The sequence below is a fragment of the Quercus robur genome, chromosome 5 (assembly GCF_932294415.1).
Source record: "Quercus robur chromosome 5, dhQueRobu3.1, whole genome shotgun sequence".
Classification (NCBI taxonomy): Eukaryota; Viridiplantae; Streptophyta; class Magnoliopsida; order Fagales; family Fagaceae; genus Quercus; species Quercus robur.
Window position 1 is genome coordinate 58,399,806 of NC_065538.1, and position 144,179 is coordinate 58,543,984.

Sequence of the window (144,179 nt, forward strand, 5' to 3'; positions counted from 1 at the left end):
CCAACCCATTTGACACGCTTAATAAACGAGTCGTGTTGGGTTAACACGAATGTAACACAATCCATTTCAACCTGCATAATATTAAATATAACATCCATCTAGAAATAATTTTTTTTACATCTCAAAAAGTAGTGCATACACTTCAACTCTTCAACCTACATTCAAAATAATATAGTTCAACAAAAATATAACATTTATTTAGAAATAAATTCTTTACACTCCAAAAGAAGTGCATACACTTTAACCCAAATTCAAAAGAACAAAGTTAAACAAAAATAAAATAACATAGTTCAACAAAAATATAATATCCTTGGAAGTCGCCAAATACCAAGTATCAATATTAAAAGAATTTGAGCAAATAGTAGACTATTCCTAACTATGACCACAATTATCATCCACAGATTCTTTATTGATGTCCAAATTTATAACATCTTCCATAAGCTCATCCAATTTCATTTGTGCAAGTTCTATGTCCCCCCCCCCCCCCTAAAAAAAAAAAAAGGTATTAGTAGTTCTAGTGTCTGTAAAATTTCAATTTCCAATTATATCCCTTGTAAATTTTTGTAATTACTCACTTTTCTTTTTAAATTTAAAATATATGTTGAATATAAAAGGTTTTTGACAAATCTAAAATAAAATAAATATTTATTTGTTATACGACTTAAATGCGGGTTGTGTTAAATGGGTCATTTCGGGTTGACACAAATAAATTGGCATGTCAAACGTGTCTATTGTGAGTTAAGCGGGTTGACCCACTATGACACGTTTCTTATCGTGTCGCTTTCAGGTTGACCCGTTTATGACCTAAACCCATTAAGGCCCAACCCTAACCCGAAAAAACATGTGTCGTGTTCGCGAGTTGGGTCGAACATTGACACCCCTAATGACCATGACCATTGTTAAAACCATTCCATACTATATTGTTCCTAATACAAGCAACAACAAAACAAAGCTTATATTTTTCAAGATCAAGTGGTTGATACAATCATAGTAATGTAAATATTTTGATCTCGTTTATTGTTTCATTGTTATTTATAAAATTAACTAGGGTAAAATACTATTTTGGTTCCTAAACTTTACCAAAAGTTTGTTTTTATTCCCTGAACTTCAAAAAGTTATTTTTTCATCCCTAAACTTTGTAAAGTTTTTTTTTTTTTTTTTTGATCGTTTAAAAACAAAAATAGGGATTAAAAAAAAAACTATTTTCAACAGTTTAGGGATGGAAAACAAATTTTTGGTAAATTTTAAGGACATAAATAAAACATTTTCAATAGTTTAGGGACGAAAGATGAACTTCTTAAAGTTTAGGGATGAAAAAAAAATCTTTTATAAAGTTTAGGGACTAAAATAGTATTTAACCCGATTAACTATGTTTATGCTTATGTTTATGTTTGTTGTGAGGATTGAAGTTGGCAAATTCCATGACTTTGTAATATTTTATTAAGTTTGTAATGCGTTTCAATGTCTAAGTTCAAAAGGCTGAAGATGTGGCTCAAAAAAAGTGTATGTTGACTCAGTTTTGGTAGGTTCATAACAAAAAGATAAGGCTATACATTGGATGAAGTGAGGGAATGTTTAATTTATGCTACAAAAGCAAATGGATTGTTAGGGTTCAAAGTTATTAATTTAGCACTTTTGACAAAACAAGGATGACAACTCCTCAAAAAGAAACCAACCTTGTTACTCAAAGTGCTAAAAATGAGAAACCATCTCATTTGCAATTTTTAGAGACCAAAGTTAAACCAAATGACTCATAGGCATGGTAGAGCACCATGGAGGCAAGGAAGGTGATTGAAATGAGGAACAAAAGTAGCATATAGATATAGAAAGACGAATGGATTCCTACTCCTACAACATATAGGAAACTATATGTGAATGCCATAGGAGATGAATTGATTAATGTATAACTGACACTATGGGAATTCCAACTCATGGACTATATCTTTCTACTGGTTGAAGGAGAGGAAATCAAATGCATTTCATTCATCCATAGAATTGCAGATGCTGGATTAATCTAAACTAGAACAAATAATTATAATTAGGGGTGTGCAGAAAACCCATCGACTTGCCAAACCCGACCCAACCCAACCTAACTCGCTGGGTTGGGTCAGTTTTTAAGGCTTGGTGGGTTGGGTTGGGTTGGGTTACAAAAATTTTTTTTATGACAGGTTAGGTTGGGTTTGGGTCATAAAATTACAAACCCGCCAAACCCAACCCGACCCACTCATATTTAAAATATATTTTATATTTAATAATTCTTTTTTTAAAATCAATTGTAAGGCACTTATATATATATATATATATATTTATATATATATATATATATATTTAATAATTTTTTAAAAAAACCAATATATATATAATATTATATAATTAATAAATTTTTTTAAATAGCCAGTTCTTCCTATCCTATATAAAAACCAATTAATTCATACAAATCCTAATAAATTACTATTGTTATTTAGTCATTAATGTTGTTTGCCTTTAAGGAGTTACATTGATACTAATCTTTAGATTTTTTTAATATATTAATATTTTTTTCTACTCAATTTAATAATAATAATAAATTTTGTCAAACCCATGGGTTCAACCCGACCTAACCCAACCCATGTGGGTTGGGTTGGGTTGAATTTTTTTTAATCCACCATGATAAGTTGGGTCAAAAAATCCCCTCAACCCGACCCATGCACACCCCTAATTATAATTCCATGATTAGAAGTGCCTACCAATTATTGATGGAGGATTATGGCCGTGAACAAGAAGCTAGCAAAAATTCAAATTAAGCACAACAAACCCAATTATGATAAGAAATATGACACTTTATAATGCTGAACAAAAACACAATAGGCTAGATATAGTTCTAGCTTTGCAAAGCCTTGACAAACCAAAGAAAAATAAACCTAGAATCCACTAGAAATTTAAAAAATCTCATCAAGGTATTTAATTTTAGTCTACTAAAACTAGTCTAGAAATACAATATCTATAGAAGCCCTTTAGGGTTTCAAATAGGCTCCCTTGAAAATAAAAATACCCTTAAATTTCCTATGACATCAAAAAAAGATTAAATTACACAAATAAAATAATTGAATTTAGGTTTGAAAATAAGCGATAACAAACAAAAACTATTCAATTTCGCGCCTCTCCACCTTGACTTTTGAATATCCTACTTCTCAAAAAAATACAGGGACACGTATTCTATATTAGCCACCTCCACCTATGAAGAACTTGCCCTTGAGTTAATTTCTGGATACATTGGCTCACCTAATGGATAGTACTTGTACAACATCCACATTAAGTGTTTTCAAAATTGCTATATCACTAGGAATATCAACACATACTCATTGTCATTGAATTTATTCATAATTGACCATATTTCTTTGGCTTTAGCTTGTTGTAAGTACCAACTGGAAACCTCTCCTTGCACCATGTCCCTCTCTTGAAACACCTTGTACCTTCGATGTTTATCAACTGCTATCTTATATTTTGCATTAGCTTCCTCAAGCTTTTTCTTCACCTATGCTTGAATTGACTGAACTTGTTTCACTATGTTCTCTGCTGCAGTGCTCAAACTTGGAATAGGACTTCCAAGATTTTTTTTTTTTTAAGAAAAGAAAAAATTGAAAAGCATTGTAGCATAAAATCACCAAAATATTTTCAAATCTAGCTTTCTAACATGTGGGAGCTTAGATTTAGGGGTGTTTGCCAAGACATCAAGAATGTCATTATTTAAGTGGTTAATGGCTAAATGCGTGAAAATAAGCAATAGAGCAACATAAGCATGCAATACACAATGCAATACATGGAAAACCCCTTATGGCATGGGGTGAAAACCCACGTTGGAGCAAATTTTAAATCCTATGCTTCTGAGATTGTTACTATTAATGAAGAAATGTTACAAAATCACACTCTTTCTCTATCCTACTTCCTACCCATAATCCCCTTTATTCCCTTAGGATCCTTATCAATTATCAATCAAAATGTCTCTCTGTTCTCAATGGCTAGCATACTCCTTTTGATAGGCCAAGGAAGCTTCCGACCATGTACACATGTAACATGTTGCTCTCCTATTAGGGTCTTGCATGCTGAGGGACAGTACACTAGTAGTGCGTCGTTATTGCTAGATGTGCAACGCTGGGCTAAGGACTGGTTGTCCTTACTCCTTAACCTTCTATTGCAGGTGATGAGCCAATGTAAGGCCTTCACATTGTGTAAAAGTCCTTCGGTGGACTAGCCTGGTGTTGAGCAATGGTAGTGCTCCTTGCACTTTAAATTTGCAGGTAGTACCTCTAAAAGGTGAGTCTTGTCTTGATCCGTTGGCGCAGCCAACGCCATACGCCTTTGTGCCTATCAGCATCTCTCCATGTTTGGACCCATTTTTGTTATCTTGTCTTCGTCCATTATTGTTCCTTAAACTTATTATGGGTGAAAAAATCTGAGAGAAATCTAAATAGAATTGGAAGAATTTCATTGATCAGAAAATGATTACAAGAAGAGTAAATGATAAAATACATAATGCTCTGTTTATATACACAGTGAACATAACTAACTTCCAAGGATGGCGCCAAAATCAGTTATTGAACCTTCTAGAGTTATACATGTGTCAACTGTGGTTAACTACTTCCTAAAATCTTGGGACCCAAATCTTCAATGCTCTTGAATGAAGAATTCATGATGTGGCACTACTTCAATGACTTCCAAGACTTCAGTGCTAATCAGGTCAGGCGTTGATGCACGCTATGTGGCTTGATCACTGCACTACTTATCAGCAAGTGCTGCACTTCCTACAACTCTTGTGGCTTTGCTAGTGCTCTTCACCTCAGCAACAACTATATTACCTATCACACTTGTAGCTTGTCTTGTGTTACTCTGCCTTATAGTATGCCCTGCAATTTTAACACTCCCCCTCAAGAGCACAGCTCTTGCCTTTTGACTTGGCTTAGGTGGGGAAGGATATTCCACTACATGAGCAAAAATATTGATGACACCCAATCTAGTGATCAACCTCAAATAGTTTTCAACCCCTAATGCTTTTGTAAATACATCTGCCAACTGATTTTTGGTTGAGACAGAAGGTTTTAAGTGTAACATCATTGATTCTATTTCTCACAACATGGCAATCAGCTTCTACGTGCTTGGACCTTTCATGAAACACTGGGTTTGCTGCTATGTGAAGTGCTGCCCGGTTATCACAGTACAATAACACAGGTCTGTCATGTTTAACATGCAAATCTTGCAACAAATGTAAGATCCAAGTCAGCTCACATGTAGTTGTGGCCATTGCCCTGTATTCTGCTTCAACACTTGATCTAGACACTATGCTTTGTTTCATAGATCTCCAAGACACCAATGCATCACCCAAAAACACACAATAGCCTGTCAAAGACTTGTGTCGGGGCATCCAGCCCAATCTGCATCACAGTATACTTTTCAGTGTAAATCAGAATCTGTGGGAAAGAAAACACCTTGTCCAGGTGTGCCTTTAATGTATTGAAGTATTCTGGTAGCAGCCTTCATATGTGGTACTCTAGGTTGTGCCAAGAACTGACTAAGCCTATGTACTGTATATGTGATATCTGGTCTGCTCAAAGTCAAATACATTAGATTCCCAATAAGCCTTCTATACTGTCCAGGATTAGAAATCAAATCCCCACTACCTTTGGACAATTTCAATTGCTGCTCCATTGGTGTTTGAGTTGGTTTGCAACCTGTCATTCCAGTTTCTTTAAGAACTTCAAGAGTAAATTTTCTTTGTGTTAAACTGATGCCAGTCTTGTTTCTTGCAATCTCTAAGCCTAAGAAATACTTAAGTGATCCCAAGTCTTTGATCCCAAACCTTTGATCTAGAACTGACTTCAAAGAAGCAACATAGTCAAGATCATTACCTGTAATGATCATATCATCTACATAGACTAGTAGTGCAGTGAACAAAGATCCTTTGCTATGAACAAATAAAGAATGGTCTGCTTGGGAATGAACAAAACCAAGCTATGTAATTGTTGCTGACAATTTTGTGTACCATTGCCGAGAAGCTTGTTTCAAACCATAAAGGGATTTCACCAGCTTACATACTTTAGGAGTAGCTGCTGAAGAAGAGGCTGAACACTCTCCCTTACTGTGAAAACTAGGAGGCAAAGTCATGTAAACCTCCTCATCCAAATCCCCATGGAGAAAGGTATTGTTTATGTCTAATTGATGTAAAGGCCAAGATTTAGCAGCAGCTAGTGCAATCAAAACTCTCACTGAAACAATCTTAGCAACTGGAGAGAAAGTCTCTAAAAAATCAAGTCCTTCTCTTTGGGTATAACCTTTAGCCACCAACCTGGCTTTATACCTCTCAACACTCCCATCAGGATTGAATTTAATTTTATAGACCCATATGCAGCCAATGGGAGATTTACCAGGAGGTAAAGCAGTCACATCCCAAGTGTGATTATTCTCAAGAGCTTGAATTTCTTTGTCCATGGCAGCTCTCCAAAGAGGATCTTGAACTGCCTGGGAGAAGCTCTGAGGTTACTGAGGACTAGAACCAACTGTCAGCAAGTAAGATTGGTAACTAGGCTCTAAGTGAGAGTAGGTGAGACACTCAGCAAGGTCATAAACAGCACCAGGAGCAAATGTTGTACAAGCATAATCCTGCAAGTAGGTAGGAGGCCTAGTGTCTCTAGCTGACTTTTTGAAAGGCATAGGAGGTGCTAGTACAACTAGTGGAGAAGAAGAAGGTGCAGTTGGAGAAAAGACCTAACTAAGACTAGGTGAAACATTAGTAGACATTAAGGAAGAAGTAATGTCATTGTCAAAAACAAGGTTAGCAGAAGTAGAGGAAGGAAATAAGGCATTATCCTCATCATTGGGAATAAAATCAGGGACACTAATGGGAGTGACAAAGGAATCATTACCTGCTGAAAAAGAGGGAGCAACAACATCTGCACAAGAAGTAAAAGAATTTGGAACACTACTAGAGACAAATGCAAAAGGAAAGGAATGTTCATGAAAAATAACATCCTTAGAGAGAAACACACTGTGAGTGGCCAAGTCAAGAACCTTATATCCCTTTACCCAAAAGGATACCCCAAGAAGACACATTTCTTTGCTCTAGGAGCAAACTTTGTTCTATGATTAGAAAGGGTAGAAGCAAAACAAAAGCAGTCAAAAACTCTCAAATGTGAATAAATGGGTGGATGACCAAACAAAATTTCAAAAGGAGTTTGATTTGATAAAACTGAAGAGGGAGTTCTATTTATCAAGTAAACAGCTGCAAGAATAACATGTCCCCATAGATGTAAAGGCAAATGTGATTGAAACATGAGAGCTCTAGCCACATTCAAGATGTGTTGATGTTTCCTCTCAACAACACCATTTTGTTGAGGGGTTTCAACACAGCTCAATTGATGACAAATACCTTACTTAGCAAAGAAATCCCTCATGAAAAATTCTGTACCATTATCAGACCTAATGGTCTTAACCTTTTTAGAAAATTGAGTTTCCACCATGGTACAAAATCCTTCTAAAATATATTAGGTTTGAGACTTATGCTTTAACAAGTAAACCCAAGTACACCTTGAGCAATCATCTACAATTGTCAAGAAATATTTGCAATTATCAATGGTAGACACTAAAAAAGGACCCCACAAGTCACAATGTATCAAATCAAAACAAGTAGTAGAAATTTGAGAACTTTTATTGAAGGGCAAACGTTTTTGTTTTGCAAGTGGACAGATTTCACAAGCAAAATCCTCAACTGAAGTACAAAGTGGTTCACCATTATTCCTAATTGAAACTAATTTGGCATTAGACAGATGTCCTAATCTAGAATGCCATACATGAGTGCTATGGACTAAAGGTATTGCAGCAGATATGGAGTGTGAAGTGGAGTTGCTCCTTTCCAACAAGTAGAGTCGATTGCATTCCTTACCCAGACCAAGTGCGCTCCAATGAGCAAGGTCCTGGATAAAGCACAAGGTCCTAAAGAAGATAAGACAACATGAAATAGATTTGGCTAACTGACTGATAGAGATGAAGTTAAAACTGAATGATGGAACACATAACACATTGTAAAGGGTAAGTTTTTCTGAAATCCTCACAGTACCAATGTGTGTGAATAAAGCTATTTCACCATTAGGCAAATTAACATGAGTATTCAAAATAGTGGTGATGGAAGTAAAGCAAGTGACAGAATGTACCATATGGTCAGTAGCCCCTGTGTCTATGACCCAATCAGTGGTATGAAAACACTCTTTATCAACTACTTTGTCAGAAAATATAGAGTGTTGCAAAGTAGGTTTGAAGAAAAGGCTTGAAGTAGTACCTGACACAGTGTCAATGAAATTGGAATTGTTATGGGCTGATGAGGAAGGCACACCAGTTGTAACAAGCACACCACAAGCTTCAGTAGTCAGACCAGAGACACTTCCACTTGTACTGACAGATGCAACATGATGATTTTGGCCTTGATTAATTCCAGGATTGAAAAGGGCAAGGAGCTGCTCATACTGTGCTTTAGTAATAGGACACTGACCAGATGCATTTGAAGAATTCTCAACAGCAGCACCTTGTGGATAGGAGACTTGATTAGCATTGAACTTCCCCTTTTGCTTATAGCCTGGTGGATAACCATGGAGTTTGTAACACTTGTCCACAGTGTGTCCAAGCAATGCATGTTACAATGGGTGCACAAGGGCCTTTCCTTCTTAGGTCCAACTTTGCTGCCAGAATTCCCTTTGGTATTAACATACATTACCACTAAATCAGGTTTAGGTATGAAGGCAGAACCATGACCATGACCAATTCCTTTGTGGGCCTCCTCTTGAAGAATCATAGCATACACCTTGCTTATTGATGGGAATGGCTCAAGCATGAGAATATGACTCCTCACAACCTCAAAATTCTCATTGAGCCCCATTAGAAACCTCATCACATAGGACTTCTCATGAGCAATACTGAGTATCTTCATTACACCACAAGTACAGGCTGGCAAAGGTTTATAATGAAGTAGTTGATCCCAAAGCTTCTTGAACTTAGAGTAATATTCAGTCACTGACAATTAACTCTGAGTTATCTGAGAGATTTCTTGTTGAAGTTTATAAATTTTTGGTCCATTTCCTTGAGAAAACACACGCTGCAACTCAAGCCACATCTCCCTCGCAGTCTCACAATACATAATACCACTTGACACATCAAAATGCATCGAATTGATCAACCAAGAAAGCACCATTGTGTTACAGCTTTCCCAATCTTCATACAACGGAGAATCAACTTCAGGTTTCTCAATCTTTCCATTCACGAAGCCTATCTTCTTCTTGGCAGTGAGTGCTAGAACCATAGCCCTAGACCAAGATTGATAGTTCTTCATTCCCAACAATGGCTGAGTGACTAAGATATTACCTGGATTCTCACTTGCACTTAGCAGAAAAGGATTAGGCGAATTGGTCTGTGTATTGGAATTGGAGACTGGTCGTGTGGATTGAGTGTGCGTTGGATCAGAGTGATCACTTCCTTCAACAGAAGCCATGAATGATCTTCAAATCTTGAACAAAAACTTCAACGAAAAGAAGAAACAGAAAGAAATTCTCGAGAGATTTCTCAGAAAAAGAAAATCAAGGAAATTTTCTTGAGAAAAATTCCTGTTTGGAACGAAAGAAAATCTTCTGGAACCAAACTAAAGCTAGGAAATCAGTGTAAACTGTGCTAGCTGCTCTGAAACCATGAAAAAATCTGAGAGAAATCTAAATAGAATTGGGAGAATTTCATTGATCAAAAAATGATTACAAGAACAGTAAATGATAAAATCCATAATGCTCTGTTTATATACACAGTGAACATAACTAACTGCCAAGGATGGCGCCAAAATCAGTTATTGAACCTTCTAGAGTTATACACGTGTCAGCTGTGATTAACTGCTTCCTAAAATCTCGGGACCCAAATCTTCAGTGCTCTTGAATGAAGAATTCATGATGTGGCACTGCTTCAATGACTTCCAAGACTTCTGTGCTAATCAGGTCAGGTGTTGATGCACGCTGTGTGGCTTGATCACTGCACTGCTTATCAGCAAGTGCTGCACTTCCTACAACTCTTGTGGCTCTGATAGTGCTCTTCACCTCAGCAGCAACTGTATTACCTATCACACTTGTAGCTTGTCTCGTGTTACTCTGCCTTATAGTATGCCCTGCAATTTTAACAATGGGTTTTATAGAAAGATGCATTTAGTCAGACTTTTATTTTAAATTTATTTCTTAAATTAAATACAAGAACTTAAGATTAGAGTTTATCTTAATTAGTTGAATGACATTTTATTTAAAGGCATATACCACTCAAATTGCTGCATGATGGTGGGATCAATACATAATAATTGCCAAGATCCTCGTAGCTTTACAAATTGGCACCTTCTAATGTTTCTAATAGAAAGATCTTAGATTTAAACTTACTCACTCCCAACTATTGAATTGGCAAAATATAATAATCTATACAGTATATATAATAAAAAAGGATTAAAGATAAATCTTTCTAATATTTTTGTTTTGTCATGTTAGTCACGTGTTTCCAATCCTTTTCTTAACTTTTTTTTTTTTTTTTGGCTCTTCTTCCCCTTATTACTCCCCACTTTACCATTACTTTTCCTCCAATTATTACTTGTTGCTCCCTCAATACCCCACTCCCATTCAGTCGATGTTTTTTTTACAGCAAAAGGTGATTATTTACTCTCTTTCTTTTAGTAGGTTTAGTTTAATTATTTCTTGCAGCGTTGCTTTGAATTGATGATTTTTTGTGTTTTGGCAACTATTATTTGAGTTGATACATTTTGGTGTTGTACGTGTTTCTTAATTTCCCATCACAAGTCCTCTCTTTCCCTCATCTATGAGTTTAGTTTGATTTAATATTTAGTTGCTTTGGAATTTGAGTTTATATAAATTTGGCTATGCGTTTGAACGTGACTGCCAACTGTTTGAGTATTACAAAGCCGAGCTCTTGTACATGTACAATTGATTTCATTTTAATTCTAATTTTGATCAAGATAATGTTATAATTTTGTTATGGGCTTTGATTATTATGATAATCTACATGAGAGAATGTGAAAAATTTTGAAATGTACCAAAATAATAAATTTGAAGTTTTAAAATAAGTATATTCATTTAACCTACCAACCTAAAGGCCAATTCAAACTGATGCATTGGGTCAGTTTTTTTGTGGTTTGATAGGTTAGGTTGGGTTCTATTCCCCCACCCCCTCCCCCCAAAATTTTGGGTTGTGTTGGGTTGGTTCACAAGATTTTCAACTCAAGTAATTAAATTCAACTATGCTATTAATTCTTCTAAATATATATATATATATATATATATTTAAGCAAAGTAAAAGAGATTTAGTTTACTATACACTGGAATTATTATTATTATAAACTAAATTTAGTATACACTGAAAAGTCTGAAATACATTTAAAAAATTATTTCAGGTTGGAAAAGTCATTAGAACCGAATGCAATTATAATAAGTATAATTATTTTTTAGTAAAAGTTTCAAATTAATAGTAACAGACACAATTAAAAAAAAATACATATTTTATAATAGCATAATTAATTTTTAGTAAAATTTTCAAATAGTAACAAACAAAATTTAATTAAAAAAACAAACATATTGATTTAAAAAAAAAAAAAAAAAAAAAAAAAAAAAAAAAAACAAACATATTCTATAATGAATTTTTAAAAATACGTGAAATACATTTTGCATGTTTGATATATCAAACGCAAACTAAGGTAAAGTTACGCTCATAAAAAACGATATTTTTGCCGTATAGTCAAAGATACGAACATATCACATCTCCCTAAAAAAAGATGTTAAAGTCAAAGATACGACACAGTATTATTATTATGAATTATTATACTGAAATAGATATAATATAAGAAAAAGCTTTAGCAACTTAAATTTTTTATTTTTTTTTTTTTTGGCTTACATGAACTTTTACTATACTGTACTATTATCATTAATTAATCAACACTTTTTTTTTAACAATTCAATAATTGATAAAGACGATTTGAATCTTATACATTTTTATTAGAAATTTTAAAAAATGTCCTTTAAACTATAAGATTCTTGACTAATAATTTATGTTATCAAATGAGGGCAAGGGGTAGGGGAAAATAAAGATAATTTAGTTTTGGATGGTGATATTTGGCTATATCACAAAATTACATGTTGCATACACATACAATTAAAAATGATGGTGACAAATGGATTCCAGTTAGCTCAACTGGTAAAGTTTTTGATGGTTGTATAAGCGATTTAGGGTTTAATCCTTGCCTATATCAAAAACTGGTTGATGTCTTGATTTGATAATAAAGAGCTATCATCAGAAGTAAACGCCATAAGTTGAAACTCTCTAAAAAAAATAAATGATGGTGACATGCAACACATTATATCGTAGTTGTTTTTATAAATTACTCGAATAATTATGGAAAAATTGTACAAATTTGTGAGTTTCAATTAGTTTAATTGGTAAAATTTATAAATTAAAATTCTATCTTATTTAAAAAAAAAAAAAACAATTCCTTTTATTTTTATTTTTTATAATTCATCGATAATTGATATAGGGAAATTTAAACCCCAGATATTTTCGCTAAAATGCTAATAAGTGGAGAAATTATTAAGTCCATCAGAAGGATTGCTGAAGTAGTCCTCCTAATTCTTTTAACCAATAAAATGCTATCATTTATGTAAATGTGACATTGTCTAATGGTTTTTAATTTTTAATTTTTGTATTGATTAAAAATCTGCCTCATACATTTGCATAAATAGTATTATTTCATTGGTTGAGATGACTACTTAAACAATCCTCTTAGTGTATCTAATAATTTTTGCAATAAGTGCACGTTAAAATACAAAATTCTCCACAAATTTCCTTTAACTAAAATTTTAGATTATGGAAACCCGAGTTTCGCAACTTTGAATGACTTAATAATTATAATTAATAATATATTTATATTTGGATTTTATATAGCCTTTGTTAAGATCTTTATTTGACGCGCGGTACAGTTAAATTGACGCACTTGATTATCCTAGTATGGCTTCTTGTCATATTTTCTATCTATTTGCTAGCTGGGCTTGGACCTTATTTTGAAGAGCGACAGGGTAAATTTTTTATTTTTGGATTTATTTTTAGTACTTTTTTAGACCGGACATTTAAAAAAAATATATATTATAACAAATAATAGGAGATTTTAATTTCCACTTTTTATTTAGTTAGTAGATGATGTGTCAATTTCAGGAGATTCCAATTAAACAAATATCGGAGGTAAGCCAAAGTCTTTTTTTTAGTGATATTTTTTTCATATACACTATTCCACAAAAATTACATACTCACTTTTTTACATAAAAATTGCAATTTATTGACTTCAAGTCACGAGTTTTGTAGAAAAAAAAAGTGATTATATATACTTTGTGTGTAATAGTATGTGCACACTGATTATTACCCAATTTTTTATCTATGATCCATAATAAATAAATGTTTTCCTATATTGTATTGGAGACGAGAAAATAATAGAATAGATTGAAAGAGATTTTTATTGAACATTCCTTACAATTTCATGTTTGAGAGTCTAGTAGAAGGAAAGGAATGAAATACTTAGAAATGAATTGTCATTCCATTCTACTTACCCTTAATAATTCTTTCAAAAGTAAAAAGAAATACCCATTTCTTCAATGAAATTAAGGTAAAATATTGATTTTGTCCTAATTTTGAGGGGAAAAAACCTGAAGCAAGTGATAATAAAATCAAATATTTTTTCTTTCTATTTTATATTTATTATAAACACCCAGGAATTATTGGAAAAATATAAAATTTACCATTCAGTTCCATGCCTTTCTTTTACAATTTACGCATTTCATTCCATATAATTCTTTTATAAACCCTCAAATGTAGTGTCAAGTTTAAAACTCAATTCCACACTATAAAAAGCCGGTCTATACTAAAAAAATGCTGCTCTAGGTCATCTGTACTGGCGCTTTTGAAGGCGCTGCAACATATATGGTCTATAGCGGCGCTTTAAATGATGTACCTATTGCCACTGCTTTAGGGAGCTAGAAGGGCGTTTTTGAAGCACTAGGATAGCCTATATTTTTGTAGTGCCACTCTCTTTTTTCCCCTTTAATAATTCAATATTTACTATGGGAGAGTGGGATTTGATGTTAGTCTTTTCTATTGGAAATACTAGAAGATATCAATTAAGTTATAAGACTCTTGACAAACTCATTTCCACACTTAAATAAGCTTATATTTCATACTATTATTTAGAGATTAGAGTGGTTTGTCCCATAGAAGAAAGTAAGAGCATAAAAATAAAAAATAAAAATAAAAAAAACTACCAGTGTTGCTTGTGCTATTAATTTCTTTAAATTTTTTCATGGCATCTAAAAATTTGCCCTTAAACCTTAAATATTTTTAGGAAAATTATTCTCATCACTCATTAATGTACATTATGATCACACAACGTTCATTATTTCACATGCTATGTACACAATTTCTATTTATCTTTATTTTAAAATGAAAATGGATGACGGATGATGTAGAATAGAGAATATGTAAGAATAAATACCCATATTTATGGCTTATTGGTGTTCAAGTATATTTCTAGCATGTGTTGGTTAAATCTACAAGTCTCTTAGCATAAGAATAAAATATTTTAAAATTCAGTAAAGTCAGGACATGTACAACAACAACAACAACAAAAGGCAGGAAATTTTTATATAGAGCGAGATATTTCTACATGCAAAAGTCCTAATCGATGTTTACGCTAACCATTCAAAAAAAAAAAAAAAAAGTGAAAGACAAGTAAAGAGAAAGGAAAAAGACACAAACAACAACATTACAAAAACGCAGCAAGCTGTGTTTTCCTACCATAATTAATATCTACATTCATATTTGAAAGTTTTATTTTTTTGAAACTTTGGCTGAAGTTTCTAGCTAGTGGATTGAAGTCGAATTTCTCTGTTAAACCTCTGAATAAACTCCTCTACTCTTCTGTTCAGTTCCTCATCCGACATAGTTGAAAACTCATTTTCTTCATTCTTTTCAGTCTCTGAACTCCTTGTAATAATGTTCTTGCTCTCGTCTATCACCACCCTTTTGGCTTGCTCCGACTTACTTCGACGATAAGTTTTTGCTTGAATCTTTTCTCGTAAATCTTCACTAGGCTTTTCGGAATCACTTTTGATAACAACTTGCAAGTTTCTTTCAGGGACAACTTGTACTTCATGAACTATTACTTCTCTCTTTTCTTGAAAACTATCGACCTTTTGCTTAGGAGTGCTTTGCTTAACAATTTTTTGGTATTGTGGAACGAAGGATGGAACATTATTCACTTGGGTACGCTTCACGTACTCTTGGTAAAGGTCTTGTTTCTCATTGGATGAGGAATAGGCTCCATAGTCAACGGCAATGATGAGTATGAGAGTGTTGGAAAGGAAAAACCAAAACTTGGTGTTGTAGAAGAGAGCGGAAGGAGACAAGTTGAAGATATATAAGACAGAAATGTAAATAAAAATGGAGAAAAGAGAGGCATAGAAAGACAAACCCTTGGCTTTTTGAGGATAATCTTTGGAAGAAATGTACGGTTCGATTGAATCTTCCACTAGATTTGGTGGTGTTTTGGCCATGTTTAGAGGATAAGGAAGAGGTTAAGACAAGAGGTTTTGTGGGGCAAGTGGGGCTTAGAAGTTAGAGCTCTCTTGCTTAGAGAATTTTTTGGTTTATAAATTTGAAGTGGGTGGAAGTACGAAGAAGAATTATATAGGGGTGATTAGGGTGCCTAATAATTGAATGACTTCAATTACAAATATCCCCTCTTCTAAACTCCGAATTTACTACCATGTCCTCACCAACATTTTTTATGTTTTGGTTTTGATAATGGCTATTGGCAGAACAATTTTGGCTATTTCAGTAGCTTCTCAAGAACAATGTTGTAATTTTTAAGTAGATTTCAATTAATTAAATTAGTAAAAAAATTTGTGGTTGAATAAAAAGAAATCAATTAATGCCCTAATTTGATAATAAAATCTATTTATAGTTTTAAATTATACCAAATCTAATTATATTAGAGAAAAATATTTTTTTCACACTCCTTTATACTTATTATTTCATATCAATAATTTATAATTAATACAAAAATATCTACATTTACACATAAAAGTGAAAAGAAGAATGGATATAATAAAACGAGTATAAGAGTATAAAAGCCTAAATATTACATGGAAGATTGGAAACAGCCAAAAGAATTGTGGTAATAGCTTGTCTATGGAGCCAGAGTGGTTGTAATCGACAGCTAAATAAGCCAAATCTTAAAGTAAGTCAAAGAGCAAATGCCAAGTCATCACAACACGGCAGCATGATTTGACACGGGGCAGTTGAGCATTTCATTAACATTTTGTGGTGATTATGAAGTATATAACTATGTATAGCTAGAGTTTTCCGTGTAGTCTTTGACTCATTGATTAATGGTTTGAAGATGATTACCAACTAAGATGAGCTCTAGCTCCTTCTCAAAAAAAAAAAAAAAAAAGATGAGCTCTAGCTCTCATGGCGTGTCTTTGTCTCTACAAGTGTTTCCAGTCATGATTATATCAAAATCCAATAATGCAAAATAAGAGGATGATATCTTCTATGAAAGTCTTGCAAAACCTCCATGATCTTAGGCTTATAATTATGATGGGGTTGGAGGCCGGTGCTTCGCCTTAAATCACAGTCTTACACATGGTCTTACACATATATCACTCTACGTAAAATTGGGACCAACAATTAATTAGTGGATCTCTTGTGCATAGCCGCCAAGTGTTGGGTCCTAGTTAAATGAAGCTTGATTGTTGACACGTACGTGAATGGTTGATCGAAGATGTTGACATAACTCTTTTAAGATTTCTGAGACATGGAAAATTAAATTTTCGTTATCATACAATAATTTATGTATTTATACACACATATAATATTGAGAAATCATCTCATTAGTTTGGTCTTTTTGCTTGTGTCCGAAACTCACTTTTCTATCCTGTGGGTGCATTGAAAAACAGAAAAATCTTGCTTGATCTCCCTGTCCAGTGTCTCTGGCTTGCTCTCTTTATTTTTCTATTACATGTTCAGGGAACAAAAACTCATGGGTGCAACACGAAAACAATGGTGGCACTTTCAGATTGGTTGCTTTTCTCTCACTCTTGCATGATACATTGATACGATTGCGTATCCTATTTGATTATTATCAACCCTTTTATTTTAAGAATCAATTATTACTAACCCATTAATCATATTTATATTTGTAATAACGAGAGGAATACTCCAAAGACAGCGATCTAGACAAAGACGTGTTTCGTGTGCGGGGTTAGTATATAGCTCTGATAACGGAAGGAATGCCATGATTTATGGTCCAAATTTTGGATTCATGATTTTGGTTCAAATATTATTATTTTACTAGGCATAAGGATCATATGATTGATGAAAAATTTAATGGAAATCACTGTGTTTTTTGACTCATCAGGTTACGATTAAATATTTTTTGACTAATACATACATGCTTAAAAAAATGATAATCATTGTTATCTAAAAAATTATTATCTTTCCTCAGAAGAAAAAAAAAAATTTAAACGTTTGCTTGTAGTTGAAATACGACCTAGTTGTGAAGAATTTTCGCAAGCTGCAACTTTCATCAAATCAATTTGTGTTATTTTAGTTCTTGCAGGAACCTAGTTGTAGATTCTTGAATATTGTATGCGTCAAACTTCTTGTCACAGCATTTTTTTTTTTAAAAACAAAATTTCTGTACAATGATTACACTTAACTAAACCTTACTATATGTCTCTCGGGCAACAATTTAACACTCAAACAAAAGAGCTAAACAACAGTTTGTATGAATTTACAAGAAAATACTAACACTCACTTGGGATATATATGCCTTAATCAAAATCAACCTTCGAGGCTACAAAGTACACACAAAAACTGTTATCCGACTACACACTATGTTTTTTTCTTTTTCACATACCATTGATCACACCCTGAACATCTATAAAAGGATCACATGCAGGAAATAACTGTCAATAGCAATTACTTGATAACTGCCATCTGGGACTTCCCTTGGGACACAACTGCTAACTGTCTTAGAATGAACAAGACTAAACCTAATAACTAACTACTTGGTAATTACTTTAATTACCATGATATTGCCTCCTGCATAACACATATCCATTGCGTGTCCTCTTGATAGTCCAAACAAACTACCCTATACTATACTCAGCTATGGTTCATGCATACTAAGAGCAAGTTTAGCATCAGCTTGTAGCATTAGCTTTTATCTTTTAGTTTTTATGTACAATTTTTTAAAATTCCAATTTTTTTCACTTTTTGTTAGGTATAACTTTAACATACTTTCAGCAAAAAAATTTCAAGAAAAAATTAGATAAATTGTTTTCAAACGGACACCAAATAAATGGCTTAGTTCATGCCCGTAACACCTTAAAAGGTTGCCACACAGCGGTTCAACATAATCACCACCTATATGCAACCTAGTCACTTTTTGTCATGCAAACCGCAACCCAATCGTGATTTTCCTACATTAACACAACATGCCACTCACTAAGGCGGTCCAACCCTGTCCTGTACATTAATGGCAGAGTCATTGCATATTAGCCTGCAAACTGCCAAGCCCTCTAGGACACACCACTACACATATTGCCTACAAAAGATACACTCGTGTGTAACTTACGAGGTCATGATCACGATTCCAACATAATCACAGAACCACGATCACTATGCCAAGGTAGCCAACTTATGTAAGCATGCAACACAAGGAGGGACATCACAACTTCTTGCTGCCGAAAACAACTTGCTCAGTCTATGGCATGCCTCTCACATGCCTATAAGCTAGTGTGGTTGGCATAGGTGCAAGGTGCCACCGCATGAAATCACCCATCTCGAAGATCAAGGGTCTAACAAATCACCCCATTGAAAACGCCGAACATCCTCATTGGTAGGGTCTCATTTGTCAACACATTATCAATCACCGTAACATAAGCTCCCTTCACTTTTGCTTTCCTGTCCCAAATTCCTAATTCAATGTGCAGACACAAAACAAGGATACTTTTCATCCCTGATCATCATTCCACCAAGAAAATGATTGGATTACTGCCTTCGCTCACTAATCAAGAAGGCAATACCAATATGGCTTCAAAATCCTCTAACCAAACCACAAAGAAATCAACATTACCAAGCAAATTTCTAACTCAAAATTGCACTTCATAAGCAATACCATAAATTGTTTGTAGTTGTGATTTTATTACCTTCACTTTGCTTGGACACTTGTTGACTTGAACCCCAAGTGTAGCAAACATTTTCTTAGTGACGAAATTGTGAGTAGCACCCATGTTAAACAAGATCAGAAAATAAAGTGATGAGTTCAACCCAACTTGAACAAAAATCAAACCAACAAATTTCTCAACCCACAAAAATCAAACCAACAAATGTCCATTGAATTAGGCTTAAATTAGGATCACCAATCACAAATGAATTCTCACGTCTGAAATCAATCAAATCATTTTCTGCATGCATTGAAGTGGAAAACAACAAACCACTTGCATTTGTAATTCCATTTATCCCCAAGACTGCAAACTCGATCGATAGAAAGTTGAGTAACTTGTCTTCCTCTAACATCTTCTTGATGTCCAACATCAAATAACTGAACTATTTCACATAATCTCACAGTTTTAGTGCGTTTTATATATTTCAAGCTAGGAGTCTCTAACAACGCACGCAAGCAGCGTTGCAAAGAAGGAACAATTCCTTCAATCCTTCTTTAAGGCATTCCACAAAGAAATGTTTTTTCTATTAGCATTTTGATCTTCTTCCACTTAAGTACTAGGCCAAAATTTGGTATACTTGATAAGACATAGTCATCTTTTCCCCATGTAGCACATTAATATATAGCCTCGAGACTTTTACCTTTGTGGACACCTCTCTACCACTAAGAAACCTATAAATTGCACTTTTCAACAAAACCAATTAAATTTTAAAGCATCTTGTTGCTCTTTTGACAATAATGTCAGTTTCATGTCCAATGATGTAGCCAACTCTTCAGTCTTCTGTAAGGTCACATCTACATGATCTACCAAAGAATTCTTCAAGTACAATGTGTCTGCCACAGTAATGTCCAACCTTTCACAAATAGAACTTAACCATTCTTGTGCAAGATCCCCAAGAATGGCTTCCAACCGAACCATGCTTTCTCAATACTCTTGCAAAGAACCACCAATCATTATTTGGAAACCATGCTTTGGCCTACGTTTGGATTGTACTGAAAATGAAAGTTTTGCATTTTTTGTGTGGGTCCTATGCATTGTTTACAGGACCCGTAAGTACGAACTTCAGCAAATTTTTCTTTAAAACTGGGTTCCACAGTACTATTCACATATTTAAAAATTATTTTGCTACAGTATTTTTAGTTTTCAGTTTTCAATTTTCAGCAATAAACGGTATTCAAACAAACCCTTAATATAAAAACCATCACAAGCCAGATTTTTCACCTAAAGTTTATGCCTAGCTACTGATGGCATTAAGGAATTTTTATTTAATTTTAGGCTAAAATACTATATAACCCTTCAAGTTTAGGGTCATTCTTTCTAAATCGGTTTCTTTGACTATGAAATTTGTAATTTACACCCTTAAGTATTACAATATTATCATTGATGTGCCCTTTCCATCAACATCATCTAGAATCTTTTCGTTAATCCACCCAAAAATGATCATTTTGAACATAAAATAATAATAATAATAATAATAATAATAATAATAATAATAATAATAATAATAATAATGTTGTCATCTTTTGGTCAATTTAACAGCGAAAATGTTACTAAACCATAACAAAAAAGGCACATTAATATCATTATGCAAATTTTAAATGGCAAGGGGCATATTAAGAGTGAGCCCAAATTTAAAGGGTGTAAACTATATTTTAGCCTAAATTTTGTTATAGTTTTGAGAGTATTTAAAAGAATACGCATATGTTTTTAGCCTAAATTTTTTTTTTCTCCCAAAAAAAAAAAAAATTTAAGTTGTCTAAGATAATTCAAAATTTCAAATTTTCTTGTCGCATGGCTAGAGTGCAAAATGATTGTCGAATGTAATTTCCCTAGCATTAATTTGGTCTAGTCTGTTGAATTAAGTGTGCATTTGGATTTTTTTTTTTTTAACTTTTTAGTTTATTTGAATATATGACTTTTTTAAAACCTTACTTTTTGTTAGATATAACTATACTTTTACCTATTTTTAGCAAATTAATATTAGCAAACCAGTAAAATGCTTGTTAGGTTTGGTGTTCGCAAATCTATATCAATGTATTTTGTTGCGAGTTGTAAGCGTAAAATATCAAGTACAAGTTTAAGTCCAAGACTTAGCTCAAGAAAAGGAAATCACATGAATTTCAATTGACCCTTGCCCTTTCTTCGATCAATCAAGATCAAATTTTTGATCCTCAATCAAGACATGAATCCTGATTTCTAATCAGGTTGTTTAAGTCAATTAGTGTCTAGGAATCACATCTATACATAATAGTGGAATTGTGGAATCACATCTATACATAATACTGTGTAGCAGCTAGGAATATGAGTATATTTTAATTGTAAATTGTAATACTTTAATTCTAATAGTAAAATTTTTATTGGGGTTAGATAGTGATTTTCCTTGAGTATGCATTCATAGGATTTTCACATTGTAACTTCATGTTGTGTCATTTGTGTGACTATTGATTTATTATTTTATTTGATGATGTGCTTTAATTTGTGGTAATTAACCAGAATTGAATCGACACTACAAAAAATTTAACTTTTTTCAAGGGTCAAAACCCTAAAAAAAGTTTAAAAAACCCTTGAAAAAATTTATTTTAAGAGTCCAATTGACCCTTGATAACCTTCGAAATATATACCGTCGAAAAAGAAATTTTAACGGCCTTCGTGGCCCTTAAAATAAGTGCTCTAATCTTATTTTGAGGGTCAAGAGACCCTTAAATAACCTTTTACCAAGGTTTAAAAAAATTATATCTACAACCCTTGATAAATAAGGTTATTTAAGGGGTCTCCTGACCCTCAAAACAAGATTTTATTTTAAAAAAAAAAAAAACCACAATCATACACAAACATATATATATATATATATATATATACATACACAAAAATTCATAATTGTATGAATTTATATGATACCAAAAGTCAGATTAACCAGATCAATATTCATATGATCTAATTCAATAGTCAACAGGGGCAAGAGTTTTAAATTGTAAAAACAAGGTTCTTTGCACAATCTGACATGGTAGTAGGTGAACAGAACAAATCCTAATACATCCTATATAAGGCCAAAGGTGATGAAAGGAAATAAAAATCGGTTACATGCACAGCTTTATATACGTGTCCCTTCCCAAATTCTAAATTCTTCACATGTTTCCTTATATCAGCAACCCAAATTAACAGCAAAGCCACCTGAAAAAAACAAAAAATGGAAATTTCATAATCAGACTAAAGGAACAGAATATAACAACATTGAACTTTCAACAGATAAATAAGATATACATCAGCACCAGACTTATCCATATATATAATCATTTGAGAAGCTTGCCAAATCATGGAAATGTGCCAACCAAAGCATGCCAGTGAAAAGATTAAGTCATGCATATTATTATTTGACTTGTTGTTAACAATAGCAATCCAGTACGCATTTTGTTCCAGCAATTAGTTAGATGTTATATAAATCAGTTAAGGATAGCAAAAGCAAACTAGTACCAACAGCTCAACAAGTCATTCCAAATTTATCCAATAGTACTAAAACAGTGACTAGCTTAAGATGATCTTCATACCTTAGTGATCACTACTAGATTGGGCTGATTGTGAGGTGATACAACTCAACAGAGCAACTAAAATTTGTAATGATAAAAGCAATAATGAACTAATCCATAGTAGCTTTTAGACTAACCCATTACCTATATTCTCACACTACCAAGAAAATTATTATAGATCAAGTGCATAAAACTTGAAAAGTGGAGACGAAAGCTATATTCTTTCAAATAGCAAGAGCTCAAAGTTTTCCTCGAGTTATTTCTATAAATCAAAAATTTGTAAAATGCAAGTTTAGGTTATGAAATTTAATCATTGTCTATTAGGTGACAACATATTGGTTCCACTTTCTTATTAATATCACTTAGTACAACGAGGAAACAAATTCAGTTGGAACAATATTTCAGGGAAGCTTTCAAAAGGGAGAACAACATATAGCTGATTAATTAATCAAGTTGATTTAATTTTACATTAAATCATTAAGAGATCTAAACTTCTTATCAATGTTAATCTAAACTCATGCTAAGATTGACACTAGCTTTAGATAATACTTGAACTTTTAACTAGAATCAATTAGTTTTTTGACCAAATTTATATGTATGAACACAATTAAGTAACACTACAATTACAAATTATTTAATAAAATTTTTACAAATTATTATTATAATAAATTCTTAATGGTTCTTATATAATTCCGTTACTATCGTTACTTTTTTATTTATAAAATAACGTGTAATTTTGACATTTTTGAAACGGCCAAAATTTGAGAGTTGGATTGAGAGTTGAAAATTTGAAATACATAGTGGAATATTTGGCAATTAACGAAATTAGTGGCTGAGATTCCAGTAGGGTGGTCTTCACGCTTCATTGAATCCGAGAGAGGGAGAGAACAATGAGTAGTCTGTAAGACTGTAAAAGCATCATTGTTCTGTTTTGTTGGCCAGAGAGAGATACTGAGAAGATAGATGTATGTCCCGTCATGTTACACTTCTTTGAAATCCCCAATTTGACCATGTCTGACAAGCATTTCTACTTATAGTAACCGTTTCCCTTCTCTCATCTCACACCATTTTTCATGCAAGACAACGCTGTCATACTTACCCTTGCAATTGTGGGGAGCAAAGGGCGACAACTTTTAGGCTCAATGCAGCCTTGACCCTGACATAAAGATGAGCATGAGCTCCTGCATAGATATTCCTTTACTTTCGTCCTCTTTGCCATCAATAACATTCGAGAAAGCTTGTGAGAAAGAAAGCAGAACTTGTACCCTTTGGTTTTAGATATTATATAGCATTAGCTACTGCAACTTCCATAAATTTTTTGTTGTGGGGTTTTTGTTGGGCTTTCATCTCTCAGTTTTCTGACCTTTCTTTCATGGCTTGTGTGTGTCTTTTGTTTGTAGGGTTGCTTGTTTTGGCAGGGGAGGTGATTGCAGAACAAAACAGTAATTCAAATGGGGGTGAGATATTGGTGATGGAAGAGGATGAACTTCTGGGGCTATTTGAAGTTTTGGGTGCTCTTTTAGAGGACCCTGGCTGGGCCCAAGTGCACCCACAGCCATGTACTGACACTCCATGGCCTGGTGTGCAATGTGAGATAGGTCAAGACCCTCCAGTCTTTCATGTCACTAAGATCCACATTGGCCCTGATATTCTAACCCCGCCTTGTAAATCCTCTGCTAATCTATCAGAATCCCTTCTCAAACTACCTTATCTGAAGACCCTATCTTTATTCAACTGTTTTGTAACATCTCCGCTTACTCTTTCTCCAACTATATTTTTTGGTGCATTCTCTTCCTTAGAACATCTAGCTCTTGTATCTAATCCAACCCTCTCAGGAGAAATTCCTTCTAGTATGTCAGAAATTACCAGCTTAAGGGTCCTGAACCTAGCCCAAAACAACCTACTGGGAGAAATCCCCAGCAAGATTGGTGGAATGGTCAATTTAGAGCAACTTGATTTGAGTTACAACAATATAATGGGTGAAATCCCAGTAGAAATTGGAGGGCTAGAGAGTTTGACCATATTAGACCTGAGTTGGAATGGAATTGGAGGGAATGTGCCTAGTTCTCTTGGTCAGCTTCAAGTTCTACAAAAGATTGACTTGAGCTCAAACAGGCTTGTGGGAATGATTCCACCAGATGTAGGGAAGCTCAACAGGTTGGCCTTGCTTGATTTGAGCCATAATCTTCTTAATGGGCCTATCCCAGAAACACTCTCAGGTTTAGAGCATTTGGAGTATCTTCTAGTTGATCACAACCCTATAAATACAAGTATACCTTTGTCTATAGGGATGCTTAGGAATCTCAAATCACTGAGCTTCTCTGGGTGTGGGCTTACAGGCCCAATACCCAACTCTACAGCTACATTGGAAAATCTCACTGCTCTTGATCTAGACAACAACAATCTCACTGGGACAATTCCTCCAAATTTAGGGGCACTTCCAAATCTTGATCAGCTAAACTTAAGCTACAATCAGCTAAGTGGGCAGGTACAACTCTCAGAGGAGTTCATTGACAAGCTTGGGAAGAGGCTGGATATTAAAGGCAATTCTGGGCTCTGCACAAGCAACCAGATGTACAAAAAGCAGAACAATTCTACATATCTCGAAGCTCCTGTTTGTTTGAATACAACAGGACCCAAAAATGACAAAACCGTGTCTTATAAACAACCAGATGATGATGAGAGGATGAAGCCATCTTGGTACCACGACAAGATGAGTTCAATTGCTCCACTACAGATGAATCAAAAGCTCATTTCACTTACTTTAGCTGCTAGTTTTTTGTTGTTTGTTTCATGATTTTCTTAACGTGGGACTGTAACTAAGTGTTAATTCTATATGAGAGTCAAGTCAGTCACTAGTTTTTGTTTCAGTTTACATTCACGAGTCATTTTCTTTGTATGTTTGAGATATGCATAGATAAGTTAATGCAATGTACCGATAAGCATTAATCAATGGTTGAAGAATTGGGACCGCATGCAAGTGAGAAAAAGCTAGGGACCAAAACACCTTTTGAGGATTTTTTGGTATCTACCAAGAAACGCGAATCTCCTAAATCTCAAGTCTAATCAACTAATGTTGCCACCCATCCATAGCAGCAGAGAAAAGTAGAAGTGTCGGGTATTATCTTTAAGGAGCATTCACCCTTCCCAAGTTAAAAGGATATGCTTCAGTACTTTTGTAGGAGAGAGAGAGAGAGAGAGAACCTCAAAATCGATCGTGTCATAACAGTAGTGCACAGATCAAGGGTTGTGTCATAATCCCAATATTACCTCTACGTGCAAAGCTCGCGGATAGTTCGGATTTCACCGATAAAACAGGGTTATTATTATTATTAAGAAATTTTTTATGAAAAATTATATAAGTTGTAAAGAGAGGTAATCATTTTTTTTTTCATTTTTTATAAAAAATTTCCTAATATATTTTATTAATATATGCGTAGGTTAGTAAAATTCTTTTATTTATTATTTGTAAGTTTCACACTATTTTTATTTTAATTTTATTTCAAATAATTTAACTTTCAATATTTTTTAAATGATACCCTTAGAGCAATTGTTAATAAACCATTATAAAAAAGTTTTGATAATATTTTTATAAAAAATATAAAAAACTGTCAACAACATTTATTATTTGATCGTCCTACTAATAAAATGTTTTTAAAAATAGCTCTAAATTAGATCAATATTTCTAAGGGAATTAGTTAACATTTCCCTATATAAAATAAGGAAAATGGTATTTTATAATCATTCCCTTAATACACTCTAAATTATATCAATTGAAAAACTTTGTAACTCAATTGTCAATTTTGATTTTTAGGTGAAGATATCTAAGGCTTGAATTCTTCTTTTCCATTGTAACTATAAAATTTGAACTTTCAAAACTAAATAAAGATTAGTTTATGAAATAAAACTAAATAAAAATAAACATATAGAGTTTAAAAAATAAAACATAACTTTGCTAAGTACATAATTAGTATAAAAAATAAATAAATAAATCTTTAAGAAATATGAGGCAAACTACTTATCATCTCTGCCTTAAGAAAGGAAGAGGAATCTTTCTCTTCTTTTGGCCATTTAATTTCCTCTATTAAGCATTATTTACATTCTTGCATTTGTATTTCCTTTTCACACACCCGTAGATTGGGTAACCCAGTAGCTCATTCTTTAGCAAAACATGCGAGACATATTGATGGTTTTTCTGTGTGGATGGAGGATGTTCTACCACAAGTCAATGATGTACTTTTAGCCGATTTTAGCTGATTTCAGTTTATCAATTCAAATGATGGTTTCTCAAAAAAAAAAAAAAAAAACTTACAAATATTCATATTTAAGAAATACATCTCGAGTTGACGAGTAGTTAGCAACAGTTGAATGAAATCAGTCTCAAACAAATATATAAGTGATAAAGGGAGATTGAAGACATAGTGTGGTTGCATAGATGACCAAAACTGAAGGCAAAGACCTAAGAGAGAAAGAAGGAATGATGAGGGTGGAGGGACAAAGGGAGACAAAGGGTTCATTTGGATTGAGCTTATTGTTGCTGAAACTGAAAACTGAAAACACTGTAGCAAAATAATTTTTAAATGTATGAAAAGTATCGTGAGACCCATTTTTAATATTTTTTAATGCGTGAACAGTGTTGCTACAGTACATGAACAGTACTGCTACAGTGCAAAACAGTAATTTTTGTCCACCAAAGTCAACATATGCGGCCAAAAAAAAAAAAAAAAAAAAAAAAACGCAGTGATCAAAACGTGGACGCAGAAAACGTGGGATCCAAACGCCCTCAAAAAATAGTTTTTTGAGACTTCCCTTTTTCTCAATTTGAGAATTGATAGTCAAGTCATGAGTGACTTATCCAAAAAAAAAAGGATTGATAGTCAGAAGATAGTGCATGATCTATCCATCCACAGAGAATGAGAGATAATAGGAGAAAACCAGAAAAAAGAAATCCCCCCAAATGGATCAATCTATGTGACCTGTGAGTACAACCTAATCCAACTTGTTTTTTTAACCAGTCCATTGCCATATGGATTGCAAATATTGCTCACTTGCTTGCCAGTGTCGTTTTTCTTGCCTTGAAAAGGTAATGAAGCAGACATAGGTATTGATTTTTTTGACTCCCTTACCCATCAGTCCATCTCATCTCAGTCTACTCGATCTCGAATGTGTATATATATTTCTATTTAATTATATTTAAATTATTTATATATAATTTGATTTTTTTTATACAAATTTTTATAATCTATTTCTTTCTACATATTCAATTACCATTCCCCTAAAATCTCTCTCTTGTTCTCTTATCTATACTTAACTAATGTCAAATTTACCTCATTAAGAGCGCTAACATTAGGGATGTAAACACCCCTCAGTTACTATTTTACGTCCAAAATTTCAAAAATATTGCTCCATCTAGGTATGGGTTCTTAAAAAATTTTAGAACCTGTGAACAATTGGTTCTTATATATAGAACTAACTGTTCACTTGGATGTAAAAAAAAAAAATACTATTATTTTAATTGAGAAAGGTGAAGAGAGGAAAAAGAAATGAAAGAGAAGAAAGAGAAATATGATTTTTTATATTATTTGATGTTGTAGTTTATATTATTTTAATGAGTTATATATAAAAATAGAAACTGAGATACTAGGTGAGTTGTAAAATAAAATAGTAAAATAAATAAAATAGTTTCTAAAATTATAAAATAGAACTTTTTTAAAATCGCAGATGAAAATGCTCTAACAATTGAAAAAATACTTTCAAGCCCGTGTCACTTCTATCAAGTGCAAGATTTTCTAGCCCCAAAGAAAAGAAGACTAGGACGGAGCGCCCTTAATCCAGCTCCACGGACCACACTACCCTTTGCCATCTGTATTGCACCCAAAAGTTTTCCTATCCATGTATATATTTATTAATCGAATTGGGCGGGTTATTAAATTTTGGTGTACCAGGACCAATTGTTGTTCTTTGGGCTGTTAAATTAACTTTCAATTGCATTATGGCATTTCCTATTTGATTCCAATTTTTACGGTAAAGTTATCGTATAAATTTATTATTTGACAAAAGGCCTTCTTTTTCTTTTTCTTTTTTTTTTTTTTTTTTTTTTTTTTTTTTTTTTTTTTTTTTTTTTTTTTTTTTTTTTTTTTTTTCACAAACTGATGTGTAAAAGTCATTTCCTTATAAGCACTTGGCCTAAGGAAGGGTGTACCATAGTGTGTGTGGGAGGCGTGAGAAATTATAAGGTCTACATAGCGGATAAATGACATGGTCCACCATTCCACTTAAAAACTTCCACCTATTTAAAATTGTTAGTTAGAAAAAATTTTTAAACAAAAATTAATTACTGACTCAACAATTTTAAACAAGTGAAAGTTTTTTAGTGGAATGATGGACAAGTGACGTGATCCACTAGAGGACTCTATAATTTCTCCTCCTCGGCTCATTCCCAAAGCGGACAATGCCTTCTAAACGAGAGGTTCGTCCCTCCACACTTATGATATTAAAGATTTAAAATATTGCAAGTTTGAATAATAATTTATTTTATTTCAAGATTGTCATTTAAATCTAAGGGCTTTAGCTAAAGGGCCTATCTTGTAATGCGTTTACTAGGGGGAAAATAATTTCACAAGTCTTTTAGAAAATTTTCAAAAATGTGACAAAGTATGAGAGAGATAATAAAAAATAATTTTTTTATATCAATAACAATAAAAATAATTATAAATACAAGGACAACATCAACAATTGCAACAAAAATTATAAGAAACATATTTTTTTATGTTTATGATAATTTTTTTTTGGTTGAAAAATCTATTCTAACTAAACTATTTAAGGAAAAAAAACACGCACACACACAATAATTGTTCTCTATAAACATAAACATAATGGACAGAAAGTTGCAGAACTCGTTAGATTTTGAAAATAAAATCAAAATAACTGAAATATAAATAACAAAAAAAATACATATATTTTGATATTTCCTGTACATGCCATGTTGTAATTTGAGACGATCTTGCATGGAGTGTTGGACAGGGTGTTGTTGCCTTTTGTCCAACATTAATTAGGGATCAAAATAATTGTTTTATTAGTATTAGTACTACTACCTACTAGCAAAGCTAGGGTATGATAGTAATGTTTTTTAAGTTTTTTCCATAAGACTACTAATATGCGCGTTGTCTCTATTCTCATTCCAATAATCTTTAACGCATTAGTTTTTTTTTTTTTTTTTTTGCCTTATTCTGCTACCCAAAGAACAGACAATCAATAGTCCATTGTAGTTTGTTTCTAAGGCTACATATTACGCTTACATTTTAGCCTTCAACCTATCCTCTTAGTATTGTGCAACATTCCTAAAGAATGACTATGGTCTTTGCATAATTTTTATTTTTATTTTTTTAAGAAAGTTTCAATCTATGGCGTCCGTTTTTTATTATGTCTTTATCATTAGACCAAGACACTAATTAGTTTTTTTTTTTTTTTTCGCTCTAAATAAAGTGAGTGATTAATTGTTATATATTTTTTTCGTACATACTTTACATTTTTTTTTTTTTAGGGTAAAGTTTGGTTACAAACTTGGTTATTGCCTAAGACTATAACTTCCATTGAAAAAAATTATTATGACTATATATTTTAAAAATCTAATCATTAAATTGTATGTTCCTTATACTTTTAACACACATGTCAAATTTTATGCAATCAGATGTTATTTACTAAATGATTCATAAAATTATTTTTTATGCATAATTTTATACTACAAAAACTTGCAATTTAAAAAATTGGTTAATGATATAGCTATTGATATTTAATTTCCTGAAAATTTCATAAGCATAAAGAATATAAGAAGAAAATGTAATTCAATAGTGGATTTGTCAAAATTTACATCCAATAAAAAGATATTAAGTAAAGTTGTAGCTTTAAGCTACAACCAAGTTTGTAACCAAACTTTAATGCTAATATTATGGGAATAATTGTGGGTTCTACATTTTTTTTTTAAAGGCGAATTAGGAAAGAGTTTACGTAAAATAAAAAATCATAAAAAAAAAACTAAGAAAGAGTTGTTTTCCTCTAAATAAAGTAAGTTTTTAAAACTCACTTTAGAAAATAGTAGAAATAAAAATAAAAAAGAGAGCATAATTCAAATACAAATAAGGCACAATCAAATACAACAAATATAATTGAAACAATTTTTTTAGGAATTTTATAAAAAGACTAATAGTATTAAATGTTGCAAAATATGAAAATTCTTGTTCATGCTGCCTTGTAGTATAATATGTTATTTTACGAGACTTTTTTTTTCCCCCTTTTCTTTTCATTGCATATTTGCATTATGTGTAGTATATTTGTAAAGCACTTGGAGTGGAATGTCATCATTGAGTCTAAATCTTCAACAGTTGAGTCGATACTTGAGGAAAGATATTCAATAAGGGTTTGTTTTATTGAAAATAATGATATATTAGCATGGGCCTTTTTATATTGATCAAATTTATAAATTGCTATTTGCGACGAAACTTTTTCGAAGACTACAAAAAGCCATCGTAAATCCTAGCTAAGTCTCTTTCGTTGATAATTACTCGTCAAATATTAACATATTTGTGACGACAAAATTAGTTTGTCAAAAATGTCTATTATTTTTGCCGAAAATGTGATTTTTTTTGGAGGGAAGTGTTCTCGCCTTATTTTTTACGACGGCATAAAAATGTTCGTCGCTAGTAAAGTATTATTTATGACAATTGAAGAAAAACCGTCAGAACTATTAACACCTGTGATGGCTTTGGTACATTGAAAATACAAAATATATATTTTTTATGGTGTTAGTATTTGCGACAAACAATCTTCCATTGTAAATATAAAAGAGGGTATTATTTACAACGACGGAAGAAACACCGCCGACACTATTAACACTTGTGACGGCCTTTGTGCGTCGAAAATACAAAATATATATTTTTTATGGTGTTATTATTTGCGACAAACATTTTTCCATCATAAATTTTTTTTTTTTTTAAAAAAAAAAGGGTATTAGCAACAGACATGAAGCCATCGAAAATGGTAAAATATTTTGGAGGGAAAATTGCCTCGTTCATTTTCACATTTGTGAAAACATTTAGCCATCACAATTAATTTTTTTTTAGGCAAAAATGCAAAACTGACCCTCTAACTTTCAGTCTTTTTCATTTCAGTCTTCTAACTATCAGTTTTGTCATTTCAGTCCTCTAACTTTCAATTGTTGTCAATTTGGTATTCCATTAGACCCCAGTTATGTCCTGTCATTAATTGAGTCAAAACTATGTCGTTTTGGCTTTTTTTTTTTTTTAATAATAAATTTTGGAATTAAAAGAAAATAAAAAAAAAACTAATATTAAAAAAAAAAAAAAAACTGATATGAATCAGTTTGAGAGACTAAATAAGTGATGGAGTTTTGATGAAGGTGAGGATGGTCACATTGTGATGTTTTGGAAGTACACCACCACACTACCTTTCTTCGGTAGAGATATCAGTGGGCCTGCACACGCGTGCCGTAGCTCCAAACACACCGAAGACGAAGACGAAGCTGAAGCTGATGCTGATGAACCCACCACCAAATTCGAACCCGACCCATCACTAGTATTCTACCCGGCTACAGAGAACGATGATGAAGATGTTGAAGACGAGCCCAACAATGGCGTTTCGTCCTCCTCGGCGGTGTTTAGATCGATTAGATAAGTGTTTTGAAACAATAAAGAAAATGGTGTTCAGATCGATTAGTTAATTATTAAATGTTTTGAAACAGTAAAGAAGAAGAAGAAATAGTTTTGTTTGGAGGTTTTGAGCGAAATAACCTCCTTCAGCCTTTCTATTTTGTAAGTTAGACAACGTTTGGAACAATTTTGGAAAATAGCATCTCGAGTTTCAAAAAATCGAGATCCACTTACAAAACTCGACCTTCAAAGACTCCGTTCTGAGTGGGAAAATGCCACATAGATCTCGAGTCTTTAAGACTCGAGTTTTATGCAAAAAATTTCACCTATAGTGGCGTTTTTAAGCCTTACAGTGACGTTTTAAATCCCTATAGCGGCGTTTTCCTGCAAAAAAATTTTGTAAGTATCAGGTTTAGGGTGCCCTATAGTGACGTTTTTAGTCCCTATAGTGACGTTTTAAAGCCATATAGCGGCGTTTTTTGCAATTTATGGAAATCGAGTCTGTAAAACTCGATTTTCAGCGCAATTTTTTTCCCCAAATCGAGACTTAAAAACTCGAGTTCCATCTGGAACTCGAGTTTTAGATACTCGAGATGTTATTTTTCAAAATTGTTTTGAAATATGACAATTAACTAAATTGTTTAATATTTATTGTTATTTTAAAAAAAAATTTGTTTTGTTTGGGAAGAAGAAAGTGAGTCCCAATGTAATCGTTTCCCCAAATTCTCTAAGTTTGGGATTTGGGTGTGGAATGATTCTCGGTTTTGACCAAGTAAATGTTTTCTTTTTCCATTTTTTTCTTTTTTTTTTAATATCAGTTTTTTTTAAAAAAAAACTTTTAATTCCGATTTTTTTTTTTTTAAAAGAGCCAAAACCGTTTTGGCTCAATTAACGGTAGGATATAACTGGGGTTTAATGGAGTACCAAATTAACAACAATTGAAAGTTAGAGGACTGAAATGACAAAACTGAAAGTTAGAGGACTGAAATGAAAAAGACTGAAAGTCAGAGTGTCGGTTTTGCATTTTTGCCCTTTTTTATTTTATTTTTCTAATTGATTTTGTATTTACGACAAACATGTTGACCGTCATAAATAGTTAAATTGCTTTAAAAGAAAGAATGTATTAGTAATGGAATTGGATCCCTCCCAATAAATAATATTTGTGATGGACCTACGCCGTCGACATTGGTAATTTTTAAAAAAGGGGGAAATCATGCCCTCATTTTTCATGTGTTAGATGGTTTTTTCCATCATTATATATTGCATTGTTATTTGCGACGAACGTTGTGGTCATCATTAATAGTTAAAATTTTCCTAAGAAAAAAATGTATTAATGACAGTAAGGTAAATCTGTCACAATAAAAGTGATTTCCAACATACATATGACTGTAAAAAATGATTATTTACTTTGAATGGTAAATTTTCCTCAATTTTATCTTAAAACTCTATAATTTTGTCTTAATTTTGAAAACAGCAAAAAAAAAAAAAAAAAAAAAAAAAAATATTAAAAGACCTTTCAAGTACATGAGGGCTATTTTGGTCATTTCAAAAGTAAAATGTATCTTGATCATTTTCAAGCTTTTAGGGGCACTTTTATCATTTTAGAAGTTTATGAGTATTTTGGTCATTTATTAGTTTTGATGGCGTATTTTCAGCCATTTTGTATGGTCAAATTGTGTCAACGGGTTTTAATCAAAGTTTCCCAATGGGTGAATACAACAACATGTGTCCATCATTAAACCAGATGGAGATCCAAAATCTGACCGTTGGATTCCTAGAATGTGGTGAAATATTTGTGTTTGTAAATTACAATGATAATCAGACGGTCAGATTATGAGAACAGAGTAGTCAAATCTTACGAAACTTCATCAAAGTCTATTAAACTTGGTCAATCTTTGGTCAAAATTCAAAGTTGGTTCTAAGACCACAAGATTTGATCAAATTAGGTTGTTTAAGGAGGTTTTAACTGGATTTTGGGTATTGATCAGTGTTTTAAGGTTTTCTTGGTTTTCATGCTTTTATCAATTTCAAGTTTTAAAATTGCAAAGTCAAAAGTCATGTGCAAATCCATTCGAGGTCATTTTATAGGTTTTTGGTGGTATTTTGCTGTTCATTTTCTCGATTCTCAGTAATACTTATATAGTATATAACTCTCTTAATTAGTAGAGTATTGAATATTTTTAGTGATTGAAGTTTCATTATTGGTGGACACGACATGCATCCATCTTGTGCCATAGTCAGATTTAAAATTTGACCATTGGATTGAAAAAGTAAGATAAAATATTGGTTTTGATGAATTTTGAGCTCAATCAAACGGTTGGATTAAGAGAACGTGACCAATCGGAATTTCTTGGTGTGTTGGTACAACAGCACATGCCCATAATGCTTTAGACTCAAATCCAAAATTCAACCGTTGGATTGGAAGAATGTGGTGAGATATTAGTGTTGGCAAAGTATGACATTAATTAGATGGTCAGATTGTGAAAAATGAGTAGTCAAAGTTTGCAAAACTTGGTCAATATTTGGTCAAATATGATCAACCATCGAAGTTGGGTCTATGACCACTTGATAGGATTAAATTATGTTGAGTAGGGAGGCTTTGAGTGGGTTTTGGGTATTGGGTATTGGTCAGTATTTAGGTTTTCTTGGTTTTCATGCTTTTATCAGTTTCAAGTTTTAAAATTGCAAAGTCAAAAGTCATGTGCAAATCCATTCGAGGTCATATTATAGGTTTTTAGTGGTATTTTGCAGTTCATTTTCTCGATTCTCAATAATACTTATATAGTATATAACTCTATTAATTAGTAGAGTATTGGATATTTTTAGTGATTGAAGTTTCATTATTGGTGGACACGACATGCATCCATCTTATGCCATAGACAGATTTAAAATTTGACCATTGGATTGAAAAAGTAAGATAAAATATTGGTTTTGATGAATTTTGAGCTCAATCAAACGGTTGGATTAGGAGAACGTGAACAATCGGAATTTCTTGGTGTGTTGGTACAACAACACATGCCCATAATGCTTTAGACTCAAATCCAAAATTCAACCGTTGGATTGGAAGAATGTGGTGAGATATTGGTGTTGGCAAAGTATGACATTAATTAGACGGTTAGATTGTGGAAAATGAGTAGTCAAAGTTCGCAAAACTTGGTCAATATTTGGTTAAAGATGATCAACCATCAAAGTTGGGTCTATGACCACTCGATAGGATCAAATTATGTTGAGTAGGGAGGCTTTGAGTGGGTTTTGGGTATTGGGTATTGGGTATTGGTCAGTATTTAGGTTTTCTTGGTTTTCATGCTTTTATCAGTTTCAAGTTTTAAAATGGCAAAGTCAAAAGTCATGTGCAAATCCATTCGATGTCATTTTATAGGTTTTTGGATGTATTTTGCAGTTCATTTTCTCGATTCTCAGTAATACTTATATAGTATATAACTCTCTTAATTAGTAGAGTATTAGATATTTTTAGTGATTGAAGTTTCATTATTGGCAGACATGACATGCATCCATCTTGTGCCATAGTCAGATTTAAAATTTGACTATTGGATTGAAAGAGTGGAATAAAATATTGGTTTTGATGAATTTTGAGCTCAATCAAACTGTTGGATTAGGAGAATGTGATCAATCAAAATTTCTTGGTGTGTTGGTACAACAACACATGTCCATAATGCTCTAGACTCAAATCCAAAATCCAATTGTTGGATTCGAAGAATGTGGTGAGATATTGATGTTGGGAAACTATGACATCAATTAGACCGGCAGATTGTCAAAAATGAGTAATCAAAGTTTGCAAAACTTGGTCAATATTTGGTCAAACATGATCAACCATCGAAGTTGGGTTTATGACCACTTGGTAGGATCAAATTATGTTGAGTAGGGAGGCTTTGAGTGGGTTTTCGGTATTGGGTATTGGTTAGTGTTTTAAGGTTTTCTTGGTTTTTATGCTTTTATTAGTTTCAAGTTTTAAAATGGCAAAGTCAAAAGTCATATGCAAATCCATTCAAGGTCATTTTGTAGGTTTTTTGTTGTATTTTGCATATTATTTTCTTGATTCGTAGTAATATGTATATAGTGTATAACTCTCTTAATTAGTAGAGTATTGGATATTTTTAGTGATTGAAGCTTCATTATAGGCAAATACGACATGCATCCATCTTGTGCCATAGTTAGATTTAAAATTTGACCAATTGGATTGAAAGAGTAGGATAAAATATTGGTTTTGATGAATTTTGAGCTCAATCAAACAGCTGGATTAGTAGAACGTGACCAATCAAAATTTCTTGGTATGTTGGTACAATAACACATGTCCATAATACTCTAGACTCAAATCCAAAATTTGACCATCGGATTGGAAGAATATGGTGAGAAATTGGTGTTGGCAAAGTATGATATCAATTAAACGGTCAGATTGTGAAAAATGAGCAGTCAAAGTTTGTAAAACTTGGTCAATATTAGGTCAACAATGAATTGTATATATAATACTGAAAATTTTGGAATAATACTACAAAGTTTATCAAGCACCAAAATACTTGCAACAACAATTCTCTCCACAACCTGTTGAAAAAAAAAAAAAGTGTCATTCTAAATATTTTAAATACTATTTAAGTAAAAAAAAAAAATTTGAGGAAACTTTAATTAAAATTTTAAATTAATGAATATTAATTAAGAAATAAGATAATTTTGAAAATTTGCGGGCAGATTAGTATATAATATTTTTAATATTAATTTAACAACTAAATGGGATGTCAAGTGGAAAATGTTTTTTCCGTTCAGATGAGGTGGTTTTGCCAAATAAAATACACATTTTTTTTTAATATTGAGGTTATATTTCCTTCACTTTTGAAACTTCCTATTTGAGATGGAATAAAATTGCAATATGGGTTAAAATTTTCTTTACTTGCGGCCCCTCCCCCCCCCCCCCCCTCCTCTCAAATTTTAGAATTTGGCAACACAAAATTTAAAATTCAGTTCATCAAAAAAATTTTAATTTATACTTTAAAGTTTTATAATTGACCCCTTAAAGTTGGTACAACAAAGTTAGAAAACCCATTCTCTCAACAAAAAGAAAAAGTCAAAAAACCCAAAAATATACAAAATTCCTTTTCAGTAAACATATCCCTAATTACCAAAAAAAAAAAAAAAAAAAAAAAGCCCAAATTTGTCTTCCTCAACAAATCCCTAATACCCAGTACAAAAACCAAAATAAATAAATAAATAACCCAAATCTATCTTACAATTACTCTCTCATGCCGTCAGTATCCTTGCTTGTCTCTACACTGTCATTCTTCATACTTGTCGGAATCCAATCACCTCATTGAGTCACTAGTATCACTTACTCTTCCGCTCTCTCTTTGTTTGCTCTTTTTTTTTTTTTTTTTTTTTTTTGTTATATTGCAGAATGACGTTTTGGTTGAATGAATAGAACTAAAGTGATAGTGAATGGTTGGGTGTTGAGCCAAAAAGTTACTGAAATGAATGACTGAAATTTACTTTGATTAAAAAATTATATTTGAATGAATGGTTGGTGTTTAGTGTATTTGTGTTGTGGATATTAATAATATAATATAGATTAAAATTGTTGAATATTTTGTCTATAATGCTACAAGTGGAGACTAGACAACCATAGGATTTGTGCTTGTCTACGACTTTTCAATTTGATAAAACAAAAAAATAAACATGATTTGCACCATGCATGTTATTTGTATTTAATTAAATTAGTGGACCTCTTAAATTTAATTAAGCTTTTCATGTTAGTTAATTTACAATATATTCAGTGGTGGTGGTGTTAATTTAGTTTTTTAGTTTTTATAATAAGTTTATTTATCACAATTTAGGTAGGAATAATTGTTGATATTTATATCATTTTTGAAGGTTGTAATTATAATGTCAGTTGATAAATCTTGGATCAATCTTTCTAGTAGGTCATGTGAGGAACATATAAATGGGGTAATAGAGTTTGTTGATTATGCATTTCAACGTATCAAAGATGAGGATATGAAGATAAAATGTCCTTGTAATGATTGTAATAATAGGTCCTTGGTTTTAATTGATATTTCTAATATGGTCCTTGGTTTTAATTATGTTTTTGTTGACTAAATAATTACAACTTATCAAAGATGTGGCTTTCTTTTTAACTATGTTATAGGTGAATGGCAAAGAAAGGTAAGAAGTGAGCTATAGAACAAGTGAGAGATAAGGGTGATAGTGTTAGTCAATCACAAGTTGCACCTTCATCATCTGAGTCTCCAACTAATGAAGAACTTGTTTCTTCTAATAGTGCGATTAATGGGGTCAGCAAAGGTAATACTTACTTATTATTTCCCTAAAGTTTATATGCTAATATACCAATTGTATGCCTAAAGCTTATTTATTTATTTTTACTTATTCCATTATTGGTAGGATCTACTATACAAAAGAAAAAGAGGCCGGGGAAAGGCTAAGGGTGTTTATCCAGGCCATAACTGCAAGTGTGAGATACATGACAGAAAGTCTCTTTTCCCTATTTTTTGGTTATTTTAATCATTTATTTTTTTAGGGCTTACATTTCATGCATATGTTATATTTTACATACTTTGTGTTTCTTTCATTTTATTAGATTAATAGAAAAGAAAATACCCCAAGAGATTACTTTCAAGTTCACCAAAATATTACTGGGCCATGGATAACTTTTTCAGAATACCCTTAAGAACAACTAAATATGCTTTATGAATTATACAAAGAAGCACAATTTGAGGCAGATGACTTAGTTCTTGAGAGGGAGGTATTTGATGAGCATGTCAAATGACGCTATCCTGATTGGATGTGGCACCTTAGAGAAGAATGTGTAAAATATGAAATTCCTTGAGATGAATGGTACAAGCATCCCCCAAATGGTGTAACCCCAACTATTTGGAAAGAGATGTGCAGTAAATGGAATGATGGCAAGTCGAAGGTGATTATAAATTGAACTTTATTAATAGTTTTTTTAATATATATTTATTCTAAAATCTTTCTTAGAAGAAAATGTTTAAAAATTAACTCCTTTAGTTTATTTTTTCATGTAACCAGGATAAAAGTGATAGAAACACAAAAAAAAAAAAAAAAAAAAAAAAAAAAAAATCAAGCTATCATTGCGACTACAAGTTCTATACCAATGGCTAAGTGTAGAAAAGAATTGGTATGATAAAATTGCCATGTTAAATTTCTATAACATCAGTTCATATTGAATTGTTTTATCTTATGATTTTCCTTTTAAAATGGTCATAGGAGGAGAAGAATGATGCGAACCAAGTCCAATTGAATGTTTCAGGTCGATGCATATGAAAAAGGATGGTGTTACTTTTGCCAGTGAAAAAGCACAAAAATTATATGTATGTTATTATCGTTATTATTATTTTTAAATGTCTTACTGAATTTAAAGTTTGTATATATCTAATAACAAAATAAATGTTGTTTTAGGAAAAAATGGATGCAAGGAAATTAGAGGTTGCATCTCAGCGTGAGATTGTTAATGACAGTCAAATATTTTTTGAAGTGACTGGACCTCCTACTCATGGTTGTGTGCTTGGCATGGGTGCCAGTGTCAAGCCTAGAGATGTGTATGGCCCAAGTTCATCTAGCCAGTGTAGTAAGCGATGTCAAGGGGATCGCTTAAAAGAAAAAGGAGGATTTTGAGCTTCATTTGAAAGAAGTAGAGGATAAAAGTTTTGCTAAGAAAATAGAATTGGAAGGAACAATCAATCGATTGAAAGAGGAAATGCGTCGTATTATAGCAAATGTTTTGAAAAAGATGGGCCTTAATTCTATGCAAGAACCTACTACACAGGTATATTTATATATTTTTCAGTATAATCTACATTAATATTTTTTGCTATTTTCTTGAGGTTGTTGAAATAAGTTGTAAAGTTGCTCATTATAGATTTCAATTATTTGGATCACTAAATTTAAATTAAAAATATGTTATTTAAATTAGTATCTCTTTACCTATCCATGCAAAGTACATGATTTGTAGCGTTTGTTATGAAAATGTTATTAATGTTACTAATTAATGTGATTATTGGTGGCAAATTTATTCTTTGAAGTTCTCATTCATAGGAGAACTAAGGTTCTTGTTAGTAAGGATTCTGTATTCTTTGATGATGATATTAAAATTGTTATTCATTGTGGGGATTGTTGTTGATGTTGTTAAATTAGTACGTTTTAATATATTTATTACGTATTGTAAATATAATTTGCATAGTAATAATTTTTTTGTATACTTATTTAGTTTAATCAAAATATTACAGACCAATGCTGGAGGAGGAAGTCAAAATGTGGACGAAAACACAGAAGATGAGTCTGAAGAGGAAAATACTAACTTAAATGGCTCTTAGAAGGAGAATACTGACTTAGATGATGATTGATCTTCTAATATTAATGTTTTCAAGTTTAGTGAAGGATATTATAGCTTTCTTGTATTAATGAACATTTGATTATATTTTGTAGACGTTTTAATATATATTTTTTTATTGCATTAAGCACTTTCTAGTTTTGGACAATTATGGAATTGTGCTTATTATTTGAATTGAGAAACTTTTGAGAGATTTATGTTTCCTCGCAATTAAAATATTAGAAATGATCTCTCTTTTATTATCGACAGAGTTATTTTGTTGCAAATAATGTCAAAGTTCATCGAAAAAGGTAAATAGTCACATTGATAATGTGTTGTTGAAGACAAACCAAGTATTTTATGATGGCTTGTAGTCATTGTAAAACTACATTAATGATGACTGTAGTTCATCACAAAAGTTATTTTTGATGACAAACCAAGTGCTCATGACAGCTTTTATTCGTCAAAACAAGGGCATTAACAACGGCCTTAGTTTGTTGTAGAAAGTATTTGGTCGTCTAACTTCCTCATATGAAGTTACATTGTCGACGACAAACCAAGTAATTATGACAGCTTTTATTTGTCAAAAAAAGGTATTAACAACAGTCTTAGTTCGTCGTAGAAAGTATTTGGTCATACGACTTCCTCATATGAAGTTGTATTGTCAATGACAAATGAAATAACTACATGGCATTTTGTCGTCGAAACTATGCATTAACGATGGCCTAAGGTCGTCGCAAAAGGTATTTGGTTGTTCAACTTCCTCGTATAAAGTTGAATTTACGACGACAATTATCATGTACTTATGACGGAGTTGTGCTGTCGAAAATGAGTGTTAGCGACGACCTCATCGATAATATAGTATTTCTGACAAGGTTTTTTTCAACGACCGTCGATGGCCTTTTGCCGTCGGCAATACTAATCTACAACGGTTTTCTGTGTTGTTGCAACAAACTCTGGCCGTTACTAATAGCAATCTTTTTTGTAGTATTGATTGATCTCCAAGGAGCCACATCCAGTAAACCATATGAAAATAAATCTAAACCAAAATATCTTTTTAAGAAGTACTCTATTTCATTCTATTTATATACTTTCAAGAAAAATGTTAGGGATGAAATAAAATTTCAAAACATTTTCATAACATCTTTCTTTTGAGTTTTTTTTTTTTTTTTTTTTTTTTAATACTAAGTATTTTTAACACACATATACACGGGGAGAGGGGAAAAAGATTTTTTAAAGAAACTTATAGTAGTGTATATCCAAAATGGCCTATCTTTCTTTTGAGTTGATGATGTGAGTCCTAGTAAATTCCTATTTTGATAAGCCAAGAATGTATTGATTCCTTATGATAAATTAACCAATTGATTTAGCCAAGTTAATTAATTAATTCAATTAACATGCAAAATGTGTGGTAGCACAAACAAATCACCAATTAACTAAATGCAGCAGAAATTAAATTGACTCGGTGATTTGTTTACAAATGGGGAAAACCTGCATGGCAAAAACCCCACCAGGTAATTTTAAGGTCACCACTCCCGATAATTCACTATTATCACAACAAGTGGTTACAAGTAAAAGAATCTCAGTACCTTATACTAACCTACAGTTGAACCCTTACCCCAATACCTAATTGGACTTGTTTTGTAGTGAAAATCTCTCATTTTCAATGCATGACTCCTAGTACGTGACTAATCAATAGATGTATGGATCCCAATACACGGCTTACTCACCAACTTGAGAAAGATGTTGGCTGCAAAGTTCTTCAGTTCATCACACGATGAAGATCACGAAGCTCCTTGGTCAAAAAACCCTACGGTGTACAAACACAGCAGCTTCCTCAAGAGAAATATGAACTAGGGCAAATTCTGTCTCCGATCACAATTTGCATAAACAAAACTTTGCTTCACACTTGCGCAACTTTTGACGGCACTTGTGAGAAAAGAAAGCTCAAACAAATACACACGGATTGGATGAAAATCAATTCTGAAAAACTGAATTCCTTAAACCTCGATAAATAGGGTATCTATCAAGATAGCTGTCGAGCATCGGGCTTCAGTAGCTTTTAAATCTTGATAGATACTACCTGTCGAGTTTTAAAATCCAACACTTCTTCACTTGTTTCTTGGACAGATTTGCATGGCTTTAATACTAGAACTTGAGACCTTGTTCCTTGAAGCATTAAACACATTCTAGATCTACCTAATTACAAGTAAAGTGCGTTTTGTAAAAGGATTAACCAATTCTAAATTGACATATGTTCCTAACATTAAATCACATATGTCCTAACATATTTGATTAAAAAATTTAATTTATTTATGTTGAGTTGACACTCACTTGTTGTGATATTTTGTTATGGCCATTGAAAAGTTATTCTTTCAAAGATCTAGCTAGAGGAGAAATATTACATGAGAAATCTTTTGTCTACAGTGTTTTCACAACACTTTTTAAACTAGTACTAAGTGACAAGTTGTTACTTGGTGAGCATAAAATGAATTTTAGGGGTGAGTTCAAATTAAAACTAGTAATAACTTACCATTTCAGATTTTTTGCAAAAATATTATAAAAATGTTATAGATGTAACACTTGTATATTCTTGTATTATATTCCTCTTGATACTGATAGTCCCGATCATATCTTCACCCATAGGGAAAGCACTGGACGAGAGTAACTCTAGGACTCACTCAACTAGCAGTGACCACCAGGCAAGGACAAATCCCTCTGTCCTCAATCATTGATGAAACATTACAAAACAATGATGAGCCCTTATACCGTTGGAGGAATATCCCACCATTAACACCCTGTAAACTCATTACTAATACGGAAATAAAGCTACCATTAAGGCAGCACCAACGGCTAGAAAGGAGAAGTAAGCACCTATATATACCTACCTATAAGACTCGACAAAAGGTACGAAAACTCTAGTTCATACATACTGATATTCTAATACTACTTTTCTTATCCTAGCCATCCTAACTTTAGCATCGGAGGCTTTGTGGTAGGCACCACACCGGTGACCCACATTTCTCCTTTTTACTGTGTCTTTTCTGTAGGATTAGGTTGGTTGTGGACGACTCCATTCTGGACGATCATTTTTGGTTGACGATTTGAACTTCATCAATTTGGCGTCGTCTGTGGGGAATGTTTTTCGCACTTAGTGTGAAAGTACTGTTCCATTCAACTTACAAGTCCAAATGGAATCCAACACTAGCCAAGATCCAGCAGCATTAGCTCTACAAATTCAGTCGCTCGTAGCTATTGTGGAAGAACTTACCAGGTAGAACCAAGAGATGAGGCAGCTGCTACAATAAGAAGATAATCACTCAGAGACCAACTGGGATGATGATGAAGACAGCAATAGGAGGTGTCCCAACACTCTAGAAGGGGCAAACTCAGATCTTCTCAGAAAAATGAGAAATGAGATGGATGAGCTGAGAAACGATATTAAGGGGAAAACAGACAAAAGTTTGGATAGAATGATCAGAAAGACGGACTCACCCTTCACCCTAGCGGTCCAGGAGTGCCCGATACCCTCGAAGTTCCGTCTACCCTAGCTCGAGCCATTTGACAGATTGAAGGATCCATTGGATCACCTTTCAAGACAACTCTGGGCCTCCAGCAGCCCCTTGACGAGATACTATGCCACTTTTTTCCCACTACCCTCAAAGGGGCAGCCAGGGAATGGTTCACCAAATTGCCAACATCATCCATTGACAACTTTGAATAGCTAGGCAGTGCCTTCCTTCATCATTTTGTAGGCGAAAAGCGTCCAAAAAGACCAGCTGATCATTTGCTCAGCATCAAGCAAGGAGAGAAGGAGACTTTGAGGTCCTACGTAACACGTTTCACCAGAGGAACTTTGGAGGTGGACGAAGCAGACAATAAAGTACAGCTAACAACCTTTAAGGCTAGTCTAGGGAATTAATGGTCTCCTTGGCAAAGTATTCTCCCAAGACGATAGCAGAGATGCTCTTGAAGCACAGAAGTACATGAACGTTGAGGATGCCCTGGCAGCATAGAGGGCTTAGAGAAACCCAAGGAGAAGAAGAGAGAAAAAGAAGACAATCGAAGAGGACGAAAGAGGGATCGAGCAGATTGGTAGAATGTCGAAGGACGTAGACGAAGAGATGACAAGAACCTTCGTCCAGTGAAGTTTACACCTTTGGTGATGCCTGTCGACCAGATCTTAACGCAAATCAAGGACGAACCTTATCTCAAGTGGCCTAGACCGTTACACTCATCACCTAGTGTGCGCGATAAGAGAAAATATTGCCGCTTTCATAAAGATCACGGGCATTACACAGAGGACTGTCGAGACCTGAAAGAGCAGATAGAAGAGCTCATACGAAAAAGAAAACTGCAAAAGTACGTAAAGAAGGGGGATTCCAACAGATTCAGGGATGGTAACAAGAACCAGCATGAAGGCACTCAGAGGGACGAGGACCACATACCTCCTCATCCACAAAGTGTAATAGGGGAAATAAAAACCATCTCGGGAGGACTATCCATGGGAGGGTCATTCAAGTCCCTCAGGTTGACTCACCAAAGGTAGGTGAACAACGTTCATAGCCTGCCTCCTCTAAAGCAAAGACGGACGGACCAAGATATGTATTTTTCAAAATAAGATGTTAGAGGGGTGAAATAGCCTCATGACAACCCATTAGTCATCATGCTTATGATTGAAGGATTCAACACAAGAAGGGTTCTGGTAGACAACGGGAGCTCGGCAGACATCATTTACCTTTCCGCTTTCCAGCAGTTAAAAGTGGACCCGAAGAGACTTCGTCCATTTGAATCCCCCCTCGTCATTTTCAGTGGAGACAAGGCGTACCCTCGGGGAATAGTCACGTTGACAATCACGGCTAGCTCATACCCCCTCCAGGTAACCAACAAACATAACTTTTTGATAGTAGACTCATCTTCGTCCTACAATGTGATTTTAGGCAGGCCTACCTTCAATCATTGGAAAGTAGCCACTTCGACGTATTGTTTGAAGGTGAAATTCCCAACGAAATGAGGAGTTGGGGAGATAAGAGGAGACCAAGGGCTAGCAAGGGAGTGTTACCAGGCGGTCCTGGCCTCAAAAGAAAACCATACGTGGGTAATTGAAGAAAAGACGCTAGAATTTGCTGAGAAACTAGAGACGATAGAATTGGTCGAAGGAGATCCCACAAAAACAACCCAAGTAGGGACGAGCTTAAGCCCCCAGACGAAGAAAAAGATCGTCAACTTCATGAAGGAAAACCTGGACGTGTTTGCATGGAGCCATGAAGATATGCTAGGTATACTAGCTAATATCATTCAACACCACCTGAACGTGGATCCCGAGAGGAAGCCTGTCCAGCAAAGAAGAAGGGTTTTTGCTCCTGAACGAAACAAATCGGTCATGGACGAGGTAAACAAGTTGCTCGTTGCTAATTTCATCAGGGAAGTATACTATCCTGAGTGGTTGACCAACGTCGTCATGGTCAAAAAGACAAACGAGAAGTGGAGAATGTGCGTTGATTTCACGGATCTGAATAATGCTTGCTCAAAGGAAAGCTTCCCACTACCCAGAATTAACCAGCTTGTGGATTCAACAGTCGGGCACAAACTTCTCACTTTCATGGACGCCTTCTCTAGGTACAACCAAATACAAATGGCAGAAGAAGATCAGGAAAAGACGACCTTCATCACTAGCCAAGGGCTTTACTGCTACAGGGTCATGCCATTTGGCTTGAAGAACACGGGGGCTATGTACCAGAGGTTGGTAAAATAGATGTTCAACAAACAAATTGGGAGAAACGTTGAAGTATACATTGACGACATGCTTGTCAAGAGCAAAGAAGAAGAAGATCACCTGGACGACCTTAAAGAAACGTTCAATACACTCAGACAATACAACATGAAGTTGAACCCATCCAAATGTGCCTTTGGCGTCTCCTCCGAGAAATTCCTCGGTTTCATGGTGTCACAAAGGGTATAGAAGCAAACCGTAAAAACGTTAGGGCTATCCTCGAAATGTCCTCCTTGAAGATGATCAAAGAAATGCAATCTCTCACAGGGAGAGTAGCAGCCCTTAACAGATTCGTCTCAAGAACAACAGACAAGTGCCTTCCTTTCTTCAAGACCCTAAAGCGAGCTTTCGTCTGGATGGATAAGTGCGAAGCAGCATTCCAGAAGCTAAAGCGCTACTTGAGCAACCCCCCACTCCTTAGTTCATCCAAGGAGGGGGAATACTTGTTCCTCTACCTAGCAGTATCCGCGACTGCAGTCAATGCGGCATTGATCAAGGAAGAGAACAAGATACAACTTCCAGTGTATTACATTAGCCAGGCTTTTCAAGGAGCTGAAGCCCGATACCTAAGGATAGAGAAGATTACTTTCGCCCTGATAGTGGCCTCAAGAAAACTCTATCCATACTTTCAGGCTAACTCGATCATAGTAATGACGGATCAGCCCATCAAGAAAGAAATGCATAAACCTAAGGCTGCCGGACGGATGATACAATGAGCCATTGAGCTCAGTTAGTTTGATGTACAATATCACCCTTGGACGGCCATAAAAGCCCAGGCATTGGCAGACTTTATAGTGGAATTTACCACCACAGAACATGAAGGGAACTAGGAGGAACTGTGGACAATCCACACAGACGGGTCATCCAATCAGAAGAAAGGTGGTGTAGGCGTCGTCATCACCTCCCCAGAAGAGGAAGTCTTGAAGTATGGAGTCCAACTTAAATTCCCTGTAACCAATAATGAAACAGAATACGAGGCAATATTGACGGGCTAAGGATAGCTCAGGCACTCAAAGTCAGAAACATTTTGCTACGAAGTGACTCACAGCTTGTCATAGGGCAGGTCAAGGGAGATTTCGAAGCAAAAGAGGCAAGGATGTAGAAGTACCTCAAGTTGACGAATCAATTAGTGAGCAAATTTGACTGTGTAGAATTTGCTCAAATCCCACGAGATTAAAATGCCGAAGCCAACGAAGTAGCCCGTAGTGCCTTAGCAGATGATCAGGCAAATGTGACCGTCTGGAGACTAGAAGAACAAAACTCTCCTAGTATCAAAGAATTTCAAACCTTCCCTGTGCATGCCCGCTCCGGATGGACGAACCCCATTCTATCCTACCTTAAGGATGGACAACTACCACCAGATCATGAAGAAGCCAAGAAAATACAGAAACGAGCTACCCGGTTCATGGTGCTGAATGACGAGCTTTACAAAAGAGGCTTCTCCTAGCCTTACTTAAGATGTGTTGCAGAGGAAGAAGCGAGATATGTTCTGGAAGAGGTTCACAGGGGAGTTTGCAGTGATCACATGGGGGCAAAGTCCCTCGTCAAAAAGATCATGAGGGCAAGCTATTTTTGGCCCTCAATGCAACAAGACGCAGCGGATTTCGTCAAGAGATGTGACAGTTGCCAGAGGTATGGAAATATCCAACGAGTCCCGAGAGAGAAAATGACGACCATTTCTTCGCCTTGGCCATTCGCACAATGGGGGATCTACATTATGGGCCCCCTACCACAGGGAAAGAGACAAGTAAGGTTCCTACTCGTTGCAATCAACTACTTCACAAAGTGGGTAGAAGCAGAAGCACTGGTAGCAATCACAGAAGCACTGGTAGCAATCACAGAAGCAAAGGTAAAAAATTTTGTATGTAGGTTCGGAATCCTTAAGACAATCATTTCAGATAATGGTCGTTAGTTCGACAGTCACGGATTCAGGTCATTCTACTTAAGCTCGGGCATCAAAAATAAATATTCATCCTTAGGACATCCTTAAGCTAATGTACAGATGGAAGTAACGAACCGCACCTTGTTAAAAATCATCAAGGCCCGGTTAGTGGGGGCAAATGGAGCATGGCCCGAGGAGTTACCAAGCGTTCTATAGGCCTAAAGGACCACAGCACGAACCCCAACAGGAGAAACGCCCTTCAACCTAACCTATGGTACAGAAGCAGTCATCCCAGTCGAAGTAGGACTCACCAACCTCAGGAGGGAGTTCTTTGTCGAACAAAGCAACGACGATCAATTGAAGCTAAATTTGGATTGTTTGGACGAAGTCAGAGACCAAGCCTCTTAGAGAATGACCAAGTACCAGTAGAAGATGGTTGAGTACTACAACCAGAGGGTAAAACTCAAAACATTTAACATTGGGGACCTCGTCCTTCGGAAAGTGACTCCTGCAACAAAGGACCCAGTACAAGGCAAATTAGGACCAACCTGGGAGGGACCTTACGAGGTCGTCCACTACTCTCGCCAAGGAAGTTACCACCTGGGGGATTTGGATGGGAATAAGCTACCTAACCCATGGAATGTTGAGCACCTAAAGAGGTATTACGAATAAGAACTATAATCAAATTGTAAACAGTCAGCATGACCCCATACTTTTTAATGCAATTCAAATAAACGTATTACTCAGCAATTCATATAGTCTGGTTATCTCTCTCTCAAATTAATCTCACCATCCGAATGCCGAAATCTCATCCAAATCAAAGATGATAAGATTCCTTAAATGGATGTACATCGTCCAAAAAAAAAAAAAAAAGAGAGATGATAAGATTCCTTAAATGGATGTACATCGTCCAAACTAAAAAAGACGATAAGATTCCTTCAATTGATGTACATCGTCCAAACTAAAAAAAAGACGACAAGATTTCTTAAATGGATGTACTGTAATGACCCCGCCCCAACTATGTAGATATTGTTCGTTTTAGGGCCCATACCCCTCACGGTTTTGTTCTTCCCCAGGTTGTGCTGGGGAAAAGGCCTCTACACATTGAAGGGAGGTAATTCCTTATAAACACATTCTCATGTGCTTCCCTAGGCGATGTGGGATTCCATGGAATGCAAGACCCCCCTTTTTGGGTCACTACAATCCACTCCCCTTACGGGCACACACGTCCTCGCGTGTGGGGCCCACACTTTCGGTTAGGGCATGGCTCTAATACCATCTGTAACAGCCCCGCCCCAATTGTGTAGATATTGTTCGCTTTGGGGTCCATACCCCAAAAAGACCCCCCTTTTTGGGTCACTACAATCCACTCCCCTTACGAGCACACACGTCCTCGCGTGTGGGGCCCACACTTTCGGTTAGGGCATGGCTCTAATACCATCTGTAACAGCCCCGCCCCAATTGTGTAGATATTGTTCGCTTTGGGGTCCATACCCCTCATGGTTTTGTTCTCCCTCAAAGCACACAGCAGTGGGGGGAAAAGGCCTCTACACATTGAAGGGAGGTCATTCCTTATAAACACATTCTCATGTGCTTCCCTAGGTGATGTAGGATTCCATGGAATGCAAGACCCCCCTTTTTGGGTCACTACAATCCACCCCCTTTATGGGCACACTCGTCTTTATGTGTGGGACCCACACTTCCGGCTAGGGCATGACTCTGATACCATCTGTAATGACCCCGCCCCAACTGTGTAGATATTGTCTGTTTTGGGGCCCATACCTCTCACGGTTTTGTTCTTCCCCAGGTTGCACTGGGGAAAAGGCCTCTAAACATTGAAAGGAGGTAATTCCTTATAAACACATTCTCATGTGCTTCCCTAGGCGATGTAGGATTCCATGGAATGCAAGACCCCCCTTTTTGGGTCACTACATGTATGTTGTCCAAGTAAAAAACGATAAGATCCCTAAAATGGATGTACACCGTCCAAATCAGAAACGATAAAGATCCCTTAAAGGGATGCATGTGGTTCGAATGAAATTCCTTAGAACTTGTCCAAATGAGGTTCCCTAGAGGAATGTGAATCATTTTTGAATAAAAAGTGGCGCAATTTCAACATTCTCAGCAAAAGCTAAGTCAAAGAGACCCTATGGATGGAACAAGGCCGTCCTCTGAAAGGGAATGACCAAATTAACATTTTGGGCAAAATTCCCTAAGTCCCTCTAATGGACGAAGAAGATATCTCTTCGAAAATTCTCTAAGTCCCTCAAAAGAACGAAGAGGATATCTCCTCGAAAATTCTCTGAGTCCCTTAAATGGATGGAGATATCTAAGTCCCTCAAATGGATGAAAAGGATATCTCCTCGAAAATTCTTCTAAGTCCCTAAAATGGGTAAAAAGTGTACTCAAAGCAAACTACAGTAAACGGGAAATGCAATCAAGAAGTATTAACAAACCAGAAGGATAAAGGTAAATACATATAAAGTTGAAAAAACTATTCAAAAGCCCTAAAACAAACAGGGCATTTTCAAAAAAAAAAAAAAAAAAAAAAAAGGAGCAATAGAATCATGATTGGGGAGCGTCATCTCAGTCCCTCTCAGCCTCGAGAGGATCCTTGCCAGTGGTCACAGCAATCTGGGTTGCTTGGGCCGCCTCGTCTGCCTCGATCTCTTTATTAACGGCCTCGAAATCCAGATCCTCCAAGTTCGTCCTTGGCCTATGCTTTATCAGATACCTCCTTAATAATTCAAAACCTTTAAAGTACCACCCAAATAAAATGGTATTATACTCGTTAGTGGTCTGGAAGGCATGGACGGCCTTGGCCATTGCAGCCTTCATCCTCTGGCCTGCTGCTGCAAGCTACTTGTCCTTCTGTTTTATCGGCAACTTCTCAGAGTTCAGTTGCTCGGTCAAAACCAAGATCTGCTCTTTAGTGGTGTTATGGGCGTCCATAGCAGCAATTAAGTCTTTTCGTAGGCCTAAAGCCTCGGCCTCTAACGCCTCCACCTTGGACGTAGCCACGACGACCTTCTCCTCATTGGCCAAGTATTGGGAAGTGATCTGCATCATCTCTCCCAACACTTGGCAATAGAAAATTTGCAATGACCAACATTAATAGATGCAACTGAACACCAAAAGATGAAACAAAAAGAACAAGACTAAGAAGGTTACCTACACGAGTTTATGAACATGACGGCTCATCATTTCATGGGAAGGCATGTCCGAATCTCCTTCATCTCCTCAAGGGTGAGGAGTTCATTTGCCCGAGCCATGGCTGCCCCAACATCGGCCCATATGCTAGAGCCTGTCTTCTCCTCTCCTTATCCCCTGTCTTTCGTTTCTTCAAAGGAGGGATGACCTCCTCGATTGAAATGCCGAGAGAAACAGCGCGACCCTCATCCAGGGTAGGGGTGGACTAATCTCTCTCCCCCGTCTCCTTTTCTTTCTCCTTGTCAGTAATCCTTAACCTCCTCTGGCCAATACTAGAAAGGAGCTTGTTCTTCTTCTCCTCCTTAATCTTTGCATACATCTCCTTATTGAACTTGGTCGTCATCTCTGCACCAAAAAGAGAAAAGGGTTAAAGCAAGGAAAAGGAGGAAACGACGATCCAGTATGTCGAGACAACTCACGTTTCCTCTCCTCCCGATCAAGTGCATGAAGGACGTAAGTAGAAGGCTTTGGTCCCAAACAGTGACGAGCTAACATGCGTGGATCAACCAGCTCGTCAAAATCCTCGATGGTGCTTGCGTATTTGATAGCCTCTTGAATCCGCTCCTCAAACTTATCCTCAAGCTCAGGATGCTCTTTCACTACAAAACGAAAAAAACTACATAAGATTAGAAGGACGACTAACATAAACAGAAGATTGAAAAGAAAAACATCTCATAGGAGGCAAACACACCAAGCTGAGGGGTCTCCCACTGGCGTAGCAACCTAGGGACATCCTTCCAAAAATCGTCAGAAAGAGTCTCCCAACCATCACTCAACACGAAGAAATACCTAGACTTCTAGTAGTGGAAGGACGATGGGAGGTCAACGACAAGGCGAGACTTTCTATCCCAGTGTACAAACTCATAATACCCAAACTCCTAGGACTCTTTTAAATGATAGAGATGGACGAATTCATTAAGTGTGATCATATCCCCATCTGCTATGGTTGTCCAAATCACCATGCAGCTTATGACGATTCTCCAAGAGTTCGACATAAGCTGCCCAGGAGCAATGTTCAGGTGGTGAAGAAGCTCCATGATGAATGGATGGACGGGAAACCTGAGGTCGCACAAGAACGCAGCCTCATAAAAACAGACCTCACCATGAGCAAAGGCATAAGCCTTCTCACCCTTCCTAGGAAAACGAACCTTGGTCTCGTCAGGGAACTAAAACCTATCCCTAAACTTACTAAAGACGTCTACCTTCAAAGTACACTTTTCTTTAAGGGCATGTCATACGGGGTGTGGTAGAAGCAGAAGGGTGAAAGGACGAAGGTACGGAGGTAGCTGTGTCTATCTCCGCCCCAACCATGCCTACACCAAAAGACGAACCACTCTCCAGATCACTTGATCTCACCTCAGACCCCATAATTTCCCTCCTTAAGTCCCCACGCATAGATTTAAACCAAGCTAGGGATTTGCACAACAATGGACGTAAGTCACCCAACACCAAACCAAGGCCACTATCACCTACAACGAAATTCCCAATCTATGGGTATGGATCACTAGAGCAATATAAAAGCGCACATTATGGGTCACTAGAAGAATCTATCAGCGCCGTTAAGCGAGTAAAAAGGAAGGTGATGGAGGGAGAAGTGTGCCTAATTTCAGAGTAATCCACCATTAAGGAGAGTGACACAACTCAAAAAGGAAATAGGAGCACATAAAAAGGGAATACAATAAAACTGGGAAAGGAAAAAGGCGTAAATAAGGGCATACTTGGAAATAAGGAAGGAAACTGAGAAGACAAAGAGCAAAACGCGCAATTGTGAAGTCAGAAAAACTAAACGTAGAAGGAAAATGAAGAAATGAGAAAAGAAAGGCAAAGGTTAAAAAGGTTTGCCTTCAAAAGTGCAGGAAAGCTGAAAAGGTTTCATCGGAAATGAGACTTTTTAGCCCATCAGAGTAGGACACGTGGCCACGATGTGTGCCACACCGCCACGGAGCAATTAATATGGGGAGCAAAACCCTAAGCGCCCCAATTGCCAAAAAAAAAAAAAAAAAAAAAAAACTCCTCATATCCTTGAGACCGTCCAAAATATGGACGACCTCGGGATATGGGGGGCAACTGATAGTCTCGATCATATCTTCCTCCATAGGGAAAGCAATGGACGAGAGTAACTCCAGGACTCACTTAACTAGCAGTGACCACCAAGCAAGGACGAATCCCCTTGTCCTCAATCATTGATGAAACGTTACAAAACAATGATGAGCCCTTGTACCATTGGAGGAATATCCCACCATTAACACCCTGCAGAGGCGTTACTAATACGGAAATAAAGCTACCATTAAGGCAGCACCAACGACTAGAAGGGAGAAGTAAGCACCTATATATACTTACCTATAAGACTCGACAAAAGGTTCGAAAACTCTAGTTCATACATACTGATATTCTAATACTACTTTTCTCATTCTAGCCATCCTAACTTTAGCATCGGAGGTTTTGTGGCAGGCACCACACCGGTGACCCACATTTCTCCTTTTTACTGTGTCTTTTCTGTAGGATCAGGTTAGTTGTGGACGACTCCATTCTGGACGATCATTTTTGGCTGACAATTCGAACTTCATCAGATACCACTCTATTATTTTCTATTCGCCTCATTCTCTTCCTAGAAGTAATATAGGTTGTATTAACAGGCACCGTAAGGTCATTAACACCAAACTTTGTGTTAGATATTTCGTCTTTATGTTAGTATTTTGTCAGCTTTATACACTTTTGAGTCAGCTTTATACCCTTTTTTTTTTAATTCAATTTTTTAATTAAGTGAAACCCACATTATTTTAACCTTAATAAGTACCGCATGGTGCTTGTTAACATTTGCCAAAGTAATATTAATATTTTGACTATTATAAATTTCATCCGTCCTATAAAGAAAAGAAATAGATCTCCAAACTCCAATCGAGTACCAAGAAACAACTTGCTTAAAGAGAAAAAGTGGTAGATGATGCAATGATATCCTGTGCAATAAAGAAGAAGAAGAAATCATAAAGAGAAAAGTTTGATTGGTGTAAGGTGTTCACATGTTTTAAATAGTATATAGTTCCACCAACATTCTCGAAATCTTAATTTCCAACAAGTGGTACAATAATTGCGCTATTATACAATTTTTGTATTGTGATTTGTGAGTGTCCTTACTTTGAATATTGTGACATGTGATGTGAGGTGGGATTCTTATTAATATTAACATAAGTTTTTTTGTTTTTTTGTTTTTTGTTTTTTTTGAGGAAATATTCACATAAGTTTATTCCCCGTTTTTCACTCATGCTGCGCCTCGTGATAAGCACGAACTAATCAGCCTCAAACCGGAATTCAGACTTTTATAGAAGATAGATGGTTGCGTTTTACACGGATAGCCATCTCTTCTTTCTAAATTTTAACACGAGCTAGACTAGTATTTGGGTGGAATGAAGGCAAGTTCTTACTCAATCCGCTTAAAAACTCTTGCTTCTTCTTATTTTTTTTAATCTAGATTTTTTTTTTTTTTTTTAATAATAATAATTCCATAGTTACAATGAGAGAATAAAAATATTTAAATTATAGATGTCTTGAAAATTAAAAATGTGTCAATTAATTAAGTTACAAAGCTCTCGAGTCTCAATATTTTTACCTAAATCTAGCTCATAAATTATTTTTTTAATTAGTAGATAAATTGATAAACTGATATTATATATAGTATTTACTAAGAGACTAAATAAGGTTGTATGGCTTGTTACCTTTTCATATATTTTATATTTAGGAATAAAACTATTTAATACAAATGTGTGTTTTTTATTTTATTTTTTCGAAATATTAAAGGCAAGATAATGTTAAAATTTTTTAGTCATTTTCATTTGGAAAAAATATATATATAAGTCAATGTGAGATTTATATTTTTAACACAAGTACACTTTTTTGGATAGATTGAGATTTGGTGCAATGCCGATTAAGGCTTGTGATTCAAGTTAAAAAGTCATTTGAGAGCTAAGATTTTTTTTTTTTTTTTTTTAAAGTTAAAAAATTTCCTTTAAAAAAAAAAAAAAACTTTTTTTCCTTTTATGATATAAGGCTGAGAAAAGAAGTGAAATTTTTAACTTTGAATGTCAACTCTTTATTGGTATTGCACTAACTCTCAATCATAGTAAGAATTTATGAACAAATTTAGCTCATAGTATATATTGCACCTAATTATCCATCCGGATTTCACTAACTTTGATAGTTGGTGATAGGTTGGATGGTCTGAAACCGGAAACTTCCCTCAAACACTTTGAGTGTTGGTTTTCTCAGTTAGGAATCCGATGAACTCAGCCCGACACAAAAAACCCAAATATTTGAAAAAGATCTCACATTCTTTGACTAGATTTTTTGAACTCCGACTAAATCTATCAAAAATGCTCTTGTTGTCGTTTTTATTTGGTTTCAACCTCCAACCACCACGCCTAGACAACCAATCCAAACCAAATTGTTGCTCTCTTTAATTGACGATGAGTCTCATCTTCTGCCACCCAAGGTGATTTGGTCGAGTCCAAAACCGACTTGAATCGACTTGGGAACACCTTTAGGCATAAAACTCTAAAAATATATATTTTTTATTTTAAAATAAAATGCTCTAAAATGATATTATATTACGCTATGTTTGTTTCAATGGAAAACGTTGTGTGAAAATAGTTTTTCATATTTTCTAGTGTTTTGTAACATCAGAAAAATGAGTCAAAAGAAAAAATATAGTCTATTTTTAGAGACTGTTTTCTACTAAATATTTTTGGAAAACAACTCTATCTCGTAGCAAGCTAAATAAAGAAAGTTAAGAGATTATTTTTCAACTTATTTAAGATTTTACCAAACTTAGGAAAATGAGATAATTTTATAGAAACTACTTTTTGAAAAATGACTCATTTTCTCTAGAATACATTATGGCTGAAACAGTCAGAGCTAATGAAAAAATTTAGATGCATAAACTTTACTATACATTTTGTCACAATTTACATATGTCTCGAGTTATGATTGGATTACTATTACGAAAAACCAATGGTGAATTCATGTGTTAAATAATATTCCAATCATAAATTGACTAACTTTAAAGTTATGGTAAAAAATTGCAACAAATTATGTTGGTCCTCCAAGAATTGTGCATTAGTTGGGTTCATTGTTACCTGTTGACAAACTTTTAAAATGACCTTAAGACTAAGGGTCTTATTTGATCATCATTAACAGTAACACGTGCACAAATATTATTAGTCAAAGGATAGACATCACATGTACATCATTAAAAAAAAGAAGAAGATATATATGTACATAATTACATAGTCCAAGCATTCCCTCAAAAAAAAAAAAAAAATAATAATAATAATAATACATAGTCCAAGCATACAAAACAAATAACACATGATAATGCTCTCTCATGAATGAGTCAAGGCTCTGTTCAAAGAATGGCTGCTATGTTTAATATGAGCGAGCGGTGATGTAAGTGAACTGATTATCCTAAACAAGACAAAATTCTCTCTCCACGCAACACGAGTCTAAATCCCATGAAACAGATTTGGTTGGCAATGCTAACCTCGAAAAGCCAATCCACTCTGTCCCTCTCTCTCTCTCTCTCTCTCTCTCTCTCATGTCATCCCTACCCATTTTGTCTTTCACTTAACATAACCAATACTTTCTCTCTCTTCTTCCCTCACCATTTGTTTGGTTTTTCTTTTTCTTCTTTGTATCGTATTATTAGGACGTTCACTTTCTCTCTCTGCTTCTCTCTTCAGCATTATCTGCTGTGCAACTCCTCTTTGGCACTCTCTCATTCGTTCTTTCTCCTAAGGAGCCCAAGGTGTGTTCTTTGCTTAACCGTTGTTTCATATTCAGTGTTCTTTTACTTTGGTTTTCACTGTATGCTGCTGTATACTCTGTTTCTTATAGGATTATTCGCATCTGGGTTTTGATTAGGATTGTGATTGAGATGTAAAAGTTAAGGTCTTTACTTTTTATATTGAAACGGGTTGTGACTGTTTTTTAAAATCAGTTTGTGATTTATGTTAATTTGTTGTAGTTCTTATGACTTGGGATTTTAGTCTCAGGTTGTGTTTGGCTTATTTGGTTTTTACAGAATTTGATTGCATGCAGTTTAATTGTATTCTTTGTAAGCTGGCCAATCAGAACTGATTCGGTGTCAAAAAAAGTGAAAAGTCCCTTTGAATGCTTGAGCTAATTACCTAGTAATAAAGGTGGGGAATTTCATGTCTTTAAAATAAAGTGGATGCCCATTCTTTTCTTTTAAAAGCATGACAAATAGGAGGATCACTATTTTCAAGCTAGGGGTGTTGATGAATCTTATAATGGATAAATGCATGAAGGTGGTAGAAACTTTTGAGGTGCAATTTCAGGGGACTAAGCCCTGTTTCTCTGTGGTTTATGAATGATACAGGAGCATAATTAGAAACTATCTCAATATTTTATTTTGGATTTTCATTGGATAATTTCAGATTTTAACGTTTTTATTTGTTTAGTTTGACTTGTGGGGATGTTTATCTTTATCTTGTAAATCCTGGAAGCTCTATATAAAGCTCCAGATGATTTATTTTGTAATCAGACAATTATTATTATTAATAAGAGATTATTTGTGAAAAATTGCATTGTGTTTGGTGGTGATTCCAAACAACCTTTAGGTGGTGAATTCATGGTTTAAGGTGGGACTAATCTAGGCAGGAAGCCTTGGTTGTCCTGCATCAATGAACTTCTTTGAATATTGGTTGCATTACTTTTAGCGATTTTGCTCTATGAATTTGCTTATATATGCCAGAAAAATGTTTCATAGAATCCAGTTTTAGTAAATTTAGATATACTGCATACTTGTGTTTTTCAAATTTTCTTTTATTTTGATGGATACTCTTCTCAATTTCTAAAGCATGCACTTCTTACATAGGGTCTTGCACATTATTGCCTTTATCAGAATTTGTGTGATTTTAATATTATCAAAATCACTTTCAGAATATTCTGTAGATAGCATAAACAATCCTTTGGAGAGATGGAGATAACTAATGTTACGGAGTATGAGGCAATTGCCAAGGAGAAATTGCCGAAGATGGTTTATGACTACTACGCATCAGGTGCAGAGGACCAATGGACTCTTAAGGAGAACCGAAATGCATTCTCAAGGATTTTGTAAGCTATTCTTTTACAGTGACCCCAAAAATAGTTTTCTTTTGCTCTGTTGTGTTTCATTTGCCTTTTTTCTTGTGATCCATGCTTTTGCTTTGATATCTATTTTGTACTTGCTATTTTCCCTTTTTTCCTGAAAACAAATTGTGGTTCTTCCTTTTCCCAATTGTAGGTTATGTTCCTCATTCTTTTATTTCTTTACATCAGATTTGTTGTTGCATCTCTTCTCTCAAAATTTCTCTTTGTTTATTGGAAATAGGTTCCGACCTCGTATTCTTGTTGATGTAAGCAAGATAGACATGGCCACAACGGTTCTGGGCTTCAAAATCTCAATGCCCATCATGATTGCTCCCACAGCCATGCAGAAGATGGCTCACCCTGAAGGTATGTACCTTTGGTGTTAGTTATATTCATACATTTGTACATATATACATATATGGCATTGTTAAATATAAAATAGGCATGTATATTATATATGTCCAAAATATGTGCATAATATGTTCATTATACCTACGTTATTCATACCTTAAAGATGATGTTGGGGTGCGTATGGGACAATTTAGAGATAAATTTCCTATTGGCTACAATATGTAACTTGCTTGCTTGTTCTACTTTCATTTCAGAACCAAGAGTATGCTTCTTCTTCTTGGTTCAAACAAAAGTATGTGTATGTAACACCTGCTTTTCCAGGAAGCTTTAAGCAGTTAAGAGGTTTTAAAAGAATTATATCTTGTAATTTTCATCTCCAAAATTTCATATGCAACTTCACCTCTTTAGAAGAGGAACTTGATACAATAGTTTCTACACTCTGCTGTCATCTTCTCTTTTCCTTTTCCATTTAATTTTTTATTGGTCTTTGTTTCAAGTACTAAGCACAACAGTGTCAGGCTGTACTATACCAATCCTCTTAGACACTTTTAAGAGTTCCAAAGTTATATAGTATGCATTAATTTATTTTGATGGAGGTAAAGAGGAAAAAAAAATTCAAACTATTTTTTCCCTAAATGGAGGTAAAGGTACTTCTAAATGCAGTTGAAAGTTTTTTCACAAAAAATAGATTCTGATATCTTATTTAAGTTAGAAGGTGAATATGCTGGTAACTTTGAATAAGCATTCTTCTTTATAGGCCAACTACATGGCTCCTTTTAACATCATCCATGGGAATGGTGTAGCTGCACTTTCTAAGAAATACTTTTTATTATGAAATGCATGCTTAAAAGTTTATAAAGAGTTTTTGCAAGTTGATATAGTTTGATTGATGGCTAATTTTTTTTAGTGTACATATCAGAAAGTTTTTTCTTTATAAAAAATAAATAAAAAAGATTTTAGGTTAAATTTAACAAGGTAAATCTCATGCAGGAGAGTATGCAACAGCAAGAGCAGCATCAGCAGCTGGCACTATTATGGTTGGCTTTTCCACCATTTTTTGTTTTTTTTGGTTCCCACAGTGGGTTGGGGGGGGGGGGGGGGGGGGGTGTTTTCAATGTGTAAACCAATTGGGCCTGCCACACTCTGTGGATTTCCAAAATAATTGTAATCAATGTTAACATGTTGTTTATGCATGATTGGTGGTTTCAGACACTTTCCTCATGGGCTACTTCCAGTGTTGAAGAGGTTGCTTCAACAGGACCTGGCATTCGCTTTTTCCAACTCTATGTGAGTTCAAGAGATCATCCCTTAATTTCCTGTTATTTGTCTTTCTCTTTCCTTTGATAAAATCAGTGTTTTTACTTACTGTTGTCTGTTGTTGATCTTGGCTTGAGCATCTTGAAGAGTTATTATAAAAACCTCATTAGTCACAAACCCAGATTTAATTGCATATTCTCCCCACCCCTCTCTGGGGCCCTTTAATTTTTAACTTACCTTCTTATTGATATATTTTTTCTAATAAATCCTGTCACCTGTCAGTTTTCTGTTTCTTTTCTGTTTCAAGCTCTCTTTGTTCCAACAGAGTGGCCCTCTGGCTATTTTTCAAGAGATCATCCTACTTCCTACTTTTGAAGTCATTACTTTTTATCGAGTCCTGAAGTAACTTCAGTAAAGTGTGTGCTGCTTAATGGGTTTTTCTTTTTAACTGTTACTTGTCTTAGAATTGCTTTCTCTGGTTATTCTTCAGGTGTATAAAGACAGGAATGTGGTTGCACAGCTTGTAAGAAGAGCTGAAAGGGCTGGTTTCAATGCAATTGCCCTGACCGTGGACACTCCAAGGCTTGGCCGCAGGGAGGCTGACATCAAGAACAGGTGAACATTTTTTCAAAGTGTAATTTGAAAAATAAAGGAAGATAAAACAATTAAAAAGGATTAGCTTGTCCAAATATTTCTTACATGATTGAAGAATAAGCTACGACTTTTCTGCATAAGAAACTTAATTGTTTGACGGGTTCTCCTACAGATTTGTTTTGCCACCATTTTTGACTTTGAAGAACTTTGATGGATTGAATCTTGGAACAATGGATAAGGTGGGTCACCAATATGACTTTTTAATATGAGACAGATAATTTTCCATTTTCCATATAATATATATATATATTTTCTCCATGATCACACGTGGGGTTGACCTGCAGACCAATGATTCTGGACTAGCTTCCTATGTTGCTGGACAAATTGACCGCTCTCTCAGCTGGAAGGTAAGATGGCTGTTTATATATAAGATTTCTAGAAATATGAGAAATTTGTACTAATTTGAATTATTTTCTCATTTTTTTGAACAGGATGTGAAGTGGCTTCAGACAATCACCCGATTACCAATTCTTGTGAAGGGTGTCCTTACTGCTGAGGATAGTATGTGAACAGAAACCTTCCCCCCACCCCAAAAACCCTACCCAAAAAAAAATCCCTCTCTGATTTATTTATTTTTAAATCTAGAATTTTCAACAATCTTCTAATTTAATCCCATCTCATGTTCTACAATGCAGCAAGGCTAGCCATACAAGCTGGAGCTGCAGGAATCATTGTGTCCAATCATGGAGCTCGCCAACTTGATTATGTTCCTGCAACTATTATGGCTTTGGAAGAGGTAGATTTTTTATTTTTTTGCTCCAGCATGATGTAGTTCATTTATAAACATTTCAATTTTCCATAATGGGTTATATATAAGCATATATATAAGCATTTTTAATCAACAAGTGTAGGTAATCCAATGATATCATGCTTAGTTCTGTTATTCTTGTGTCACTCTTTTAATTTGTATAGTTTACTTTCTTTTCAATATATTCCTCACAAGTTCCCTGAAGTTGAATGCAAGAATTGTAACAATGCTTCCTCTATAGTCACAAACAAATGTATTTCCAAATTATTGATAAATCTGCTAGAAGATAAAGATTATGTGTGCGCGCGCATGCTAAGAGATTTTGTTGTCCTCACTTATATGGTGGTGATTTTTTTTTTTTGGTTATTTATATTCCTGAATTCTTTTTGTCATTCAGTTTTTCCAAATTTTTAGATTGTATCACTGAGTTTTTCTGTTGTTTCATAAATTTGCTTTTCCCTTATCTTGATATTGTACATATGTCAAAAGAATTTGTTGAAGTTGCATTGCTTTGAAATCGAACCTTGTAATATTTTAATATTATGGTTCTGATATGGATGACTTAGGTTGTCAAAGCTGCACAAGGCCGAGTTCCTGTTTTTCTGGATGGTGGAATCCGGCGAGGGACAGATGTCTTTAAAGCATTGGCTCTAGGAGCATCGGGCATATTTGTGAGTAAATATTATGCTATATGACCATTACAGAGAAATAGCTGCCTATAATGACCAATGAGATATTTCTACTTGCCTTGGATTCTTATATTTAATATTACTGAATACAAATTACAATTTGTAATTTAACAGTATTAAGATCTTAAAAGTAATAGCAATGGTACTTCCTAGTGTTGGATCTTGTGACATTTTTTCGGGAAATTTGGATAAAATTAATAATCTGACAAATGATGTATAAATTAAGAAGCATGAAAGAATAGTTACTCCCAAGCTCCAGGTCCCTTAGCTAATTGTTATCCATATGATCCTCTTGTCGTGTATCAGATTGGAAGACCTGTTGTATTCTCATTGGCTGCTGAAGGCGAGGCTGGTGTAAGAAAAGTACTTCAGATGCTTCGGGATGAGTTTGAAATAACGATGGCTTTAAGTGGTTGTCGCTCACTTAAAGAGATTACCCGTGACCACATTGTAGCTGAATGGGATCGTCCGTATCTTTCACCCAGGTTGTAAGATTATAATGCTGCTTCTTGTTCATTATTATGGTGGGAGGTTATTTCAGGAACCTGTCTTTTGTAAGAATAACACCTCTCACATTTGGTTTGAAAATATATATTGAAGAGTTCGAACTTCTGTGACACAATAAATGAGATTATTATTACAAGACTACTTAATTGTGGATTGGGGTTATGAACATATGGCACCAATGCAGCATATTTTTGTAACAGTGAATGCTTTATTTTGTTTCTAAGCAACTGGTGGTGAAGAAAATATATCATATATAGCAATTTGACTGTTCACTTCAAGTAAAATAGTATTTCTTTGCATCCTGCTGGGGGCTAGGATTTTCAATTTTGCACTGCTTATCTTTGTTCGTCATTTAGCTTTGACCATTCATCTTTGTTAAATTATTATTTATTTTTTTTGGGTGACAAAACTAAAAAATAATTTCTAGACAATCTTCAACTTGTAAGTTCTAATCACTTAAAGTCATTGATATAAGTTAAGTTGAGCACTAAAGTGTTCAAAATTTGGTTTGATTTAATATTTTATACTACTCCGGTTTAAGATCAAACTCAATATTTATGTATGATTTTTTTTTTTTTTTTTTTTTTTTTATAAATTTTCTGAATGAGCACAAGATTGTTTCTTTTACGTTTGGACTTGGTTTTTTAATTTTCTGAATGAGCACAAGATTGTTTCTTTTACGTTTAGAAATATCACTATTGACAATATTATATTGTAGGGCATTTTTTTCAAGGGCTAGTATGGGTTTTGTGGACTAGTCTTGTGCAATGCACACTTGTTTGGGCCCGAACACACTCAACTGCTAAAGAGATCTCTTGATAACATTGTTTTCAAGACAACCATCAACAATGATCCACCAAAAAAAATAACAAATAACAGAAAATAATGCAAAATAACAGAAAAGAGATTAAAAAAAATAATAATAAAAAGTGGAAATTAAAGGTAGATAGGATAAAAAAAATTATAAGTAAATGGAGTAAAAAGAAGAGCTAAAAGGACAAACACACATAGAGCGAAAGTTTTGGTCCTCCAATGGTAGCACCGGTATGAATTGCCACTGACAGTGGTCTATGGCTGAACCCAACAGATAAGAGAGAGGGAGAGACTGCTTGAAGAGAACTTGTTCTAGTGTTCTTTAGCCAAACATAGGCAGCTTCCAAAATTTATGCAAATATTACTCATTCATATCGTAATTGCACTGCACTGTTTATTATTATATTTTTAATGCTTTAACCATGAAAGCGATAACACATTTTTAAATCCACAAAGAAGGTAATGTGAAATCAACCCTAACATGTATGTGTGTGTCTATATATATACATATATACGGTCGGGTTTAAATTACACTTGGTGTAACTCTAAATAATGTTACATCACTCAATATTTTTTAATTGGATGCAAATTTTGACAAATCTATCATTAGATTACATTATCTTCATATATTTTTCATGCTTGCAAAATTTCAAGATGATCAAAGATTAATAGTCTTGTCATCAATCAATTTTTTAAATTTAAGTTTTTATAGTTTAAAATAATACATAAAATATGAGTTTATGGATCGAATGGTAAACTACATCCGAATGACCTTGAAATTTTGCAAGAATAGAGAATATAAAAAAATAATGTAATCTAACGGTGAATATGTCAAAATTTGCATCCCAGTAAAAAATATTGAGTAGTGTAATATTGCTTAAAGTTACACCAAGTGTAACTTGAACCTAACATATATATATATATATATATATATAAAGCCAAAATTAAGAGAAAATTCAATTAAATTTCAAATTAGGATTCAATTAGAATCTAATTTTGCGACATGTGTCTCATCTAATTATTGTTGCTAAAATGAAATCTTAGAAATCTTCTATTGTTTTCAAATACAATAAACATATTTATTATTATTAAGTGAACTTTAATTATTATTACTCAGAATTCTTTTATCTATTAGTTTGTCTTTACTCTTTACAATTCTTTTATTTAACAATCCAACTCAACTTTGAGAACTATTGTTCTTTGCAATTATATTAAGTGTACATTTAAGTCTTGATTGTAGCTAACATTTTTTTTCCCCTACTATTTGTAGGTCCTATGTGAGTCTCTACTTATTTTATTTAGTGTTTACCTTTCATTTACATTACTTTCAACAAAAATTTAGATAAGCTATTCGTAAATGGACACTTGGAAAATATTTGTTGTGTTAACATTTGCTTTTATTTTCACTCAATCGCCCTTGATTTGTGTCATACCCCTTGTGTGTGTGTGTGAAGAATCCCCCATCATCTAATGGTTTAATTGTCTTTTAGTGTTAACATTTGTTACCCATTGATTGACTAACCTATGCCCTCAGTTCCCACTTGACAAATAACAAATTAAAAGCACATTCATATTCGGCCACTAATTTTTATTTTCAAGGTTTTAGATCAAATTGGATTGTTGTTGGGCTTTTTATTTATTTATTTAAAAATGCCAAAACATTGGCAAGAGGATCATATTTAAGATTATTTCAGTTATGCTTAAAAAAAAAAAAAAAAAAAGTTTTGATTGTTTAAAATTTTATTTTAGGGGTTAAAACAAATAAATAATAATAATTTCTTCACAATTTTCAACTTGCAAGTTCTAATCACATAGAGTCATTGATATAAGTTAAGTTGAGCACTAAAATGTTCAAAATTTGGTTTGTTTAATTTTTATGGAACTTGAGTTTAAGATTAAACTCAATTTTTATGTTTGAATTTGACTTTTATTAAAAAATTCCTGAATCAGCACAAGACTGTTTCTTTTATGTTTGAACTTGGTTTTTTAATTTTTTGAATGAGCACAAGATTGTTTCTTAGATATATCACTATTGGCAATATTATATTGTAGGGCATTTTTTCGAGAGCATTTGTATGTGTTTTTGGACTAGTCTTGTGCAATGCACAAAGGCCCCAAACACATTCAACTTCTAAAGAGATCTCTTTCAAGACAACCATCAACAATGATCCACCAAAAAATAACAAATAAGAGAAAATAATGCAAAAAAAAATAAAAAATAAAAAAAGTGGAAATTATAGGTAGATAGGATAAAAGAAAATTAGGATAAAAGAAAATTATAAGTAAATGGACTAAAAAGAAAAACTAAAAGGACAAACACACAGCGAGAGAATTGGTCCTCCAATGGTAGCACCGGGAAGAATTGCCACTGATAGTGGTCCATGGCTGAACCCAACGGATAGAGAGAGGGAGAGAATGCTTGAAGAGAACTTGTTCTAGTGTTCTTTAGAAAGAACTCCATCCCATGATTTCAACTGTTATGGTTCAAACCACGACATTAGTATCATTACATAACATTAGATTTGTGCCATCCCTGCAGCTAAATAATCCACAAAAAATTAGTAGCCTAAACTAAAGACCATGCATACACTGACTTGCTTCCCTTCACAAATTTTTTGGAGAGAGCAATCTAAGAAGCATACCATGACCTCTCCCTTTTGTGAAGCAGGAAGCCAGTGAGCAATGACCTACCAACAAGATACGAAAGCTCTGATTGTAAAGCAATTTGGATGACTATTCTCACCTCTGTGACCCTCAATTGCATATGCAGCTTGCATTTGGATCTTAAATTTTTTAACTGTGGCCTCTTTGTAGCCTCTTTCTTCCATTAAATAAAAGCAGCACAAGAATGTTGATTGTTTCAAAGATTCCCTCAAGCATATGTAACGGGAAGCCAGATGATCCAGTCCTCACAACTCGGTCCCTCATCCTATTGAGTGGTATAAATGCAGTCTGGTGAAGCATCACTTACTCAAGCAGGCTACGCTGGTCTCAGTGAGATACAAGGGAGCACTAAAAAGTTGCTTGCTGAGAGAGGCACTGTCTTAACTTTGCCCGGAAAGTATGAAGCCATAGGCCCATAGGCATTTTGATATATTCACAATGCTGCAGATGCCACGAGTCAACCACAAGTTATCATTGAATGCAACTTCTTGCAAGTTGCATATTAATAAAAAAAATATTGACAATGGAATGCCTTGTGAGTCAGCACAAATTTTGGGCTCAAAATGTCTGAACTCCCAAAATTGAAGCCACATGTTCAATTCATGCTGATGAAGTCATCAATCAAGTGGCAGTTTCTTCTCAAAAAAAATAAAATAAAATAAGTGGCAGTTCACTGTCAGATGAAATGTCCATAACAATTCAAAAGGACTTGCCCCGTGCCTAGGTAGTCAGTATTTTTTGTTTTATTTATCTTCCTTGAAAAGAGGTTGTAAAAGACTCTTACAACTAGGCTCATCCCAGTACAACTCATCCCACCACTTTCTGCTTCCGCTGATGTGCATGAGGGAAGAAGGCAGGTTGTCCATTAAGAATGGAAGCTTCTTTAGCTTCTCACAGTCCCATACATCAATAGAGTCCAATGAATTACAAATTAATACCCTTTTGGAAATGGATTTCAATTCTGGTAAAGAAGATAAGTATAGGAGACGTAACCTAGGAATCATGATAGGAGGAAAAGCATTGCTATTTACCCCACTGGTTTCCTTCCCTTCAATGATTTCCTCAATTGAATGACAATTCCATACCTCAACCTCTTCAAGATTTTGAAGGCATGATAACAAATCAAATGTGAGTATGTATTTAAGCCTGTGACAATTGTGGATGTGCAGGGTTTTTAACCTAGAAAATACACTGTCTGTCACAGCTCCATAACAAATTGCCTTCAAGTTAAGTAGCTTCCGGAGGATCAATTTCTCTAGACTTGGAAAGGAATTTTCATCTGCCATTATGATGTACTCTAAACCAATACAAGTGGAGATGTAACACTCTTTTAGGTCATCCAATTTTGATGTGCTTGACAGTTTAGAAAGAATGTCAATATCATCACAACCCTGCAATGCCAACTCTTGAGTATTGTCTGGAAGCTCTATTGAACTCCCATTGGTGATGAGGTTACAGCCTTGAACTTCTGCACTGTAAGTTCCCTTGGAAATAGGTAAAAGGCTTGATAGAAGTCCTATACCAATATGGTAGCTTTTCAGCACCCGCCAATGTCTAGATCTCACATAGTTGTTGAAGCTGTATGAATCCTCAAAGGAAAGACCAAGATTAGTTAGTTGTGAGGAGTTTTTGATTTCTGCAAAATCTGCTCCTCCATTTCCCTGTGAATTCAAGGACCATCTCCATTTGCTTCCAAACATCGATAGATTTTCTAGGCGGCACAGGTTTGGGATGACCCCAGCAGGAAACATGTTAAGCTCTTCCGTATAAGAAAGATCAAGACGCCTAAGATTTACCAAGCCTTTGATACCACTAGGCAACTCTTGGATCATGGTATATGAAAGGTCCAACACCCTCAGCTCTGTCAGCATCGCTAGTGAAGGTAATTCTTCAATCTTACAAAGGCGTAACATGATTGCACGCAGATTCTGTAAACAGGAAAGGGAATCTGGAAGTGACTTTATTGGAGAATTAGATAGGTCAAGAACTCTAAGTTTTTGCATGTTCAGAAAGAATAAATCAGGGATTTTTTCCATTAGGGGGTTCTGTTGCAGGAGCAGAGTAGATAAATTTGTGCTATGGGGATGATCTGGAAGAATTTTAATGTAGTTTTCCATTAGAGAGACCCTCTCTACATTTTCCATCCACGTCCTTGGCAATGTTTTCAATCCAACACCAGCTTTGACCATGAACCGAGGACTCTCCTTTGTGATTCTGATTGCTAAATCCCTCACCAAATCATGCATTCTTACGCACCCTGTTCCAATAACCTCCAGCAGGCAAGCATCTTTGAGTTCCTTAAGCAATGCATGGCCTTTGTTGTTCTCATGCTCCCTATCCCACACTTCATCTATGAAACCTTCTGCCATCCAGTACTCAATCAGCTCCTCAACAACAATTTTATAATTCTCAGGATATAATGCACAGTACAAAAAGCAAGCGCGGACCCTGTCATTTTTTAAGTGGTTATAACTGAATTTCAGACGTGCAAAAACATCTTCCTCCATGCCTTCAATTTCAGCTCTTGAACTTTTCAATTCTTCCAGTGCATTCTTCCAAACTCTTGCATCATTGGTTTTCCTCATGGCTCGTCCCACAGTGATGATTGCAAGCGGCAAACCACCACATTCTTTAACAATCAGCTTTGCAGAGGATTCTATTTCAGGAGAAAGAAAGTCATCTATTCCAGCTTTATCAGTGAACAAATTCCAGGCTTCCTCCTCAGAAAGCATGCCCACCTTGATTTCTCTTTGTGTTTCCATGCCCCGACAGACTTCCATGAGTCGAGTAATGATTATTAACTTACAACCATTCTCTTTATTTGGCTGTGGGATCCCCACCTCTTCTAAGGTAAACTTACTCCATAAATCATCTATGATTAGAATAAATTTTTTCATTCTCAACAAATGCTCAAATAATATGGTTGATCTCCTGATTAAATTATTACTGAATGAGAACTCCTGGTTTAGATCCAGGTTTACTGCTTTCCCTATTTCAATTTGCAATATCTCCAACTCAAAAGTTTTTGATGCAGTCACCCAAATAACATTATCAAATATTTGAGCTTCATTGAGTTGATTATATATATGCACCATAATGGTCGTCTTTCCAACTCCACCCATACCATAGACACCTATCTTATTGATGTTGTCATCCATCAGACACTTCCAAATCTCAAGCAAAATATCCCTTTGTATTGTGTTACCGATTAACTGTGTTGCTGGCATGAACTTTCCTATATCTGGCAATAAATCAATAAATAAACCATTTGGAAACACTCCCTCTTCTTGAAGCTCGGTCACCTTTTTAATCTTTTGTAAAAGATGTTTTCCTATTTTATATCTTGAATAGAAATTAGGAAAAACACCATTCATGCACCTTCTTGTAGTGATGATTTCATTTTCTAAGCTATCCACTTCATTGTTTACCTTTTCCACAAGTTTGAGCCACAACTCTACCTCACCTTTTAGCTTCTTACTCAAGTATGTTAATCCCATATTAATCTCCATTTTGATGTCATTTGCTCGACCATTTAGTTTTTCCATATTGAAATGAAGTGACTCTTGGTGTTTCCGAACATTTCTCAAATAGGAGAACTGTGTGGCAAGGGTTCCCTGTGATGAATTAACAAACCCAATGACAGTCCCAAGACTCCCAACTATATCCATGGTCACTGCATTAAGTGAAATGACGAAGAGAAAAGAGAGAGGAGGAAGAAAGGAAGGAACAATCAAAAATTTAAGATCAAGTATAAATAAAACAAAATCAAATAAGCTATAACATATTGAAGTTATTTTTAAAAGCTATAACCTTATTACAGGCTCAATATGTGACAGCAACAACGCTTATGAATTTTATGCTTCTTATACAACCTAATCTTATTTCCAAAAATATGCTTGCAAGTTAATTGCCTTATGTAGAAATTTTCAAGGAAATGCCACTAAAGAGATAGAGGAGTTATCTAATGGATCACTCTGTAAAGTTTAAGGCACCCAAGTCTCAAGAGCAGTTTTCCTCAAACCTTCAGCTCCACTAAAAAAAAGGATAAACATTCCTAATGGGGAAGATAACAGTCAGCCCACTTTGAAGACTTCTAAGAGGCAAGGGAAAGCTGGTTCTAGTGCTCAATCACTAATTGCCTGTATAAAGGATTTATTGTGGTCAATGGCATTCAGAGTGAGATTGGTTTTAATAAAATTCCAATAGCTTATTTTTAAACTTTGAGGGCAATTGCCTTCTCTTACCTAAATGCGATTGCTTAGGAAAACTTAGGTGAGATTGCCTAGTATTTATCTTTGTTTATTTATCATTCTATTCACCATTTTAATACCAAAATAACCATCAAATATGTTAAAGATCCAATATTTGTATTACCTAAACCCTTAAATATCAAATCCTATTCAAAACCCTTCAAGATCACTTCAAGTAATCTAATTTAGTGCTGAATTCCTAACGATCCTACCTTCAACATTAAGACTTACTAAGGTAACAGTCATTGCTGCAATTCTTATTCCTAACGAATAGAAAATTGCGCTTCCAATAATTGGCTGACTGTATGACTTATAATTAGTTAATTCACACACCCTTGCCAAGTACAAGATTTATATAATGACTTGCTTACCTGACGTACAACTATAAATTAATTCATTGTTAAGGACTGCCCTCCTTGTAATAAAAATATAGTTATATTTTACTAGAAATCTTAACTCATTCCATCAAAGAAATAGAATTGGTCTGCTAATTGTACTTTAATCAATGTTATTATGAAATATGAATTTGCATGGAATTTATTTATTTACAATTATTATAATTTATGTACTAATAAAATATAAAATTATGTTAACCATTTCAATTTTTTGGGTCATAATTATTAAAAAGGTGAAATAGGTTGTTTTTATGTCAACCCCAAAACAACATATTTATTAAACGACTTGAATTGAATCATGTATGTGTCAACCTAACACAATTTGTTTATTAAGCATGGTACATGGATCATGTTGGCCACATAATAAAAGGGTTATGTTAGGAATGAGGGGTTTTTGACATGATTATTAAATGAATCATGTTCGTGTCAACCCATGTAATTGAATCTCTCTATCTTGACACAACTCCAACGATGCCTAACTCAACTCAACATGCATATGACCCACCAACACAAATTGCCACCCTTATGTTCAATACCTTCTTGTACTTTGTACCACACCTGTACTCATATTTACCTTACCTTCATACTACTCTAGCTAGGTTAAGGGCCTATAAGACAACTGTACAGCTATTTACACAGAATAGTAAATAATAACTTCACTCAATTCTAACAGCTTTCTCCATCCCAAAAACAACTTGGTGTCTTTGTTTAAAAGATTAACTGGGTTAGACTGGAAAATCAAGGCTACGCTTTTGCCAGAAATCTTATTACAGATGGATATTTTATAGATTGGATAGTGGTTAAAGTTGAACCCCAACAATTCTTGAACTACAGCATGTCTAAAAACACCAATATTCTTGAAAAGAGAGAGAGCTATAAAAAAATTGAAAATAGAAAAGATTCTATATTCAAATGATCTTGTGTTAACAACCCAACTATTTCCTAAAGGGAACTACTCAAATTATCAAGGCGAAATTGATGGAAGCGGACATGAAATTGAGGATGATGATTAGATACATGATTCTGCACTGATACCAATAACAAAGAAGATATAGATTGATTCATGGCAAAGGACTAAGGGCTGTTACCTAAAATCTTGCAAGTTGGAATGAAATGCCAATTTGCTCCGTACTTGCCAGTTGCCAGAAGAGAAAGACAGCAGCAGTTGACTTTTCTAAAGAGTAGAAGACAGAAGTTTAATAAAACATACGTAGTAACAAATATAGCAATAATTTTTACTGGAACAAAGTTATTGCGGAACATCTACTATATTTTACTTTCACTTTTTATTTTTTCCCCTCAAAATCTACTTTGGATTCCTAATGTAACGATTTAGTCCCCACCAAACAAATTTAAAAGAGGTTTTATCAAGAAATTTTTTTTTTAAAAGAGGTCACTTTTTTTATATCAAAAGCACGTAGCTAAAGTGATTTTTAGTTTGTTCAATTGACAATGTTGCTGCAGTAATTATTTATTTATTTTTTTTTAAAGTCATTTGTTTGTGCTTTTTTTTTTTCTTTTAAGTACTTATATGAGCTAATATATATATTATTATACTGACATAACACATTTTTCTATATATAAAAAGCACAAATGTGTGTAGATATAGTGATTTTTGGTTTGTTCAGATGGCACTGTAGCTATAGCAGCTATAAGTGTTTTTTTTTTTTTAAATATTTATATGAGTTGATATATATATTGTTATACTGACATAACAAATTTTTCTATATATAAAAAGCTCGAATGCGCGTAACTACAGTGATTTTTTGTTTGTTCAATTGACAAGGTAGCTACAATAGCTATAGCGTGGTCATTTTTTTTTTTTTTCAATCCTCAATGCTTTTTTTATTTCTTTTAAATATTTATATAAGCTGGCATATATATTATTATATTGCCACAACAAACTTCTATATATAAAAAGCGTGAAATGCACTTAGCTACAGTAATTACAGTGATTTTTTGTTTGTTCAGTTAACATTATAGCTACAGTAGCTATAGAGTTTTTTTTTTTGGGTCATCGGTTTGTGCTTTTTTTTTTTTTTTCCTTTTAAATATTTATATGAGCTACCATATATATTGTTATACTAAGACAACAAATTTGATAATATTTTCACAATTATTGAGGTGTCAATTTCTTATAGGTCGAAATAAAATAATAAAATATGAAACTGTGACCAACTACAACTGAAAATAAAATGTTTTATGAAAATATTGTAACATTTGTTGTTATTATAATATTTTCACAATTGTTGTGATCTCAATTTCTTATAGATCAAATAAATAAATAAAATGCTAAGTCTATAACATCTTCACATTAATTTCACAACAAATCATAAGTAAGCTACTATTGATGGATAGAAAACTGATATCAATCGTGGGTCCATTTTAAAATTAGTAACAACTTGCCAACTAGAATTTGTTATGAAAATATTATGTAGATAGCATTTCTATAAAAAAAATAATAATATATCAAACTGAAACTTACCACGGTTGAGGAATTGTGACATTTTGTTGTGTTCCTAAACTTCTTTTTTAGTTTAGTCAAATTTGGTTAGCAAAAATTTACTGTTTCATGCATAATTTTTTTTCTATTAGTTTTCTTTTTGTGTTTTTTGTTTTTTATTTTTTTTTATTGCATAGTTTAAAGTGATTGTCCCAATTAAAAACAATTAACAATTTACCATCTAGGATTTGTTGTGAAAATATTATGGATATAGCATTACTCTAAAATAAAATTATAAAATATCATACCAAGGTCCACCATAGCTAAAATAAAGGTATTGAGAAAATATCGTGACATTTATTGTGTTCTTGACTTTTTTTTTTAGCCAATTTGTTAAGCCAAAATTCATAGTTTTAAGAACAGTTTTCTTGGGCTGAGTCTTTTTTTTTTTTTTTTTAACACATTGTTTAAAGTAAAAAACACATAGTTTTACTAACAAAAAAGAATTATGGAAAAAAATACTTTCCCCCTTTATGTTTGAGGTAGTTTCATCCCCCCAAATTTAAATTTGAATAATTTCCTCCTTTATATTTTTGTAGACAAGTATATAGTCCCTGCTGTTACTCTCTTAATTAAACCCTAAAAAAATCTTATGATTCCTAGAATATTTTATTGTGCAATATCTAAAATGCCTCACTAAAATTGAATGTCCCAAAATTTTTCTTCGTGTATTTTGAGTCTTATGTGTTAGTCATACTTGGAAAGTAAAAATGGTGATGTATGGTATTCTATTTGTCTCCTAGAGAACACTAATTTATTAGTGGTTTAAATCTTCTAGATTTATAATTTTATCTAATAAAAACTTCAATGACATATGTCTTTTGTTATTTTGTTCTTTTTTTATTTGTTTTCTTTCTTAAAAATGTGTTCATTAAAAATTAAGTTAAGCATCATAGTTAGGCTCATAAAATAAAATGATAAAGAATGAAATATAAATAACGAAATATTCATTGCAAATGGTTGTAGGTATTTAATTTGATGAAGAATTTCAATTGTAGCATATGTTATCATTTATTGCGAAAATTTAAATATTATGACAATATTTTATCAAAACTTAGTTGTTAATTGTTGGAAGATGACGAAATTTATTATTATTCTTAGTAGATTTTTTTTTTTTTTGGTTAGTAAATATTGTCTTTAGAAAATAGGTTCTAAGAAATGAAAAAATATTTTGTATTAGATGATATCACGTCATCCATATCAAAATCCAATAAATGAGAGACATGTATGCAAAAATAACTACCCACTAACACATATCTTTCAATTGTTAGTGGGTTAGTTATTTTTTACTGACATGTCTCACACTTATTGGATTTTGATACCACTGACATGATATCATTTGATACCAAATAGATAGCCATATGTTAAATAACTATTCTAAATTCAAATACATGATTTGATACTAAAAAAAAAAAAAAAAAAAAAAAAAAAAAAAAAAAAAACCTCTAACTTAAATTTTCTCAATCAAGGGGTAGCACGTGCCTTGCACGTGAAACCCTTACTATTCCTGGTAAAAAAAGAGGTCTTTTAGACCTTAGCAAACTTATATTATATGGTCGCTTTTAGTTCCTAATTTGTCTAGTAAAAAGATAATTTCTTGGCCATGTCACCTAAAGGACCAAAAGTGAACATTTTAAACTTCAAGAATTAAAATTGCTTTTGTAATACCCAATTTTGTTTTTATGATTATCATTGTACCTTACCATTTTAATATAGAGTCGATGTACTATATGTGTGTGCACAGTAAGATGGAAGTAAACAATTTTGTGGTGCTACAAATAGGCGAGAAAAATCAAAGTTTTAGTGCATACAATTTAGTACAGCAATTAAACTAATAAATAAAAGATGGAGATGTTTTATGGGCTTCTTGAAGACTAAAGAGATAAGCTCAAGTAGATTTTAAACTCCAGCCCACTACCCCACCAAGCTCACATCTCTGATGTGTTAAAATATAAGTTGGAGGAAAAGATAATTAGGGTTTTGGGATAAGAAGGGTTTCATCACTAAAGAGACTAGGGTTTCATCACTAAGGAGGTTAGAAGGTGTATTTTTTCCTTGGAGTTAATTAAAGAGGCAACCAAAAGATTCCAAGTATGATTTTTTCAATTGTTAGAATCAAAGAATCAAAGGTTTATAATTTTATCATGGATTACAATCTTAATACATGTATAGGACTTTCACGTTTTCAATAGGGTTAATATGTATTAAACCCCATGTTGCCCACTGTGTGCATTCTAGTAGAAGCCGTGAATTGAGAAAGGTTATGTATATGGCTTTACATCTCCTTTCGGTTATATGTATATTAAATCGTAGGTAGCCACTGTGAGTATTTTAGAACAAAGCCACGGATTACGAAACTCAATCCATTTATATAGCTTTACGTCTTCATTGGTTTTTATATATATATATATATACTATATTCTAGAATTGGCCACAGTGTATATCCATGAACAAGTCACGGATCAAATAAGTTTTTAATGTCCAAACCTCATTTAAAAGATGATTTCTAAACTAAACTATTTTCTGTAAATAATTGAGTTTCAATGTAAGTTTTCTAAAAAGGTCATTGTTCTTTATATTTGTTAAAACCAGGTGATTTCAAGGTCATATTCTTATTCTCCAAATGGTATTTAAAATGTTTCTTTTAGCAAATTTAATTTTCAGATTTACTCAAGAATTGTAATATATTTACATAAACTCCCCAATCTCTATTCGTTCCCTAAGAGAGTCAAGCATCCTTTGATTTATGTTCTATTCGATATTGTGATCTTTGATATGCCTTTGTATTTGAAAAGAAATTGTTAATATCAAGTAAATTATTATATTTTGTATAATCTTTGCTTTGTAATATGTGACTCAAAATAAGTGTTTTTAGAATTGATCAAATATATGTGTAAATCCGCTCACAGGATTGCATGTGAGAATATGTGTTGATCCCTCACCAGCAGGGGTTAGATGTTGGTATCCACTCACAGGATTGTATGTGAGAATATGTGATGTGTATATGTGACACTGTGCTCTGATCAATTATATGTATATGATTTCAAATGACTTTAAGATGCAACTACATATGTATTAAGTGATTCATTATATGTTTTGGAATAATTATTTTGATACCATTGAATGAGTTTGTGAAAAGTCAAAATACTCGTGCTTTGCTTGACTCTATTCCATTGTGTATTCTATATAATTACTTATTAGATGTGTGGCTCACCCCCATCAATTACAATTTTCAAATTAAAGTTTAGTTGGGGAACAGAACCTTTGAATTGCTTCGTAAGGTGCAAGGTAGAGCATGGGAGTTTTAGGCGAAGTCAATAATACTTGAAGTTTTAAAAGATTATTAGTTATTTTTTTTTATTCCGCTTTAGATTTCACTGTATTTTGGAGATTATTCTAAATTTGTGGAGTTTGGATTTTTGTAAGAGGTTTTTAAGAGTATTGTTTCTTTGGAGTTTTAATTTATTTTGGATTAATTATGTTTAGTAAGTTATATAAGTTCAACAAGTTAGTCATGTATCTAAATTCATGTTCCATGGATTTGGGTCGTGACAGCTTTATTCTAAAATTTTGAGACCAACCATATATTTTATAATTTTTTTTATTACTATGTTTGAGATAGAAATTAAATAGTAGGTAACATGATAAAGGTGTAAGGAAGCTCCTATGATGTTCAGTGCCAATAATTATTTTATATATTGGATATATATATGTATCATTCCTTTCACAATTTGTAGGTATTACTTGTGTGAGATCACATGTTGTAAGAATGAAAATCCATGCATCAAGGATTATAAAGACCAAAACATCAAACGGTAACAAACATATATGGACAGATTATACAAAATAAACTTTGATGGAGCAGTTTTTAAGGAGCCGTGTACATTAGGCATCATTAACATCATACAAATGAGCAAAGAAACTTGCTCGCATTGCTAAATTCTAAGAGCCAAGCAATATTTGATGGGGAAGCTCCTCCCCTTAGAAAAAGAAGATAAGATATCCATATGCTAACTGCCATCCAAAATATCCTAAGGGCACCCGAATGAAATTCTTTCTATTTTGGGTTTTTGTGCCATTTATAATATGGTTTTCAAACCTGGACTGGACCGTACGGTCCGAACAAGAAAACCTCGAACCGGCCATTTCTACGGTCCGTTTAAGGTGAAGAACCGTTCCATGCAAAAAAAGTATGGATCCGTACGGACCGCAGTTTAACCACCCGGTTCTATGAACCGTGACCGTTCATACGGTTCAAACGGTTGTTGTGTTTCAAGCCTTAAAACAGCGTCGTTCATCTCTTCTCTTTTTTTTTTTCCCTATATGTCATCGTTTGGAGCATACACATTGAACAAAATAGAAAGTTAGAAACCCTGAAACCCTTGCCTCACTCTCTCAATCACTCTCTGAGCTCTCTACCTCTCCCTCACTTTGTTAATTACATCTCTCATCTCTGCCTCTCTCCCTCATCGTCGTCGCAGCTCAACCTAGATCGTAGCTCACTCTCTCAATCACTTTCTACCTCTCTCTCACTCTCATTACATCTCTGCCTCTTTCCCTCGTCGTCGTCACAGTTCAGCCCAAATCGTAACTCACTCTCTGCCTCTCTCTCACTCTCAATACATCTCTGCCTCTCTCCCTCATCGTTGTCACTCTTACTCCATCACATCCTTACCCAGATTGCAAGTTACTTTATCCTTTTTAATTCTTCTTTCTTTTATGTCAATTTATATTTTTTGACCAATTTTTCTCAAGTTATCAAGCAACATGTCATCTATTAAATTTGTGCTTCAATGCGTGTTTATATTTTATAATTTTTGTTTGATAAGTATGTGTTTATAATCTATGAACATCAATCTTTAACTTGTGAAAGTTGTGAATCTTGTGATGGGTATGTTGTAAAAAATTGGTGAATTTCACTATTTCAGAAATTGTATGAAGTTGTGAATTTGTGATTCTTTGACTCTATGACTATGTATATTAGTTTGTTAATTTAACTCCGTTTATGAAGTTGTGATTCTTTGACTATCTGTATTTCAAAAATTGATGGGTCTATGTGTGTTTGATTGGTTGTTTAGTCTTTTAGATTAAAATGGAAACAAAGACTGGGTCTACTTCATCACATGAAGTTGATTCCAATGTAGTGGAGTCTAGCTCAAGAATAAGGGAAAAGGTTGATCTGGCTTAGGAACATTTTAGCCTAGGGGCGGATGAGGAGGGACAGAATACTTTTACATGTGTGTATTGTAGGCAAACATATAAAGGTAGGGGTATTAATAGGATGAAATGACACCTTGCAGGGATAAAACGTGATATTGGATCGTGTAAAAAGGTTTCTCATGATGTGAGATACCAAATGTTGGAATATTTGAAGGAGTTTGAGTTGAAGAAAAAAGTTGAGAAACAACGTCAAGAAGAAATGTTTAGTGTGCCTTCCACAAATAGTGATATGCAAGAAGATGAAGATGTTCAAGAAGTATTTAGTAGTAAGTTGCCTAAAAAACCTATTTTAGGTAAAAGAAAGGGTGAGGCAACCTGGTCTTAAAAGTGTGTTCCAAAGCAAAGAAAAGGTGAGGCAAGCTAATATGGCTATTGCAAGGTGGATGTATGACACTTGCATTCCTTTTAATGCAGTGAATTCAGTGTACTACCAAAGGATAATTGATGTCGTAGCTGCTGCTGGTCCTAGTTACAAAGGTCCATCTTATCATGCTGTATAGGTCCCTTTGTTGAGGGATCAAAAGAAAGAGGTTTAGTTGTTGGTTGACTCACAACGTAGGCATTGGGCAGAAGTTGGATGTACACTTATGGCTGATGGTTGGACAGATACTAGACATAGGTCATTGATTAATTTCCTTGTTTATTGTCCTAGGGGAATGGTATTTGTAAAATTAGTTGATGCCTTAGAGATTGTGAAGAGTTCCAGAAACTTGTTTAAATTGTTTGATGAAGTAGTTACATGAGTTCATGCTTCCAATTATGTATTGGTTGGTAAATTGTTGTGTGAAAAGTATAAAACTATTAGTTGGTCTTCTTGTGCAGCACATTGCCTGAATCTTGTGTTGCAGGATATGGGAGACATGCCTCGCGTGGATAGGCTCAAAGAACGTGCATCCAAAGTTACAGTTTTTATTTATAATCATGTGGCTTTGATTGCTTGGTTGAGGAATAGACTTGGTTGGACAGAAATTGTACGTTTGGGAGCAACAAGATTTGCTACTATTTTCCTTGCATTTGGAAGCATTCATGTGCATAAACACGACTTGCAAGCCTTAATGACTAGCAAGTTCTTTGTGGACAGTAGATTGGCAAGAGAGTTAAAGGCAAAAGAAGTAGTTTCTATCTTTTTGGGATGATATTAATGTTATTGTCAAGATTTCATCGCCACTCATTCGTTTGTTACAGATTGTTGATTTTGATCAAAGGCCTACAATAGGATATGTGTATGAGGGCATGTATAGAGCACGGTTAGGAATCAACAAGATCTTCCGAATGAGGAAGCACTTGTACAGGCCATACACCTCAATTACAAAAAACCGTTGGGACAAACATTTGCGTAAAAATCTTCATGTTGCTGCATATTGGTTAAATCCCACTTTTCAATATGATGAGGAGAATTTTTGTCGAAAACCAGCAATAAATATGGCTGTTTTTTACTACATTGAGAAAAAATATAATGGTGACCAAGAAAAGGTAATTAAGGAAACCCAATATTTTCGAGACCATATTGGAGCTTTGATAGAGATCTTGCATTGACAAGCACAACCACTCATCTAGGTGAGAAGTAATTAGTTTACTTTAATACTATAAACAAATCTTAGTTTTTTTGTTCATGTTGAAAGTTAGTTTTGTCACTATAGTTAGAATAACTAAAGTGATTATTCAGTTGAAAGTTAGTTTGTTTATGTTGATTAATATTAGATTATGTTGTGTTATGAAAATCAGATGAATGGTGGAAGTTGTGGGGTGCTAATGCTCCAAACTTGCAAAAAATGGCAATTAAAATCCTTAGCCAAACTTCTGCCTCTTCTGGATGTCAGCGTTGTTGGAGTTTATTTGAACATATACATTCTAAGAGGAGAAATACGTTGGAGCATCAAAGGCTCAATGATTTTGTGTTTGTTTATCATAACTTGCAATTGAGACATAGGTAACTAAATGCTATATCTTGTCATTATATTAATTTTTAAGAAGTCATTTATATAATGTAATTGTTAGTTACTAATTATGTTCAAATTTCAATAATGAGCATGACATTTTATAATGCAGGCTTTACAACAAAAAGTTTAATTTTGACCCCATTGATTATGCAAGTATCGACAAAATTGATTTTTGGGTATTTGTGGAAGAGGAAGACCCATATCTTAATTATGAAGATTTGGATAATGCAATTTACGAAGAGGGTGCATATCCAGCAAGCGCAAAGCCTTCTTCTAATAAAAAAGGTTAGTTTAGATGTAAACAATTTGATAACCTATAGTGATTTTTCTTTTCTTTTGTTCAAACTTGTGTAAACATTATAATGATTTTTCTTTTTATTTTGTTCAAACTTGTGTGTAGATGATAGCAGTAAGGTTGAAGGAATTGATTTGGGAACATTTGGACAACCTATTGGCCCTCTTCCTGGATTTCCAGGGAATGATGATGAGCATGTTAACTTTCATGACATTGATGATTTATGATCATAATAATTCTGTTTGAACTTTGAAATTCTATTTTGTATTTTGGAGATAATTTCTATGTCTTTTTGTAAGACATAGTGTGTAACTTGGAGTTTGAAATTTTATTATTGTTTTTTAGAAATAAGTTTTATTTATTTTTGTAAGAAACAATGTGTAGTTGTGTACTATAACTTGGAGGCTTGTTTATGCATTTTTACTTTGTACTTTTATGGATTGATTGAGTAATTCATATTTATCTTTGCTAAGGATTTGACATTTCTTATTTGTCTTGAAAGTTATGATATAAAAAATATTTGAAAGATAGATCTCTAAATGAATTAGACCATTTTAGTTCATTTTTATATTTTTTATTAATTTAATGTTTTTATATATATTTAAAATAATTATTAAATTAATTATAACGTCATCACGGTTCCATCCCGGTTCGACCTCAAAAACCTTGAACCTCTCATTTTTACAGTTCAATGAAAGGTCCGGATCTAAAAACCTTGATTTATAGTCAAAGTCCAGAGCTTAATACAACAAAATACTCATTTATGTGGTATTTTAACCATCTTCCTACCTTGCTACCAGAGATAGAGAGAGAGTATTAAGGCACAATATCATGGAGATAAACATTCCATACATAAACACCTACAAAAACGCTTGCCAAATTGCGTGTCTGAAAATTTTGAACTCACATTGTTGTCTCATTGGTGGATCTATATCTAAACTCGAACAACGACATCCATGTATCTTTTAAGCTTGTAAGGCATTTGTTGAATATCTAGTGATATGCCAGAACTTTAATTACATCCCTAAGACCTAATCAAAAGATAATTACAACCCAAAAACTAGTAAAAAAAAATCTTCAAAGGTCTTGAGGTCCTTGAGGTGTGAAGACACTCATCATTGTGAAGATTCTTTGGCATTTTCAAAGGAAAAAATTCAAGCTATAGGTTTGTACTGCCATGAAAATGGGCCAGTTTGTTTGAAATAGCTAATTCTTGACTAACAACTCTCTTTCTGCCATGGCTTCAATCTTCATATTAGTTGAATCATGTCTATCTGTCTGTCTTACTTCATCACCATGAAAAATTTTCTCAAAAATTTGATTAATGGCATTTCCTTTAGCCTGTATTTAATGAGAGATAAGCAAAGTATATAATTTTGATAAGAATAAGGTATATAATAAGAAAAGAAAATATATATATCCTCTATCTAGTGACATCCATACCTTTACTCCAATAGCGATTGCAGTTTTGAGCTTAACAAGTTCACCTAACCTTAAAGAACCTCCTTTCATATCTTTGACAAAGATAAGTGGAACACTCCTTGATGAGGCCAAGCTTGGCAGATGCTTTGTCAGCCACCGGGGGTTGCAATCAGAAGCTAACAGGACAGCCTACAAACTCAAAAAGAGAAATATTGTGCTTTTTGGACCCAAAAAAAAAAAAGTGCTGTGTTTGGTGAACTAAGAAGAGGATAAAAATGGTTATAAATCCTAATAATATATGTATCAAGATTCAGCCACCAATAAGTTGAAAATGACTATTGTTCACTTGTCCATTATTTAACCTTTTTCTCTTGTTATAATCACATATATCCATGAACTTGTTTGGCAACCTTACTACCTTATTACTAAGGGGCTTTGATTGTTTCACATCCAACCGTGTCCACACTCTTTAACATCATATCCACATTCTTTCAAATCATGTGTAAAATTTAGATATTTGGTGTGAGAATGTGGACATTGTGTGAAACATTTCACATTTGCAAGTGTGAAACAACAATTATCCATTACTAAGTTCTTGTCGAAAGCTAATTATCAAAAAATCTGCAGGAAAATTAATTTAGCAATGACGACTTTGGAAATAAGTTTCAACCAACAATGTGCCTTAGTTAGAACATTGTACACTGTGATTGCACACTTCATATTAAATGTTAAACAAGACAAGAATTGAATACCTTAGCAAAGAAAAAGGACAATACTTGAATATCTACTCACACGACAATACTTGAATATCTACTCACATAATAGTATTTGCAGGATCATTGTACAAACACTCCATAAGAGAATTACATTAACTTCAGCGGACAGTATATCAAACAAAAGCAATTTTGACTGCCACCTAATTTGATATGGAACATATTGTTCAGTCACAGTAATCTAGAGTCCACACTACCAAATCTGCCATCCATGGACTCATAAAATCTAATGACTTGAAACTGGAGTTGAGAACATTAGAAAGATCTAGGATAACTTAGTGCTCCATCAAATTCTTTTGTCAACTGTGGAACAGAAACATGCATTGGCAAATGAAATAGTAAAATATGAGATTTATGTAATGAGCGTGTGAGTGAGAATAAGTTGTTATAACAGCAGGTTTCTCAGTTCAATTGAAGAAATTATCTCACAGAAAAATACAACATAACAATGAGGCGACTTACTTGAAGCTGAACTAAAGGCGCTTTACAATTGTTCCTGATTGAAGAGGGCCGTTGAGGAGAGCTTCCCACTTGAGCACTTGGCGCCATGCGTTCAAGGACGCGAGTGACATCATTGACCCCAATAGAGAATTGTTGCTAAAAAGAGAGAAACCGACATGCATAAGATTTCTTCAATTTAAAACAATCATCATATCAAGAAACACCAAATCGAAAACATAAAAGAAAGAAAACCTTTAACCATATTTTTTCAGGCAAGGAGTTTCCATCCAAGAGTCTCGCTGACTCTATCTCCCTGTTCAACATTACAATCAAATTATTAAAAATTCACAACTCAATGACAAAGTAAAAAGTCCAATAAGTTAGTCAGCCATAACTCACATACATTTTGCACAGCCTAACTAGTCAGAACAGCATTAAGAGTCAAACCCAATTGGCAACTTTTAGAATGCAACAAAATCAAGAAAGTGTATATTGCAGCATCAGCATGAGAATATAATTCCATTAACAAGTCAAATCAAACACCACCAACAAAAAATAATCGATAACGGATTGAAGTTTCACCTATGCATAGATTTGAGTAGACAAGCGAGACGTTCCCCTTCGTAGCAACTATATATATCAACCCCAACAAAGAGTCATAAAATTCATTCAAAACAAAAATACTAATATTGTTGACAACCCAAAAAAAAAAAAAAAAAAGGGAAAAAGTAAACCCATAAGAGAAAAGCTCACGTACTCTTGCTCTTGAGGAGGAAGGAAGCTTGCTTTTGAGATTTCAATATCGTTTTTTGAAGCTTTCTTTCTACTTGGCATGGTTGGCCTTCGGTCTTTGCTTTTGCACACCAGGTGTTTGACGAAAAGTCGAAAAGCTCCCAAGAGATTATTACTTAGACTTGCGTTAAACTCAGACCCATAGAAAATTAAAAATCAAGCACTCTTGCCCAATGCTTCAATCAAATCCGCCGTTCACACCCTCGAAAAAAATTACAATGCTATTGCTTGGAATGAAAACCCAAAACATGACCAAGAACCCAACCGATTTGGAAGATTTGAGTTAATACCCACAATCGGTGACAAACACAAGAGTCCAATCTTGTTCCCCTGATTGCGTTCTGTAGAGAGGCCTTGGTGGGTGTGGCTGTATCTGTGGCTTTGTGTGAACTTTCTGTGCAACTAATGGTGTGGTGGTGGTAGTGGACTCTGGAGGTTTTAATTGAGTGTCTTCTGTTTGGGCCTCGGTGGGTGTCGGCTGTGTGGCTACGGCATAGGACTGAGAAAGTCAATTGGTTTTCTCACTTCAAGTGTCCAAGGGAGTGAGAGCCCATTGGGTTCCATATAAGGCATAGCAACGTTTACGGGCCTTCAATGACTAATTAACTTTGCCATGAGATAATGAAGATGAGAAGTGAGAGATCAGTTGCTTTAGGGTGAAACTATGAGAGAGAGAAGAGCTGAAGAGAGAGAGATTGTGAGTTGAAAAAGAATATTAAAAAAATAAAAAATAAAAACTCTTTGTGACAACTCAATCACAATTGTGTGTTTAAAAAGTTATGCAAAAATTCAATCCAAAATTGATGAAAATTTAAAAATTTTGGATAAAAACTTAAATTGAAACTTAGCTGATAATTCTTTCTTCTCTATTCTTCTACGTTTTCTTTCTTCTTCCTTCTTAGGCATTTTCTTTCTTCTTTTGTCATTGGTATCCAAAACCAAAAGTCTAAGGGCATGTTTGGTAACTATTTTCGTTTTCTATTTTTGTTTTCTTGTTTTCAAGGGAAAAAGAAAAAAACAAATTTTTTCTGTTTTCAAAATGAAAAACACATTTGGTTAATTGTTTTGAAAAACACATTTTTCAAAAAAAAAAAATTCAGAAAATTTGTTTGGTGGTTGTTTTTGAAAAAGTTGAATTTTGTTTTCTTTAGTTAATTTTTTTTTTTAAATTATATTTATTCTAATTCAAAAACACGTTTGGTCCAAAGTATTTAAAATCCTTAAACCAAAAGAAATTATAAATCAATTTTTTTGTATATAACATTCAAGCCTAAAACTTTAATCATATAAGTAAGATTGAAACTATAACAATTATCAAGTGTTATAAAAGATAATCAATAACTAAAAAGTTTACTACATGGCATCAATGCTAGGGAATCAATTTCATCCAAAAGAAAAAAAAATAACGTGGCATCAATGATGCCTATTATTTGCCAACATCAATCCTGCGATCTGATCCTTATAAGCTGCCATAGTTTCAACGGCTTAATCAATTAAGTCAACAGTGTGCGATGACTCATCCGAATTATCCCCACCTTCACCTTCAACAGTAAGGTTATCAATATTAAATTGAGTAAACAAGCGATCATTTCTTGTTGTCATTCGAATGAAGTTATGAATTGTGCAACAAGCTCTCATCACATTCCCTTGTCGACATGGTTTATAACGGGGCATCATTTTTAAGACTGGAAATTGTGCCTTTAAAATGCCAAAACATCTTTCAATTACATTACAAAGAGAGGAATGTCTATAACTGAAAAGCTCTTTAGCACCTTCAGGACGATCCCAACCTCGAAAATCTCGTAGATGGTATCTCTCAATATGGTAAGAGGTAGAAACCCCAAGGTGCATGGATAACCAGAATCCACTAAATAATGGCCACCTAACAAAAAAAAATAATAATAAGATAGCGAGAAGTATGACACGGTGAATGGATTCAACTTGAAAATTGTAAATATGTAAGTGAGGCAACAATATATCTTACCAAATGGAGGCCATGGGAAATTATTTTCTGACCTTTGAAGTGCATCTAAGAATACTCGTGAGTCATTGGCTGTACCCTCCCAACCCGTGTAAACAAATGTAAACTTCATATCAAAATCACATGCACACATTATATTATGGGTGATTGTGGCCTTTCTATTGCTATAGCTAACTAGCTTTGATGCTAGAGCCCATGCACTGATATATGATCTATCAATTGCGCCTATACATTTCTAGAAAAAAATATAAACACAAGTATTAACATATGCGAGCAAATAATATTTGTATGATAAAATGAACAATAACTTGGGATTACCTTGAAATATGGAAAGAACTTGGTATTGTTAGCAATACGTGGATGCACTTCATTGCTTTGAGAAGGACGTATAATAAATTTTCCCAAGTGGCATATTGCTCTTACAATTTCCTTAAATTGCCTATCCACTATCTTAGTTGAGTGTTGAAAATGATCTGCTATTACCCTTATCCTCACATTATGTCCCACTATTAATAGGAACATACCAACTGCTTCCTCCACTGTGATCCAGTGTGAGTTTGTTAAGAACTTATGTGTTCTCAAATAGTTACAGAGACTTGTAAATGTTGGCCTATCCATGCCGAATAACTCATAACATGTTCGAGGATTGCCATTCAATATCTCTTTTTTAAATGCATCACTAGTCAACATAGAGATACGTTGATGCTCCTTAGGAATATAGTTGTTTTTACTCTGAACAAACATTAGTAGGAAGAACATATCATCGACCTCTTCCCCATCTGAAGAGGATGAATTGCTATAATAATTTGGTTCAACATTCATCTTGGAGAATTAAACAACAAATTTGTTCTCAAATAGTGTTTTTTATTAACATAAATAAAACATTATCAACATAAATATATATATATATATATATATATTACCATAAAATAATAATAAGCTATCATTTAACAACATTAAATAACAATAGAATAGTACCAAATCATAGTTCAAAGACATTAAAATAAACATAATCTAATAGGAAATTATTGTTTTGACATAATCCCCTACAACCTACCCAACCAAACCATCCTCCTAGCGAAACTCATGTTAACAAAGATCTCTCTATCATCAGGATCCTGCTTGAAGTTCTCAACAGCCTTCATAAATATTTCATCATTGACTTCTTCCATGGTCTCAAGGATATTAATGCACTTACCTTAAGAGAAGTCATTTGTAGGTGCAATACTGCTACTGACTTCATCAATGTTATACCTCTTATACCTCTCAACCTTTGCTTTAGATGCCACTATCCTAGCCTTAGCGGCCTCAGCCCGATTGTAAGGCATCATTCATTTGGGAGCACATTAACTCTCGCTTACTTTTACTAGGACGCCCTTCACAACTATCACTAGGACGCTTGCTCAATCGGGTTGTAATGTCAGACTTAAGAATTGCCATGATAGGGTCTTGGGTAGGACTTTCTAAATTAACATGAACTCCCCCATGAATGAGCCGTTCTTCTAATGCATTCTCTTCATCTGAATTAGGAGGGTCTTGGGTGGATGCACAGTGTAGGACCCTAGTGGCTATAGACTTATTAAATATAAGTCTAAGCAAATTATAATTTGAAAGTCCTTTGGTTCGAAACATCTTTGCCTTGGGATGTGCCTAAAAATATAAAGTCATCTAGTAAGAAAAAAAAATGATGGGGGATAATGTTTCAAAATAAAACACTGTATTGTATTCAATGATTTGTACTTGAAAATAATTTTGCCATGACTCCTCAAGTGCATGAATAGTGTTGGTTTCAACATCCCAACCAAAACCATCTTGATTTATGATTGTAGAAAACTCACGGTGTAGTAAACGCGTCCTATTAAACTTCCCTTTGAATTGAGTCATTGTAAAATTCCGTTTACTTAATTCATTCAATGTAGCTAACATTTTCTTCCAAGTATCAGAACTGAATTGCCCATCTGCCATATTTCCCTTATTGATCTCTTTCAGCATTATGTTAATAAAAAGTTTCTCAAGTTGTGGTGTCCAAAGGTTATCTTCATCAATTGAACTGCTTCCTTTCATCTATTATAATACAATGAAACATGAAAACAACTAAGGAACAACCTCATAACAAATGCCAAACCGCCAAATCAACAAATACATAAATAAAAGGAGATATTGACATTAAATTTTAGATACTATGTATAAACTGTTGAAAAAGAGAACAAACTTAAACCATTGCATAGTTGCTGCACAAGGATAGTTTATTATATGAAATCACCTTGTTAAGAAATTCATTACAATACAAAAAGATATCACAGAATTCAAAAAAAAAAAAAAACTGCAATATTTTGTGTTTCACGGCTCCTGTTAAATCTCACACTGCAATTGCACTATTATATACCTATAAAACTGGAATTCTATAAACTAGGACAGTATTATATGCCAAAAAAATAAACCAAATGTGCTAACACTATTATATACCTATAAAATAAACCAAACGTACTATTCTATCACATCAATCCCTAAGATGGATTCTGTAAAGCTAGTTGTCCTTGTAACATTAGTTTATTCAAAGTTAAAATAGTTCTTATTTATATAGATAGTAAATATTATTTTAGATGTGTACCTTTGACTGATGGATCACTAAAAGCTGTAAAAGATTGAGCAAATCTGCTAATAGAAAACAAAAATATGAAATTAGGAATAGAAAGAGAGAGAGACAGAGATAAATTAGAGGTGCAAAGAATAAAACTGGAGGGGAGAGAGGGAAAGGGAGTGGATTTTTCAGTACCTGACACCCTTATCTCTGGTTTCGTTCTCTAGCCTCTTTGTGATGAACTGGAGGCGCAACAAAAAACAAGAAATATATAGCAGGATTTGTGCAGAAAATTTTAGCAGAAAGTAGCAACAAAGAGTGAAAAAATTATGTGAAGTAGAGGCAAAGAGAAAAAAAATATATATATAAATAAAAATCAAAGTAATTTTAGTTGCACAATTCGAACCAGAAAGCTGGTTCATTAAAGTTGTAAAATAACTTGTTTTTCCCATGTTTTCACAAGCCTAAAAAAACACAAAACTGAAAAGAGCCCTTTGGTTGTTTTCATTTTTCTTTATAAATTAGAAACAAAAATTGTTTTCTCTTTTCTGTAGTTTTGAGCTTACCAAACAAGTTTTTTGTGATTGGAAACAAAAAATAGCTCTTGAAATCATAAAACTGATAAAAAAAAAACAGTTACCAAACATACCCTTAGATTTCCAAAATAATTGATGGGAGGTAGTAATTGTGTGAGAATTAAGGATGAGAGAGAGAGAGAGAGAGAGAGCAGAACTTACTCTTTTTTTGTAATTTGACTTAGTTTTAATGAAATTTTTGGTTTACCGAAAAAAGAGTAAGTTCTGCTCTCTCTTTGAAAAAAATTTAAAAAGTGAATTGACGTTAAGGTCAGTATTCATTTTGAAACCACTTATTTTAAGATGGGTAAAAAATACAAGAAAAGAAAGTAGAAAGATTCTTTGCAATGCAGTTGGTTTCAATAAAACCATACCCAAAAATAGCTTCATGTTCTTGTCTTAGTCTGAGCAATTAATTATTATTTTTTGGCCTCTACTCCATCCTTTCAACCCAAGAACAAGAGGAAAATCCCTTGGTTTAAAAAAGAATCAGCTGTCCCAGAAATAACACTATTAACCTATGTACATACCAATATAAAATACATATCTGGTCTAAAAATATTACACACAAATCAAATTCCAACACTTATTCAGCAAAAAAAAAAAAAAAAAAAAAAAAAAAAAAAAATCAACTTCCAACATTTTACCCATACTAGTTTCTCTCTCTCATTCTTCCTCTCCACTTGGTCACAACTCTTCCATTAGTGGCTTGGCAGCGTGCCATCACTTCTCCTCCAATCTTATCTATTGCTCACACCCACACGCTAGTTGATTTTAGTCATTTTGTTGATTATGGGGTATTTTGTTCATTCTAGTGGTTTCAAGAGATTTTCAAATTAAATCGTTACAATATATGGAATTTATTGCAATGAAAATCTAGTGTTGCATAAACCTATTGCTTTTTTTTTTTTAATAAAAAAATAACATATTGTAACGAGATTTTCAAAGTAAATCGTTGCAATATATAAATAGTTGCAATATATGGAATTTATTGCAACGAAAATCTAGTGTTGCATAAACCTATTGCATTAGAGTTTATTGCAACGGCTTGCATCGACTTTTTTGTCATTGCTTTAACACCTATTATAACGACATTAGTTGTTATTGCAACGAATTTTTTTGTTGTATTAAGTCTTTTTCTTGTAGTGTTTTTAGCCTCTTTCTTCCATCCCGAAACCCCTAATTACTTGATGAACAATATGTTTGTAATATATGAATGACTAAGGGCAGAACACCATGATTTGAGTTGCCATTCTCTTAATTATAGTTCTTTGTTCTTAGGTTAATTAAGATTTTTGTATAACCCATAAAGCAAGTTCCTCTTAAGTTTTGCCCTATTGTATGAGATTCATTAACTGTGACCTCTTTTTTTATATGTATTAGGTGTGACCTTATATATTGTTCATTGGCTTGTCAAATGTTCACATGTCTTATTTATTGATAGACTTCAATGCTAAGAATATTTTGCGTAAATAAGTCTGTAGATATGGGTTATAAATATGATTAATGCCATCATTGAATCTCAATTTCACTTGGACAGTTAGACAATACAGTCCCAAAACTATTTGAAACTATAAGCATCAAGTACCTGTTCACCAGAAACTTTCTAAATATTGAATCTGATGCATATAGAGGAATTGATTGTAGCATGTGGTAACCTTAGTTCCTTGCAAAAAGATTACCTCACCTACTTTAAATGTAAATCTATTGCTCATTTATGCCTTTCCTCATGGTTGAGCTTTATGCTCATTAATGTTAAGTTCATTTAATTGTACATCCAACATTTTGGTTTCAAAAGACTAGAAACAAGCCATATATTTTCATAGTACTTTCGACTCACAATTTCAACTGTTTGCACATCTATGTGTCCGTACATATTGGTGTGCAATAGGTATTACCGTTTTAGTAATAAATATATGTTTGATAGTGAATTGGTTGTTATGGTATTTTTAGCTCACAATTTCAAGAATTATATGTTTGATATTGAATTGGTTGTCATGGTATTTTCAACTCACAATTTCAATTGTTTGTACACCTGTTTGATCGTACATGCTAATGTGCAATAAGTATCACCATTTAAATAATAAATATATGTTTGATAGTGAATTGGTTGTCATGGTTTTTTCAACTCACAATTTCAATTGTTTGTACACTTGTCTCTTTGTACATGCTGATGTGCAACAAGTATCATTGTTTCAATAACAAATATATGTTTGATAGTGAATTAGTTTTTATTTAATTTTCAATTCACAGATTCAATTTTTTGTACACTTGTGTGTCCGTACACATAGATTGACTCAAGCATATGTAATGGGAAGCCTGATGATCCAGACTAACCAGTCCTCACAACTCGATCCCTCATCCTATTGAATGGTAAACATGCGGTCTGGTGAAGCATCACTTACTGAATCAGGCTAGGCTAATCTTAGTGAGATACAAGGGAGCATTGAAAAGTTGCTTGCTGAGAGAGGCACTGCCTTAACTTTACCTGGAAAGTATGAAGCCATAAGCATTTTGATATATTCACAATGCTGTAGATGCCACAGGAATTTTTTGCAAAATAACACCAATTTTTAAACAATTTCGTTAGTTAACAACATTTCCAAACTAACATCTCGAGTCTCTTAGACTTGAGTTCACTATAGTAACTCAAGCCTAAGAGACTCAAGTTTCACGTTCTGGCAATGGAAATTAAGTCTCATAGACTTGAGTTCTTTAAAAGAAACCCAGAAAATAAAAAAAAACTCTCACCTATTTCTTTCTTCTTTCTAATTTCTTCTTATCTCTCTAAACCTTCTTCTCTCTATTTTTTTTTTTTCTATATCAAAGCCCAAATCAGGCCTCCAAGGCTAAAGCTCATCATCGAGGTTTCTGTCCTGTTCATATCTTTTGTTCTCCACCAGAGCTCACCTCCAATTGAGATGAATAGCGTTTGTTGGGTTTAGGTTTGCAAGTTTCGATTGGGATGAGGTGGTGGCACAATTGCTGTGTTTGGATTTGTAGGTTCTGATCAGGATGAGGTAGTTGGCTTTGTGTATTTTGTTGGGTTTGGTTTTGCTGTTGAGATGTTTATGAGGACCTGTGAGGAAGGTTTCGATCGGATCAATATAAGGTGGTGGAGATTTTGCTCGAATGAAGATTTTGCTTGGATCGGATCTGATCTGTGAGGAAGATTGTGCATATGAGCGGTTCTATGAAGAAGATCGAACTTGTGAGGAAGGTTTTGAAGGAGTTGGTTATGTAGGAACTAAAGGTTTAAGAAGGAATTGGGCTGTAAGGAACTCCAGTCTTATATGCTCAAGTACCTCGTAGAACTCGAGTCTTTTATGCTCGATTTGCTACTGTGAACTTGAGTCTAAAAGGCTCGAAATGTTAGTTTGCTAAATAGTTTGGAAATATTGTTAACTAACGAAATTGTTTGAAAATGGGGGTTATTTTGCAAAAAAATTCGATACCACAAGTCAACCACAAGTTATCATTGAATGCAACTTCTTGCAATTTGCATATTCATTAATATATACCTGGTGTAACTCTAAAGAGTTATACGTTTTCTAAACCATTGGATTTAAGTAGATCTAATGGTAAAAAAGACTCTAATTGATGCAAATATTTTAATTGATCTGATTTATTATTCTTTATTTATAACATTTCATACTTTTCTTTAAACCCAAAAAAAGTGCTTACCTCTCTCTCTCTCTCTCTCTCTCTCCACTGCATGTTTAAACCTTGAGCTTGATGAGAAGGAACTTTGATTTGCAGCTATTCCTATAATCTCAACCGTGGTTATTTTTTTTCATTAATAGACACATGTTCAGGTTATTTGTAGAGTAATCGTATGTCCAGGTTATTTGTAGCTATTTGCAACTAATCCTACCAATGACTCATGTTTATGTCCAATGACCTTGCTGGAATCACTTTGACACATGACCGTGCATACAACATGCCATAACCTTATTGTTTGATCATGATTTTAGTAATGGTATGTAAACCTTTATTGCTTATAGCTAACTGTAAAAGACTTAAAACGTACACTTCATTTTATTTTGCAGGGACAAGAAGGGTCATTAACAAAACTAAAAAAACAAATTATAAACTCAGAAAAATTGATATTGAAATTGAAAGGAAAATTGGTGGAGGAGAAAGAGAGAAAGAGGTAAACTCTTTTTTTTTTTTTTTTTGTTTAGAAATAAGTATAGGATGTCATAAATAAAGAATAATAAATCAGATCAATCAGAATATTTGCATTAATAAGAGTCTTTTTTTACCATATTATATATATATATATATATATATATATATTTGAAGTTGTACATGTTCAATTCATGTTGATGAAGTCATCAATCAACTGGCAGTTTCTTCTCCATAAAAAAGAAAAAAAGAAAAAAAAAAGAAGTGGCAGTTCATTGTCAGATGAAATGTCCATAACAATTCAGAAGGACTTGCCCCGTGCCTAGGTAATCAGTATTTTTTGCTATTCTTTTCATTTATCTTCCTTGAAAAAAGTTTGTAATACTCTTACAACTAGGCTCATCCCACCACTTTCTACTTCCGTTGATGTGCATGAAGGAATAAGGCAGGTTGTCCATTAAGAATAGAAGCTTCTTTAGCTTCTCACAGTCCCATACATCAATAGAGTCTAATGAATTACAAATTAATACCCTTTTGGAAATGGATTTCAATTCTGGTAAAGAAAATTAAGTATAGGAGACGCAACCTAGGAATCATTATAGGTATTTACCCCACTGGTTTCCTCCCCTTCAATGATTTCCTCTATTGAATGACAATTCCATATCTCAACCTCTTCAACATTTTGAAGGCATATAACAAATCAAATGTGAGTATGTATAAAGCTTGTGACAATTGTAGATATGCAGGGTTTTTAACTTAGAAAATACACTCCGTCACAGCTCCATGACAAATTGCCTTTATGTTAAAAATAATTGTAATTATTTTTAATTGTACTCGTGCATATGCATGAAGTTGTACACTAGTTTTACATGATACAATAAAATTAAGAACTCAAAAATAAATAAATTTGACACGAAATATGCTAATATATTAAAATCCTAACAGTAACCGAACCTATTCTAAGAACAGTAAACTATTTTCTAATTTGCATGTGAATGTGTGATGATTTTAATTTTTATCTTATCGGTGTGTGATTGAAGGTAGATCAATGCTTTTTTTATTTATTTATTATTTTTTTTTTTTTTTATTATCAAACTTCGATGTGATTTGCTTTGGACTTAAGGGGGAAATCCAAAGCAACATAAATATCTCTCAGCTGTTATCCTGTTACAGGCTTCCAGCCAAAATATTGGACTAAAGAATCTTTCAAAATTGAGAAAAAGCTTGAAAATTGAAATAGTGTATAAAAAAAAATATAAAAAGAAAAAAGAAGAAGAAGATGGGTAAAAAGATAACTTATCCAATCAGCCTTGCCACTCACATGTCATGTCTTTCCCCATCATTACGCGTTTACCATAATTGCGTTTACAGTGCTATATATATATATTCAGCATGTAAAATGTTTCATTTCAATTCACGTTGACGGTTTAAGCACATGTCCAAAGCCTGAAACCATTCATTTGGCATTTTGCTAATCAAAATAAACTGCTTCAATAATTTTAGAGAAAATATAGTACCACAACTATTTTTCTCACAACTTTACCACATCCAACAACTTTGCCACCACAACAGTAATGCGCGCAAGCCATGTGGTGGACTGTGAGCAATAGAAAAAAAATAATTAGTTCACATGAAAATAATGAAAAACTACTTGTAGCAAAATTATAACAAAAAGAGTTGTGATTCTATAATTCACAATTTTATTTTACACTGTTTTATTTCTTTTTATTTTCCTTCTACCTAATAAAAACAAAGTTAAAAATTTTGTAATTCAACTAGTACCTTTTGTGTTTTCAACAAATTAGTTCAAAATCTAATCTCTCATTCCCTTGTTATAAGTTATAACTATAGAGTTATCATCCCAAAAAAACAAAAAAAAATGTAAAGACAAAAGGAAAAGAAATGATTAGTTTAAAATTTCAACCAAAAAAAAATCATCGATCTATTATAAGAAATTGATCTATTATAAGAAATTCATTCTGAAACACCAGGTTGATAAGGCAAGTAGACCCCATTCTTCATTTTAATCAAACGTAATATATTATTTGATAATCAGCTAAAAAGTTCAATTAAGATCTAGATCACCGCCATCTTAGATGTAAATGGTTTCAAATGAAAGTATGGTGGAAATTGTCAACTTTTTTAAATTTATATCATGTGTCATTTTCACCATTTGTTATATCCTAGTTGTTGAAGTACTACATGCGTAATTTCCAGGATGTTTCTCTGGTGATATTGTTCACTCATTTTTCAAACCCAATGGGCAATAATTTCTCAAGAATTCATCATTTATCCATGCTTTTTATTTTTTAAAATATAATAAGTAGTGCATTTTCTTATGTTGAGAATTTGATTGGCTTTGCATTACTATTCATAATTTTACCAAAAAAAAAAAAGAAAAAAGAAAAAAAGATTGTTCTCGATACAATGCCAAGAACTATATTTTTGTACATATGCTTCTCTCTCTCTCTCTCTCTCCATTGAGTTCAGATTGTGGGGTTTCATTGTGTGTCGGCCATTGCTAGGATTATATCTTTAGGCGTCCTAGGACATGGGGCACAGTGGTGGCCAATTGGTGGTGTCAGGTTTCACTGGGAGTTGGGGGTGAGTGTGGCAAAGAAAGAATAAAATTATATTTATATATATTAGTATCATGAATTACCAAAAAAAAAAAAAAAAAAAGTTGGTATGGAAGGCATATTTAAAAAGTGAATAGCTAAAATAAAAACGGTTTTTCTACTTTAAAATTTGGTGAGAATTTGCACAAGCAACTAGATGTGAATGGATGGGTGTTTGGCGTTCAATTAATTGAATTCTTCTACTCCTGGCCAAGTGAGCCCGCAATGACACTATCTTCATTGGATGGAAACCCTCTCCCACAGGCTTCTTCAAACTTAACACTGATGGTGGCATCCCACTTAAGGCCAGTGTAGGCACTAGGCATGCTCATTAGGAATTGCCAAGGGTTCCTAGATTGGAAATTTCTCTTGAAGTATTGGGTTCACTCATTCCATGGCTGCAGAACTCTAGGGCCTCCGTGATGGCCTTGCCTTAGTTAACAACCCCAACATTAGAAGACTCCACATTGAAATAGAGAGAAAAGTTGTGGTCACAATCCTTACATCCCATGATACTTTGTCTGATATATCTCACCCCTGTAATGCTTTGATCTTTAATTGTAAGTCTCTCCTATAAATAGTATTGACTTAATTATAAGACACCACTTTAAATTGGCAGTATTTGTAATGTCCACCATAAGTTACAAATTTGTAATTTCTAATATCCACCACAGTATATTTAGTAATGACTTTTTGGTTTTTAAAATCTATTTTGTAATAACTATAACGAAACTACATAGCAATGCATGTTTTCTATCTCCTTTTATAAATATATATATATATATATATATATTTATATATAGACACACACACTAGCCTCGTCACATGCGCTTTGTGCGTGCAATGAGGTTTTTTTTTTTTTTTTTTAGTCTAGTGTCATAATTTTCCACTCATCTTAATTTTTAGGATTTTTTTTTTTAATTTTTAAATTTTTGGATAAATTTTTGGATAAGTTGATCTCCCCAGAAATTAATAAAAGATTTAGAATTATTATATTATCGTTGATTATTCATTCTCTCCAACTTTGAGGAGCAGTGACGTGGAGTGAACACATTTTAGGTAAAGGTTGTAGAATTAAAATCGTTGTCTGGAATTAAAAAAGAAAAAGGAACTATAAAAAATGAATAATGCTAAAAATATAAACTATTTTACAAAAAAATTTCAAATTGTTGATGTGGTGAATAATTGTTAATAAATGAAAAAAGTGATATAAATGGTGGATTTAAATGAAAACTAATAAGAGGTTGGTCACATTAACATTTTGTAAAAATATTGTAAAATTGTTTGTGGTTGTAGCATTACTTATAAAAAATATATAGTTAATATCATAGACTATGATTGCTCTAAAGAAAACTTAACAATATTAATAGGAAACATGCTCACAAACTCTACTTAATTTTTTCATTATCTTCTCCAAAAAAAAAAAAATGCCTTCACTCTTATCATTGTATTATGTCCATAAATGTTTGCATGATACTAGCTAGTTAAAGTTGTGTGATTGAGAGAGTGTTTGTTATTGTTGTTTAAATAACAGTTTTCAGTGTTTAAACAACATTATACATATTTCTACACATTTTTTAACTCACACGTATTTCCACAAAACAACAAGAACGTTACTAAAAATTTCTTACCAAACGGACCCTGAATCATTAGTTGAAGCATGAAAGAGGGGATAAACACAAATAGTTATATTGGTTAAAAGTCATTACCAACTGCATATTTATTAGGGATGACAAAATTCAACACAATCCGCAAATCCAACAAGACACGACACCAAATTTGTAGGTTATGCATTGAAACTTAACGGGTTCGTATTATATTGGTAAAATGTCATTTAAAATAACATTTAACAATATATCTTTCAAACCCTAGACATATAAACTAATTAGTTGTGTGTGTGTGTGTGTGTGTTTTTTTTTTTTTGGACATATTGCAATTAATTATTTGTGATATTAAGATATGTTTTTGTATTGAATGATTATTTGTGATACAGTTAATCATTAGTTCTAAATTTTATATTAAAAAAAATTATTTGTTTAGTTTTACATAGTTTAGATCAATTTGGTTAATATTAAAATTTGTATTTTTTTTCGCTTTGATGAAATTTGATAAACGAGTTGACATAATTAACACGTTTAATAAACAGGTAATGTTAGGGTTGATGAATCTTGATTTATTTAATAAATGTGTCAAGCTAGTATTGACCCATATAATTAAATATTTGTTTAATAAACATTTAAACTCATTTAATAAACATTTATCATCAAATACAATGGTAAACATATTTTCAAACATAATACAATGATAAGAGTGAAGGCATAAATACAATAAAAACATTTTGGTAGAAGTTTCTAGGGTAAAATGTAAAACAAACTCCTAAAGTTTGGGGATTTTTAGATATTACATCCTGATGGAGTAATTGTAATTTTTGTGTTTTGCACTTTTATTATTTTGATTGTTGCTATTTGAGGATTAATTGACATTGTACTAGGTTAGATTTAATGTTGAGAATATTTTTTGGTAACCCAGAAAATGTTAAAGAAAAATATTTGAATTAATTTATTTTTTGTTTAAGTTTATTTTGTTTTCATTTTAAAGAATTTAATTTTAATTATTTAAAGTTTTTAAGGTTATTTGTCTGAGATGGAATAGTTGGAATATTTAAATCCATGTGTCACATTCCAATTGGATCAATTAGTATATTTCACAAGTTTATGTGACACTTAACAGATATATATGTTAACAAAAAACTAACAGAAGGGCTATTAATGTAAACATAATGTAACTTTAGGGTGTAAAATTCAAATTTTGAAATCTCAAGGTGTAAAATCCAAATCCCCAAACTCCAAGGGTGTGTTTTGCATTTTACCCATATTTCTAACATTGGAAACCATAGGTAATTACAATTAAAAGTATTAGAAAATTGTTATTTTAAATACATTAGCAATCAAATTGTAACTGTAAAGAGTGAAAATATTACAGCAAATTATCTTTAATCTCTAATAAATCTCCGACATCATAAAATTTCATTCTAGATAAAAGTATTATTATCAAAGACAATTATTAACATATTTACAAACATAAGTACAACAATTAGATTGAAGATATAACCACAATAAATCTCCGACGAACATGCTAAAATTGACACTGTTGTAAGGAACAACCAAACCTCTTAGACTCCTCAATAACGTGCCTCCCCCCCCCCCCCCTCTCGCCAACCTAATTTTTTTTTTAAATTTTAAATTTAGTATATATAAGTAATATATTTTAGCAATTTAGTTCAATAAAATTACATTTGGCTACCCCTTAAACAATATCATTGATCCTAATAAAGGTCATATAAAAATTTATAGATCTAGAATTAAAAAAAAAAAAAAAAAAAAAAAAAAAAAAAAAAAAAACATAAATAAGCCCAAAAGAATTAGCCCAACAACAAAAATTACTAACAGTAAAGCTTAAAAAAATAAAGTCCAATCAATCAATTTTACTCAAAACAAATAATTTGGTCATTTAAAAAATTTTAAACAGAATAATTTTCCTCTTACCCAGCAATAGACGCATGCATCAAAAATACATCATCAAGTTCCCTTTCCATTAGTGTTTTTATTGTAATATATATATAATTATTTTGTGTCTTTGTCTTTGTTGCAGATTTGTTAACTCTAATTAAATAGATGCTTATTTTCATAATGATTTCTTTTTTATTTATACTTCTGCCCCCTTAACTTCAAGTCCTGACTTTGTCCTTACTTGACATGTCACTTGGCCCATTTAAATTGGCTTGACCAAGATTCAATAGACTATGGCTCTAATTTCAGCTTTTGATCTCTTCAACCAATTACAAAATACTAACCCACAATTGTACATAAAATATACTAAAATTAGGAAGTAAAAAATGCATAAATTTGACACAGAATATGCTAACACATTAAGATCCCAACAGTAACAAATCTTATTCTAAGAACTGTAAACTATTTTCTAACTAAGATTGATCACTACAAGGTAAGATAGAAACACGGTTTTCCCCTGCACCAAACCCCAAACCCATCTTCAGTTTTACTTCCTCTTCCAAGAAATAGCATTCATTTTAATATTTCGCAAAGGACCACAAAGTTTGCATCTCTCTTAGGGTGTGTTTGTGGGGGTGAAATAGGGTGGATGGAAAACTTTGGAGAGAAAATAGGAATAAAAACTTTTTTGAGTGTGTTTGGTTGGGTGAGGAGAAAGAAAAATAAATGGTGGGATCTAGGTGTTTTCTTCCCAGACCTACCAAAAAAAATTTCTCTCCAAAATGGAGAGAAAACTGAAGGAAGAAATTGAATATTATTTTTGGACGAAAATACCCATGTGCAATTGCACATGAGCTTTATCCACGTTGCTTTTCTTCATCCACATTGCCTTTTTTTTTTTTCTTGGACGTTGCCTGCCTCTTCTTTTCCTTTTTTTTCTTTTGATTTACTAGGCATGCTTGTCCAATATTCTTTTTTTTTTTTTTTGGGTTTAGATGTGATTTTTTAAATGGACATGATTTTTATTTTTTAATAAACTTAGGTGATTGATTTTTTTTTTTTGGTTATTTATCACTTTTTTGGTTTTAATTGGGCATCATTTTTTTAATAAGAGTATATACGTAAATTTATACAAATTCAATTTTTCTATCCCTCCATTTTTTCACTCTCAACCAAACAAAAAGGAGGAAAATTAAAATAAATAAAAAATTCTATTCTCCCACTTTTTCATCCTCTCACAATTTTTTATCCTTCCATTTTTCTACCTTTTTAACCAAACGGACTCTTAATTTCGAAGAACTTCCAGTAAAAAGTTATTTAAAAAAAAAAAAAACAATTTGCGTGTGATTATTTTAATTTTTATCTTATTGGTGTGTGATTGCAGGTAGATCAATGCTTTTTTATTATTATCAAACTTCGATGTGATTTGCTTTGGACTTAGGAAAATCCAAAGCAACATAAATATCTCTCAGCTGTTATCCTGCTACAAGCTTCTAGACTATAGCCAAAATATTGGACTAAGAATCTTTCAAGAATGAGAAATAGCTTAGAAACTGAAATAGTGTGAAAGAAAAGATGGGGGAAAAGATAATTTATCCAATCAGCCTTGCCACTCACATATCATGTCTTTCCCCATCATTACGCGTTTACCATAATCGCGATTACAGTGCTATTCAGCATGTAAAACGTTTCATTTCAATTCATGTTGACGGCTATAAGCACTCATGTCCAAAGCCTGAAACTATTCATTTGGCAGTTTGCTTATCAAAATAAAGTGCCTCAATAATTATAGAAAAAATATAGTAACATAACTATCTTTTTCACAATTTTACTGCATCATAGAACTTTGCCACATAATAGTAATGCGAGTCACGTGGTTGATTGTAAGTAATAGAGAAAAATAGCTAGTTTATTTGAAAATAATAGATCAGCAAAATTATGACAAAAAATGTTGTGATTCTATAATTTATAATTTTAATTCATATAATTTTATCTCTTTTTATTCTCCTTCTACTTAATAAAAACAAAGTTAAAAATCCTATAATTGAACGGGCACCTTTTGTGTTTTCAACAAATTCATTCAAAATCTAATCTCTCATTCCCTTATTAAACTATAGAGTTATAATAAAAATAAAAATAAAAGTAAAAACAAAAGGAAAAAGAAATGATTAGTTTTAAAATTTCAAAAAAAAAAAATCATCGATCTATTATAAGAAATTCATTATGAAACACTAGGTTGATAAGGCAAGTAGACCCCGTTCTTCATTTTAATCAAACGTAATATATTATTTGGTAATCAACTAAAAAGTTCAATTCAGATCTAGATCACCGCCATCTTAGATGTAAATAGTTTCAAATGAAAGTACGGTGGAAATTGTCAACTTTTTTAAATTTATATAATGTGTCATTTTCACCATTTGTTGCATCCTAGTTGTTGAAGTACTACATGTGTAATTTCCTGGATGTTTCTCTCTGGGGATATTGTTCACTCATTTTTCAAACCCATTTCTCTATATGTTATTTATTTATTTATATTTGATAGTTCTATATCTTATTCTTAGGGGCAACTTCAGATTGTTTCCATGCATTTTCCCAATGGGACAAGAATTTTCTCAAGACAGTAATCCCATATGGAACTAGGCTTCCTTGTAACTACAAGTGAAAATACAATATTCATATCCACCAAAAGCAAGCACCATATACATTTAGCCAATTTCTAAAACATGAAATTTCTTTCCATATATGAATTCATCATTTATCCATGCTTTTTATTTTTTAAAATATAATAACTCTTGCATTTTCTTATATTGAGAATTTGATTGGCTTTGCATTACTATTCATAATTTTACAAATAAATTAAAGAAGAAGATTGTTCTCGATACAATGCCAACAACTATAGTTTTGTACATATGCTTCTCTCTCTCTCTCTCTCTCCATTGATCATTGCTAGGATGGTCTTTAGGCGTCCTAGGCCATGGGGCACAATGGTGGCCAATTGGTGGGGTCAGGTTTCACTGGGAGTTGGGGGCAAGGGCGGAGCCAGGGGGGGTCGAGGGGGGGCAGTTGCCCCCCCTAGCTCGGCAAAAAAAATAGTAGGGTGGCTTTTAAATTTTAGTAAGAAGAAGGTTTGTATTTGGTTTGACAATATATCCATCTCAAAGTTGCATCTCTTTCTCTAGCTTTGGCTGGGACTTGGTGTCAATTCTCCACTTCACCATGTGGATCCTTACTAAAAAAAATTCTTTATGTAATAATTATCGTACTTCATAAAATTTTGTATAATAAACCAAAATTTTGAGATAATTATATAACAACACAAACTTACGTTAGTTGTATTTGGTGTTCATACTTAATTACTAAAAATATTTTCATTTATAAATGGAATTTTTACTATATATATATATATATATATATATATGTAGGGGCACAATTTTAATGGTCCAATCCTTGTCGGTCAAGTCTTTGCCCAAGAAGTCCCACACAATGAATTTTTGTAGAGTATGGGCTAAAGAACTTGGGTTCAGTTAACTTGAACGGTTTGCTGCATGGGTTAAGGAAATACAGAAACAAGAACGAAAAAGATGGACGTGAAGAGAGATCCCTCTCCAGTGATCAGGCTCCAAATTTTATTCATAAACATGTACTCATACAGTAAGATTTCTCTTCCGTATTCATTCCCTTTTTTTTTCTGTCCCCCTTCTTGGAGGACTTTTTACATATTATATAGGCCATCTCCTATCATCTGGGCTTTACACTTGTTGATCATCCAAACCCCTACTTGAGCACATGTCCCATCAGACACCCTTATCAGTTCTTTGTGAGTTGCAGTGGCCAAGGTAGCACTGTTCAGGGGTCTTCTCTTCATTAATGCGGCCAGGAGAGTAGTTGTGGTGCATTTAATGTGGTGGTGGCAGCCTTTACTGAGATATTTTGGGTTTCCTTTCTTTTTACGTATTTGGAGGGTGGACTACAGCAGCTGGGACGCACCTTTGATCCGGATTTTGCAATGTCCGAGGAGGAATTACTCCTCGGACATGTTCTCTTTGTCCCAGTGGGCCTAAATAAGGATTCTAGGCCACGATGTCTCCTCGGATGGACTAATCCTCGGACGGGACCAGGGCCCAGCCAACTTATTATTCTGGGCCGGTCCCCACAATATATATAAAAGAAGATGGCTTATTTATGCCAAAAAAAAAAAAAAAAAAATCCTTTACAACTATCCAACATATATGTAATATGTGTGTGTTTCAATATGCATGCATAGTATTTATAAATTTTGCCCCCCTCGAGTCAAATCCTGGCTCTGCCACTAGTTGGGGGTGAGTGTGGCAAAGAAAGAATCAAATTATATTTATATACATTAAGTATGATGTATTACCAACCAAAAAAAAAAAATATATTGGTATGGAAGGCATATTTAAAAAGTGAATAGCTATAATAAAAATGGATTTTCTACTTTAAAATTTGGTGAGAACTTGCACAAGCAACTAGATGCGAATGGATGGGTGTTTGGAGTTTAATTGAATTCTTCTACTCCTTGCCAAGAAGCACGCAATGACACTATCTTCATTGAATGGAGACTCTCTACCACAGGCTTCTTCAAACTTAACACTAATGATTCAATTCGTGGCAATTACCCAGGTAGGGCCAGTGTAGGCATGCTCATTAGGAATTGCCAAGGGTTCCTAGATTGGAAGTTTCTCTAGAAGTATTGGGTTCACTCATTCTATGGCTGCAGAACTCTAGGGCCTCCGCAATGTCCTTGCCTTAGTTAACAACCCTAACACTAGAAAACTTCACATTGAGACAGAGAAAAGTTGTGGTCACGATCCTTACATCCCATGGTACTCTCTGATATCTCACCCCTAAAATGCTTTGATCTTTGATTGCAAGTCTCTCCTATAAATAGTATCGACTTAATTATAAGAAACCACTTTAAATCGTTGGCGGTATTTGTAATGTCCACCATAAGTTACAAATATCTAATTTCTAATATCCACCACAGTATATTTAGTAATGACTTTTTGGTTTTTAGAATCTATTTTGTAATAACTATAATGATACTACCTAGCAATGCATGTTATCTATCTTCTTTTATAAATATATATATATATATATATATATATATAGACACACGTGCGTGCGATGAGACTTTTTTTTTTTTTTATTTTATTCTAGTGCCATAATTTTTCATTTATCCCAAATTTTAGAAATTTTTTTTTTAATTTTAAATTTTTGGATAAATTTGTTTTGAGGACATAGATTAATAGGAGAATGTCCTATTTTATAGGCATTTTAAGTAGAGTTGGATATATATTTTTACTGAGTTATCTCCAAGTTTTGTTACTGTTAAATGTAAGGTCTAAGGGCATTTCTAAATTACATAAAAGTCAAATCCAAAGAGGGAAATCTTGTTATAAATAGTATATATATATATATATATATATTTGTGGGGGGTAAAATCTGTCAGCTGATGTTGGGCCGTAGTTCATGTACCAAGCCCAGACACGATAAGAAGAAAAGGAATGGGCGTAGGATATCCCATCCCAACCATGATGGGCCGGGCCTGCTTAGGGGCTTCCGAGGAGGAGTACCTCCTCGGACTCGCCAAGTAAGTGTCCAATTCGCACTCCATACCTGGCGAAAAGTCACCCAATACGAAGGAATAGTGCGTGACGTTCAGGAAGGGGGGCAACCACAACTGCCGCATTAAATGCCAAGGAACTACTTTTCCAGCCGCATTAATGTGGAAGGGACAGGAACGCAGAATCATCTTGGCCAGTGCAACTCACAGAAAAGAGGAAGGATGACCTATGGGACAGGCACTCAAGTGGAGGGTCAGATGGTTGACAAGTGTAGGATCATGATCTTAGGAAGGATGCTATATAAGAGAAGGAGATCCCCATGGAAAGGGGATCGCAAGCAGGAAGAAGAAAAGGATAGAAAAGAGAAAGGAGATAGAAGTAGAAGAAACAGCCTCAGGGGCCGTTACTCTAAAGGTTTGAAGGAATATCCATACGTCCAACTGGCTGCATGGCTTGGTCATAATTACGTTTCCTCTGTCCAAGACCTAGTTCTGTTACCTACTCTCTACAAATTCATTGTTGAGGGACTTTTGGGCCAGAATCACCCGCCTGTTGGGCCCGAGCCCCAAAACCGCCCCCCTACAATATTTATATTTAGTTAGTTATGTCTTGTTTGAAAGTTTAGAAAAGGAGGAGAGTAGAGGGGAATGGTTCCCCTCCACCTTGTTTGAATGTTTTTAAAATTAGTAAGGGAAAAGGGAGTAATTAGTCCTTCCCCTTATTTGAATGTTTTAAAAATTAGGATGGAGAGGAGAGGAAATGATTAAAATAGACAAATTTACCCCTATTTGAAAATAAATTTGCAGCATTGGTCTATTATTAATTTAGAAATGGTAAATTGAAAAATTTATCTAGTCAATAATTTATCTTCTCTACTCTCCCTCCAAATCTTTCCAATTTTGGGAAATTAAAAATGAGGAGTTAGAGATGGTTGAAACCCCTCCAAACTCCTCCCCCTCCTTCCTTAAAAAACTTCTAAACAAGGTAATTGAATTACTTTCCCTCCCTCTACTCTACTCTCCCTCATTTTTTAAACTTCCAAACAGGTCATTAGTTTTTTTTTTTTTTTTTTTTTATGGGAATTTATTTAGTTAGTTAGTTAGTGTTAGGGAAATTTAAATTTTGGATGTCTATATTGAAAACACAAAAAAGTGTTAATATGTTATAGCGATGCACGCTATTATATACTTTTTTTTAAAATTCTATGTAATTTCTTTTGAGAAATCTATGTAAATAACTTTTCCTTGTGAGAAATTGATATACTTTTACCTTTTCGCCATAGAAAAAAAAAAAATCAAAGGGTCTAGACTAGTGACACATATTTCGACAATTTGTTTGGATGTCCATTGTTGATTGGATTACTTTAAGGGGTGGATCCATTTGTAAGTTATATAATCTAATTAACAATTGACACCCTAATAAGTAGTAACAAAGTTTATTGTCCTAGAACTAAAAGAACCTAGAAAAATTGATTTTCAAAAAAAAAAAAAAAAAAAACCTAGAAAAATTGTAAAAGTTGGCAAGCTCCGCAGACCCGAATATTTTGCTCAATATAAACGATTTTCAGAAGGTGGGTATTTTTTTTTTTTTTTTTCTTTTTTGAAGCTTCCTTGGTGGGAATTCTTCTTTTGACCAAACAGCTGTGGGCTTGTGGTCCTTCCCAACAAGAACTTTTCTTTTTTCTTTTTCTTTTTTTTTTAACTAAAAAAAAAGCTTACAAAAAAATAAAAAGGAAACTAATTAAAAACACCTTCATTATCACCAAAAAAAAAAAAAAAAACAAACTTTTTTTTTTAGAAGAAATTAAAAAGACCTCATATCTCCTAATAAGCCAAATAGAATTGACAGTTCTTGCAACAAAACTCCTCACGTATAAGCTCTATCAATTGGACTATCCCCCGTCATCTAATTAGACATGAGAGGGAAAAAAGAAGAAGAAGGAATTCATACTTCTGATATTTTTCATTCTACAGGTAAGAAAAATATCCAAACATGATTTAGAGAAAGAGAACATCAACCATCTCGCCCCAAAGCCCTAACTAAGGTCACTCGCAAGCACTTATACAAGAACATTGCAACTTCAAGAACATAACCATTTTGCTTCTTTGAAAAGAAGATAAGGGCTGTGGTGTGTGTGGTTATTTTGATTATTATTATTATTTAGTGAGTTTCTAACTTATGCATTGGAGAAACTTAGGCCGAGATTTTCTAGAAACAAAGAATTTAAAATCTCATTATCCATACAAAGAATTTTGTAAATATTGAGTCTTTAAATTTCTTCATATGTCAATTTCTATGTAAATAGCAAATCATTCATCCAAACACATATTTAGCATATATGTAATTCAAACCCAAGTCTTTTATTCAACAAGAAAATATTTTACCACCGTGTACCCTTGGTGCGGTGGTCACTATATAAGTATAAATGTATACGGCGTATGGGAGGTAAGGGTTGGGGTTCAAATTTCTAGGAGGGAGATTCACATACATATACACTTAAATTAGGTTAGAGTAGAAATTCTATCTTATATTAAAAATATATTTATATATTTATCAATTAAACTAATTAGAACTCATGGCACTAACAACATATTAAGGATATTCTTAAACTGTTAAATTGAAGCGATGATCTATGTGTATAGCATAGGGCACTTATTCAAGGGGGAAAAAAATCAGTTGGGCAATTGACTGAAGGACTTCCTACTTAGGGAGATTTGCTGATCTCCCCAGAAATTAATAAAGATTTAGAATTTATTATATATTACCATTAATTATTCATACTCTCCAACTTTGAGAGATTTGCTGATCTTCCCAGAAATTAATAAAATATTTAGAAATTATTATATTATCAATAATTATTCATCCTCTCCAACTGTCCAACTTGAAGGAGAGAATGAAAAACGTTGATCTCCCCAGAAATTAATAAAAGATTTAGAATTATTATATTATCATTGATTATTCATTCTCTCCAACTTTGAGGAGCAGTGACGTGGAGTTAACATATTTTAGGTAAAGGTTGCAGAATTAAAAACGTTTTCTGAAATTAAAAAAGAAAAGGAAATATAAAAAATGAATAATGCTAGAAATACAAACTATTTTACAAAAAATTTTCAAACTGCTGATGTGGTGAGTAATTATTGATAAATGATAAAGTGATATAAATGGTGGTTCTAGATAAAACTAATAAGAGATTGGTCACATCAACATTTTATAAAAATATTGTAAAATAGTTTGTGGCAGTAGTATTACTTATAAAAAAATATATAATAAATATCATAGACTATGATTGCTCTAAAAAAAACTTAACAATATTAATAGGAAACATGTGTTAGGTTCTAAAGACTTAGGAACTAATGTATTTAGAACTATAATGTGTAATGTTGGCAAACCATGATCAAAACAGCTGTTAGTCTTGTTTAGACTTGCTCAAAGTGTGTGCGTTGTATGTAAAGTTGGAATCAAGTAGCTGCAGAAGTATTAGTGACTTTCGGCCTGACTCGATCGATCAAATCTCGGACAAAATGTTTTTTTCTACAAATTTTTCCAACTCAGCCCTAGCCTATTAAAACGTGTAGGGTTTTATGTTTTGCCCTAAGTATAAAAGACAAATCCTAGCCACGTTTTTTAGGTTGCTTTATTTTGCTGTGTGTGTGAATCTCTTGTGAGATCTAGAGGTGGTTGCCTTCACACATGCTTAGGATTATCAAGAAGGAGATTTGATTGAGAGTTTGATGATCATTCAATTACGGCACTAAGGAGTTTAAAGAAACACAAGTGGGTGTGTTTGTACTTGCTGGAGAATCCAAGAAATAAGGAGTCTGTGGTCTCGGAGCTTACACGTGGTCGTGTTAGTAAGTTTCTACTGGTGGGTAGCAATAGGATGTTAGTGGTCTAAGTTTTATTGTAAAACTTCGATTCTTTCATGGTGGATTCAAGTTTACCTTGAGGATAGCTAGGTTAAATCCTACTCAGGTTTTTACCGATGTGGTTTCCTGGGTCATCATATCATTGTATTATTTATATTTTCGCTGCTATGCATGATATGATTGTTTGATTGTGATAACCTAGATTTGGAATTTGGACTAAGTAATAACTTGGCTAATTAACTAGGTTAATCCAATTGTATTTTAAGGGTTTAAAAACTAACAACATGCTCACAAACTCTACTTAATTTTTTCATTATCTTCTTCTCGGAAAACAATTATGTCATTATCCTCCCCCCCCCCCCCCCCCCTCCCTTCATAAAAAGAAAAATTAGAAAGAACAACAAATTAACATAACTATATAAGAATAGTCTCTCAATATATATATATAAAGAAACAACAAATATAACTATATAAGAATAGTCTCTCAATATATATATAAAGAAATAAGAATACCCACTCTTTAGAGGCTTTTTCTCAAAAAAAGAAGAAGAAAGAAATAAGAAAAAAGAATAATATGTAATGTTAATCAAGTAATGAAATGTTTGGCCATGTGCCTTAATTAAATAAATAATTTACAAGCCCCATGGAACCTACTAGGGGGTGGAACTAGAATGTTTACTTTGGGAACAAAGGGTATAAACAAATATAGATCGAGAGTCTTGAGCCATGTTTGATATCCATTTTGTAATTTTGGGGGCCTCCATTGAGAAGACCATGCCAATATTTTTTTTTTTTTGGCACAAACTAGTTCACCCCATGGAATCTGCTTTCGACACAGAATTTTGTAGAAACTCGACAAGATAATTTTTCTTCTCTCCAATACAGTAAACTTTTCAATATGGTGATGTTGCTTGGATCCGATTCTTTCTCTTCTGGAGAAACCTTTGTAGTGACCTCTTCATGGAAAGACCAGTACAAGGGCTATATTTCTCAGTTTGCAGTGTTGGTGAAGATAGATCTGACCCAGTTGGAGTTTTCAGCCAATCTGACCCCGTTGGAGTTTTCAGCCTTTCCTCCATTTCTCTTGTAGCAAGCAATAAGATGGATCTAGCCTGAAATATATGAACAAATTGCTTTACTAATTAGCAAATATTTTTAATGTGTTTTCTTTCTAGCATAAAAATATTGTAATTGACACATCACACATGTATAAGTGCTACCACAATAGGAATTTGAGAAGTAATGGGAAAAATTAACATAATGAATAATATAGGAATAATTATTCTAGTCCAAATCTATGAAATCATTCTAGTCCATCATGTTATATACGGTAAAAAATAAGACTTAGAAAATTAAAAAAAAAAAAAAAAAATTATGTCCACAGTAAAAGCACCAACTTTTAACAATTTGTCGGCACCGATCTTAAATTCTCAATTCCTAACAATTTCCATGGCTGCAGCCTCTAAATTAAGTACTACTCCACTATCGTGCGCTGACTTTGAAAATTGTGTCACAAAGGTACAACACGGTACCAAAAAAATAAAGGAGAATAAAAGCCAATGATTTGAAAATTAAAATTCAAAAAATTGCAACTAGAAGTTAAAGCAGCCGACTTCAGTCTTCACCAACCAAAATTAGCAATTCTTAAATTATTTTATAGGCAAACTCAACTCAACAATTTTGGTGCATGCATTTCACAAAGGAAAACCATGCAAAGAGATAAGAAGACAGAAAGAATTAACTAGTTCACAAACATACCTGAAACTCAGTAACATCAGAAACGCAAATCTTGCCATTGTAAAAAATGGTCAGCTGCTGCGGTTGCTGGTTCTGTTGTGGGCTTCCTCTTCGCTCTTCCATCCTACATAAACAAAAAACACAACAATAATCAGAAAAAATAAAATAAAAGAGTCAAAGACAACTGTCGAGAGTTTTGTAATTCAACTGACATCTTAAAAATACTGTGTTCTTAACGATGATGTCTATGATTCAAATCCACCCTTCAAATTTTGAATTAGAGAAATAGAGAGAGAGAGAGAGAGAGAGCTTACATTGGCTGGTGGTCGTCGCCTGAATCATTGGAAGGAAGAGAGGCAGAGTAGGGAACAAGGCAAAGTTCCAAATTGCAGTTCCTCTTCATCTTCAAGATTCTCAAAGATTTAGAGATCTATTGATCAGAGAGAGAGAGAGAGAGAGAGAGAGAGAGAGATCAAATGCTATGACAAAGTTTTCTTTGTTTTCTTATTTTGGTGTCAGGAAATGCTATGACAAAGTTAGATAGGAGAGATTGGTTTTATATATACTAAAAGATATATCAATGGGTTTTTATTTTATGTGTGGTGTAATGTGATGTGGGCCCACAATAGCAAATTGGGAAAAGTACTTCAAACACGTAACGCACACAAAAACGCACAGGAACAGCCAATACACCAATAAGCGGAAGAAGTTAATGCACGAGGAAAACGATTTTTTCTTTTTTTTTCTTTTTTCTTGCTTGCCTATCACAGCTACACTGTACATGTCCCCCAAAAAACCGCCACCTTTATTATTAATCTGTTTGCTTTGCGTTTGAACTGCTTTCGTATTCATTCACGTGCTTTTAGTTGCAATACGTCTTTCTTTCTTTCTTTTTTATATTCTCTTTTTTCTATATTTATAAACATTAAAATAGAGGTTAGATATGTTTACTATTTTGAAGAAATGTTATCTTCATGACAAAACTTAACTGTTAAGTTTCTAAAATTTTTAATTTAAAACTACTGTTTAATTTTTTTTTTTTGTTTACGGATGAAAATATTATGAGAAAAAAAGGTAATCTTTTTTTTCCTAGAATTACGTTTTTAGTGTTTTTATAGTTTATTGTGAAAATACTAGAACTTTAGTATTTTTTTTTTTCTAGTACTATTTTCTTGGATTGCCTTATGTTATGGCTTTCGGACCTTCGGTACCTTTGTTGTCGGCTGAATTCTTTTTTAGCCTGAACACACCAATTGCATGTTAACAGCTTGATTTTGATACTGGAAAAGTTTTCTACCTTTCTTTTGGTTTTCTATGGCCAAATTTCACTAGAAGGTTCGTACCATTTATCTGACACAAGTCACACAACCAACATTAAAAACAAATAAATCATTTTTTTTATCATGATAATTCACTATTTTAACAATAATAGGGGAATCCTATCAATCAAAAAAAAAAAAAAAAAAAGCAATAATAGGAGAAAGAGGATATAAACATTAATTCTTCCTATAAAATGAAAATATGTAATGTCCTTGAGTTATAAATTTTTTGACAAAATTTTTTATTATATAATTAAAGAGAAATGATATGTCTACAACATTTTTATAACAAATCCTAAGTGGTAAGTTGTTACTGGTTGTTATTGTTGGGGCAAAAAAGTAATCTTAGTGTTAGTTTCAAATTTGAACCAATAACAACTAACCACATGTGATTTGTTGTAAAAATGTTATAGACGTAGCATCTCTCATAATTAAATAGTTGGAAAAGACAGATTTAAACCATAAATATTTCCATTAGAAATATCAAGATCTGTCCATGAAAATACAAGACTCTTTGCTAAAAAAGAATCATATTAATTGAAACCTTCTTTTTTTTTAAGAGAGAATTTCAACTTATGTCGTCCACTTCTACAGAGATTGAACCCTGAATCTTTTATTCAAGTATCGGAGATTTTACTAATTAAACTAACTGGAACTCACAAACCTAATTTTCTTTTAGGAGCGCGCCTTTGAATACAAGTTTTTATTTTTTAACAAAAGAGTAAAGAGGAAAAGCCAACAGTCACTATCCTATATAAATTGATCATTACAATAATACTTCTAACCACCAAAAGAATCGATACCTAATAAATAAATACAAGGTATTTGAATATTAAAGGCTAAATTGCACGGATTCGTTTACATAAATATATTAAGCTATATAACAGAAGCGCTTAAAGTAGAAAACTTTGAGTGCATTTGCCAACTTTTCCTCCCAATATGGTTACATATCTAATTCTAAGATAAAACAATTTTAAGTTTCTTCTTTTCTTTTTTTTTTAAGAATATTTTAAGTTTCTTTAAAGACTATAAACTATAAAGTAATATATATATATATATATATATATATATATTATGAGACTGAGACATTAAAGTGATAATTGTTGTATTGACATTTTTGCAGTGCCCCTAGGATAAACTTGTTGTTCAAGAATTATAAAAAGTCAACAATGCTTCACTCAAAAGTCAAGACTTTTTTTTTTTTTTTTTGAGAAGAGCTCCACTCAAAACTTAATTTGAGAAAAAGAAACTAAATTTCTTCTTTTTTTTACTATTTTTTTAAGAGAAACTAAATTTCTAATGGTTTTGAAAAAAAATTAATTAACTTGTTAAGTATTTTTCAATTCATATAAAAAAACCTTAATAAAACTATCCATTGTTTATTAGTCATTATAGAAGAGAGATTAAGATTAGGTACAATACTTAAGATATTGCACAATGTGTAATTAGTAATTACTCTCATTTTTCTCAAAGAAAAAATTTCACTTTTTAATTTTACATTTTTTTTTTAATCTTTTTGAACTTTTTTATTTATTAAATAGTTGAGATTGAAACTACTTAGATATTGTGCAATTCAGTAGGACCTGATCTCAATCCCCTAAATGAGTACTTCAATCTATAATGTATCCAGGGGCTATGTTCACTTTTTGACGGTGGCTAAAACATAGCTGATTTTACAAGGCTGAATGATATGTATAAATAATGAAACAACACGACTTTAAGCTTATCCCTTATACACGTGGCGGTGGTGGAATGGCAGATAATATGTGGGCGCTAAATTGAGAGAGCACGTGTTTTTTGGGGGCTCACTACTAGAAATGAACAAGACGCCAACGCCAAGTCGCTAACTATTTTGTGGTTTGTGCACTTTCGCAGTAGTTCACTTTAGGGTGCTTCTTCTGATTGAAATCAAATGCAACATGTGCTTGGAAGTTTGTCAAGTACATCGGCAACTTTATGATTCATGTGAATACTTTATTTTAAGATTTTGTCGATTAAATTTAACCCCACCGCTTGAGAAATTAAGGAAATGCATTAATTGACCAATAAATCACGGTCGTACAGGCCATGGTGTATGAGCTAGTGATATGTTAGCCATTTATGATTTATCAAAACTTATCCCCTATGGCCCTACCCATCAGCTCACTACCTACCACCCCTCTTACCTGAGTTATGCTTGGTGTGAGTTTAGATACTCGGGTTAGATTTGTGTCCAGTGGTCAATTTCATCGGACACATTGAGATGCGGATACGTGTTCAATTTTAAACATATGTCCATATCCTAGCTTGTCTAGTGAAACTGACTACTAGACAAAAATCTCTCCCTAGATACCCATTCCTAATAGCACTTGGATTGAGTCCAATATCTAATTGCATTAGATTCATTTAAATGATAACACATGTCAAATAGTGGACATATTACATTATCTTAATGGGTTAAGTGCAACTGAACAATGAGCACTGGATCTAATCTTTACCTTTCATGATATAACCCAAAAAAAATAAATAAATAAATAAAAAATATCGTCAATATGTAGTAATTTGGGTGTGTCGGTATTTCTCCGAGTCGTATCTTATCATGCAACTAGTAAAGCGAGTTGAAATTGTTGGTGTCATCACAAATTGTAATTTCGACTAGCTTTTTTTATTTTTTATTTTTTAACTCAACATTAGATCCCTTCAATATCATTATCTTTCATTAGATTTTATTTTTGATCCGTATGACTGAAAACATTTGTGTGTCGTTACTCGTTAGATTAAAAATATAACAAAAAGTGAAGCTTATTAATTCCAAGAAAAAGAAAAGTTTAATTTTTTTTTTTTTTTTTGAGATTTAACTGTCAACTCAAAACCATGCATTTATGGTTAGTCTAGATGATGGAATTTAATCAGAAAATTTTGAATTTCAATCTTTAATTTAAATGACTTGAATAAAGTATGAAAAAATAGATTTTTTTTTTTTTTTTAGTTGATGAAATTTTGAAGGTATTTAACTTATTTAAACTTTATTAATATACTAGTAATTGTTTTTCAAATTTCTTAAATTTAAATCCTCAAGCCCAAATGAAGAAGCATGGTAAACTAGATACCTATAAGTAGGGGTAGCAAAATTAGACGCGACCCGTGAACTCGACACGACATGACACGAAATTAGTAGGTTATGGGTTGAGGCTTAATAGGTTCATGTCGTATTCGGATTGACACAACTAACCCATTTAATAAATGGGTTGGATTAGTGTCCATCTCATGGAACCTATTTGACCTATTTGATTCGTTTAATTAAATGACATTTTACCCATATACCCTTTAAATCCTAGGTATATAGACTTATTAGTTGTTATGGTTTATTTTCTTTGACATAGTATGATTGATTATTTGTGATATTGAGATATGTTTTAGTTTTGAATTATTATTTGTAAAACAGTTACTCGTTAGTTCTGAATTTTATATTAAAAATATCTATTTGTTTTGTTTTTCATAATTCATATCAATTTGGTTAATACTAAAATTAGTTTTTTTTTTTTTTTCATTTTGATAAAATCTGATAAACAGGTCGACACGATTGACCTGTTTAATAAATAGGTTGTGTTAGGATTGAAGAATCCTAACCTGTTTAATAAACATGTTGAGTTAGGGTTGACCCATATAATCGAATACTCATAAGCCAATATGACACAAATCTAACACGCAAATACAAATTGCCACCCCTACCTATAAGGTCACATGGTAGTATTTCGATTTCACTAATCCAAACCTTATCTTGAATATGGATCACATTGAAATTTGGAAAACCAATGCTTGGCTCTAAAATGGATTAAGATGGAAAATCCTTAAAGGCTGTCCGGAAGTGAACTGAAAACCTACAAGGCTATAACGTCACAATTAAGAAAATTTTGATTTCACTATCCAAATCCTATGGTACATATGGGTCATCTCTCTAAATTTAGAGAGCTTAGCTACAAACATGGATTGAGATAGCAGATCTTTATGTCTACGTACGTTCAAATGCGACAACCAGTATGGTCAAATACACGTTGGAGAAATCTAGTTTTTTTTTTTTTTTTTTTGAAAGTAATGCAATCATTCATTCATTAAGATGTAAATAATCTTGGTACAAAGCTTCCACTGCTAGTGGTGGCAAATCCTCTAACCAATATTTCATCAATAGTATTTTTTGCATACATAGCTAATGAATGTGCCACCATAGGAGAAATCTAGCTTTTTAGATTCAATTTATTCCCACTTATAATACCAAAAAAGAAAATTACAATTCTACTTGTCAAAATTATAACACATGGTAAAAGAAAATAAGGAGAGAAAACGGAGGGAAATAAAAACAGAAACACATAATTGAGCCTAAGGACTTAGGTGTAAAGTAAAAAAGTCTTTCGACTACTACTTCTTTACTATTAATATAAGTGTTACAATGAACACATTAAGAGTATTATATATTAGACAATAAGGGTTATTTAACTTGTACTACAAGTTAATAATGATGATGGGTTGTTTAGACCCCAAAAATACTGAATTATCAATTTTTTAATGCAAAGTTATTAAGTATACCAATACCAATTATGAAAGCCTTTTGGTTTTTAAAAAATATTATTATATTTATGGATACTAATTTTATCAATTTTATTTTATAAAATTATACTTTTACTCTTAACAGTATCATTGATTCTTGATTCTTTTAAGAGTATTGTTATAGTCACAAATTTTTCTACAGCATTTTTACAAACTGTTAAGGTAACAAACTTTTCTTAGCTCGTATTTGGGTCACCACTTACATTATTTTTTTTACTTACCAATAATCACTTATCACATCAGCAATTTATAAAAAAAAAAAAAAGATTTGTAGCTCTAGTATTTTCCTCATTTTAAAGACCATAAAAAAAATTATAGATCTAAAATCTAAAACAAAATATGCAAGTCCAAAAAAATTACCAATAGTAAAATTTAGAAAAATTAAATCTGGTCAACCAATTTTAACCAAAACAAACAACCTGGCCTTTTAAAAAATTTTAAACAAAAAAAAAATATACATATATATATATATATATATATTTAATCCAACATCGCACACATCAAAGAAAAAAAAAACCATCAATGGCTTAGCAACAGCAGAGTCAGAGGCTGAAATCATTGCACACAACCAGCAGCAAATTCACCCCCTAACTCTAAATTCTTATTTCGTCCCTACTTTGAAGTACTACTTACTAGTTGAAACTTCAAAAAGCCTTTGGTCGATATCAGTGAGCAATTGGTGAAACTTCAAAGTACTAGTTGTTATGAATATCATTTCGGATCCCGTTTTGATTTGTCCATTTGAATGAAATGTTTTGATATCGGTCTGTTTCAACGTACTGTTTCAAGACGTTTTAGGACTATCGCTATAGATATATATAGTTTTATAATTTATACCACATAAAGTTGTCAATTAAAAATAATAAACATCAAATAATATCAATAATAAAAATGAAAATGGTCATGGCAAAGCAATGTCATTCCTAGAGCTAATCATAGCGGTCCATCTCAAACACCAAAATGCACATTGTAGCCGCTTCAGTAGTGCTCCAAAACCAGAGAAATTGCAACAGCTTCAAAAGCCAAAGTTGAAATCACCTTCCCTCTCTCTCTCTCCAATCTCACTTCCACTCTTCGTCCTCTTCGTCGACTCCAAGTAATTCATTCACATGTCACAAACTCTTCAAGTACTAGTTGCTCAAGTTATCAATTTTTTTAAGGTCAAGTACTAGTTGTTAAGGTTCGCTGTTCTTGTTTTGTTTCTGTATTCAAATGAAATCTCCTTCCTTCTGAGCACTTTTTGAGCCAAATATAAATTTAAGGTCAAATAAAAAAAAATATGAGGAAAGTTCATATTTTCATGTGAACTAAATAAGTCAAGAATAGCTGGTGGAAATTACAATTTAGATTTAAATTACAATAAATTTAAGGTCAAATATATATCAATCATCAATCGGTGGCCTACTTTCAAGTCTTAAAAAAATCTCAGAATCAATGGACACGTGATCAATGTTCTATTTTGTCACGTGATCTTTCGGTTGGTGGTTTTATAATTCTAGATAATCTGAGTGCGCCATTTGCTTGTGATCTACACTCTACAGTAAAGAGATTGCGGCTTTGCATGAAGCATGGTTTTTTTGCCAGCTGAAATGTCCTATCATTGACGACGACTTGTATAGAAGTTGAAGATTTTCATGGAAATTATATAAAGAAGACACTTTCTTTTTGCTTACGGTACAGCTTTCAGGACACATGCACACTCGTGATTTGTGCATCTTTTACATGCTTATATTGTTTTGATGTTATCAAAAGTTTCAACCCCGTTTTGGAATCGAGGTTAAAATCTGTCTATTTCATTGATATAATTATCGAATTATAAAAGATAGGTGAAAAAATTTATCGTAAATTGATTTTTGATTTTTTTTTATCATTTATTGTAAAATATATAAATATTTAATAAAATTATAAAATAATTATATATATATATAAAAGGTATTTTCATTATAAATTTGATATATATTCCACTAATGAATATAATAATTACTATGCAATGAAATTTAACAAAACTAAATAAATAAATCAAATTAACTTATGTGTATAAAATGAACGTTCAAATTGACTAAACTCAAAAGTGAGAATACATGATATTGAATCAAAATAATAATATTTTCGTCTTAGCTAATCAACTTCATTTAAGTCAATGTTATCATCATGTTCAACATCTTGCAAAATTATTTTTTCATGGATATTTTCTTCATTATTATCAACATTTACTTTTTTTTTTTTATTATTCTAATAATTTATTCTTTGTATTTTTTTTTTCTTAGCATTCTAGTTTTCTAGACTCGTAATAATAATTATAAAAAAAATAATTATATTTTTATTTAATATATTATTAATAGTATAGAAAATAACTTTGTCAATATGAAAGTGAGGGTTATGAGTATAATCTAAATTTTGTAGAAGAAAGAAAACGGACAAAAAAAAAAACCTCATGGACTTGCCATTTTAGACTCAATTAAGTTTCCCAATAATTTTTTTTTGTTAAAAAAGTCTAATAACTTGTTTAAATCAAATAAAACCACAAATGTTAACAAAAAAAATTCATTTTAAACCCACATGTCTATGTATCGTACGATACGTATAATTCACCGATACAATATGATTCATACGATACGCACCTATGTATTGGACAATTCATGAGCACTTATGATACATTCTTACAATACGAAACTTTTTGTACACAATACGATATGATATGTATTGCGTATCGTACGATACTGACAACTATGGAAAATACTATTTCGTTTCTTATATTTTGAGTCACAGTTAATTTAGTAGTAATAGTCAATTTGGTCCTTATTATTTTCAATTTGAAGTCAATTTGGTCCTTATTATTTTCAATTTGTAGTTAATTTGGTCCCTACTGTTAACTTACCAACGAAAAATGCATATATGGCAAACGATTTTCACTGTTGGAATGCTTAATATTAAAAGATTAAATAAGAGGATGATGTGTCTAAACTTTAGCGATCACCTCACCACTTAGATGGCAAAAAAAAATCCACATAAGCTTTTAAAAATATTTTATTTTCTTTACCAATTTTTTCCTTTCTTATCCTTTTAATATTCTTACACTTTTTTTTATCCAATCAGTATTTTTTTTTTTTCTTTTTTACTTTCTTTTCTTGCTAACCAAATAGAATTTCATTTCTTTCTTGCAATTTCTGGCTCGCCAACACCACTCAAGAAGGAGAAGAAGAAGGCACAACGATAACATTCTTAGGGTCATGCACTTCATCTTCAACCCAAGATCCTCGACGTTAATTTGAACTATCCATCCAAAAAATTGCCAATTACCATACCCATTACAAGCAAACACAAGTACAACCCAATAACAACAGAACCTTTTGGAACTACAACCAAATCCAGAAAATGAAACCCAACACCGCCACCACCTGCAAATCCACGAGCCACTGATCTGCAACCTTTTGGACTTTCCATTTCATGGGTGAGACCCACGAGCCAACTACAGAAACACTAGGCAGGGCCGACCCTTCCACTAGGCCAATTAGGCCATTGCCTAAGGCCCCCAAGTGAAAGGGGGCCCCAAAATTTTGAAAAAGAAGGGGTAGTAGAAAAAAAAAATAGTTTAAGATAAAACTCCAAAAAATCTGATACATCCTTATGATCAAAGAACAAAAAATCTGGAACATCCTCATAAATATTGGTACCTAAAAATTATTTGGTCTAAATAAAATCAATTATCTCAAAAATATAATCCTTAACCTCTAAAGAGAGAAGAATTGAGAAGAAAGAAGATGAAAACAAAGTTGAGAGTATGAAGAACTGAGAAGAAAGAAGCATTGTAAACATACTAAACTATAAAGAAGTAATAAATAAATATATGAGAGAATATATGCAATGGGAAAGTTGAGGAGTAGAGGTGGCCACGTGGGTGGGAGCTTGGGGGAATGAGAAAAATGATTTGAAATGAAGGTTCTAGGAACTAGGAAGGTAGTTTTATTTGCTGAATAACCAAATTTGTTCTTTAAAAAAAAAAAAAAAATCTAACCACTTATTTTGAATATTTTAAAACACTATTATATATATATATATAATTAAAAAATTATATTCATTAATCTATATAATTTATCTATTATAGTAAAAAGTAATATTAATTACTCTAACACACACACACACACACATATATATATATATATATATATACATACTAGTCTTATCACATGCCCGTGTGATGAGTTTTTTTTTTTTTTTTTTTTTTTTAGTCTAGTGTCATAATTTTTCTTAAAAAAAAAAAAAATTGATAAGTTTGTTTTGAAGACATGGATTAATAGGACAATGCACTATTCATTTTAAGTGGAGTTGGAGAATGCCCCATTTTAGTTCTCACCTAAAGCCCCAAAATGTCTAGGGCCGACCCCTGACCCTACGCACCAAATCAATATGTTTAGAGAGAGGTCTTATCTAGAAAGAGAGATTGTGGTTTTTGGCGGCGGTTTCAAGAGAGAGAGAATGGGATCAAGAGAGGAAAAAACGAGTAAAAGCTACTCTCATGGTAATCTTGACACGATTTGAGGTCAGAGAGGAGAAACCGAGCTTAGAAATAGAAATAGAGACCAAGAGAGAGTGAAATGAAAGCTAAAGCACTGTTGTTTGTACTTGAGCTCTACGGTGATGGTTGTTGTGGGGGTGATGGAACTATTGAGTGAGAGGGAGAGAGAGAGAGAGATGGAAGCTTTAGAGATAGATAAAGGAAAAAGAAGAAAAATGATTCAGATGTGGTTTTGTGAAATTGTGGGTTTCTAGAAGAAAAAAAGAAAAACTTAAGAAAAGGGAAAAAAAATGATAAAAAAATGAAAAATTCATTTAAGGAGCTGATGTGGCTTATTTTTTTTTTGGTTGCCATCTAACATTAATGTGGCCATTAAAATTTAGACATGCCAGCATTTCATTTAATTTTTTAATACTAGACATGCCAATAGTGCAAAATGTATGAATTTTTTTAACAGATGGTGTGTTAAAATGAGAGATGTGATATAAAATGTATTGTAATATGATGTATTAAAATAAATAAAATAACTTTCTGATGTAAAAATAGAACTTTTTAGTACAATTGATGTTGATGCTCTTAAAGCAAAAATGGAAGTGGAAGTCGGCCTAGGAACAAGCTAACTAGCTGCCCGAACAACAACTGAATGTACAAACCCCTAGGGGAACGATAGAACGGGGTCTCAAATAAGGGCACCACCCCAAGCAATCTAAGCCAATACCATAGGCATCACGTTGTGAGCGATCACCAAACATATCCACTTCGCAAAAAGTGTATGGTGTGGCAATGAGCAAGTACCCTAGGACTCTAGGAGTAAGTCCTCTCAAGTCTCAACTAACTTAAAGGGATGTCATCCTAACCATTTCTCCCCTTTAATTGGGTACTGATTACCATTACCAACCCCACTAAGAAAGTACTTCAAATACCCCACAAATGTGGTATGCCTTTTTCCCAGCCATACACACAAACCAATTCTTATCCATTATTTAATTGCTTCGTTCGTTCCATTACAAACTTAACTTTTGACGGACCCTCAAGCAAACTCTATTGACTAGCTCGGAGGATAGAAAGTAGGTTGCAGTTGCTTCAATTAGTGATGGTTTGTATGCACAATAATTGTGGGTTTGTCCCATATTGCTAAGAGCTTGGAAGTAGGCTTTATAAGATATCTTGAGAGTTAAGTACTCATTTTGGGGTGAACTAGGGGCTTACGCATATAATGTTTTCATCTACTCCTCTCTTTCTCTTTAATTACTTAATAAAATGAAGAAGAAGAAAAACCTTTAAAAGGTCCTTTGTGGGCTTTGTTCAACATTGATAAAGTGGGAGTTGGAGATAGGGTTTATAAGGGCCCAAGCTACCTTAGGAGTTAAGTACTCTTTTAGAGTGGGCTTGAGACTTATTCTTATAAACTTTTCATTGATTCCCCTTCTGCTAAATAAATGAATATAAATAAGTTTTTTCTCGAGTTAAGCTCAACTTATTCATAAACAACACAATTCAGTTATAACTATACTTGAACACTCCAACATGGAAGTTGTATGTTGGGTTAGGGGAAAATTGTCATCTCTTGACTTTTTTTTCGTCTTTTCTTTGGTGGTTAAGGTCATACATAAACTGGTCAATATAATATTATAGGATCATATGAAATGCTTCTATTATTTAAAGCCTTATTATTATGAATTTCAAAAAAAAAATTACAAATTGAATAAAACAATATTTTTTATACCATTTTGAAATCTCCTATCAAAAACTTCTGTTTTGTGTATAATTTTCAATTGCAAAAATTTTGAAATTTAAACACTTCATACATGGAATAACTATTGATCTTTCATCAATTAATTTGATATATTACAAGTTGGAGGGTACTTATAAGGAGATATATATAGAGACTATGCATGTGTAACATACAAATTAATACCCTTCATGTGTGACCCATGAGTTGCATAAGGAGATATATATAGAGACTATGCATGTGTAACATACAAATTAATACACTTCATGTGTGACCCATGAGTTGCACATGGCGCACCCATTAAAAAATTATAACTAAATTTTAAATGAGGTTGCACTATATTTATATGTAGATTTTTAATTACCAAATCTTTATTATAAAATGGACTATACATTTTAAAGCAAATGAATTAGAATATTTCTTGCAACAATTATACTAAATCATCTATGTAACAACCTAATAAGTAAATACCATGTAAAACTTTGGCAAAACAAGCTCTAATAAAGTAGTATAAAATTGAATCACATGACATTCACTCATTGCATTGTTACATAGATAACTTAGTATAATTTTCACAAGATTATTTTTTCGAATGAACATGTGTATTTATAGGGCGTGCGTGTTTAACCATTTTGGATTGCAACCGTTCCAACATGAAATGGCAAAGTCATGCTAATCTTAGGCTTGATTGAGATTTGAGAGTGAAAATTAGTAAATGGAGGATTATTGATCTACTCTCCCAACCATCCAAATCAGCACCTCCAAACAAAGCTTTGACCTTTCAACTAAACAATGTAGGGGCCCACAACAGCTATACTAAAATGAAGACTTTCTCATAAATGAATTTATTGTGTGCTTTTAGCCAAAAAGAAAAATGTGCATTTTGCACTGCTTAGCAAGCAGCAGCCTTAGTTTTCTCTTCAATTGTGTGGTTAGTGCTAAAGAGTTCCTTTTATTTGATTCATTTGAATTCTGTGCTATTTTATAAGTTGCAATCAAACTAATTCATTTGCCACTGCCAAGCGCTAACCCATTTTTTCTCTTTTTATCATATGGAATAAACTTTATCAGTCTGACAACAGTGACCAGAAAAGGGAGGAGGGGAATAACAATTAACAAGTGGCAATAGAGAATAAGATGTTCGATTGATAATGACTTTTTAAAATACGACTTAAAGATTTTCCATTGAACCATGTATGATTGAACTCAATTCACAAGAGTTGAAATCATCACATGAATTGAGTGTGAAGTGTGATGGTTTCTTTGAAATAATTATTAACCACCAATGATTTCTTCTTTCAAATTTATTGCTTTTTACTGTATACCTATGAATGACAACACAGATTCTTTCCCCCTGTATTCAAGACCAGGGCCACTTAGCCTTTCTCCATGTGAACTGACGAATCTCGCAACTCCTGTCCAGGAAATACCCTTGATCGCTTCCTTCAAATTGCAGGTGTTTCTCTTTGTCTGATCCAATTATTGGACAGCATTGAATTTTGTGGTCACGTATCGAAGCTTCCTCCCTATATGCTGGGTTAGTATACCTAGGGTGTTGGATGTATGATACATTTTTCCACCACAGCTTCAAAGCCTGTAGAAAAAACATGGATTTAAGAGAATGAAAAGTAAATTCAATGCAATCTTATCTTGGAATTTTATCCAATATGAGTTTATAAAAGGATGAGAAGGCAAGACAGTATATGTTTTAAACGGTCAACAACCAATCATGTAATCAACCTCTTAACATAACAAGAACTCAGAAAGTCAAATAGCCCAAGTTCAGAATTTATGAAGAATTTTCATAGCATAGCTTTATTTCCATGGTTTATTTTGTTGGCTTATTCTATGTACTGTTGGGGAAAAATAAACGAGGAAAGAACACACTAAGCTAAGCACGCAAATAACTACACAAGGGTCATGTTCAACTAGCTGAGGCATCTTTAATCAAGCACACACATCTCTAAAACCCAATTAGAACCTTGTTTATACTTATCATGAACTAAAAGTTGCAGTTTTCTATGAATCAATTTGATTGTTTCAAGAATGCCAATAACACATGTGAACAAAAGAACCACAATTAAATGACAATACATATCAAATTTCATTGGGTATCACCGTAAATATTGACATTAGGGTCGACCTCATACATGACATGATTGCAAAAGGCAGTTTTCAATTTTCGTCCTTCAAAATTTTCACCAAACCTGTCTATCTCTTTTTCTTTTCAGTTAAGATATTGCTTGGTGAACTCTTTTTCTTTTCAGCTGTGATATATCATATATGTATTTTGTACAAAACTTGTTATGTAATAATGAGTTTCTTAGACATGGGGCAAGTTTTACACCATTTATAAACTAAATAATGTAAAATGGGGAAAAGTATTCAAGATAAAGAAAAAGGTCTAAGCTTAGCTAAATAACTCAAACTAAACAACATTCTCATTTATCTATAGAGATGAAGCAATTCCATCATTGAAACATACGGCTCTCAACAAACTGTAAGGGTGGTTTTGAGACCGAAAACCATGTCAGTTGACTGACAACAAACCACCAAATAATAGTGATTGACAAAAAATTCTCATGATGATCCTTGAGACCAATAATCATGTCAGTTGACTTCTCTCTCTCAAACAAAATATTTCAGCCATTCCGGCTAAAATGGAATAGAATTGACAAGTTTGCATATGAAGTATGAACATTTGAAAAACAAATATCGATATTGTGAGAAGCCAGTTGGTGAAGTTAGAAACAACAGCTAAATTCAAATCAAGGAGCATGAGTTAGCCTTTGATCATCTAGAGGCATAAGGTAGGGCCGGTTCGTGGGAAACTGGGAATTCAAATAAAGCTGCTAATTTCAGCTAACTTCATCAAGAATGCAAATTTAAATATCAATTATTCTGGGGTTTTTTATGTGCGCTCTTTTTACAAGCTGTTATCTAGTCCTAACACTGAAGAATTTCCTTGGAAGGGCATTTGGTGTGCAAAGGTGCCTAAACGGGTGTCTTTCTTCCTATACCATTGACAATCTTGTCAATAGAGGTCGGTTTCTGGTAAATAGGTGTTGTTTATGCAGCTGTGATGGGGAATCAGTGGATCACCTCCTGCTTCATTGTAAGTTTTCTCATGCCTTATGGAGAGAAGCTTTTGCAGTGTTTGGGATCCAATGGGTAATGCCAAGGTCAGTCAGCTCTTTTTTCTTTATGTGGAGAAACTGGTTTGGAAGGCATCGTTTCAACCATTTGGAATATGGTCCCGTCATGTTTAATGTGGTTGGTTTGGCAGGAATGCAATAACTGCACTTTTGAAGACAAGGAGAGAACATTAGATCATCTAAAATCTCTCCTTTCTGGTACTCTGTTTCTTTGGGCTCGCATTTGGGGGTGTACGAATTGTATTTCTTTATCTTAGTTTTTAGCCTCTTGTTCCTTTAGTTCTTGATTATTTTTGTATCTGTTTCTTGTTCAGAGTGTTCACTATCGTGAGCATGATGTTCATTTTTTCAATATAAAGTCTTATTACCTATCAAAAAAAATTATTCTGTCTAAGCTTGCATTAGTTCAAAGTGAGCATTCGCCACCCCGTTTTTACTTGGTCTGACACCACCCTTTAAGATTTGCCATATGGTCACCATATACTACAGAGAAAAACCTACAAATGCGTGCACGCACACAAACATATATTTTTTATTATTATTTAAATTAGACTGTTTTATATGGGTTTTCAACTTTATGCTTTGATACAAGTTTCGAGATCAATCTACCCTTATATAACTCAAATTAACCAAAAAGATTTGCCAATTGGAAGCCCTAAAGGTTTCCAATCATTGCAATTACACAATCAATTTTTCATCATTAACAGAATGCTTTAGAAGATATGACAGAATTTCAGATATTATAAATTATCATGAAACGGTTTGCTTACTTTTGATATGACGCAAATTTGGTTTTTCAACTTGGGGTTTAGAAAGTAACACTTTATGAATATATGGTACAATCTATTAGCATCCATTAGATTCTGCTGTTAAATATTACCGTGCATCTAACAGCTATGTACAATACAAGTGAGTAAGGCCTATTTCTATAAGTCACAGGTGGATAAAGTATCACTTTATAAACCACAGGTGGCTATAATGCCACTTTTAAACAAAGCATATTATTAGCTCATGCATGTTTTGATGGCATAGTATGACAGATACTAATAGTGTGAACCTCAGGTAGGTAAGTACCCCATCTTTTAAACCATAGGCTGGCAACCAAACTCCTCTTACAGCATAAGTGTTGGGGAAAATGTAATTTACCCTATAATAATATGTACAGTGCATTTGCAATGTCATTTATCCCAAAGCACCCTGAAAAAAACTCCATCCTTCTATAACATCATCTAGTATTACATTTTCAAATTTTTATTAGACTTATTCACTCATTCACTACGACTAGTGCCAATGGGCAGACAGCCCAACTGGAATTCCAACATAGTTGGTGGCTTCTGTCCGTCGTTAGATCCTGCTTATGTGTGTGGGTGCATGAGTTATTTTCTATAGCCAAAAATAACTTTCCAGTTGCTTGCCTCTTTCCCAAATTTGACAAAAGGGGAAAGAAATGAAAATCCTGAGCCACGATGACAAGTTAGTTTTCTGAATTTCAAATATCATACTCTCAAGGTGAAGAAAAACCAAATTAAGGTGAAAAGGATTCATGGTACCAGCCCAAGTAGCTGTAATGAAAGCTTGTTGAATTAATTTGAATAAATACTACTGAAACTAAGTTCTAAAGAGCTCCCAATTCTACTTACATGCCAGTAGATCCACACTGCAACCTTGTGAGGCATCAACCAGAAGAACATAGCATGATCAGAAACTAAGGATGAGGGAACTCTTTTTGCTTCCAAGACAGCCGTAAAATAGTCACCAAGCTTGGGGTGTTGAACTGAGATTGTCACATACAGATTATCTCCAGGAGCATTTGCTCTCATGTTCCAATTCCCAAGCATATCCTGCAATTGTTTCCCAAATGACTACTCAAAGAAAGAAAAAATCTTTCCATATTAAAAGTTTGGATAATCAAAGCACATTAAGATTGATCACTATAAACTAAAGCCAAAGTATCTCTGATTTTTCTTTTTTTTGGGAAAAAAAAAGTACAATCAAATATTCAGCCAAAGTATCAGCATCATGTCATTATTTAGGTTGAAAATCTATGTCAGGAAGTATTCCCTGTAAAACATCCTTGCTTCCCCTAACCCATCAAGTTTTAGAACATAGTGAAATACAGATTCAGATGCCAACTTTTTTCCTTTTTCATCTTCAGTCAGAAAAACAGCGAGATGCCAACTTTCCAGCACACCTTAATATTTCTATTTCTATTTCTTGTATCCTTAATCATGGTTGCAAGTCTGTTATTCTACCATACTTGGTGAATTTTTAAGCCTAGAGGCTTCATTTCATCTATGGGCATGCCTGAATTGAAGAAGACTGTCCTTATAATAGGTTATACCTGGACATCCATATTCTTTCAGATGTTATAGGTAGCACCAAGATAGATATTACCTTTAAATGGAATTACTTCAGATCTTAGCAGAACTTTGGCTAATTAAGACAATGTTCAAGATGACATACAAGAACAATGCCCTTGTTGAAGGCTCACAACTTCCAAGTTGAAAGTCTCAAAGAACATAAATCCAAAAACGTGCATAAAATTTAGTAAATTGTTCCAAATTAGATATGCAAAGCTTCAGTATTACATTTATACCAATCATTTCCAGCATGATATATTTATTCTGGTTGCAAAAGGCTATGTTTCAAATGCCTTTCACTCAATTGCATGACAGTGTGAAGAAAAAGGAAAAAAGAAAAGTAGCCATCAACTGATCGACCATTTGCCAAAAGAAAATTTCCAGCATATAAGATTCAGGTTGGGTGCAAAAGGTGATGTTAAACACCTTCCGACAACTGTATAAATAGCGTGAAGAGTTGCAAAATGGAAAAAGGAAGCTTATTAACTGAATGGCCATTCACGAATAGAATATCAAGATTCCAATTACTGCCTATGAATGATCAGGCATCAATGTCAGATAGTTGTCCCATTTCATTTTTGCATTTATAGTCCAATGCTATAGATTCTTAGAAATAACATAGGAAAAAAAGGAGTGAACTTTTCTCTCTCATTTGTCCATGCAGAGAAACAACTAAGAACTAGAAGACAAGATGTTTCTGTAGAAAGCACCAACTAGACAACGGTTTATCATAGAATGCACCATATATATTGCAGTATTTATCTCACGAGGGAGGAATCCAAAAGAATGGACACATCAAACATTCACACAAAGAAGTACATCAATTCAATGCTCAAATTATTTAGGAAAAAAAAAAAAAGTAATCTCACAACTGGTTATCAGATGGTGCTATAAGGTATGAGGAAAAGCAAGTCACTAAAAAATGCAAGAGCAAACTAATTTCTGAGACATACCATAAAGGGACTAACGTGTAAGGACTTTGCCACTAAATCAGAATTTGGATTGAAAACAAATGTTACTCTTTCACCCCATGGTGTGTTTGTTACCTGAAACAAGAAATAATCAACACCATCATCGCTTAGCCTAAAGGCTTCAAGCAACATGAGATTAAAATCTAAAAAAGAAGAAAAAAAAAAAGAAGAAGAAACACTTAAGCAGCATGAAAATAAGACTTTTGACAGGAACAGAGTAACTTCAGCCTTGATGCGTTTCATATTTTGGTCAAATAAATCTTCAGAGCTAACAACAATGAGAATTTATACAAAAGAATGTGAATTAGTTCCATTAGTTGCTACAAAAAGAGTATCATATTGATGAAATATTTCCTTACATGCCAACACAAAGAAAACATCATGATCAACTTTCAAAAGTCTACAATAGTATATGTCATGCATCAACTTTGTGATCCTAACTTCTTCTTTCAGTACGTTCAAAGCTAGCTGATTATAACATTCAACATTTGCTAATAATTAGTTCTTATTTACATGGGGGATTTCTTCTGCATTAGAATTTACTTTTACAATTTAACTAGTCCAGTAAACAATGTTCAACTTTATGCCAGACCCCAGTTTGTCCAATAAAACCATCCACAGTCTATAACATTTTCACATCTTAAAAATTCCAATTCTTAAAAAAAGAAATGAAGAATTTTGAGAGAAAGCACAACAACAGGTGTGCATTACTTAAATTTGAAGTCAACAATATGAGCTAGAAATCCAAGTAAATTGTAAACAATCACACACCTCAGCAATGCACTTCTTCAAAAGCTGAGTAGAGGCAGAGGCTTGGGCTTCAGCTTCAACATCGTAGCAATAATACACACTCAGTGGGTTTTGTACGTATCCCACACTCGGAGGTATTGTCAAAAGCAAACTGACCCAAAGGAAAAAAAAAAAAGTTTACACCTTTACACATAAGCATATGACATAACTCGATAAACCTTAAACTCAAACCTCAAACTAGTGTCACTGACAAAAACATAAACAAAAACAAAAACAAAGACAATTTAACATGAAGGGTGACTATGACGAGCATATACATTAATACATACACTTGTCCGTTGGTGGAGGCAATTTGGCGAGCTTGGTCGGCGGAGAGGTGGTCGGGAGGCGCGTGTGGCGCGTGGTCGAGGTTATAAAGCGCGTAGCGGACTGGGTACCAGAAAGAATGGCGGACGGGGCGACGGCGCTCGTGCCAGACGGTGCCTTCGTAGAGAGAGAGAGATTCTGATGAGTTAGAGGAGGAGCGCGAAAACCAATGGCGGGGGAGGAGAGTGCGGAAGAGGAGGAGGAGAGAAAGAGTGAGGGATTTGAGGAAGTTGGAGAGAATTGTGGCCAAGAGATAGAATGCTTCCATTGATGAGCAATTCCAACCAGCTATAACATCTTTAACATTCAATCCCATTTAAAGGCTAGAGCACCAGTGTCAGCACTCTAAAAAAACAAAATGTCAACGTACTAAAAATTTACTTTTAGTGGGACAGCCAAAACTAACTGAAACTAGCTACAACCACAAGCAACCGAAACCAACTACAACCAGGCAACCCAATACCCAAAAAAACCAATCGAAACTCAAGACCAGACACCACAACCAAAAACAAACCCACGGCCAAATGAGAGAGAGAGAGAGAGAGAGACTGACACCCAAAACCAACAGAGAATCAAAGATCGGCACCGCCACCGAAACTCAAGATAGACAGCAACTCGACACTCCAAAACCAACCAAAAATCAAGATTGGCACCGTCACCGAAAACCCATGGCCAATGAAACTCAAGACCGCCACCAAAAACTCAATGCCAGAGAGGACAGAGAGAGAGAGAGAGAGAGAGACTGAGAGAGTCAGAATCTAGAAAAGAGGACGAAAACACCAAAAAAAAAAATTAGCACGTCAAATGTATGTTGTTTTTTTTAGGTGTTTGGTACGCTAATGCTTATCCATTTTTTAATCTTCAATTTGTGTGGTGTGGATTCTGTGGAATGCATGATTAATTAACATATATATCATTTTAAATTTTATCAAAAAAAATATATCATTTTAAAAGGTTTTTTTTTTAATTTTTTTAACCTTTTAAATATATATATATATATATATATAAATATATAAAATGTTGATGTTTGGTTCAACCATTGCTATTTTATTTGATATTTTCAGTGCTTTTTTTTTAATGTCTTTTTTATCTTTAAACTAACTTCTAAGACATTAATTTGACTTAAATTTACAACTAATTGCCTTTAATATTGAAAAAAAAAAAATGACCATGACTATCACCATAACCATTCAATTAAAAATTGCAATTACCATAGTAGGACACCCGGGTGATAGGGGGCTAAAATTAAGAAATTTCTTTTGGTTAAATTATAAAAATTTCCTTTAAAATTTAAGGGAATGACACTTTTGCTTAAAACTGAGGGGAAAATGATGCGCTCTTTTTTTAGGTTTAAAGATTATTATTTTATTAATGAAATATTGATCAAGCCCCTAACAGTTGTTAGTGAATTCGTTTTATTAAATATTATTCCTTGTTACTCAACACCCGAAAAGAAAAGTTATAATTTTTCTACCAAACTCCAATAGCAAGCAAAGTTATGGTGATTCCATTTTAGATACCCTAATAATTTTTTTTTTTTTTTTTTTTTTTTGCTTTATCGTATTAGAAATTTTTTTTTTTTTTTCTTTTGGTTTTTAAGAATGAAGATTTTGAAAAATTGCAATTTGGTTTGGGTGGTTTTGATTTAGGATTAAACTTTAGCAAGGGAAAATCGATAGTTTTAAACAATTTGTTTTGATTTTATTATTATAGTCAAAGGCAAGCCAGGTGCTTGCCTAGGCGCCTTAAAAACTTTATAAGGCGAGGTGCTCACCTATTGAACCTCGGCAAGCAAGGTAACCGCCTTAAGCCATGAAAAATACGCTAAGGCGAGAGCCTCAATTTATTTTATTTTATTTTATTGATAGAAAGTTGTTGCAAAACCTATCATTAAATTATTAATTTTAAAAAACATCCTATTGTTAGATCAATTAATTTACAAAAGTTTTTTGTAAAATTTATTTTTAGATTAATTAATTTATGGCTCTGGATCACCTCCCATTGAAAAACTCTCCCATTTTTAAATATCTTTAAGACACTTGGCAAATATTAAATTAACTGTCAAAAAAAAGAAAAACTTGTCCAAACCTATCCAAATTTAATCCCTTGTAACATGCACTTACCCCAAGGGATTGGATGTTTGCAAAATGGGAGTAATAGTACTTTACATTTGCTGAAAAAATTCAAGTATTATTTCCACTTCATTCATCTTGCCAATAATGTTATGGGAACTTCTTCCTGGGCTTTGTAATATTTTGGATTATTAATCTAGCACACAACAATTGGGAATCTCATTGCTCTGATCAAATAGGAAATCCAAGGGGACTAACTTGGGCTACCTATGAAGAGAAGTTGTGGAGAGGTTTGTAAAAATGTGTTCGGAAACTAGTGGTTCCTAATGGGGATGGATGGGAATAATAGGGAAATTGATTAAATTCAAGGTAGTCACCCTCCATAGAGAAAGAAAGAGATTAAAAGAGAAATATGCACTAATGCACTGTACGTGCAAGTTAGATTTGAGCTTATATAGAGAAATAAAATAAGTTATCTAACAGTAAATCTACATCAAAAAGCTTAAAAAGATGCTAGCTTTAACATGACACACATTAGAGAAGAAGAAAGTGATAGTGAGAATGAGAAAAGGACACAAGATGTACATGAAAAACCCTAGCGAAGGGATAAAAAACCACGGTTTGAGTAAGAATGGAACGTTCTTGCTCTGCTCAGATTTGTGTTATGTGAAGAAAAGAGGTATCTCTTGTACAATAAGGGTGTTCTTCCTTAAAGAGAGACTTTGTCTTCTATCTTATCAACTTTCTACTCTCTTCTCTACAATATCTCATTGGGTTCTTGCCCTAAAAATACAACTGCATGTTCTTCTTATAATCTAAGAAATATGGTTGAGTACAAGGACGTGTCAAGTCATCATTTTCTTATTTTGGACATTTTCACAGCTGTGATGTTATCTACTGACTAGAGGATAGGAATTGCGCCAATATGGCATTAGGGCCTGTGCGTAAGTGACTTTGCCACTACTCAGGGAACACCTCTTGGACGTTGAGAGGGACATCAGGAGTATTGAGAATGATACATGTATTTTTGAAGTGGTACAACATGTACTCAACCAATAAAGGGTGTCCTCATAGTTGCTAACCTTAGAAAGTCACTATCTCCTTTTTTGTAAGTGCTTGAGTACTATGTCAGGTGCATATTTTACTTCCTTTCCAAAACAGTCACGTCTTACCAAGAACAAGATCCCTTAGCCAACGCTTCCTCTTCCTTTGCTCACAGTTGTTCCACGTGTAAAGTCAAGATCCAACCACACATGCATTCTCTCATGCCTTAATGGTGTTATTTACATGCACTAAGCAATTGGTTTATTCTTTAATATCCACAATGCTATGGATTATATGTATTTATACAAGTTGCTTAGCCAAATAACCAACTAACAACTTGTAACTAACTTGGCTCAACTTGTTGCAATCCTACAACTAACTAACTAACTAAATGCAACATTACAAACAATGATTATTTATATGCCTATAGGGTTCTTAACATTTTCCTCCCCTTTACAAAACCATGTCCTCAAGCTTTTCTTGTAATATTCATGAGGGGTGATTGGCCATAACAACAATACTGCAAGGCATCTTGACCATCGAACACACCAAGAACTCCACTGCAATTAATCACAACCATAACTTGAGCAAGTAGTTTTCATTACTGTCCAAACCCCCCACATGAATATTTATGGTTGAATCTTCCAGGAAGTTCTTTCAAGAACTAAAGTGTTTGATTGACACAAATTGGACAGCCACCAATTGAATGGGCTGCTCTATGATAACATGTTTCATGATAACAACAGTACACCTGATCAATGTTTCCATCCAAGCAAAAATATGCAAGTGGCCAAATATTTTTTGGACAACCATGCACCATAAGCTTAAGATTGTGACATTTGTAATCACAGATTTTATTAGTTGTACAATTCTCACAATGTCAAGTATTTTCCTTGGGGAAAAGCCTTGTTTTTATAAAAAATTGATCAACTCCTTCTATCTAATTCTCGTATGACCAATTGGAAGAAATGACCTATATCACACTTCTCATCATTTGTCCCACTAGATCTTCTTCCAAAACATCACCATTAAACATTGGAAATGGCACTCCCAGTTCAATCTTCAATCGCTTCTTAACACATTCAGTAGAACTTAGAAGTTAATATCCATATAAATCTGATCCTTTCCTAAAAACAGGATCTGTTTCGATTAAGAAACTACACTTTTCTTGTTGTGAAGGCCATACATGTCCCTAATGACTTTGAGTCATTTCTTAAAACCACACCAGTACATTTAGGGACCTTGGCTTGATGGTTAGGACCACAAGAAACTTTCTTTAATTCCTTCTCTTTGATGAGAGCAACTTCTTCACAGGTAATTATCTCATTACGATCAAATTTAGAACGTTGATCCCAATTCATACCTGATTCCTTAAAAAATTTGTAATCAACTTGGCTATAGAACCTGACATTTATGGTACTGCTACCACCAAAAACTCGTCCTCTTTCTCATGGATAGCCATCACAGTAAAATGGATCCCCCCCCTCCCCCACCAATTTTTGAAAGAGTTGGATGACAAAAAATCAAAAATGTTGTCTATGACTTCTCATATAGCATATGTGCAGTTTACATTCATTGGTCCTTGTTCAAGACCAATATTTTTTGGTTCTTATGGCCTCTTTTGTTCTTGAAAGATCATCATCATTTTCTTTGTTGGCTTTATGGACTAAATCGGACATGCAAAAGCAGTTTCAATCTTGGATACACTAAGCTGCACTAGAACCTGAAAGAGTAGGCGAGACTGCACATGACATTCAAGGGCAGCTTGTACATGGACATCATAGTAAGTAGGAAAGATTGTCCTTCAAATTGATTTAGATGAAAATTCTATCCATTTTAGAATTATGATATGACTTTCACCTAAAACTTGTGATATGTACCCTTTCAAAAACACAAGCAAACAAACAAACAAAACAAAACAAACTTGTAACTGTAGGTACCGCATTTTATACCCGTTAATAAATTTTGGTTCCCGGCCCCAATGATGAGCTTGATATATGTCAATTAAGGGTAATTAAAGAGTTCATAATAATTTGGAAGTAATCACAACTCAAAAGTGCTCAAATTAGGTTGAAAACGATTATGAAAATGACATTTACTCACTATTTTGATAATAACTTTTGGTCCACAAAGAATTTTTGAGTGAGGTTTGTTTCATTGAAATTTAAACATTCAAGCTTCAATTTGAACGCAAATTTTGCCTAATTTGAATTTATATTAAGTGAGTTATGGCCGTTTGTATTTAGGCCATCAAAGCTGTTAGTTTAGGGTTTCTAGGGAGCATGTGTATGCATGGTCAGGACTTGCTTATGTAAGTCGATCTTTTGGGTTTTAGAACTTTTTTAAGGGCCCAAAATGTCATTCTTTGATGTGAGCCGGCCTCTAGACCCTTAGGAACATCCAAAGACCATTAAAAAGCCCTAAAACCCTTATTTTTAACCTTTAAATACTTATCTTATGTCTCCAATCAAAACCCTAGCTAGAGAGAGTGATTTTTGGCCTCCATCTTCTTTAAAACCCTAGTTCTCTTTTCCAAACACACAACATAGCACCTTTGCAAATTTTTTACGAATTAAAAACCTCTCTTTAGTTAGTTCTAAGGCAGAAGTTATTTTTTTTTTTATATTGATTTCTCAAAACCTTTTTCAAAATGTTTTGTTCTTGAGTTGTGATTACTAACTATTGTTATATTCTTTTTATTATTCTTGTCCTCAGTCTAATCTTTGTGTTGTAGGCACTAGGGGGTCGGTTAATCAATTTCAAATATGTGATTCTAAAACAAGGTGAGCTTCTTTCCCATGGTTTCTTACTTTGCTACATAGGATTCACATGGTTCTTAATTTGTTTTATTTGTTATACATGCTTAGAAATATGTTTTGCTTTATTTGATTTTGTTTTGTCATGTCTTACCATGCTTTGAATGAATAGCTGAATTGGATATTAGAAGCATGCTAGGTTTTGTTTGATTGTTGTTTTGTTGCTACTTTAAAACCGTGATTCTGGACGTATATGCATGCACATGCTTATGTATGTGTACGCATTCTCTAAGCATGCGTATGCATACTTGATGTACGCATGCGCATACTTGTGCCCAGAAACATAATTTAGGGTTCTTGCTAATTTGTGTGTTTTGATTAGTTTTATTCTTCTGTTTAGGTCTTGTTGAGTCTAGCTTTCATATGTTTAGGTCTTGGGTTAGTAGAATAACATGTTTCACATGCTTGAATTGATAAATTGATGATTAGGGTTATGCTTTGATGAACCACATGAACATTCATGAGAATTTGAACATGCATTGATGTGTAGGTGCTGAGGTGTTATGATGCAGCGAGGTAAGTGAGGTAAGTTATGCATAATTACATAAACATGCATTTGACTTGGTTGATGAACTTGACCAACTTTCTTGATTAATGAACATGATGAATATACTTGATTAATGCCTTGTTGATGTTGTTGTTTTGTGATGTGCTTGCTGCCCTTGGATATATATTATGATGTAATCTTTATATTGTGATGTGATCTTTAATATGTTGTGTGTGTTATTTCCTTACGTATATGATGTATGTTTAGGTTAAGGATTAAGGCTCTCTTAATAAACTATTTAATTAAATATGGCATAGCAATACATAATGGAGGCCAGCCCATGAACCGGGCGGTCTTGGGTGCCTAACACATTCCCAAGCTATACCAAACTCCGGACCTATAATCTGGTAGGTGGACCCATGTATGTAAGTGATTGGCCTAAATGACCTAATATGGTAGAGACAACCATGGTATTAGGTAGTTCTTTTTTTTGGCTCTTTTGACCTGGGTTCAGCTCACCTAGTTTTGCTAATCTCATCTTGGTCGAAGCTGCCTAGGCTATGTTGTTGTAGTTTCTTTTTCTGGTAATTATAAAGTTTTTCTTTCCAGCAAAAGCAAAAAAAATGTAGTTAAAGGGTTGGAACAATTATGCTGGTTACAACTACAAGTTTTTCCTCTTTACTAGATATAGAAATTATGTAACACAGTTCAAATCAGAAACTATGTGCCTTGGCTTTAATCTGATTAAGACAATTGCATAAAAGTTGTTCTGTGTTTTGACGAAATTTTAAAACTAAAATGAACAAAGTGAATGATAAAAATTCTGATTTGAATTGTTAGCTAGCTTCTCATTCCTCCCAAAAAAAAAAAAAAAAAACCTACCTTTTTGATGAGCAAAATAAGAAAGAAAATTGTATTAAGAAAATTTCAAAAGTGGGTAATTTCAGTATAACTTCCAAAACAGAATGTACAAATTAAGCAATAATTGTGGATGATATGATGCAAGACGTGCATGCTCTCAAAGTCTCACCATGCCCTGATTGAATACCTATCTATGTCTTCAGCCATGTGTAGGGTGAATGTGTAAATTAGTGCATGGAATCAATATCAGATGGAGTTATGGACCCAACTTTAAGGTGTTACCTCCCAATAAAGGTGTTACATCCCATTTGACTTCACACTCAACACATCATTTGTGTGCAGGAGACTAGTGTTTTATTCATACTTACGATGATAAAGAACTATCATTAGGAGCAGATGCTATAAGTTGAAACTCTCTAAAAAAAATTTTATTTTTTTATATAAAAAAATACTACTTTCAAAGAAAAAAAAAATTCTCATATATACGTTTGCATGAGACTAATTTATATATAACTAGTTTATAACTTGTGCAATGCACAAGAAAGTTTGACGTAATATGATTTTTTTTTTTTTTTTTGTCTAAATATGAAATTTAATAATTATGATAATTATTAACAATAGCAGATATTTATTATGATTTTTTCTGCATGGTAATTATATATTCTAGTATTAGACGTTTATTATGATTGTGTTGCACATGATACTATCAAAATAGAACTCTAGCCCATGGCCATGACCTAATAAAATCAAGAAAAATACACTTTCCCAGGACTTAATCAGTTGGGCCGTGATGCTAGATTCAGCCATCCACTCAAAGCCCATAAAACTAAGCCCAACAGATTCTGTCTACAGCAAAACCAACCCAATCCATTCTACGCTGGTAGTACCCGGGTTACGGTGAAATTATTCTCACCTCTCTTCTTTGGTTTTAAATCCATTATTAATTCTCACCCTCTGAGTTCGAGATTAGTGACTAATTTTTTTTTTATCTACCTTAGGCTGAGCTTTCCATTTCAGTAATTAGTATTATCTTTATTCTTTATTGTGACATAATGAATTTTACTTAGGAGCTTATTAATTTTTAATTCCAAAAAATTTCTTTCTCCTGAAGAAACAATAACAAATAGTTTCAATGAAATTTCCTAAATGATACATGTATTGCAAAAGAATCTAATCTATTTTTATAATGTAGTATGTCACTTGGAATATTTTATAAATCTTTGAATGATAATAGGTCTAAAATAAGTTTTGTGATGTGTAGAAATTAGAAACTTGTTTTAGGATTTTTTTTTTTTTTTAAATATGCATAGTGTTGGTACTGGGTACATTCTTTTCATTTTTTATTTTTATTTTATAGGACTGGGACCTGGTACATTCTCATCTTTCCTTTTATTCGTTAAATTTCATATGATAATAACATGCTATTAGGATGAAACTTAGAAGTAGGACACCACCTTCATATATGATTTTTGTGTTTTTTTGAGCCAATGTGTTTGTTGAAATTGCTTTCATTTATGGTCCGTTTGGATTGAGGGGGAGGGAGGGAGAGTAGAGTAGAGTTGGCCAAAAATTAACCTAATTTTTAGTTAACTCTATTATACTTCCCCTTGCCCCCCTCTCCCCAATTCAAACAGGGCATTATAGTTATTTATTTATTATTATTATTATTAGTTTAATGGAATATAACAAGAAAAGAAACTATAGAGTTATGGCAAGTGGTGGTTTGTTGATGTGGGTGGGTTGTTGAGGTGAGTTTGTGGTTGTGTTGATGGTTTTTTTTTATATAAAATTTGTTTGGAAGCTGAGAAAATGTGAAAAATTTGTGGGAAAATAGCATTTTTAGAATGTTACCAAACACTGAAATAAATTTTCTAATATAATTTTCATAATGCAACCAAACACTTAAAAATATTTTCCTTTCCCGAAAATAGCATTTCCGGAAAATAATTATTTTCCAAAAATTTTTTTATATGAACCAAACACAGCCTAAGTTGATTAATAATACAATCTGGGGAATAAACAGAAGCAACAAAATCCTGAGTCATATCAACTCCCAACTCCCCTTTCATTTAAAGTTTTTATTCATACTTAGGACGGATCCCGTTTAGATAGGCCTTGATTAGAACATGGCTATGAAGTACAAGTGGATGTTGATCTATTTGATTAGACGGGCTTGGTTACCTAATGTCACCTTCCCAAGCACGTGCTCTAAACTTAGACTCACAATTTAGCTATGTTAAACCTCTGTGTAGGGGTTAAAGGTAGTTCGTGAACTTATAACCAGCAGGGATGCACGGATGTGGCAAAACGGCCGTCACACCTGTGTCCGACGCCACTACCTACACGTCAGTGCCGCGTCCTCTTTTTTTTTTTTTTTTTTTTTTTTTTTTTTTTTTTTGTTTCTCGACTCACGTAGACTCGACACAGACTCGGGCCGATTCGCATTGACTCGGGCTGTATCGGGTGAAACCAATTCAAGCTGAAATTCAAAAAAAAAAAAAAAGGGTGCAAAACGCACCGTCTCACGTCTCACATCTCACTCTCTCCGACTCATTCTCATCTCACGTCTCAGCTCAACTCCTCTTACTCTTGTCTCTCTGTGCTCCTCCAGCTCCACGCCTCCACCGTTTGATAACCGATAAGTTTTGCTTTTAACAAAACTTAGTTATGTTTCTTAATGCCTTTGTTCTGTTTCTTTAAAGGCATTATTTTGTTTTTTTGTGCCTGACCAAAAACATGAGCCACTAACACTGAGCCACATCTTCCTCTTTTTTTTTTTTTTTTTTCTTTTTTAATTTTATTTTATGGAAAGCTGCACCTATTTTAATACTGGCCACATATATCATTTATTTTGTTTTTGGGCTGCACATTTTTTTTATTATTTATTTATTTATTTATGGAAAGCCTCATCTATTTTAATACATCTGTCAATAATTCAAGTGTCAAAAACTTTTGTGGACTTATTACTATCTATCTATTTATTTATTTATTTATTATTATTATTATTATTATTATTATATGAGTTTTCTATTATTATTATATAAAAAAACATGCTTAGCAGTATATAAAATATATAAATAAAAATATTTTTAATAATTTTTTAATCGCCACACCCACACCCTATTTTTTCAAAAATTGTTGAGTCCCGCACCCGCACCTGTACCCGTACTCGAGTCTAGAAATGCACTCGTGCTTCATAGATAACCAGATAACGACTTAGTTCTTCACCTTACCCTCTAAGTAAGTGGCATATTATCAGATCCAAGTCTTAGGATGAGTTCACATTGCACAACACCCACGTAAGCCGTTCAAATGGCAAATGTGCATGGTATTCATGAGTCACACCTTAGGCCACTCACAATGGTGACTTTACTGGAATAGAGAGTTAGACTCCAACATATCTAATAGCCATGATCGATGGGATTTCTACTAAGCCCAAACTTACACACAAGCATATCCCACTATTTATATACCCCATTATAGGGTTAATGTGGTGACCCATTTAGAGCATTCTCATCCAAGAATGTTAAAAAAAAAAAAAAAAAAAACCCACAATGTATTTTCAAAATGTCACTTTATTTACTTTAGCTACCTCGTTTTACAATATATATTACATCTTATTCTTTATAGTGCAAAAATCTTATTAAAGTATTATAAATAAATAATTTTTTAAAATATTTTGTCCCATCACAAATCCAAAATACCCACACCCCACAACATGGTTTTAAAATTCTGACCATTCAATGAATTGGAAGAGGGAGAGGTTTAAAGTTTTTGAGGTTGGACCGAGGTCGAATCAAAATTGAATCGTGATAACGTCATAATTAATTTAATAATTATTTAAAATATAAATTAATATATTAAATTAATATAAATAGAAAAATGAACTAAAATAGTCCAAATAAATATAGAAATCTAATTTTCAAATGTCTTTTTTATATCATAACTTTCTTAAGGCAAATAAGAAATATTAAATCTTAAGCAAAAATAATTATTTTTTTGATAAAACTCAATATTGTACTCTTTTAATCTTTTTATGAGAGCTTATGTCTAAATTATCTCAAGTTATGCTCAGGCCCATTTGACTATCCAATAAATTGTTTTATGCCAAAGTCCATTTGAATATTCAACTATTTATGAAAATTTTTAAAATAAAAAATAAACAGAAGCCAAAGGAGTGGCCAGATAAAGCATTAAAAAATTGATTAAATAAAGAACAAAGCCCAATAAAATTTTGAAAATAGTGGTTGACAGTTGACGCTTGACATATGTATTTAGTTAAATTTTAAATATAAAAAATAAATAGAAGCTAGAAGGGTTGCCATTCATGGTTTTAAAAACTGGTACGGTGAAAGAATCGGAAAATGACCTAATAACTAGTTTATGGTTGGATCGGAGTCCGACCGATGGTCTAACCAGTGACATCATAAATAATTTAATTATTATTTATTTAAATTATATAAATAATTAATAATTATTTAAGATACTAAAACTAACAAACCAATAGTAATAAATATATTTCCTTTAAAAAAATACAAGTACATTAGTATATAACATTTTTTTAAAGAACTTAATATAATAACATTACAAAACAATCATCCTTCACATAATAAACTTTCAACAAAACCAAATAAATAAGTTCATTAATCATTACATTTACATCCAAATGGCAAATAGCAAATAAGTTCATTACATCCAAATAGCAAATAAGTTTTAAAGTTTCAAACAAACAACTACTAAGTAGTAGCAAACCTAGTTGGCCCTGGACGCACAATTTTCGTCCAATTTTTTCTAGTCCTCAACCAAGCTTGCAAAGCCACATGGTTATAGATGAACACTGTGATCTTGAATGCATGCTTTACAAGTTTATCTACATGATCCATCTTCCCAATCTCCTTAAAAATTAGGTTTAGGCAATGTGCTGCACTAGGTGACCAACTAATGTTCCTATATTTTCCACACAAAATTCTTCCAGCAGCTACATAATTTACAGCATTGTCAGTGACCAAATGTACCATATTTGTAGGACTAACCCAATTAACAATTTCATCAAACGAGTTACTCAAATTTATAGCATCCTTAACCAAGTCAGAAGCATCAATAGAATATATAAAAATAATTCCTTTAGGACAATAGACAAGGAAATTAATCAATGCTCTATGCCTAGTATTAGTCCACCCATCAGTCATTATTGTACAACCAGTGTTAGCCCAATATGAATGATGAGAATCAATAATCAATTGGACTTCTCTTTTTGCTTCTCTCAACAAAGGCACTCGAAGGGCATAATAATTTGGGCCTCTATATCCAGGACCATAAGAAGCTATAGCATTGAACATAGGTTGATAATAACTAGAATTCACAGCATTAATTGGAATGCAAGCATCATACATTCATCTTGCTACAACCATATCAAGCCTTCACTTCTTTTCTTTGCCATCAAGCACACTTTTAATAGAAGGTTGAGCTCCCGATGTTGTTCTAGGAGCAAAGTAATTACCAATGTCACCAACCTTTCTCTTGCCAAGATTGGATCTTGGTAGAAAACTACTAGGACCACTTCTATTTCCCCTACCTAACCCTCTACCTCTAGGAGTAATTTCTTGGGCATCTTCAAATTCTAGTGAGTCCTCTAATGACGAATAATTAACTGTTTCTTGATCCTTTTTTGTTTGTTCTTTAGATTTAGAAATTTCCTTCAAATTCTCAACCATTTGAAACCTAACATTATAAGGTACACTTGTACATATAGCCACATCACCTTTAATTCCAGCTAGATGTCTTTTCATCCTATTGATGCCCCCTCCTTTATAATTTTTCCCACAATGTATACATCTATAACTACTTTTTCTATCTTCCAACTCTTCAGTTACATGATCCCATACAGGATCACATTTCGCTCTCACAAATGAAGAATTAGCATTAGACCCGGTTGTAGAAGCATGTTCATTAGATGGTACAGAGGTGGACTCCATTTCACTCA

The 144,179-nt window shown here is 33.4% G+C and overlaps 10 protein-coding genes across 16 annotated transcripts; 2 read left to right on the top strand and 8 right to left on the bottom strand.

Annotated features, from left to right (window-relative positions):
* Positions 1-9,040: 9,040 nt before the first annotated feature.
* On the bottom strand, positions 9,041-9,508 carry LOC126728443 (uncharacterized). Its single transcript, XM_050434258.1, has one exon. The coding sequence runs from the start codon at positions 9,506-9,508 to the stop codon at positions 9,041-9,043; it is 468 nt and encodes a 155-aa protein (XP_050290215.1).
* Positions 9,509-14,703: 5,195 nt separating this feature from the next.
* On the bottom strand, positions 14,704-15,723 carry LOC126726453 (uncharacterized). Its single transcript, XM_050431713.1, has one exon. The coding sequence runs from the start codon at positions 15,636-15,638 to the stop codon at positions 14,943-14,945; it is 696 nt and encodes a 231-aa protein (XP_050287670.1). The 5' UTR covers positions 15,639-15,723; the 3' UTR covers positions 14,704-14,942.
* An 8,208-nt stretch (positions 15,724-23,931) lies between these two features.
* Positions 23,932-25,904, top strand: LOC126726454 (receptor like protein 29-like). Its single transcript, XM_050431714.1, has one exon. It carries the CDS (start codon positions 24,216-24,218, stop codon positions 25,638-25,640), a length of 1,425 nt encoding a protein of 474 aa, XP_050287671.1. The 5' UTR covers positions 23,932-24,215; the 3' UTR covers positions 25,641-25,904.
* Positions 25,905-57,284: 31,380 nt separating this feature from the next.
* On the top strand, positions 57,285-63,359 carry LOC126726455 (glycolate oxidase-like). 2 transcript variants are annotated; one of them, XM_050431716.1, is made up of 12 exons: positions 57,285-57,523; positions 58,693-58,854; positions 59,111-59,235; positions 60,211-60,257; positions 60,430-60,507; positions 60,968-61,092; positions 61,244-61,310; positions 61,416-61,478; positions 61,563-61,632; positions 61,767-61,867; positions 62,446-62,550; positions 62,875-63,359. In XM_050431716.1, the coding sequence occupies exons 2-12, from the start codon at positions 58,718-58,720 to the stop codon at positions 63,058-63,060; spliced, it is 1,104 nt and encodes a 367-aa protein (XP_050287673.1). In that variant the 5' UTR covers positions 57,285-57,523; positions 58,693-58,717; the 3' UTR covers positions 63,061-63,359. The 2 variants fall into 2 exon arrangements, with proteins under 2 accessions (XP_050287673.1, XP_050287672.1); XM_050431715.1 differs by having other exon boundaries at positions 57,287-57,523; positions 58,681-58,854.
* Positions 63,360-66,025: 2,666 nt separating this feature from the next.
* Positions 66,026-72,377, bottom strand: LOC126726456 (probable disease resistance protein At4g27220). 3 transcript variants are annotated; one of them, XR_007655886.1, is made up of 3 exons: positions 72,286-72,377; positions 66,632-70,225; positions 66,026-66,362 (listed from the first exon to the last, which is right to left on the bottom strand). XR_007655886.1 is itself a non-coding variant. In XM_050431717.1 (2 exons), the coding sequence occupies exon 2, from the start codon at positions 70,218-70,220 to the stop codon at positions 67,296-67,298; it is 2,925 nt and encodes a 974-aa protein (XP_050287674.1). In that variant the 5' UTR covers positions 70,221-70,225; positions 72,286-72,377; the 3' UTR covers positions 66,026-67,295. The 3 variants fall into 3 exon arrangements, 1 of the variants encoding a protein (XP_050287674.1); XR_007655887.1 differs by having other exon boundaries at positions 66,026-66,427; XM_050431717.1 differs by having other exon boundaries at positions 66,026-70,225.
* A 9,610-nt stretch (positions 72,378-81,987) lies between these two features.
* LOC126726458 (uncharacterized) lies at positions 81,988-84,978 on the bottom strand. Its single transcript, XM_050431718.1, has 6 exons — positions 84,549-84,978; positions 84,374-84,421; positions 84,044-84,104; positions 83,813-83,947; positions 82,599-82,766; positions 81,988-82,496 (listed from the first exon to the last, which is right to left on the bottom strand). The coding sequence occupies exons 1-6, from the start codon at positions 84,623-84,625 to the stop codon at positions 82,362-82,364; spliced, it is 624 nt and encodes a 207-aa protein (XP_050287675.1). The 5' UTR covers positions 84,626-84,978; the 3' UTR covers positions 81,988-82,361.
* Positions 84,979-86,068: 1,090 nt separating this feature from the next.
* Positions 86,069-87,736, bottom strand: LOC126728444 (protein ALP1-like). The gene is made up of 4 exons (XM_050434259.1): positions 87,632-87,736; positions 86,883-87,386; positions 86,600-86,799; positions 86,069-86,465 (listed from the first exon to the last, which is right to left on the bottom strand). Exons 1-4 carry the CDS (start codon positions 87,734-87,736, stop codon positions 86,069-86,071), a joined length of 1,206 nt encoding a protein of 401 aa, XP_050290216.1.
* Positions 87,737-87,872: 136 nt separating this feature from the next.
* Positions 87,873-88,556, bottom strand: LOC126728445 (L10-interacting MYB domain-containing protein-like). Its single transcript, XM_050434260.1, has 2 exons — positions 88,305-88,556; positions 87,873-88,214 (listed from the first exon to the last, which is right to left on the bottom strand). The coding sequence occupies exons 1-2, from the start codon at positions 88,554-88,556 to the stop codon at positions 87,873-87,875; spliced, it is 594 nt and encodes a 197-aa protein (XP_050290217.1).
* A 21,427-nt stretch (positions 88,557-109,983) lies between these two features.
* On the bottom strand, positions 109,984-111,698 carry LOC126726459 (protein TIFY 5A). The gene is made up of 3 exons (XM_050431719.1): positions 111,478-111,698; positions 111,185-111,287; positions 109,984-110,538 (listed from the first exon to the last, which is right to left on the bottom strand). Exons 1-3 carry the CDS (start codon positions 111,564-111,566, stop codon positions 110,320-110,322), a joined length of 411 nt encoding a protein of 136 aa, XP_050287676.1. The 5' UTR covers positions 111,567-111,698; the 3' UTR covers positions 109,984-110,319.
* A 12,742-nt stretch (positions 111,699-124,440) lies between these two features.
* On the bottom strand, positions 124,441-131,708 carry LOC126726460 (uncharacterized). Of its 4 annotated transcripts, none has more exons than XM_050431720.1 (5): positions 130,868-131,703; positions 130,572-130,701; positions 129,783-129,875; positions 128,110-128,310; positions 124,441-124,908 (listed from the first exon to the last, which is right to left on the bottom strand). In XM_050431720.1, the coding sequence occupies exons 1-5, from the start codon at positions 131,230-131,232 to the stop codon at positions 124,675-124,677; spliced, it is 1,023 nt and encodes a 340-aa protein (XP_050287677.1). In that variant the 5' UTR covers positions 131,233-131,703; the 3' UTR covers positions 124,441-124,674. The 4 variants fall into 4 exon arrangements, with proteins under 4 accessions (XP_050287677.1, XP_050287678.1, XP_050287680.1 ...); XM_050431721.1 differs by having other exon boundaries at positions 130,880-131,699; XM_050431723.1 differs by lacking the exon at positions 129,783-129,875 and having other exon boundaries at positions 130,868-131,708.
* Between the last annotated feature and the right edge of the window lie 12,471 nt (positions 131,709-144,179).

Bases quoted from the DNA above. Each gene is read 5' to 3' on its own strand.
- LOC126728444 (XM_050434259.1), bottom strand. From the start codon at position 87,736: ATGGAAGAAGTCAATGATGAAATATTTATGAAGGCTGTTGAGAACTTC. The intron at 86,800-86,882 runs GTAATCCCAAGT...ATTTTTTTCTAG, and splicing joins AGTTCTTTCCATATTTCAAG to AAATGTATAGGCGCAATTGA. The intron at 86,466-86,599 runs GTCAGAAAATAA...TTTTTTTGTTAG, and splicing joins TTCTTAGATGCACTTCAAAG to GTGGCCATTATTTAGTGGAT.
- LOC126726456 (XM_050431717.1), bottom strand. From the start codon at position 70,220: ATGGATATAGTTGGGAGTCTTGGGACTGTCATTGGGTTTGTTAATTCA.
- LOC126728443 (XM_050434258.1), bottom strand. From the start codon at position 9,508: ATGGCTTCTGTTGAAGGAAGTGATCACTCTGATCCAACGCACACTCAA.
- LOC126726459 (XM_050431719.1), bottom strand. From the start codon at position 111,566: ATGAAGAGGAACTGCAATTTGGAACTTTGCCTTGTTCCCTACTCTGCC. The intron at 111,288-111,477 runs GTAAGCTCTCTC...TTGTTTATGTAG, and splicing joins GGCGACGACCACCAGCCAAT to GATGGAAGAGCGAAGAGGAA. The intron at 110,539-111,184 runs GTATGTTTGTGA...CATATATTTCAG, and splicing joins CTGATGTTACTGAGTTTCAG to GCTAGATCCATCTTATTGCT.
- LOC126728445 (XM_050434260.1), bottom strand. From the start codon at position 88,556: ATGCTGAAAGAGATCAATAAGGGAAATATGGCAGATGGGCAATTCAGT. The intron at 88,215-88,304 runs GTACAAATCATT...TTATATTTTTAG, and splicing joins CATGGCAAAATTATTTTCAA to GCACATCCCAAGGCAAAGAT.
- LOC126726454 (XM_050431714.1), top strand. From the start codon at position 24,216: ATGGCTTGTGTGTGTCTTTTGTTTGTAGGGTTGCTTGTTTTGGCAGGG.
- LOC126726453 (XM_050431713.1), bottom strand. From the start codon at position 15,638: ATGGCCAAAACACCACCAAATCTAGTGGAAGATTCAATCGAACCGTAC.
- LOC126726458 (XM_050431718.1), bottom strand. From the start codon at position 84,625: ATGCCAAGTAGAAAGAAAGCTTCAAAAAACGATATTGAAATCTCAAAA. The intron at 84,422-84,548 runs GTACGTGAGCTT...TGATATATATAG, and splicing joins CTTCCTCCTCAAGAGCAAGA to TTGCTACGAAGGGGAACGTC. The intron at 82,767-83,812 runs GTAAGTCGCCTC...TTGAGTTTGTAG, and splicing joins CGCCTTTAGTTCAGCTTCAA to GCTGTCCTGTTAGCTTCTGA.
- LOC126726460 (XM_050431720.1), bottom strand. From the start codon at position 131,232: ATGGGATTGAATGTTAAAGATGTTATAGCTGGTTGGAATTGCTCATCA. The intron at 130,702-130,867 runs GTATATGCTCGT...CCTTTGGGTCAG, and splicing joins GGACAAGTGTATGTATTAAT to TTTGCTTTTGACAATACCTC. The intron at 129,876-130,571 runs GTGTGTGATTGT...TTCTTGTTTCAG, and splicing joins TGAAGAAGTGCATTGCTGAG to GTAACAAACACACCATGGGG.
- LOC126726455 (XM_050431716.1), top strand. From the start codon at position 58,718: ATGGAGATAACTAATGTTACGGAGTATGAGGCAATTGCCAAGGAGAAA. The intron at 58,855-59,110 runs GTAAGCTATTCT...TATTGGAAATAG, and splicing joins AATGCATTCTCAAGGATTTT to GTTCCGACCTCGTATTCTTG. The intron at 61,868-62,445 runs GTAGATTTTTTA...TGGATGACTTAG, and splicing joins CTATTATGGCTTTGGAAGAG to GTTGTCAAAGCTGCACAAGG.